Consider the following 141205-nt stretch of genomic DNA (forward strand, 5'->3'; position numbering starts at 1 on the left):
CTTGACTTTTCCTCAAACTGCCCCCTGCAGCTCAGGTCCCTCTTCCCCCAGACGCTGCTGCTCCGCCTGTCTGCCTGCCTGCCCGCTCTGCCAGCCCAGCTGGCTCTCGGCAGGTCAGGTGGGAATCAGGCAAACCCTGTGTATGGTGCCCCCTTTGGCGAGCTTCCCTGGGCCCCGCCCCAGCCCCAAGGCCAGGCCTGGGGTGACAGAAGAATCAGGGATGGATCACTGGATGATCACCTGTTCTCTTCATTCCCTCTGGGGCACCAGGCGTTGGTCACTGTCAGAAGACAGGATACTGGGCTAGATGGAGCTTTGGTTTGACCCAGTCTGGCCGGTCTTATGTTCTACAATCAAAGCGGGGAAATCAGAGGGATGGGCAGAATTTTTGCAGGGGCCAGAGGAGGGTGAAACAGGGGAAAAAGGGGGCAGATGGGCAAAATCAGGGAGAGGGTGCAGGAAGTGAGGTTCAGAAAAGGGGAGATGCCCAGCTAGACAGTAGCACAGGGTGAAACCCCAGGACAGGGAGGTGCCACGGGGATCAAAGTTATCACAAATGGAGTGAGCCATCTGCTATGGGTGACAAAGTAGGGTATGGGTGGCTTTGAGATCCTGGCTTGTCCAGCCCAGGACCTGCATCACAGCACTGCACAGCCCCGCGCCTGCCTACAGCAGCTCTTCTCTGTCTGCAATGACGGACTGATCCACCAATGGAGCCTTGATTCAGGGAAATATTTTACACACATGCCATAAAACAAACAGATACTCTTCAAGTGTGTTTCTGATGCTTCTATAAATTCCTGCTCAATTTCCATAGGTGTCAAACTTCTGCACAGAGCATCAGAGCAGCTCACCTGTGCTAGATTGCCTGTTTCAGACTCCCTCTCCTGTCACGCATGGAAACTGCAGTTTCAGTCCTTTTATTAAAAAAACAGTCCCTCACCAAAGGCTCTTAAACAAAGTAAGCTGTCATGGGATAAGAGGGAAGGTCCTCTCATGGATTGGTAACTGATTGGATAAGAGATGGAAAAGGGGGATATGATAGAGGTCTATAAAATCATGACTGGTGTGGAGAAAGGAAGTATTTTTTCACACAACGCACAGTCAGCCTGTGGAACTCCTTGCCAGAGGATGTTGTCCAGGCCAAGACTATAACAAGATTAAAAAAAGAACTAGATAAATTCATGGAGGACAGGTCCATCAATGGCTATTAGCCAGGATGGGCAGGGATGGTGTCCCTAGCCTGTGTTTGCCAGAAGCTGGGAATGAGTGACAGGGGATGGATAACTTGATGATCGTCTGTTCTGTTCATTCCCTCTGGGGCACCTGGCACTGGCCACTGTCAGAAGACAGGACACTGGGCTGGATGGACCTTTGGTCTGACCCAGTCTGGCTGTTCTTATGGTCTTAGTATGATTTTTGTGACAGCGTGTTTGGTGCTGTACAAACAAGAGGGCAATGCAATAGCTACCCTCGGGCGATTGCAGGCTAAGTCCAGCTGGGATTTCTCTGTTCCTTTATCCATCCATCTGCAATGTATGTTTTCCTCTCCATCCATTAGCTAGGAGTTACAGCCAATCCTAATCCTCGGAGTGTTTGTCTCTGTAGTGCAAGGGCTCTCGCTCTATGTTTTATGGGCTTGCATTCTGCTCTCAGCTACCCCAGCGCAAGAACAAGGAGGCTAACTTCTGATATGGATTTACTTCAGATTTACACCGCTGTAAATAAGAGGAAAGTTTGACCCTTTCTGTCCAGTGTGTAAATCTCCTCTCAGCAGTGATGGACAGCATTCCGTCTCCAGAATGATTTGGCAGAGAGAGCTGTGTTTGTGGAGTGAGATCTGGGTTTGAGTCCAGGTTCCGCTGCTGTGTTAATGTGTATGGAGAACAAGTTGCTTTCCTCAGTTTCCCCATCTTTAAAACACCCTAAGCACCAGAGCATTGGGTATTCTGCACTATACAATGATTGGCGCTTGGTTTCTGACCCAATTAATATTTAATTATTTAAATGAAGTGGAATGGCTTTTACAAGAGAGACTGAGAGAAACCCATACAAAAGTATCCTATAGCTCAGTGGTTGGCTAAGATCCTTGTAAGCTGCATGGCCATGCAGCAGACATTTAAGTGCCATGTAGGTGCTCAGGGAACCCGCCAAGCTGTGACCTGCCGCGGCTGGGGGAGGGGTGCCTCTCCCCCGGCCCCAACCCAGCTCCAGACCTGCTGCGGCCAGGGGTTGGGCATCACAAATTCAGCCATGGCCCGAGCCTGCTACGGCCGAGGCGCCCCTCCCCCGGCCCCAACCCAGTCCCGGATCTGCCACGGCCAGGGGAGGGGTGCCCACAGACAGGGAAGAGGTGCCTATCTTGTGGCCTCAGCCCCAGAGCTGCCGCAGCGGGGAGAGGCGCCTCTCCCCACAGCCCAGGTGCTGCTGTGGGGAGAGAGGACTAGGGGGAGTCCTCTCTCCCTGCCGTAGCCCCTGAGCACCCTCCTGCACCCCAAACCTCTCATCCCTGACCCCACCCCGGAGCCTGCACCCCAAGCCAGAGCCCTCAAACCCCTGAACCCCAACCCTCTGCCCTAGCCCTGAGCCCCCTCCCACACTCCAAACCCCTCGGCCCCACCCCTACCACATGAATTTTGTTATGTGCACCGATATGAAGTTGACGTGTCACACATCACCTCCATATTGGTGCACAGAACAAAATTCATTCCACACACGTGTGTGGGAAACATTAGAGGGAACACTGGGTTGATGCCGTCCCCACCCCCGAGGGGTGGGAACTCCCTGTTCAAATCCGGTCTCTGCTTCAGTTGGAGGCCAGATTCTCAGGTGGGGTACGTTGGCCTACCCCTTCAGGAGCGTAGCCAGCTAGGGGACTACATCCCACCCGCCCTACCGCGCTCTCAGCCCAAGAGGTGGTGGTTTCCCAGCAGCAGACAGTGCTTTAACAAAGCGCTCGCTGCGGGGACAGGACAGCCCAGATGTGCCCGCTGAACTCACAGTGTAGCTGAGATGCGGCTCTTTGCCCGAACCACAGGCTGCAATGCGGGTGTCGTTGCCTTCTTCTTACCCTTGAAACGTGCTTAAAGCGACAGGGAGACGTTCAGACCGTTGGGCTCACTGCCTTGAACCGCTGCTAGGCTCCCTCCTGTGATCCTGAAAAGGAGTCAGCAGAAAACTGCCCATTGCCCGCTCCCGAACCTGGGCAGGAACGCAGCGCTGCGGCTTCTGCAGGGAAGAAGCTCCGGCAGCGGTCGACGGGTGCTCCCTTGCCACACCCAGCCGGAAGCCACATCCGATGAAGTGAGCTGTAGCTCACGAAAGCTCATGCTCAAATAAATTGGTTAGTCTCTAAGATGCCACAAGTACTCCTTTTCTTTTTGCGAATACAGACTAACACGGCTGCTACTCTGAAACCTACATCTGGGGGGAATCCCCCGCGGCGCCCCAGTCCCTGCGGGCTCCCCAGCCGCCGCAGCCGGGGGTGGGACTCCCGCTCAGCTGGGGGGGGGGGAGGGAATCAATGTTGCCAGTCAAAGGAAGCCCCAGCTTGAGAACAGCATGGATTAAACAAGTTTTCCAGTGATCCCTCACCAGGCATATGTTGTACACAATATATCAGAACCATACTCAAGCGGTGAACATGGGACACAGGACGTTAGTCATAAGAGGGATGTAGCGTGGGGCGAATGGGGCAAAGAGAGTCTCTGTCATCTCAACACAGGACACTGTGGTAGATGGGGAGGGGGGTGATCAGCTGGGCTGTCAGGTTCCTCATCTCCCTCTGGCCTCAGTGAGGGGGTCGGCCTGGCTTCAAGGCTGCCCAGGTCTGTTGACATCCCCGGCTCCCTTCTTGCCTGCGCCCAACCTTGGCATCTCAGCAATAGGGAGATGCTGCCCCTCCCGCATCATTCTTTTTTGGGGTATCGTTCATGGTTCTTTAGATTTCAGGGGCAGCTTCACAAGAAACTCACTGGCCAAGTCTAGTTGCTCTCTGGCTCTAATGCAGCGAGTTCACAGTTCTCAGCCGTCTGGCTCTGAGGACCAAACCCAGCAGTTCCCAGCTCTGAGTCCCACCCTTTCTCCTCCTCCGGACAGATCCTCTCTGCAGGGATCAGGCAGTAACTTCATTCCCCATTTTGGGCTCACTGTGAATGTGTCTGCAACATCAGTGTTTGTGCTGAGAGATACTGATCACTGTCATTGTTCAAACCACACAAAAAAATCTCATGACAAAGGGTTAGATAAAGATTAAAATAAAATCTAAAAAAAGGACGATTCTGGCAAACGATCATTTGTCTTGTGAAGTCATCAATGAATCTGACCTACATTCTGTCAAACTAAACTAATATCAAAGTATGTGACCAAACGGCCTTCACCCACAATCCAGGGTGAGCTATAAAACACTGTCATGTTCATAAAGTGAAATCTCAGAGAATCATTTAAGACTCAAAATCAGGAAAATAAATTTACCCATTTTCTTCTGAAGTGACTAAACCAGCTTCATTTCTTGCCTCATTATTTGGTTGTATAGTAGCAAAAGTTTTAGCATCAATATAATAAAAGAAAGAGAAAGAAAGACAAAAAAACATTCCCATCTACAAATGATCTGGACTAGCCTAGCAAAAGCCAGGAAGCAATTTTACCAATAGATGGAAATTTTACAGGGCTATAAGATCTGAAAGTTCAAACTGTGCTTTAAGGTTCATTGGGAGTTCCCTGCCCACGCCAGGTCTGTGACACTTTCTTCTCCAGCCCTCCAGGGTCTGACTTGGGATCATAGACATCAAAACTGTGATTCCTAAGCATGGAGAGCCAGGGACACAGTGGTTAGCAACACCTTAGGAGGTGGAAGGGTAGAACGGGGACAGGATAAAACTCTGCACTGCTGAGGCAGAGGCTGCTGTGTCGAGAGTTGAGTGCGACAGTGATGGGGGAAGGAGGGAATCCCTCGGACTCACCCTATCGCCCCAAAATAGCACAGAAGCTAAAACACCACATTTTACTGTCCCTGCTCCCCATTTTTTAGCATCTGGTGCATAAGGGAGAAAATGTACAAACATGAAATGCACGGCCTGGAGTAATGTGAGATTATCTGGGAATGAGACAATCAGGCCTCAAAGGGGAACTAAGGAACTAATGATCACTCTGTGAATGGGAGGGGGTCAGAACAGATAAGTAAGGGTATGATTTTATTACAGAGGTCACAGAATCTGTGACTTCCAGAGACCTCTGTGACTTCAGCCCATGGCAACTTGGAGCTGCGGGGTCCCCTCGCCACCTGTGGCAGCCAAGAGCTACCCCCTGGAGCTCTGAGCTGCTGCAGGCCGTGAGAGTACCCCACAGGTGGCCCCCAGAGCTCTGAGTTGCCATGGGCGATGGGGCCCGGCATCTCCCAGCTGCCACGAGCGTCGAGGGGCCACCAGAGCTCTGAACCACTGGGGGTGGGGAGCCCCCAGAGCAGCAGTCAGAGCCCCCACAGCTGCCCAGCCACAGGGGACCCAGAGCCCCAGCAGCAATAGGTGCTGGAGCCTTCTCCTTCCCCATTTTGTCAAGGAGATTATCAGTAGAAGTCACAGACAGGTCACGGGCTTCCATGAATTTTTCTTTATTGCCCCTGATCTGTCCACAACCTTTACTAAAAATATCCAAGACAAATCTTAGCCTTACACATAAGATGCTGAGAGAGTGAGTTTACACTAGGAAATCTGGTGCAGGGTCACAAAGATGTGCTGTCTAATCCTGACCACATTTCCTACCATAGACACGCTTAGAGGCTGATGCTGCGGAAGCAGAGGTGGGATCTCCAGGCCACCCACAAAAGGCCCTGTGGGAATCACCCCGCTCAGTGGTGCTGTCTGAATGCAGAGGGGGTAGGGAGAAGGGGCAGGGAGTGATGAGAGGCAGCATGTCTCTGCCTCGTGCTCTCCCTCTCCTCTTATCCCATGTTCCCCAAACACTCGATAGCCCCAGCACCCAGCTCCCCCTGCTTCCCAGCGCCACCAGCCCCAACCATTCAACACCCAGTGTCCTCCCCATTACCCATTGGCCTGGTTCCTTAATGGTTGATTCCCCAGAGCCCAGCACCCTGGGGGATGAGGGGAGGGGAGGAGTACCAGCCCCAAGTGACACTCCCCTGCAGTTCCCCCCTGTAGCTCCAGTTAAGTGGGGAGCCCAGCCCTGGGACTGGTGGAAGATGGGGACAGGTGTCTAGAGTGAAGGTGGGGCCTGGCACAAGTGTCCTTCTCCTCATCTCCATGGCAGAGGGATCCCGGCTGGGAGGGGGGGACTTCAGCCAGGCAGAGGGAGCGGCTGGAGGAGTTTCTTTCTCTCTATTCCCCCACCTATGGCCCATCGCTCAGCTGCCAGGACTTCAGGAGGGGATGATGGGGGCTTCTCCTCCTCTGCCTGGGGTTTGCTTAGACCAGGCAGAGCCAGAGGGTCACTGACCAGCAAATGCTCGGCTACTGCTTTATTCTCACTCCTGCAATGGGCAGCTGGATAATTGGGAGCCAAATGCCCCTGATGTGTGTGGGAGCAAGGGAATGGATTTTTCACTATGGTCACACTTTATCAAGGCACTGTTTCTATGTTGTGCAGAGGAGTCTCTGATGTACAGTATGGAGTTAGTTCCTCTTGGCATCTTTTCCACAATGAGACATCTCAGAGGTTTCTACCCTATGTAGATTTGTGAATGCCTGATACGCCGGGAGCACCAAATGAAGCTTCCCCCACATTCGAGGTCTCGCTGTTGTGTGGATCACTGATGTGTGAAGTCAAATTGAATCTTTTCCTGCAGTCAAGCTGTTTCTAGGGTCTCTCACTCTTGTGGATGCTCTCATGTTTGGTAAGCTCTGAATGCTTATTGAAGCTTTCTGCACAATCAAGGTGTTTCGAAGGTCTCTCTCCCGTGTGGATTTTCCCATGTTTACTAAGGTGTGAACGCTGACTAAAACTTTTCCCACAGTCCAAGCATGTATGGGGTTTCTCTCCTGTGTGGGTTTTCTGATGGATATTAAGGGCTGATTTCACACTGAAACTTTTCCCACATTCAAGGCATTTATAGGGTCTTTCTCCTGTGTGAGTTCTCCTATGTTTAGTAAGGGCTGAACTTGCGATAAAACTTTTCCCACACTCAAGGCATCCATAGGGTCTCTCTCCTGTGTGGGTTCGCTGATGTGTAATCAGCGTTGAACTCTGACTAAAACCTCTCCCACACTCAAGGCATTTGTAAGGTCTCTCTCCTGTGTGGATTTGCTGATGTGTAATAAGCTTTGAGTTCTGAATAAAACTTTCCCCACACTCACAGCATTTAAAGGGTCTCTCTCCTGTGTGCACTCTCTGGTGTATAATAAGTTGTGATGTCTGAATAAAACTTTTCCCACAGTCCAAGCATTTATGGGGTTTCTCTTCCATGTGAGTTCTCTCATGTCGAATAAGGGCTGATCGCTCATTGAAAACTTTCTCACAGTCAAGGCATTTATAGGGTCTTTCTCCTGTGTGGATTCTCCCATGTTTAATAAGGTATGAACGCTGACTGAAGGTTTTCCCACAGTCCAGGCATTTATATGGTTTCTCTACCGTGTGGGTTCTCCCATGTTTAATAAGGTAGGAGATCTGACTGAAAGTTTTCCCACAGTCCAAGCATTTATGGGGTTTCTCTCCTGTGTGGGTTTTCTGATGTATATTAAGGGCTGATTTCACACTGAAACTTTTCCCACACTCAAGGCATTTATAGGGTCTTTCTCCCGTGTGGACTCTTCCATGTTTAGTAAGGGATGAACTTTCAATAAAACCTTTCCCACATTCAAGGCATTTATAGGGTCTTTCTCCCGTGTGTATTCTCCTATGTTTAATGAGGGATCGATTTTCCGTAAAATTTTTCTCACACTCAAGGCATTTATAGGCTCTTTCTCCTGTATGGATTCGCCCATGTCGAATAAGGGATGAACTTTCCATAAAACTTTTTCCACACTCAAGGCATCTATAAGGTCTTTCTCCTGTGTGGGTTCGCTGATGAGTAATAAGCTTTGAGCTCTGACTAAAACTTTTCCCACACTCAAGGCATTTATACGGTCTGTCTCCTGTGTGCACTCTCTGGTGTATAATGAGTTGTGACTTCTGAATGAAGCTTTTCCCACAGTCCAGGCATTTATGGGGTTTCTCTCCTGTGTGGATTCTCTGATGATTATTAAGTTTTGTTCTGTCAACAAAACTTTGCCCACAATTGAGGCATTTATAAGGTTTGTCACCTGTATGGATTCTCTGATGCTTAATAAGGTGTGAGCGCTGACTAAAAGTTTTCCCACAGTAAAGGCATTTATACGGTCTCTCTCCCGTGTGGATTCTCCTATGTTCAATAAGGTATGAGTTCTGACCAAAAGTTTTCCCACAGTCCAAGCATTTATGGGGTTTCTCTCCCGTGTGGGTTTTCTGATGTGTATTAAGGGTTGATTTCACACTGAAACTTTTCCCACACTCAGGGCATTTATATGGTCTTTCTCCTCTGTGGATTCTTTCATGTTTAGTAAGGGATGAACTTTCAATAAAACCTTTCCCACACTCGATGCATTTATAGGGTCTCTCTCCCTTGTGGATTCGCCCATGTTGAATAAGGGATGAACTTTTGCTAAAACTTTCCCCACAGTCAAGACAATTGTAGGGTTTCTCTTTATTGTGACTTGTCTGCTGGTCTATGGTTTCCTTGGGATCCTTGCATCCTCCGCCATGTTGAATGGATTCATCCAGTTTCTTCCCGGGATAGTTTCCCAGCTGCATCTCTGATCTGTCTCGATCTTCCCAGGCATTTCTCTGCTCCAAGCACTGGGAAAAATTCCCTTCGGCTCTTCTCAAAAACCTCTCCTGCGGTTCCGCTTTCCCAGGACCTTCCTGCTGCTGAGTCTCCTCCTTGTTCTCACTCACTGTCCTCTCACCTGCTGGGAGAGAGAGAATCCAGACAGGAGTCACTGAGTGTGCCGGGGAAAAAGGACAGAAAGGGGAATAGCAAAGAGGGAAAACACCACACAGTGACTGTTGGGGAGATGGAGACATTGGATTCTGCCTCCACATCCCACCCCAACACTCCCAGGGAAGCAAAGTCAGGGAGGAAATTCCCGACAGCTAACAGGGTGGGTGGGAAGCTCTGACTGATATTTGCCTTGATGATAGGACACCTGCCTGTGTTCCCTGTAAGCTGGGGGCACAGCATGTGTTCAGGTGCCCCTCCCCACAAGTTGCTCCATCCTGCAGATGCTCCCAGGGTCCTCCTGCTGGCTGTGCAGAGCGGGGGCGGGAGGGTGCTGATGTCAGGGTGTCCACCTCCCCCTATACCCCATCTCTGCAGAGCAGGGCAGAGGGGACAGTCTGGCTCAGGAGGACTCGGAGCTGATACGGTCTGAATGGTGGTGCCTTTCTTAAAGAGACAATGCACTGTTTCTGAGATTTCCCCAGCAGCCAGCTCACTCTGTCTGTCTGTCTGTCTCTCACACACACACACACTCACTCTCCCCTACCCGTGTACCACATCTCCGCAGAGCTGGGGAAGGTAGACAACAGGGCTCAAGAGAGCATTCAGTGAGTGTCTTAAACAGACAGCGAACTGCTTTCCCCAGCAGCCAGTACACACACTGTCTCTGTGTCACACACACACACACACACACACAGAGTCTCTGTGTGACACTCTCCTCTCAACACCTACTTGTATTATTGTTGATGTTACTTCTTGGTACTTCTTGCAATCACATATATTCTCTGTAATTTTATTCTTCCAAAGTGTGTTATTTTAGTATTTTGACTGTCCATGCATTTCATAATTTTTATTTCTTTTACACTTAAATTTAATTCTTTGAGTAGTGAGTTCTAAAATGCCTAACTTGTCCTGGCTGGAATAATTATCCCTATGGTAACTTTTAAAAAATATATATCATATCTAGGTTTTTTGTTTCTACTGGTAGTGCACATAGGCACATATCTCGGTGCACAAAAAATGTATTCCGCACATGATTGAAAAAATTAGAGGGAACATTGCAGGCTGACTGAAGCCCTGACCTGGGTGAGACGGGGCAGAACTGAGGGCTCTCACTCACAGCACATTTTGGGAGTCCCAGCTTTTTCCTTCACTCTCCAGACAGTTTCTCTGTCAGTTTCCCTGACTGCTCACCTGTGCGGGTGCCTCTCGGGCTCTCCTTTTCCTTGGCGGTCTGGAGGTCCGGGTCCCACGGCTCTTCCCCTTGTTCCAGCCGGGCGATCAGGTCAGGTTTGGGAATGGGGAATCCTGTGCAGGGGGTGAAATCAGGCAAGGTCAGGGTGCATGGAGTCTTGGTAGAGTATCTGACACAAGGAACCTGCGTTCCCTGTAAGCTGCGTGCTGGAGCGACTGAAGTGTCACAGCTGATTAGGCTCCAGAGCCACTCACATCCAGCAGGCAGCGTGGATTGAGGTGCCCTCCCTCCCCCGCCACCCCACAATGCAGCCCTCTGCCTTGGAGCCCTTGTGGCTCCTGGGACCCTCCTGCTGGCTGTGCAGAGTGGGGGCCGGGGGGTGCTGATGTCAGGGTACCCCTTCCCCCCATCCCTGTACCCCAGCAGGGGAGACGGAACAGCCTCGCTCAGCACTGTGAGCAGGACAGGGTCTGAGGTCTGAACCCCACACACAGAGTCTGCTTCCCCAGCACCCAGCAAACACAATCTCTGCCTGTCTACACACACACACAGAGCCTGTGCCTCTCTACACACACACACACAAACAGCGTCTGTGTGTCTACACGCACGCACAAACAGCATCTCCACACGCACAGAGTCGGCGTGCATCTACACACACACAGTCTGTGTGTCTCGAGACACACACACACGCACAGTCGGTGTGTCCCTACAAACATGCACAGTGTCTCCACAAACACACATGCACACCAAGTCCGTGTGTCTCTCCACACACAAACACAGTCTTTTACACTCACCTCCCAACACATACTTGTGTTATTGTTGTTTATTACTTCATATTTCCTGCAATGCGCATGTATTCTCTGTAAATTTATTCTTTCAAAGCGTGTTATTTTAGTGTTCTGACTGGTCTATGCATTTCATAATTTTTATTTCTCTCTTACATTTAAATGTAATTTGTTGAGTTGTTAGTTCTAAAATATCTAACCTGTCCTGGCTGGAGTAATTATCCCTATTGTAACTTTTTAAAAATATATATTATATCTTGGTTTTTTGTTTCTACTGGTGGCGCACATCCACACATAACAAAATTTATTCTGCACACGGATGGAAAAAATTAGAGGGAACATTGCAAGGAACATTCCCTGAGTTTAAACTGACCCGACATGGGATTGTGGTAACTCAGACTTCTTGGGAGAAGCAGACATCCTGGGATGGGGGTGTTGTTACACCCTCACTAGGAGGTCTCAGGATAGGTGTACTCTCGGGGACTTGCTTTCACACACAGCTCAGGTGTTCAACTCCTGTCTATTTGTAAGCCTACGGAACCTACAACCCTCCCCACGGATGGAGCAAGCAGAATGGTGTGTGAAGGAGAAATAATACAGAGAGGGCAATACCCTGCTTCTGACCCCTTGACAGCTGGTAAAACAGGGATGAATTAGCATGTCCATTAGGTGTCTGAATCCCCTGTTTCCTTGAATGGGTTATAGAGATCTCACCCTGGAGCTGTGGACTACGTGACCCTCCTCCTCCAATCTAACTGACCAGGGAAGAACCTGACCAGATTCAGACATGCAGACCCCATGGCTTCCATTAGCTGAGGCACAGGAATCCCTTACCCAGCGAGGTCACCGTCTCATAGTTCTCCTGCATGACGTCCCTGTAGAGGGCTCTCTGACCGGGGTCCAGCAGAGCCCCCTGCCCCTTGGTGAAATACACAGCCACCTCCTCGAAGGTCACTGGCATCTGAAACAACAAGTCTCCCCCATTCAGCGCCTGCTGCCCCAGCCACAATCCCACTAGTGACAGGGGAGGAGGCCCAGAGGAGCAGAATCCCACCCCCACCCTACTCAGAGCAGCCAGAAGGCTTCAGGGGACGCAGAGGTGAGAGCTCCTTGTCCCCCCAGCACACGGAGCAGGGCAGGGTCTTCTCATTTCCCACATGCTTGCCAGCCACAGGCTGATACGGGAAGCAGAGCTCTGAGCCGGGGGCAGGGACAGGAATCCCGACAGCTTCCCTTCGTATATTTCACAGCAGCCTCTGGCCAGTGGGGTCAGGCTCCAGCACTGGGAGTCTGGTCAGTTTTCCCAGCCCTGCCCAGGGGTTGTTTCCTGGTTCAGAAACGGGGGGACGTTCCCGTCCTCACCAATGGGCCTGTTCAGAAAATCAGGCTCCAAGTTGAATGTGTCCCAGGAGGATTATCACACCCTGTCTCCTCCCTGACTCCCCGTGGGGGTTTCCTACCCCTCCCCCTCCACAGCAAATCCCCCTGCAGCTCCCTGAAAATCCCCTACCTGAGCTGGCTCCATCACAGCCATTTCCCTTCCCTGTCCCCTGGAAGACAGGACGATCTGGAGCAAAATGTGGACGGGATTCCTCAGCCTGTCAGGGCGAGAGGGGCAACGGGGGAGGTTTCAGAAGGGGCTTGAGTCCATTTCACACCCCAACTCCCCCCAGGCTCCTTCCCTGCAGACAGACACTCTGGGCTCTGCCACGCTGGGAAAACCCTCAGTCACTTTATTACAACACAGACCCAGCCCCTCCCACCAGCACTGAACCCCTGAGACACTTTTAAATGCCCCCAGGGCCAGAGTCTCTGAGAGAAATGCTAGAAAAGAGCAGAATCAAAGGAACCATGTGGGAGATTCCCCCTGATGATCCCCTGATGAGGGCAGCGCATCCAGCTCCTCCCCTTGTTCCCAGGAGAGTCAGTCTCACAGTGTCTCTGAGGACAGCAGCTCTGGAACCCCCAGACCCATGGGGAGCCCCTCCCCCTTCGGTACAAACTCATCAGCAGGTCCCTGAAAGGGACCCTTTGTGCAGAGTCACTGTCCTGCCCAGCCCCAGCCCTGTCCCCATCACCTGAAGGTCTCTGGCTCAGGAGCTGGTGTCAGAAGAGCCTGGGGCTGCCCCAGGGGGCTAGTTCCAGGTCCAGCAAAAGTCCCCACCCGGGCTGGGCCCAGAGAGGGGGGTTAATGAAGGTCTGTCCCTGGCACAGACCCTGCTGGGGAGCAGCAGTTTCACAGTCTGGGCTCTCAGGCAGAGGAGGCAGCAGTGTCTGACCCAGGGACCTCAATTCAAGGGCTCTAATATCAGGAGCAGAGAGAGACAGGCACCAGCTGCCTCCTCTCCCTGAGCAATAATCGGAGCCTTCTGGTGGCAGCAGCTCATGACTGAGCCTCCCTGTCCTGGCCCTGCAGCCCCCAGGGACAGGCAGGCAGAGGCTGATCCCATCGGCCCATCCACACTCACTCCTTGCCAGAGCCAGCAGTGACTCCGGTCAGCGTGGCCGAGATCTGACTCCTGCCCAGAAATCAGACCAGGGCCCTGGGCAGCCCCGAAGCCTCAGGAGACAGACCCCAAAATCATGAGCGTGTCTGAAAATAATACACTGGGAGCAGGGCGGGGGGGCTGGATATTTGCCGGGTAGCTTCTGAGCCCTTAGGCAGAAGCCTCCACCTACCCCCAAAGCATCATTGACTAGTTGCAGTAAAAGATTTCCCCTCTGGCTGCGGCGTGGGGCATCCCCCCCCCCCTCCTGCCCCATGGAGTGGGGGAGCTGCCTTTGTATCTCTTCCTCTCATTCTCCCCGACCCCTACCCGGTTTCTCCCCCTTCCCCAGTCTGCTCTTGCTCTCAAAGTCTCCCCCGAGGCCCCCCACCCCACATCCCCCCTTTTCCTTCGCTGTGCCTCCCACTCAGAGTTTCCTTCCATTGCAGCCCTGTTCCCATCCGCCCCATAAGTCTCCCCTCATTCTCCTGCATCGCCCCATCCCCCTTCAGCGCCCCCATCCCATCCTGCCCCCTAAATCCCCCCTTACCCTCACACCCCGCCCCCCCCGGGCCCTCCCGTGTGTCTGTCCTAGTCCCAGCCCCCCGCCCGCTCCGGGCTGGTTCCCCCCGCCCCGCACACACCGGGGGCTGGCGGCGGCTTTCCCGGGCCCGGGGCAGGGAATCGCAGCCGGCTCCGCGGGGAGCAGCCCGGGGCCAAACCCGCCCCCTGCAGCCCGGGGGTGCCGGGTCTCTCTTACCTTCCCTCCGAGCGGGGCCCCCCGGGGCAGGGGCCGGGCCGGGAAGGGGCCCTGGCCGGGCTGGGGGCTCTGCCCTGGGAGAGGCTCCCGGGGAGCAGCGGGCAGGGCCCGGCTGGAGGTTCCCCTCTCCCGGCTGCAGCCCGGGCTCCGGGCTCCCAGCACCAGCCGCCGGGGCGCGGGGATCTCGCCGGGAGCCAGAGTCCCCGCAGCGGCTGCGAGCCACTTCCTGCGGCCGGGCCTGAGCCCCGCGATCCTCCCAGCCAGCTGCTCCTGGGTCCTAGCGATATCCCACGCTCTGCACTTCGCCTCTCTGTGTCCGGCTTCTGTTGACTCATAGACTTTACAGTCAGAAGGGCCCATCAGGATCATCTAGCCCAGGGGTTCTCATGACCAAATTTTTGGTGGCCTCAGAGTGTTGCCAGCAGCTCCCGCTGGTGGCCGCTCTGACACTTTTCCCTATAATACTTAATTAACTTGTGGAAAAACCAGTAAACATGCACAGAGGTAAGCGGAGGAATGGTCCCCATATGGTGGAGAACTTTCCTGGCTTATACCAATCAAATAGCAGAAGGATCTGAGTCCTCGCTCCCACTCCCTTCACCCAGAGGCCTGCCTGCTCTCCAGGACTCCCCGTCCACTCTAGTCCCTGAAACCCCGACAAGGCTGGGCCCAGGATTCGTGAGGGGCTCGATCCCCAATTTTCTTGTGATCACTCAGGACAGGGGCTAGGGCATCCCTACTCCAGGGTGCTCTCCCCACTCCGGATGCTTCCCTGACCATTGCATAGAGTTTAGCACAAATACAATTTATTAAACAGCAACAAATTAAAACAAATTAAGGGAAAAAATGGGAAAGGTTAAAGGAAAAACCATCACCCCGCTCTGTGGGATGAACCACAAACAGGCACTTCTGAAATGTAAGGAAAATTCACAGTCTGTTCCTCACACGTCCCACTCCCAGGCCTCCTGCCCAGGCCCTGGCTGTGCTGCAGGGATGCTGCGGGTCGGACACGTGCTCTGGTGGTGACCTCATGCCCTGATGCTCTCAGTGGCAGGACCTTTCTTCCTAGCATCGCACCCCCATTGGTGTTATGATCCCCCCTCCCAGTCCAGCCTGCAAGCCCTCTTGGCTGGAGATGTCTCCCTGCACTGGTTCCTCTGCCCAGGATCTCCCCTCGCTCTCCCCAGCTGCTCACAGCACCCGGCTCCGGACTGCTCCAGCCCCAGCTTCCCTCTGCCTCCAGCTCAGCTCTCTGGGCTGCGCCTCTCTGGCTCACGCTGGTGCTGCTCTGCTCCCAGCCCAGCTCTGCTCTCTCCTTAGCGCCTCCCGCCCTGCTCTGCCCCCTACAGCTCACAGAGAGGATGCGACCCCGGCCTCCTGACTTCCTCCTTGGCCTGCCTGCCCTGTCCACCAGGCTGATCCGCAGCATTGGCCCCTGCCCATTGTCAGTCTCCGGATCTTGAGGCCAACAGTCCCCTTACCCATATACACATCAAAATCGTTATTTATTGCTAGCTAGTAAGTCTGCTGCTGTGAAAAGTGATATGTGTAGGTTTGTTCATATTTTTCACAGCCTCTCAGCTAGCTACCTGGGTGGCCAACTTGGTCATTTTTAAAAACCAGGCACACCAGCAGCCCTGCTGGAACTTCCCCTGCCCCACCTCTTTCCCCCGAGGTCCCACCCTGCCCCGCCTCTTCCCCATAGGCTCCTCCTCTGCCCTGCCTTTCCCCCCAAGGCTCTCTCAGTAACTGGACTTTGGGTGTCCGGTCACTAGATCTGACCAGACACCGTCAGCTCCCCCTTTAGACTGGACTTTCTGGTCGAAAACCAGGCACCTGGCCACCCTAGTAGCACCCAACATGCAATAAGTTCTGGGAATGCGTCGGGGACAACTTCTGCTTTCCGCTGGTGGGGGAAGTACCCAGGGGGCAGCCGGGTTAGACTCAGTTCTGACCAGCAGGGAGGAATTTGTTGGTCTAGATGAAATTACTGTAAGGTGGATGCACGACTGGCTGAAAGACTGTACTCCAAGTACTGATTAATGGTATGGTGTCAAACTGGGAGGGGAACAGCCCATACCCTGGCTCCCAGGAGGTAGGTGCTGAGCGATGGCTGTCGCTGCATTCTGGGATTGTGTCTGCACCCTGACACAGACAGTGACTGACACTGCCCTCAGCTTGTGAGTGCCCCCTCCAGCACCCAAAACTTCACCCTCCCCCAGCTACCCTCCTCATCAGCGTCCTTTTTGAGAACCTGGAATATGGTCACCCTCGTAACAAACACAGAGTAAAATCTCACCATTCTACATGCACTGGTGTTACACGCATTTCAACAGCGTGATATTCAGCAGATCATGAGTTTTCCAATGATCCCTCACCAGGCACACTTTGTACATTATATATCATAACCATACACAGGTGGTGAACATGGGGCACAGGGGGTTAGTTACAAGAGGGATGCAGTGTGGGGTAAGTGGGGCAGAGACAGTCTCTCTGATCCTCACACAGGACACTGCAGTAGATGAGGAGGAGGTTGTGACAGGTTCCTCCCATGGTGCCATCTGGAACTGGGGTACCACTGAGCTTGCCTGACCCACCAGCCTGGACTTCCTATACACTGCACTGCTGTGACCAGCCTGCCAAGCCCTCTCCCAGGCTTCAGTCTGCACGTTACCAGCACACATACAGGCAGGGACACACCCAGCTGGAGTTCATACAGACTCTGTGATCGGCTCTGCATGGGAAGGCACAGCTAAGGCTCCTCCCACTTCCTAAGGCATGCCCCCCTACCCCAAGTGTAAACCCAGTGTATACCGTCTTGCTGCGCCGCACAAGGAACTGTACAGCATAAGCTCGTGAAATTTGCCCCCTCCCTCAATGTGGAAAGGAATATACACAGCTTTCTGCCCCAAGTTATGACTCCCACACACACTGTTTTAGATAAAGCAAAAACAAGTTTATTAACTACAAGAGATCAATTTTAAGGGATTATAAGGGATAGCAAACCAATCAAAGCAGATAATCTAGCAAATAAACAAAGCACAATCTAAGCTTTATATACTAAAGAGATTGGATATGAGTATCCACTTCTCACCCTAAATAATTATTTAAGCTGATTACAGAGATTCTTAAGGGGCTGGCTGCCCTTGCTTACAGCTTAAAAACCTCAGGTATTCTTCACAGTCTAGAAACCCCTCTAGCCTGGCTTCAGCACTTCCCCCCCAGTTCAGTCCTTTTTCCTCAAGGGTTTCCCAGAATCTCCTTTGGGCGGGGAGTCAGTGAAGAACCATGCTGATGTCTCTCCTCTGTCTTAAACAGCTTTTGTATGTGACGAGCACCGTTTGTCTCCATGCTTGGTTCCCATGCCTTTCAGTGGAAAAACACTGGTTTTCCAAGATGGAGTCCAGTACCAGGTGATCTGGTCACATGACTTTGTAGTGTCACAACAGCCGTGACTCCAGGCTGTTTGTAGGGTCTTCAGGAAGGCTTTCTGCTGGGAGATTAGCTTCTTTTAAAACCTATTGTTCTCCCTAATGGCCCTTCCCAGCCAGCCATTTAGACTGCCAATTAGGGCTGTAGATTAATTGCAGTTAACTCACATGATTAACTCAAAAAAAATGAATCATGATTAATCACAGTTTTAACTGCATTGTTAAACAATAGGGCACCAATTTAAATGTATTAAATATTTTGGATGTTTTTCTACATTTTCACATGTATTGTATCCTGTGTTGTAATTATAATCAAAGTACATGTTATTTTTATTCCAACTATTTGCAGTGTAAAAATGATAAACAAAAGAAATAGTATTTTTCAATTCACCTCAGTAAGTACTGAAGCGCAATCTCTTTATCATGAAAGTGCAACTTACAAATCGACAGTTTTTTGTTACATACCTGCACTCAAAAGCAAAACAATGTAAAACTTTAGAGCCTACAAGTCCACTCAGTTCTTGTTCAGCCAATCCCGAAGACAAACAAGTTTGTTTACATTTGCAGGAGATAATGTTGCTGGCTTCTTATTTACAATGTCACCTGAAAGTGAGAACAGGAGTTCACATGGCACTTTTGTAGCCAGCAATGCAAGGTATTTAAGTGCAAGATATGCTAAACATTCATATGCCCCTTCATGATTCAGCCACCATTCCTGAGGACATGCTTCCATGCTGATGATGCTCATTAAAAAAAAAAAAACATTAATTACATTTTTGATTGAACTCCTTTGGGCAGAATAGTATGTCTCCTGCTCTGTTTTATCCGCATTCTGCCATATATTCCATGTTATAGCAGTCTCGGATGATGACCCAGCACATGTTGTTTCATTTAAGAACACTTTCACTGTAGATTTGACAAAACGCAAAGAAGGTACCAACGTGAGATTTCTAAAGATAGCTACAGCATTTGACCCAAGGTTTAAGAATCTGAACTGCCTTCCAAAATCTGAGAGGGACGAGGTGTGGAGCTTGCTTTCAGAAGTCATGAAAGAGCAACACTCTGATGTGGAAACTACAGAACCTGAACCACCAAAAAAGAAAATCAACCTTCTGCTGGTGGCATTTCAGATAATGAAAATGAACATGTGTTGATCCACTTTGCTTTGGACTGTTATCGAGCAGAACCCGTCATCAGCATGGACACGTCTTCTGGAACGGTAGTTGAAGCATGAAGGGACATATGAATCTTTAGCTCATATTGCACGTAAATATCTTGTGATGCCGGCTACACCAGTGCCATGAGAACACCTATTCTCACTTTCAGGTGACATTCTAAACAAGAACTGGGAAGCATTACCTCCCACAAATGTAAACAAATTTGTTTGTCTGAGTGATTGGCTGAACAAGAAGTAGGACTGAGTGGACTTGCAGGCTCTAAAATTTTACACTTATTTTTGAATGCAGTTTTTTTTGGTACATAATTCTACGTTTGTAAATTCAACTTTCATGATAAAGAGATTTCAGTACAGTACTTGTATTAGGTGAATTGAAAAATACTATTTCTTTTGTTTTTTTACAGTGCAAATACTTGTAATCAAAAATAAATATGAAGTGAGCATTGTACACTTTGTATGCTGTGTTGTAATTGAAATCAATATATTTGAAAATGTAAAAATCATCCAAAAATATTTAAATAAATGGTATTCTATAATTGTTTAACAGTTCAATTAATTGTGTGATTAATTTTGTTAATCTTACGATTCATTTCAATTAATTTGTTTAATTGCATGATTAATCGTGATTAATTTTTGTATTCGCTTGACAGCCCTATTGACAATCTTTTGCCTAGTGGGTGTTCCCCAAGTGTAAACACATTTCTAATAGAAATACATAGCCAATATTCCTAACTTCAGATACAAAAAGATAGATGCATACATATAGGATAATCATATTCAGTAAATCATACCCTTTTCAATGATCTTTCACATGACCTATCTTGAAAAAAATACATCATAGTTATGCTATAATCATACCATAATAGTATCTCTATGAAGAATATGGGACACAGTGCCACAGTGAGCAGCTGAACTGTAAGGTTGCCCATCTCCCTCTGGCCTCAATGCTGGGTATCGGTCTGGCTTCAAGGCTGCCCAGGTCTGTTGATATCCCCGGCTCCCTTCTTGTCTACACCCAACCTCAGCATCTTTGCAATAGGGAGATGCTGCCCCCTACCCCCGGATCATTTTTTGGAGTGTCGTTCATGGTCCTTTAGATTTCATGGGCAGCTGCACAAGACACTCACAATCCAATTCAAGTTTCTCTCTGGCACTGGTGCAGCGAGTTCACAGTTCTCAGCCTCAGCCGTCTGGCTCTGAGGAGCAAACCCAGCAGTTTCCCAGCTCTGTTCCCCTCATCTTCTGCCCCTCCAAATGGTATCTTACATCACTTCATAGATCAGGCAGTAACTTCATTCCCTGTTTCAGTCTCAGGCTCAGGCTCGACCACTGTGAATGTATCTCATACCATCACTGCTTGTGCTGAGAGATATTGATCACTGTCATTGTTCAAACCACACAAAAAAATCTCATGACAAAGGGTTAGATAAAGATCAAAATAAAATCTAAAAAAGGACTGTTCTGGCAAATGATCATTTGTCTTGTCAAGTCCTCAATGAATCTGACCTACATCCTGTCAAACCAAACTTATATCAAAGTATGTGACCAAACGGCCTTCACAAAGAGAGAAAAACCCACAATCCAGGGTGGGCTATAAAACACGTTCTTGTTCATAAAGTAAAATCTCAGAGAATCATTTAAGACTCAAAATCAGGAAAATAAATTTACCCATGTTCTTCTGAAGCCACTAAAACTAGCCTCATTATTTGGTTGTATTAGTTGCAAAAGCTTTAGCATCATCATAATAAAAAAAAAGAGAAAGAAAGACAAATCTTCCTATGTACAAATGATCTGGACTAGCCTAGAAAAAGCCAGGAAGCAATTTTACCAATAGATGGAAACAGGGCTAAAGAGCTGAAAGGTCAAACTGTGCTTTGAGGTTCAATGGGATTTCCCCACCCACTCCTAGGTATATGATACTTTCTTCTCCAGCCCTCCGGAGTCTGACTTAGGATCATAGACATCAAACTGTGATTCCTAAGCATGGAGAGACAGGGACACGGGGGTAAGTGACACCCTAGGAGATGGAGGGGTAGAACGAAACCAGGATAAAACTCTCCATCGCTTGGACAGGGGCTGCTGTGTCGAGAGTGGAGCATGACAGTGATGGGGGAAGGAGGGAATCCCTGAGACTCACCCCATTGCCCTGAAAGAGCACAGATGCTAAAACACCACATTTTATTGTCCCTGCTCCCCATTTATTTAGCATGTCATTAATTCTTGTGCATAAAGGGAGAAAATGTACAAACACTAATGCTTTTCAGCACGGCCTGATGTAATATGAGACTATCTAGGAATGAGACAATCTGTCCCCAAGGGGGAACTCAGGGACTAACAATCACTTTGTGAATGGGAGGGGGTCAGAACAGATAAGTAAGGCTACGGTTTTATTATGGAGGTTGTGGAACTCAGGCAACCTGTGACTTCCAGAGACCTCCGTGACTGCAGCCCGTGGTGGCTTGGAACTGCGGGGTCCCCCTGCCACCCATGGCAGCCGAGAGCTGCCCCCTGGAGCTCTGACCTGCTGCAGGCCATGGGGTTACCCCACATCTCCTGGCTGCAATGGGTGGCTCCCAGAGCTTTGAGTCACTGTGGGCGGCTGGGGGCCCCCCATAGCTCCCAGCAGGCATGGATGGTGGGGCGGCTTCAGAGCTCCGAGCTGCAGGTGGTGGCGGGGGGCCCTTGGAGACCCCAGCCAGAGCCCCCGCACCTCCCCAGCTGACATGGAACCCCAGACCCCAGCAACAATAGGTGCTGGAGCCTTCTCTCTCCCATTTTGTCACGGATATTAGTAGTAAAAGTCATGGACAGACTTCCGTGAATTTTTCTTTATTGCCCGTGACCTGTCCACGACTTTTATTAAAAAAAATATCCATGACAAATCTCAGCCTTGCACATAAGATGCTCAGGGAGAGTTTACAGTAGAAAAACTGGTACAGGGTCACAGAGATGCGCTGGCTAATCCTGACCATGTTTCCTACCATAGACACGCTTAGAGGCTGATACTGCAGAGGCAGAAGTGGGATCTCCAGGCCTCCCACAAAAGGCCCTGTGGGAATCAGCCCCTCTCAGTGGTGCTGCCTGAATGCAGAGGGGGCAGGGAGAAGGGGCAGAGAGGGTGAGTGATGAGAGACAGCAAGTCTCTGCCGCTGTGCTCTCCCTCTCCTCTTATCCCACGGTGCCCAAACACTCAAAAGCCCCAGCACGCAGCTCCCCCTGATCCCCAACCATTCAACTCCCAGTGTCCTCATCGGCCTGGTCCCTTAATATTTGATCGCCCATAGCCCAGTGCCCTGGGGGATTTGGGGAAGGGAGGAGTTACTAGCCCCCAAGGACACTCCCCGTGCAAGGAACAGCTCCAGGTCAGTGGTGGAGCCCAGCGCAGGGGCTGGGGAAGATGCGGGGTGGGGACAGGCATCTAGAGTGAAAGTGGGGCCTGGCACAAGTGTTCTTCTCCTCATCTCCATGGCAGGGGGACCCCACCTGGGAAGGTAAGGGAGAGGGGGGAACTTCAGCCAGGCAGAGGAAGAGGCTGGAGGAGTTTCTCTCTCTCCGTTCCCCCACCTGTGCCCCATCAGCTCAGCAGCCAGGGCTGTAGCAGGGAGGAGGAGCTGATGGGGGCTTCTCCTCCTCTGCCTGGGGTTTGCTTAGACCAGGCAGAGCCAGAGGGTCATTGACCAGCTGCTGCTTGGCTGCTGCTGGATCCTCACCACAGTGATGGGCAGCTGGATCCTTGGGAGCTGAATGCCCCTGATGTGTGTGGGAATGAGGAAATGGGTTGGTCACCATGGCCAGCCCCAGTCAGGGCCCTTAGAGAATTTCTCTGCTGTGTAGAGGAGTCTCTGATGTCCAACATGGTGTTAACTCCATGTGGACCATGTCCCACACTGCAAACATCTCAGAGGTTTCTTCCCTGTGTGGATTTGCAAATGCCTGATACTCTGGGAGCACCAAATAAACCTTCCCCCACGTTCAAGGTCTCTCTGTTGTGTGGGTCACTGATGTGTGTCTGCAGTCAAGCTATTCCTAGGGTGTCTCACCCTTGTGTATTCTCTGATGTTTGGTGAGCTCTGAGCTCTTACTGAACCTTTCCCCACAGTCAAGGCATTTATAAGGTGTCTCTCCCATGTGCATTCTCCCATGTTTAGTAAGATGTGAGCGCTGACTGAAAGTTTTCCCACAGTCCAAGCATTTGTATGGTCTTTCTCCTGTGTGGGTTCTCTGATGTGTAATAAGCTTTGAGCTCTCACTGTAATCTTTCCCACACTCAAGGCATTTATAAGGTCTCTCTCCTGTGTGGGTTCTCTGATGTGTAATAAGCGCTGAGCTCCGAATAAAACTTTTCCCACATTCACAGCATTGAAAGGGTCTCTCTCCTGTGTGCAGTCTCTGGTGTAGAATAAGTTGTGACTTCTCAATGAAGCTTTTCCCACAGTCTAAACATTTATGGGGTCTCTCTCCTGTGTGGATTCTCTGATGAGTGGTAAGTTTTGTTCTGTCAACAAAACTTTTCCCACAATCGAGGCATTTATAGGGTTTGTCACCTGTGTGGATTTTCTGATGCTTAATAAGGCGGGAGCGACTACTGAAATCATTCCCACACTCAAGGCATTTATAAGGTCTCTCTCCAGTGTGCAGTCTCTGGTGTATAATAAGTTCTGACTTCTGAATGAAGCTTTTCCCACATTCAAGGCATGTATAGGGTCTTTCTCCTGTGTGGATTCTTTCATGTTTAGTAAGGGATGAACTTTCGATAAAACCTTTCCCACACTCGAGGCATTTATAGGGTCTCTCTCCTGTGTGCAATCTCTGGTGTTTAATAAGATAAGGCTTCCTACTGAAGCTTTTCCCACAGTCTAAGCATTTATAGGGCTTCTCTCCTGTGTGGGTTCTGTGATGTGACATAAGATGTGACGTCTCATTAAATTTTTTCCCGCATTCCAGGCATTCATAGGGTCTCTCTCCTGTGTGCAGTCTCTGGTGTGTAATAAAGTGTGACTTCTCACTGAACCTTTTCCCACAGTCCAAGCATTCATAGGACTTCTCTCCTGTGTGGGTTCTCCAATGTTTAACAAGGTTTGCACTGAAACGGAATCCTTTCCCACAGTCAAGGCATTTGTAGGGTTTCTCTTCATTGTGACTTGTCTGCTGGACTGAGGTTTCCTTGGGATCCTTGCATCCTCCGCCATGTTCAGTGGATTCATCCAGTTTCTTCCCGGGATAGTTTCCCAGCTGCATCTCTGAGCTGTCTCGATCTTCCCAGGCATTTCCCTGCTCCAAGCCCTGGGAAAAAGTCCCTTCGGCTCTTCTCAAAAACATCTCCTGCAGTTCCACTTGCTCAGGCCCTTCCTGACGCAGATTCTCCTCCTTGTTCTCACTCACTGTCCTCTCACCTGCTGGGAGAGAGAGAATCCAGACAGGAGTCACTGCCTGTGCCGGGGAGAAGGGACCGAAAGGGGAATAGCAAAGAGGGGAAACACAACACAGTGACTGCTGGGGAGATGGAGACATTGGATTTTGCCTCCACATCCCACCCAAACACTCCCAGGGAAGCAAAGTCAGGGAGGAAATTCCCACAGCTAACAAGGTGGGTGGGAAGCCATGACTGATATCTGCCTTGATGATAGGACATCTGCTGACGGCCGCCCTGACCTGGTTGAGATGGGGCACAACTGACGGCTTTCACTCACAGTAAGTTTTTGGGAGTCCAAACTTTTTCCTTCATTCACCAGATGTTTCTGTCTCAGTTTCCCTCATTCCTCACCTGTGCAGGTGCCTCTCAGGCTCTCCCTTTCCTCAGCAGCCTGGAGATCTGGGACCCACGGCTCTTCCCCTCGTTCCAGCTGGGCAATCAGGTCAGGTTTGGGAATGGGGAATACTGCGCAGGGGGTGAAATCAGGGAAGCTCAGGGCTCACGGAGTCTTGGTAGAGTATTTGTCACAAGGAACATTCCCTGAGTTTAACCTGACCCTACATGGGACTGTGGGAACTCAGACCCCTTGGGAGCAGCACAGATCTGAGGGCACGGAGGTGTTGTTACACCCTCACTAGGAGGTCTCAGGGAAGATGAGCTCTGGGGGACTTGCTGACACACACACAGCTCAGGTGTTAAACTCCTGCCTATTTCCAAGCCTGCAGAACCTAGAGCCCTCCCCACGGATGGAGAAAGGTGAATGGGCGTGAAGGAAAAATAATACAGGCAGGACAATACCCTGCTTCTGATCCCCTGAAAGCTGGAAAGATGGGGATGAATTAGCATGTCCATTAGGTTTCTGAATTCCCTGTTCCCTTGAAGGGGGTATGTAGATGCAAATCTCTTCCTCTCTGCAGTTTTGAACTATGCGACCCTCCTCCCCCCAATCCAACTGACCATGGAAGAACTTGACGAAATTCAGATGTGCAGACCCCACGGCATCTAAGAGCTGAGGGCACAGGAATCCCTTACCCATCACATAGTTCTCCTGCATGACATCCCTGTAGAGGGCTCTCTGAGCGGGGTCCAGCAGAGCCCCCTACCCCTGGGTGAAATACACAGCCACCTCTTCGAAGGTCACCGGCATCTGAAACATCAGTTTCCCCACTCAGCACCTGCAGCCCCAGCCAGAATCCCACTAGTCACAGGGGAGGAGGCCCAGAAAAGCAGAATCCCACCCACACCCTGCTCAGAGCAGCCAGGAGGCTTGAGGGGGTGGGAGACAGTGAGAGCTTCTTGTCCCCCCCAGCACACGGAGCGGGGCAGGGTCTTCTCATTTCCCACCCGCCTGCCAGCCACAGGCTGATACGGGAAGCAGAGCTCTGAGCCGGGGGCAGGGACAGGAATCCTGACAGCTTCCCTTCGTATTTCACAGCAGCCTCTGGCCAGTGGGGTGAGGATGCAGCTCTGGGAGTCTGGTCAGTTTTCCCAGCCCTGCCCAGGATTTTTTTTTTCCTGTTTCAGAAATGGGGGGAAATGGAATAGGCCTGTTCAGAAAATCAGGCCCAGGTTGACCGTGTCTCAGCAGGTTTATCACCCTGTCCCCTCACTGCTTCACCCTGTCTGTTTCCTGGCCCTACCCCCCTACAACAACTTCCCTGAAAAATTCCCTACCTGAGTTGGCTCCATCACAGCCATTTCCCTTCCCTGTGCCCTGGAAGACAGGACAATCTGGAGTGAAACATGGATGGGATTCCTCAGCCTGTCAGGGCGAGCGGGGCGACAGGGGAGGTTTCAGAAGGGGCTGGAGTCCATTTCACACCCCGATTCCCTCCTTAGCTCTCTCCCTGCAGACAGACGCACTGGACTCTGCTACACTGGGTAAAACCATCAGTGACTTTATTACAACATGGACCGGCCCCTCCCACCAAGGCTGAACCCACAGGGGCACTTTTAAACCCTCCCAGGACAGAGCCCTGTAGCCAATTATTTTAGTTTTTTTGTCATTTATTGTGTGATGTTATGATTAATTCATATGTTATGTCATATATAATCATTTTATGTTAAATAGAGTAAAATTGTAGGATTATAAAAGTATAAGATTGATTAATAGTAGAAGGGATAGGTATGCATTAGGTATCTAAGTAAGCAGGATTGAAACACAAGGCCCACAGGCTGAAGCTTGTAAGATTTTAGCTTAGCCATATTAGGCCTTGGAGCAAAGAAATGCTGACCTCAGTACGTCACTGAGGAATGACCCGGTGCCACAAGTGGGTAATATTGTGAAAAATTGGCCAGAAGATTAATTTTAAATCACAAAAATGTTGTAATGGCATATCTGTCTGCAACATGTGTCTTAACCACAGGGTATAAATTGTGAATCAGTGCTAATGAGAATAAATAGAACCTACCTGACCAATAGAAATTGGGGTCCCTTGTGCTTCTGGGGGACACCAATCCAATAAGAACAAAGAGGGTTGACACTTTCATGAATGTGCACAGAATGTAGGTATAGTCGGACTCACCATATAAAAAGAGGGTGCCCAGATTAGGAAAACTGAATTCCCTGTAGTGTGACTGGGAGCGCATCCGCCACACTCGCCAAGACAGGGTTACACCCACCTTATGGATAGCAGAAGTCCGGCACCCTAGGCCAGACTGGGCATGCTCCAGATGCTGAAGCAGTCTAGAGGGAGGAAGCCAAGCTCATTCTGGGTTGGAGGCTGGAGAGAAAGGACCTGGGCTGGTCGGTCCCGCTGAGGACTGGCTACAGCCACAAGGACCAGCTTGGACCCTGCGACCGACGGAGTCCCAGGAAGCTACATGTGCTGGAGACCCAGAAGCCTCGTGGACTGCCTCACCAGGGACAACGGCAGGAAGTGACCCAGGGAGGGTGATGGAGGGGTATCTCCCATCCAGGTAAGCTCAGCGTGTTTTAGTAGGATTCTCTGCTGAGCCAGTGGTTCTGCCACTGTTAGGGCCCTGGGTCTCCTGGGCTGCCAGCCCCCCTTGCTGGTGGGTACTGGCCTCTAGGCCCCGCCACCCTGCACCAAAGGGCTGCGCACTAGTAAGTCTGGCCACTAGGCCATGCTTCCCCAGGCACTGGGGCTATGGCCTTTGCTGTGGTCCTTGGACCCTGGGCTAGCGGGGTTGGACACAGCCAAGTAAACTCACCGGTGGTGTCCACACACCCACTTCCCATCCCCTTTCGGGACAGGGTGTGCATACACCGTGACATATGGGAAAACTCCAGCAGGAACCATCCCTCCACTGATGATCAATCCATGAGAGACCTACAGACTGTAACACTATCTAGGAGGATGTGAGTATAACTATGTTTGTAACTCATGCATAGGTCTGTATGGAATTTCTGTATGCTTGGGTACTCATAACTTTAATAGTTACTTTAATAAAACTTGTAAAACAGCACTAGACCTTGTACTTGTGAATGTCTGTGTGGTCACTGCCCTTGGTCTTTGTGTTCCTAGAGATGGTAAATCTGAGGCAAGTAGCAGAGGTGACTTTCACTCCATTAAGCTTGAAACTGTAGCCACCAGAGCCGAACCCAGGGTGGTGTGATCCCACACACTAAATTCACTTTAAATAAAATGAAAGGCTACAGTCTCTAAGACAAATGCTAGAAAAGAGCAGAATCAAAGGAGCCACTTTGGGGGATTCCTCCTGACATTGGCCCCGAGGGCAGCGTGGGGACTCGGCCAGGGCAGGAACTGACTTTTCCTCTGACAGCTCCTCCCCTTGTTCCCAGGAGAGTCAGTCTGCCCAGGGGGATGCAGGGAATGGATCCGGGCAGGGCTGGGAGTCTTCTTCCCCACTTCTTGCTCCTGCTGCCCATTTTGGTCTCACCATTCCCCTTCCTGTCTCCTTCCCTCTCTACTTTGCCTGGGAGAACTGGGGACTGTCCCGTTCCCATGGGTGTTCGCTCTCCAGCGTGAGCCTGGCTGTGTCACTGAGGGCAGCAGCTCTGGGACCTGCAGACACATGCCCTGAAAAGAGTCCTTTGTGCAGAGTCACTTTCCTGCCCGGCCCCAGCCCTTTCCCCCAAGCACCTGGAAACTCTGGCTCAAGAGCTGACATTGGCAGAGCCCTGGGGCTGCCCCAGGGGGCTAGTTCCAGGAACATCAAAAGTCCCCACCTGGGCTGGGCACAGAGGGGGCTTAATGAAGGTCTCTCCCTGGCACAGACCCCGCTGCGGGAGCAACAGCTGCTCAGTCCGGGCCCCAGATCACAACTCAGGAGGCAGCATCAACTGACCCAGGGAGCTCAATTAACTCCCGGGTGCTAATATCATGAGCAGACAGAGACAGACACCAGCCTCCTCTTCCATAGCAATAGCCAGCCCCCCAGCCCCCCTTATGAGGACAGTTCAGCAGCTGCAGATTTCATTTGCCCACCTGGACTCACACCAGAACAGAACCAGAGAACCAGCTTGAACCGATATGCTTAACTGACCTGGACCCAGACTTGAACCATCATTTTTCATCTTAGGGCTTGGCTCCACTTGCGAGTTAGAGCGCATTGAAGGAGCCCCGGGCGCACTAGCTCACTACCCGTCCACACTGGCAAGGCAGGTAGAGTGCTCTGACTCCATGGCTAGAGCGCGGCTGGTTCTCCACCCCGGCCAGTGGAATAACGTTCTGTGCACCCCGGCTGGAGCGCCGCGGCGCCAGTGTGAATTGAACTCAGGGAAAAACGGCTCCCAGTTACAACAGAGTTTCAGCAGTTTTTCAGCTCAATATCTGATAAAACAAAACCTACTCTGATCTCTCTTTCATTATAAAACAAGACAACAAAACAACACCCAGGCATGTGATCGCTACCGGAACAGCCTGTCCCGGTAGAAGGAGAAGAGAAGGGGGCAGCCCACAGGAGCAGGGAGTGGTGGGGGGGGGCAGACAGGTGGGGGGCTCCCTGCCCCAGGAGTTAACATTAACTCTTCAAGCCCAAGGGAAAAGGCTGCTCAATTCTTCTTCCCCTTAGACAGGCCTCCTCTCACCCGTCCCCACCCCTTGGGGCAGCTCCTCCCTTCAACGGTCACAACCTGAGGCAGGCCCCAGGCCCCAAATTCTGTTCCGCACTGAAGCAAGCCACCACCCCGCCCCTTCTGGGGCACTTCCTGGTAACTGGACCATTCTGGGGTGTCTTGAACCAGAACTGAACACACCGACTGCCACTGAACCGAACCAAACCAAACCCCAATTCCACTCCTTGCGGCTCGCAGTGACTCTGGTTGGACACCGAATCCTATGCAGAAATCAGACCAGCCCCTGTTCAGTCCTGTCACCCCAGAAGTCAGGACCCCCCCCCAATTAAGAAGATTGTCTTTAAACACAAATAGAAAGTTGGGAGGGGGGGGAAGGGGCAGTGGGTGGACATTTGCCTTGTAAATTCGCAGCCCTTGGGGGAAGTCTCCTGCCCACCCACTACCCCTAGAATGACCACTTTTCAAAAGGCAAAAGTGGGACACTTGCGGGAGCCCTGCCCCCTTTCCCTGAGGCCACGCCCCCGGCTCCGCCTCTTCCCCCTGAGGCCCTGCCCCCTGGCCAGGCTATGATAAGAGCTGCCCAGGGAGCCCAGGTCACTGCAAGGGGTCCTGACCCTCCACCTGCCCTGGGCAGGGGTGCTTGAGAGCGTCCCTTGGCCCGTCTGCCCACCCCTCAGGGTAGGTGGAGGGTCTGGGGCTCCCCAGTGCAGCCTGGGAATCTCTTATTATGGCCCAGCTCCTAGCTTCTGGCCTGGCCAGTGGGTGGGGCCTCCGGGGGGGACAGGAGGAGCGGGGGGTTCGTGGCGAAAGGGGACGAAGGCCCACCTCAGCCCCACCCCCGGGGAACAGGCTGGCGCTGCCCCGGAGCCTCGGGCAGGTGCAGAGCCCCGGCCCAGGGAATCCGGGACAAATGGTGTCCGGGAGTCCTTCAGCCCAGGACCGGGACTTGAACTCTGCACTTCAGGACTGTCCTGCCCAGTTCGGGAGGGACGGTCACCCTGCCCATCCCCCACTGCTGGTTTGACCATTTGTAGGGGAACAAATCCCCGCTGGGCAGGGCAGCCCCCTCACCCTCCCTTACCCCACGGGGCAGGGGAGCTGCCTTGTATCTCTCCCCACCCCTCTGCCTGCAGCCTTCTCCCTGCCCCCCGGCTCTCCCTTCCCCAGCCAGTTTCCTCTTGCTCTCCCACTCTGCCTCCAGCCTCCCCCCCACACCCCCCCACACTGCCACCGCTCACATCTTCCCTCCATTCCCGCCTTGTTCCCCCCAGCCCCCTAATTCCCCCCCGCCCCCCCGCATCGCCCCAACCTCCCTTCAGTGCAACCACTGCCCCGCCCCCATCCCATCCTGCCCCCGGCCTTACACATCCCTATCCCCCCCCCGAATCCCCCCTTATCTGCACCCCCCCCCATGTGTGGCTGTCCCAGCCCCCCCCGCCCCGCACACGCCGGGGGCTGCGGCAGCTTTCCCGGGCCCCGGGCAGGGAATCGCAGCCGGCTCCGCGGGGAGCAGCCCGGGGCCAAACCCGCCCCCTGCAGCCCGGGGGTGCCGGGTCTCTCTTACCTTCCCTCCGAGCGGGGCCCCCCGGGGCAGGGGCCGGGCCGGGAAGGGGCCCTGGCCGGGCTGGGGGCTCTGCCCTGGGAGAGGCTCCCGGGGAGCAGCGGGCAGGGCCCGGCTGGAGGTTCCCCTCTCCCGGCTGCAGCCCGGGCTCCGGGCTCCCAGCACCAGCCGCCGGGGCGCGGGGATCTCGCCGGGAGCCAGAGTCCCCGCAGCGGCTGCGAGTCACTTCCTGGGCCGGGCCTGAGCCCCGCGATCCTCCCCCCAGAGCCGCCCCCCAGCCGCTCCTGGGTCCTAGCGATCAACCCACCGATCTGCATCCCCCCCTGCCCCAGACCTTGCCTCTTATGTCACTAAGCCCTTCAGGGTTGACCGGAAAAGGGTGCATTGTTCTATGAGGGCAACCACGATCAGGCCTGACCAACTCACTCCTCCTCAGACACTGCTTTCATAGTGTTTATCCACAGTGGGTCATGGGAGGTCTCTAATACTGGTCCTCAGGATCATTGCAAGAAGTGTGGGGGGATGATATTTAAGGAACTACGTTTATATACTGGAAACTGTTGTAAAGTCTGAATCCAGGCAGTGCTGACAAACAGGGTTTGCTGGACCAAGAGATATCTAGTCATATCTCTCCCCCAGTTCACATGTCGATGAAGCATTGTAAGTCCTGTTTGCAAACACATTTGAAGTCCTGTTTGCATATAGCAGTGGTTCTCAGCCAGGGGTAGTTGTACCCCTGGGGGTACACAGAGCTCTTCCAGGGGGTACATCAACTCCTCTAGATATTTGCCTCGTTTTATAACAGGCTACATAAAAAGCACTAGCAAAGTCAGGACCAACTAAAATTTCATACAGACACTGACTTGTTTATTCAGCTCTATATACCAAACACTGAAATGTAAGTACAATATTTATATTCCGATTGATTTATAAAATGATGTGGTAAAAATGAGAAAATGTTCAATAATAGGGTGGCTGCAATGCTTTTGTATTTTTCTGTCGGGTTTTGTAAGCAAGTTGTTTTGAAGTGAGGTGAAACATGGGGGTAGGCAAGACAAATCAGCCTCCTGAAATGGGTACAGTGGTCAGGAAAGGTTGAGAGCCACTGACATTTAGGACCAACAGAAAGAGCACACTGGAGAACCAACAATGGGGTGGGGGGGGGGCACTTCAGCGGTTTACTGGACACCTGGAGGAGAAGAACATCACCCTGCAATCCTTCAGGAAGCAAACAGGAGAACGTGTTTTGCATTCATGGAAAGGGGGATCCCAGCAACGTTGGCTGGTGACCTTGGGAGAATGTTTTAGCCATGGATTACACTTGTTAACGTTAAACTCGGACTATATGAATCCTGTTATACCTGGTGTTTGACGAGTAACCTGTTGGTCTTATTGCTTCACTATCTTTTAACCTTAGTTGATAAACTCCTGTTTGTTTTCATTAAAATGCATATCTCAATGCTGTGATGTTATATTGGCACTGATCCTCAACTGAATCTAACAAGCTGGTATTGTCCCTTTGGGGATGACTTGCCTCAGCCTTTGAATTTGAGTGTCCAGTGAAGAGGGGCTGGACACTACAGAAGGACACTTCAGAGGAGTTCAAGGGCAAGGCTGTGCCTAGTGTTAACCTGCCAGGCAAAGTAAGGACTGGCAGAGCCTTGGGGAGTTTGGGTGCGGAGCTGAAGGCTGGGGGTGACAGGAAACTGAGGCCCGTTAAGCGGAAGTACGTTTCCCTTGCACTGAGGCAGGGGGTAACAAGGAGATTCACAGTCTGGGGCACCCTGAGAAAATGTCACAGCCGGAACCTGCAGTGTGTGGAGCTCAGGGATGGTGAAATAACACCGCCAAGGGGCTTAAAAAACCAAGCCACCTCCAATGCTGAGGATTCCACAAGCTCCCTTGGAAGCTATTCCAGAGCTTAAATATTCAGATGGTTAGAAAGTTTTCCTAATCTCTACCCTAAATCTCCCTCCTCGCAGCTTAACACTTTTACTTCTCGTCCTACCTTCAGTGGCCATGGAGCACAACTGATTCCCAGTCTCTATAACAGCCCATAGCATGGCTGCAGACCATCGCCAGTCTTCCTTTCTCAAGACTAATAGATCCATTTTTTTAAACCTTCCTCCACAGGTCGGGTTTTCTAAACCTTTGATCATTTTCTGTTGCTCTCCTCGGGACTCAATCCCATTTGTCCTCATCTTTCCTAAAGTGTGGTGCCCAGAACTGGACACAGGACTCCAGCTGAGGACTCCCCAGTGCCTAGCAGAGCGGGTCCCGCAACTTACATACCACACTCACGTTAATACATCCCAGAATGATACCAGTCTTTTCCGCAGCTGCGTCAACGGGTGCCAGCCAGACAGCGTCTGAGTGACTGCATTAAAGACCATTCCCCCTTCCCCCCATTATTCAGTACAAGAGACACTGGGGGTTTGAGAAACTAAATTCTTCTTTATTCTTTTCAAACCAAGAAATAAAACCTAACCCCCTCCCCATCCAACGCCCAGCTCGGCAGGGTGCATTTCAGCCCGAGTTCAGCACATTGCTGCTCCAGCCACACACGTGCCCCAGGGAAAGAGGAACAAGTTAAAGCTGGTAGAAAAACACAATCCATGAGAGAGGCATTTGCCCGGCATCCTCCTCTCAGCAATGGGGAGACGCCGATCCCTCTCCACATCAGTTCTCTTGGGGCATCATTGGTAGTCCTTTAAAGTTCAAGGATGACTTCATCCAGCACTCGTAGGACATTTCCTCTCTCTCTCTCTCTCTGGGACATGTGCAGTGAGTTCACAGTTCTCAACCTCAGCTCTCTGGCTTGCAAGAGCAAACAGTGCCCTTTCAAGGCCCTGTACACCCACCCACTCTCTCCCCGTCCCGCTCCTGACTGTATGTCACATCTCTGCAGGGATCAGGCAGTAACTTCCTTACCCATTTCAGGGTATGTCTACACTGGCAAGGTTCTGTGCAGTAAAGTTACATCACCGCTCAGAGAACGCTGAAGGGAAACCGCTGTTGTGTGTTCACACTGTCAGCTGCGTGCGCAATAGCGTATTTACACTTGCGGTACGTGCATCGGTATTCGGCGGGTGCACTTTGGGCACCTATCCCAGAGAGCATCTCTCCCTCTTCTGCTGCTAAGTGTTGTGGGAAGGCGGAGGGGGTCGCGGGGCATCCTGGGTCCTGTCCCAATGCCCCGTGATGCATTGCTTCGCTTCCCAGCAATCCCTTGGCTTCCATCCGCATTTGGCACCATCTTTCAACCGTTTGTTCACTGCAGGCTCTGCCTCATCGGTCTGCAGGAATGAATCCTGCACTGCTGACCAATATACTGCTCGCTCTTACTAACACATCACAAGTGGCCGTGGACTTATTCCTTAAACTGCAAAGGCAAGAGGTGTCCGACATTGATCTCGCCACATGCAGTATCTATGACTTGCAATTGCCTATAGCATTCACGCAGGTGCTGACCACAGTGGAACACCACCTTTGGGCTCAGGAAACAAGCACTGAGTGGTGGGATCACCTCATCATGCATGTCTGGGATGACGAGCAGGGGTTGCAGAACTTTCGGATGAGGAAAGCCACATTCATGGGACTGTGTGATGAGCTCGCCCCAGCCCTGCAGCACAAGGACACGAGAATGAGAGCTGCCCTGCCGGTGGAGAAGCGCTTGGCGATTGCACTGTGGAAGCTGGCTACTCCAGATTGCTACCGATTAGTCGCTAACTAGTTCAAAGTGGGAAGTCGCCCGTTGGACTCATGTTGACGGGAGTGTGCAGGGCCATTAAGCGCATCCTGCTATGAAAGACCGTGACTCTGGGCAACACGCGTAACATTGTGGCTGGCTTTGCACAAATGGGCTTCCCTAACTGCGGAGGGGGGATAGATGACACACATATTCCAATACTGGCACCAGACCACCTAGCCTCCGAGAACATTAATAGGAAGGGGTATTTCTCCAGGCTCTTGTGGATCACCGTGGGCGTTTCACGGACATTAACGCAGGCTGGTCTGGAAAGGTGCATGACGCATGCATCTTTCAGAACACTGGCCTGTTCAAGAAGCTGCAAGCAGGGACTTTCTTCCCGGACCAGAAGATCATCGTAGGGGAAGTTGAAATGCCCATTGTGATCCTAGGAGACCCTGCCTATCCCTTAATGCCGTGGCTTATGAAGTCATACACGGGGAACCTTTACAGCAGCCAGAAGCAGTTCAACAACAGGCTGAACAAGTGCAGAATGACTGTTGAGAGTGCTTTTGGCTATTTAAAGGCCCACTGGTGCTGCCTATATGGGAGGCTGGAGCTGGCCGATGACAATATTCCTATGCTTATAGCTGCATTCTGTACGCTCCATAATATTTGTGAAGGGAAGGGTGAAAGTTTCACTCAGACTGGACCGTTGAGGCTCAGCGCCTGAGGGCTCCATTTGAACAGCCAGAGACCAGGGCTATTACAGGGGCACAGCGCAGGGCTTAAGGCTCAGGGAAGCCTGGAGGAAGCAATTTGAAGTTGAAAGCCACTAACCTTTGTTGCTATGTCCGGGAGTTCAATGCTTGTAATGCTAGGAGGTGATTGCGCTGTGGTGGATGGGGGAAGGGAGGGTCCCAGGAAGAAGTGGGGTCCCAGGACGGTTAAAGATTTGTGTATGTCCAGGTATCATATGCAACCTTGTTCTTTGGAGTAGAGTGACAGGGCATGTGCGGAATGCAGCAGGTACTGCCTGGAGCCAGGATGTTGATAAGAGTGTGTTGGCAGTATGGGTGGGGGGGGGAAGGAGCATGGGAAAGAGTTTTGCGACAGCAGCTGCAGGGGCGGGTGGGAGCAGAGCTGCTCGGTTTGCAGTCCTATGAGCACCTGCAGCATGTCCGCTTGGTGCTCCGTAACGTTTTTGAGCTGCTCCGTGGCTTCTTTCTGGCCTGCCGCATTCTCCTTTTGGTCCCTCTTCTCGCTGTCCCACCATTCCTTCAATTCTTTTTTTTCTTGTTGTCTTCCCTATTTTTCTGTGGTCTCTTTCTAATCCTGTGCAGCCGTTCAGCCAGCGATAAGGAAGAGGGAGGCTGGGCTCCCAAGGTCAGATCTGTGAAGCCAAAATGCACCATTTTACAGAAGCACTATTGTTTGCAACACAGAGAGCACCGAATCAGGGTTTAAAAACACAGCCACTATTCACATACCTGTCACTGACTGGCTGACCCCAGGCAAACAACATGAGCAACAAGACCCCCAAAATGGTGAGTAACCATAGGGGCATGGGAATTCAATGTTCCAGGACAGTACTGTGCAATGGGCACATGTAGAATGACCAGATGTCCCGATTTTATAGGGACAGTCCCGATTTTGGGGGCTTTTTCTTATATAGGCATCTATTATCCCCCACCCCCGTCCCAATGTTTTACACTAGCTATCTGGTCACCCTAGGCACGTGGCTCTTGGGGAGAGTCAGCACTGTAGGGGGGCATTAAAATCATTACTGTCCCCACATTTTCCACAGGCAGTCTTCATTATGGAAGATATCTTGCAGCTGAGGGTGAGCAGGGAATCAAGGGAAGGTCTTCTCCAACACTGCGTCTTCTGCCCTTGCCCTTATGCGGCTTGCTTGTGTGCAGCAATGCCTCCCCTCCCCCTCCCCCCGCACCCCCCCAGCGATGGCTGAGTGGTGCGGGAACAGTTACCCTTAATGGGGCAAGAAACAAAGCAACTCTGCCAAAGAACCTGCGGCAGTGGATTGCCCAGTATCTCCATGAGAGTTTCATGGAGATCTCTGAGGTAGATTCCCATGAAGTGAGGGAGTCCATCAACACCCTGTTCTGCCGCTTTTCCTAGGCATGTGGTGGTAAGCGCATCGCACAGATGCAGGGCAGGCTTCTGCAAATCGCTCCCACAAGCTCAGCACACAGACACAAGACGGCCTTCTCCAGCCCTCCTACCCGCCAACAACTCACTTCAGCGATTCCCAAAATCAAAGCCACTTACCAGGGGCCTCCTGTCCTGTTTCCGCCTCACCAAACTCCAACCGCTGTGACTGGCTGGCCACCTCCAGGGTAGAGAAGAGCTCGTGGCTTCATGCATCTGTGAACGAGTCATCCTCTGCCTCTGCGTCCCCCTCCCGCACCACATCCCCGTCCATGATTTTCTCCTGGCTCAGTCCACTCTCGACTGTCCCCTGAGCCGCCAAAGTATCCGCAATGGTCTCTGCAGTGGTGGGGTCGCCGTCAAGTATCACATCCAGCTCTTTGTAGAACCGGCAGCTCACGGGCGCAGCACCAGAGCGGTGGTTTACCTCCCGCGCCTTGTGGTAGGCGTTCCGCAGCTCCTTCACTTTGACCCTGCACTGCAATGGCCCCTTTCTGTCATGCATCGCGAAATCTGCCCATAGGTATCATAATTCCTACGGCTGGAGAGGAGGAGAGACTGGACAGTCTCCTCTCCCCAGATGCTGATGAGCTCAAGCAGCTCGGCATTGCTCTAAGGGGGGGGGGATCACCTGGTGCATGGAGCAGGCATGGTCACCTGGACATATACGCTGAGACCACTGCACGCATCACCGAGCAAACAGGAAGGGGACTTTCAAAGTTCCCAAGGACTTTAAAGGGTAGGGCTGATGGTTGGTCACCTGAGGGCAGGGCAGTAGAGTTCAAACCGATGACCGCAGAGGCGAGAACAGGCATTGTGGGACATGACTGGAGGCCAGTTGCAATGGTGTAATCGCCACGGTATTCACACTGACACCCCGGCACTGTAGCCCGGCGCAGAAAGCCGTACGCCTCTCATCGGGGTGGATTTTTCACTGCACTGCAGCTGCGCAGTTTCTGCACACAAAGTGGCTTGGCCGTGTGTGCACCTCTGCAGCTGGAGCGCAAAAAGCTGCTTTACTGCACAGAAACTTGCCAGTGTAGACAGACCCTTCGTCTCTAACTCTCGGAGTGCGTATCCAGCACTCGCCCTCAGTGTTTTTGTGGCTAGATACTCGTCATTTTCATTGTTCTAAGAACAAGAAAAATCTCACGACAAAGGCTAGGGAAACGTGAAAAGAAAATCAGAAAGGACTATTTTGGAAAGTGATCATTTGTCTTTTGAAGTCCTCAATAAATCCGAGCTCCATCCTGTCAGAATAATTTAATATCAAAATACATGACAGAACAGCCTTCACCAAAAAGAGAAAAACCCACAATCCAGGGTGGGCTACAAACCACTTTCTCATTCATGAAGTGAAATCCCAGAGAATCTTAAGATTCAAAATCTGGAGAACAAATTTGCCCATTTCCTTCTGAACAGGCCAAACCTGCTTTACTCAGCACTGCTGCATTATTTGGCTCTGTTATTGACAAAAGTTTTAAGCATCATCGTCATAAAAGAAAGAGGAAAACAAGACAAACCTAACCAAAAACTTCCTGTCTACAAATGATCTGGATTTGGCTGGAAGAACTCCAGATGCCACTTTACCAATAGATGGAGGCTGGGATTTGTAGACCTGAATTTATGGGGGCTAGTTTGTTATGGCTCACCAGTGATCTGATTAGAATAATTTAGGTTCGTGTCCCAATTCAGGCTCCTAGGGGGTTAAAGAACATGGATAGTCTACATCAGGAGCGGACTCTTGGGGTGTGTGGCCAGGGCACTGACACTGAGGGCAATGCCAGAGTTTTAAGATCTTTATTAAAACAAGTGAAAAAGCAATCAAAGCTACAAGGCACAGAGTCACAAATAAGTAATACAATTCTAAAGTTCCTGGTGGTAACATTCCTACTCTAAAGACTATTTAAGGTGGCATGCTCACACCCTTCCCTGAAGACCGGGTAGCAGAAGACAGAGGACCAGCCTTGTCTCTGGCATGCCTGATAGATTTGATGGTCTAGGTCTGGGATGGCCAACCTGATCCTGAGAAGGAGCCAGAATTTACCAATGTACATTGCCAAAGAGCCACAGTAATGTCAGCAGCCCCCCATCAGCTCCACTCCCCCACGCCCCCCCTACTCCCAGCGCCTCCCAATCAGCTGTTTCCTGGCACGCAGGAGGCTTGGGGGGAGGGAGTGGGAGGAGCGAGGCATGGCAGACTCAGGGGAGGGGTGGAGTGGGGGCAGGGCCGGTGGCAGAGCCAGGGGTTGAGCAGCGAGCGCCCCCCGGCACACTGTAAAGTTGGCGCCTGTAGCGCCAGTCCCGGAGCCAGTGGCTGTACAAGGGGCCGCATATTAAATTCTGAAGAGCCGCATGTGGCTCCGGAGCCCCAGGTTGGCCACCCCTGGCCTAGGTGGAGGTCAGGACCGGATGATGAGTAGCTCTGTTGCCAAGATGAGTGGATAGCGTAATAGAAGGTATACAGAGTGAGGAACGAGTGACCACTCGGCATGGTTGTTTGCCCTTTTATAGGGTCCTCACAATGGCATGAATATTCATAGCCGTGCCCAATCTTCCATGACCAAATCTTATTTCCTCACCCAGATAAATCTTCAGGTACACTTATTCTATAGGCTAAAATATTGTGACATATTCATACATAAATTCATACATGTTAATATTGATTATCTCATCCCTGAAACCATTAACTTTGACATTAATCATAACTTCCATGTTCTGCTGCGATGCACCCTGTGGTTACCGCTCTGTTCCAGACTTAAGGTAAACACCTACGGTTCCTCATGTGATTCTCCATTCAGTTCCCCCAGAGACAAAGGGGTAGCCAATAGGACATTTATCTATGCCAAAGGTTGCAATCACTTATCCTAACTGACTCAAGCTAAAATTCCTCTTACAGGATACAGGCCTGTAGGCTCCTTTGCATTACAGCCAGCTACTCGGAGTAATATACACTGAGATTCGGTATAAACCAAACTCCCTGAAGATAACAATATAATCAATCAAATCAATGAAGAAAGCACTCTAGGCAATATAGCAAGCTAGCAAAGTAACCTCATGGGCTACAGATTTAAGCTCAGACTGTGCTTTGGGGTTCACTTGAATGTCCCCTTCAGGAATGTGACATTTTCTTCTCCAGCCCTCAGGGGCCTGATTGAGGATCAAAGAAATCAAAGCGTGAGTCATAAGCATGGTGGGAAAGGACACACATGAAGGTGGAGGGGTAGAAAGGGAAAAGGATAAACTCTCCACGACTTGGGCAGAGAAGATGTGTGAGGTTGCTGGGTGAGGAGGGAATCCCCGGACTCAACCCATCCCTATCAAACAACCCAGAAGGTAAAACACCACGTTATTTTACTATCCCTGCTCCCGCTTTTTTAGACTCTATTGAATGCTGGTGTATAAGGGAGAAACAGCACAAAAAATCAAATGCTTTTCAGCATAACCAGGAGCAATGTGAGGATGTCTGGGAATAAGACAATCTCACTGCAAAGGGGGCACTTAGTGACTCTAACAATCACTTTGCTAATGGGGGATTGAAATAAACCGCTAAGGGTCAGTCTAGACTAGAAAAAGGGTGGAGGAACAAAGGAGATGCACTAGCTGATCCCAACCACTTTTCCTGCCCTAGATAGACACTCAGAAGATGATATTATCACTACCAAATTATTCCCTCCCTGGAAGGCACAGATTTGTCTCAGGTCACCCCGCAACCTGCTGGCAGAGTTGGGAACAGAGCTTATGTCTCCTGAGTCCTAGGCCAGTGCTCTATCTACTAGGCAACACTGCTTCTCTCTCAGAGGCTGATGCTGCTGTAGCAGACGTGGGAAATCCAGGCTTCCAAGAAAAGACCCTGTGGAAATCAGTCTCTGCTAATGCTGCTGTCTGAATGCAGAGGGGGCAGGGAGAAGGGGCAGATGGGGAGAGTGATAAGAGGCAGCACCTCTTTAACCCTGTGCTCTCCCTCGCCTCTTATCCCATGATCCCCAAACACTCGATAGCCCCAGCACCCAGCTCCACCAGCCTCAACCATTCAATCCCCAGTTTCCTCCCCATAACCCATCACCCTGGTCCCTTAACAGTGGATCCCCCAGAGACCAGCACCCTGGGGGATTCAGGGAGGGGAGGAGTTACCATCCCCCTGGGACATTCCCCCTGCAGGGAACAGCTCCAGGTCAGTGGGGGAGCCCACCCCAGGGGCTGGTGGAAGATGGGGAGTGTGGAAAGGTGTCTATGGTGAAGGTGGGGCCTGGCACAAGTGTCCTTCTCAGCTCCATGGCAGGGGGATCCTGGCTGGGAGGGGAAGGGAGAGGGGGGAAACTTCAGCCAGGCAGAGGGAGCCTCTGGAGGAGTTTCTCTCTCTCCGTTCCCCCACCTGTGGCCCATCAGCTCAGCAGCCAGGGCTACAGCAGGGAGGAGGGGCTGATGGGGGCTTCTCCTCCTCTGCCTGGGGTTTGCTTAGACCCGGCAGAGCCAGAAGGTCACTGACCAGCTGCTGCTCGGCTGCTGCTGTGTCCTCACCCCAGCGATGGGCAGCTGGATCCTTGGGAGCCAAATGCCCCTGATGTGTGTGGGAACAAGGAAATGGGTTGGTCACCACGGCCAGCCCTAGTCAGGGCCCTGAGAGAATTTCCCTGATGTGTGGAGGAGTCTCCGATGTCCAACATGGTGTTAGCTCCACTTGGAGAATTTTCCACACTAAGAACATCTCAGAGGTTTCTTCTCTGTGCGGATTTGCAGATGCCTGATACTCCAGGAGCACCAGATGAACCTTCCCGCACATTCACGGTCTCTCTGTTGTGTGGATCACTGAAGTGTGAAGTCAAATTGAATCTTTTCCTGTAGCCAAGCTATTTCTGGGGTCTCTCACCCTTGTGTATTCTCTGATGTTTGGTGAGCTCTGAGCTCTTACTGAAGCTTTTCCCACAGTCAAGGCATTTATAAGGTCTCCCTCCTGTGTGGATTCTTTCATGTTTAATAAGGTATGAGCGCAGACAGAAAGTTTTCCCACAGTCCAAGCATTTATGGGGTTTCTCTCCTGTGTGGGTTTTCTCATGTGCATTAAGGTTTGATTTGAAACGGAAAGCTTTCCCACAGTCCAAGCATTCATGTGGTTTCTCTCCTGTGTGGGTTTTCTGATGTGTAGTAAGGGTTGATTTCAAATTGAAACTTGTCCCGCACTCAGGGCATTTATAGGGTTTTTCTCCTGTGTGGATTCTGATATGATTAGTAAGAGCTGAACTTGCAATAAAACCTTTCCCACACTCAAGGCATTTATAGGGTCTTTCTCCCGTGTGGGTTCTCTCATGAGTTAAAAGTGCTGAGCTCTGACTAAAACCTTTCCCACACTCAAAGCATTCATAGGGTCTCTCTCCAGTGTGGGTTCTCTCATGTGTAATAAGCGTTGCACTCTGACTAAAACCTTTCCCACACTCAAGGCATTTATAAGGTCTCTCTCCTGTGTGGGTTCGTTGATGTGTAATAAGCGTTGCACTCTGACTAAAACTGTTCCCACACTCACAGCATTTAAAGGGTCTCTGTGCTGTGTGCACTCTCTCTTGTATAATAAGTTGTGACTTCTGAATTAAGCTTTTTCCAGAGTCCAAGCATTCATAGGGCTTCTCTCCTGCGTGGGTTTTCTGATGTGTAAGAAGGTTTGCACTGAAACTGAATCTTTTCCCACAGTCAAGACATTTGCAGGGTTTCTCTTCATTGTGACTTGTCTGCTTGACTGTGGTTTCCTTGGGAGCCTTACATCCTCCGCCACGTTCAGTGGATTTATCCAGTTGCTTCCTGGGATAATTTCCCAGCTGCATCTCTGATCTGTGTCGATCTCCCCAGGCATTTCCCTGCTCCAAGCACTGGGAAAAATTCCCTTTGGCTCTTCTCAAAAACCTCTCCTGCGGTTCCACTTTCTCAGGACCTTCCTGCTGCTGAGTCTCCTCCTTGTTCTCACTCACTGTCCTATCACCTGCTGGGAGAGAGAGAATCCAGACAGGAGTCACTGCCTGTGCCGGGGAAAAAGGACGGAAAGGGGAATAGCAAAGAGGGAAAACACCACACAGTGACTGCTGGGGAGATGGAGACATTGGATTCTGCCTCCACATCCCACCCAAACACTCCCAGGGAAGCAATGTCAGGGAGGAAATTCCCGACAGCTAACAGGATGGGTGAGAAGTCGTGAATGATCTTTGCCTTGATGCTATGACACCTACTGACTGCAGCCTTCACCTGGGTGAGATGGGACAGAACTGAGGGCTATTGGTCACAGCAAGTTTTTGGGAGTCCCAGCTTTTTCCTTCACTCACCAGATGTTTATCTGTTTCCCTTATTCCTCACCTGTGCAGGTGCCTCTCGGGCTCTCTCTTTTCTCGGTGGCTTGGAGATCCGGGACCCATGGTTCTTCCCCTCTTTCCAGCTGGGCAATCAAGTCAGGTTTGGGAATGGGGAATCCTGGTGAGCGGTGAAATCAGGCAAGGTCAGGGTGTATGGAGTCTTGGTAGAGTATTTGTCACAAGGAACATTCCCTGAGTTTAACCCGACCCTACATGGGATTGTAGCAGCTCAGACCCCCTGGGAGCAGCAGACATCTGGAAGGTAGGGGGGTGTTGCCACTCCCTCACTAGGAGTTCTCAGTGTAGATGCGCTCTGGGGACTTGCTGACACACACACAGTTCGGGTGTTAAAGTCCTGTCTATTTCCAAGCCATGGATGGAGCTAGTCCCAGGAAGGAAGGTGAATGGTGTGTGAAGGAGAAATAATACAGAGTGGGCAATACCCTGCTTCTGGCCCCTTGAAAGCTGGAGAGATGGGAATGAATTAGCCTGTCCATTAGGTTTCTGAATCCCCTGTTCCCTAGAATGGGGTGTGGAGATAAAGGGTCTCTCACACTGAAGCTGTGGATTATGCGACCCTCCCCCTCCAATCTAACTCACCAGGGAAGAATCTGACCAAAGTCAGATATGCATATCCCACAGCTTCTAATAACTGAGGGGACGGGTATCGCTTACCCAGCGAGGTCACTGTCTCATAATTCTCCTGCATGACGTCCCTGTAGAGGGCTTTCTGAGCGGGGTCCAGCAGAGCCCCCTGCCCCTCGGTGAAATACACAGCCACCTCCTCGAAGGTCACCGGCATCTGAAACGTCAATTCCCACACTCAGCGCCTGCTGCCCCAGCCACAATCCCGCTATTCATGGGGGAGGAGGCCCAGAAAAGCAAAATCCCACCCCCACCTGGCTCAGAGCAGCCAGGAGTCTTCATGGGGTGGGGAGAAGGTAAGAGCTCCTTGTCCCCCCCAGCAGACGGAGCAAGGCAGGGTCTTCTCATTTCCCACTCGCCTGCCAGCCACAGGCTGATACGGGAAGCAGAGCTCTGAGCCAGGGACAGGGACAGGAATCCCGACAGCTTCCCTTTTGATTTCAAAGCAACCTTTGGCCAGTGGGTTCAGGCTCCAGCACTGGGAGTCTGGTCAGTTTTCCCAGCCCTGCCCAGGGTTTTTTTTTTCTGTTTCAGAAATGGGAGGATGTTCCCAGCATCTGAAAATGGTTTGTTCAGAAAATCAGGCTCCAAATTGAACGTGTCCCAGCAGGTTTATCACACGCTGTTCCCTCCCTGTCTCCCCCTGGGGGTTTCCTGCCCCTCCTCCTCCACAACAAACCCCCTGCAGCTCCCTGAAAATCCCCTACCTGAGCTGGCTCCATCACAGCCATTTCCCTTCCCTGTCCCCTGGAAGACGGGACGATCTGGAGTGAAAAGTGGAGGTGATTCCTCAGCCTGTTGGGGCGAGACAGACAACGGGGGAGGTTTCAGAAGGGGCTTGAGTCCATTTCACACCCCGATTCCCCCCAGGCTCCCTCCCTGCAGACAGACGCTCTGGACTCTGCCACGCTGGGAAAACCCTCAGTCACTTTATCACAACACAGACCCAGCCCCTCCCACCAGCACTGAACCCCCTGAGACACTTTTAAACCCTCCCAGGGACAGAGTCACTAAGACAATGGCTAGAAAAGAGCAGAATCAAAGAAGCCACTTTGGGGGATTCCCCCTGACATTGGCCCCAAGCTGGGACTCCAACGGGGCAGGACCTGGCTTTTCCTCTGTCAGCTCCTTCACTTGTTCCCAGGAGAGTCAGGCTGCCCAGGGGTGATGCAGGGAATGGATCCGGGCAGGCCTGGGAGCTGGGATCCTCCCTCCCCACTTCTTGCTCCTGCTGCCCCTTTTGGTCTCACCATTCCCCTTCCCATCTCCTTCCTTCTCCGCTCTGCCTGGGAGAACTGGGGACTGTCCCGTTCCCAGGGGCGCTCGCTCTCCAGTGTGAGCCTGGCTGTGTCACTGAGGGCAGCAGCTCGGGGACCCGCAGACTGACATGGAGCCCCTGCCTCTCCCGTACAAACTCACCAGCAGGTCCCTGAAAGGGGCCCTTTGTTCAGAGTCACTTTCCTGCCCGGCCCCAGCCCTGTCCCCCGGGTCTCTCCCAGTCACCTGCAGCTCAGGGGCTGGCGTGGGCAGAGCCCGGGGCTGCTCCTGGGGGCTGACTCCAGCCACTGGAGAAAGTGTCCACCTGGGCTGGCCACAGAGGGGCGTTAATGAAGGTTTGCCTTTTGCACAGACCCCGCTGGGGAGCAGCGGCTTCACAGTCTGGGCTCTCAGGCAGAGGAGGCAGCAGTGTCTGACCCAGGGACCTCCACTCAAAGGCTCTAATATCACGAGCAGAGAGAGACACGCACCCGCCTCCTCCTCTCCCTGAGCAATAACCGGAGCCCTCTGGTGGCTGCAGCTAATGACTGAGCCTCCCTGTCCTGCCCCTGCAGCCCCCAGGGACAGGCAGGCAGAGAGGCTGATCCCATCGGCCCATCCGCGCTCCCCCCCTGCCAGCGTCAGCAGTGACTCCGGTCTCACACCGGCGTGGCCGAGATCTGACTCCTGCCCGGAAATGGGGAGCCCCGAACCCTCAGGAGACAGACCCCAAAATCATGAGTGTGTCTGAAAATCATACATTGGGAGCAGGGTGTCTGTGTGTGTGTGTGCAGGGAGGGTGTCTGGATATTTGCCTTGTAGCTTCTGAGCCCGTAGGTGGAAGCCCCCTCCTCCAAAGCTTCATTGACTAGTTGCGCTACAGGAATTCCCGTCCGGCTGGTGAGTGGGGCAGCCCCACCCCCTCTCCTGCCCCACGGGGTGGGTGAGCTGCCCTTATATCTCTCCCGCTCATTTTCCCCGACCCCTCCCTTCTCCAGCCAGTCTGCTCTTGCTCTCAGTCTCCCCCCCAGCCTCCCCTCCCCACATCCCCCCTTTCCTTCGCAGTGACCCCCCCAGAGTTGCCTTCTATTGCAGCCCTGTTCCCATCCGCCCCACACGTCTCCCCTGATTGCCCTGCATCGGCCCATCCCCCCTTCAGCCACGCCCGCCCCCATCCCATCCTGCTCCCTGCATCCCCCTTCACCTCCGTCCTGCCCCATGACACAGCCCTTCCCACCTGTAAGTCTCCTCTTGTCCTCCCACGCCGGGTCCCTCTTCAGACCCCTCCCGGCTACGCCCACCTAGGTGTGTTTGTCCCAGCCCCTAGCCCGGCCCGGGTTCCCCCCGCCCCGCACACGCCGGGGGCTGGCGGCAGCTTTCCCGGGCCAGGGCAGGGAATCGCAGCCGGCTCCGCGGGGAGCAGCCCGGGGCCAAACCCGCCCCCTGCAGCCCAGGGGTGACCGGGGGGGAGCGGGTCTCTCTTACCTTCCCTCCGAGCGGGGCCCCCCGGGGCAGGGGCCGGGCCGGGCTGGGGGCTCTGCCCTGGGAGAGGCTCCCGGGGAGCAGCGGGCAGGGCCCGGCTGGAGGTTCCCCTCTCCCGGCTGCAGCCCGGGCTCCGGGCTCCCAGCACCAGCCGCCGGGGCGCAGGGATCTCGCCAGGAGCCTGGGGTCCAAGGGTCACTGCACCCTCTGCGATTTCCTTCCTGCTACCCGGGAATGAGTGACCCTAGTATCGCTCCCACCCACCTGCTCCTGGGTCCTAGCGATATCCCATGCTCTGCGCTTTGCCTCTCTGTGTCTGGCTTCTGTTACACTCATAGACTTCAAGGTCAGAAGGGCCCATCAGGATCATCTAGCCCAGGGGTTCTCACGACCAACTTTTTGATGGCCTCAGAGTGCGGCCAGCAGCTTTTGGGGTGGGTGCTCTGATGGTTTTTCCTAAAATACGTAATTACCTTTAAGAAAAAACAATAAATATGCACAGAGGTAAGCGGGGGGGGGGGGGGGGGGGGGACAGGACAGTGGGAAACTTTCCTGGTTTATACACTGCCCTGTGGAATGGAATAGCAGAAGGATCTGAGTCCTCGCTCCCACTCCTTATACCCAGAGGCCTGCTTGATCTCGAGGGCTCCCCTTCCACTCTCCTGTGTCCTTGTAACCCTTGCTACCCGGGGTTCTTTCAACCCAAAGCTCTTGGTAACTTTTACTCTGTGCGAGGTGGTGTCAGGAAATAAATCAGAGAAGACACGGCCGTCCAACCGATAGATGGCTGGCACAAACAGGACAACACAAGAGTGCTTTCACTTAAAGCTAAACTTTACTTAGTCTCAGACACTAACACACGTCCGCAAAAGGTTTGTAAGACACCCCCAACCCTTGATAATTACCAGAGCTGAGTGTGGCTCTCAAATGGCACAGCAGCAGGCTTCCGGAGGCCAAATCTTCCATATCTTCCATCTGTCGGTGGGGACTGCAAGATGTATCCAGAGGGAGAGTCCAAAAAGAGTCCAACTACCTCAAACTTTCCCCCCTTATTTATACATTAGTCATAGAATGACATGTCCCTTAAAGAAAACTTGTTAAGTAAGTAGTTTCAAAATAGTCAAGCAAGAGGTTCCTTCTGATTGTCGATTAACCAGGTGTGGGTTTTTCCAGAGTTTGCAGCCTTGAGGCCCCAATAGACATTCCTGGGGCACATCCTGCTCTTCGAAAATGCATGTATCAGCCACTTCAACACAATTCTTATCAGGAAGGACACTGGGTCAAGCTGCCCTTTCTGTGGCACCCAAAACTCCTCCCTCCCCTCCTGCCTTGGTCAAACTGAGAGTGCTGAATGGCCAATTTACAGCCTGCTGACTTGGCTGCTTTTAGCAATAAGCCATAGTGGTTTCAGGCACTTTACTGGTTTGCCAAAGTCTCCCCGTACACCCTGAAAAGGCTGGGCCCAGGATTCCTGAGGGGCTCGACACCAAACCTTGTGATCACTCAGGACAGGGGCTAGGCTGTCCCCACTCTGGGGTACTTTCTCCGCTCTCCCTCTTCCGTGACCATTGTATATAGTTCAGAACAAATGCAATTTATTAAACAGCAGCTAATAAAAAAAATTCAGGAAAAAATGGGAAAGGTTAAAGGAAAACATGTCACCCCGCTCTGTGGGATGACCCACAAACAGCGTCTCTGAGATGCCAGGGCAGTTCACAGGCTGTTCCTCACATGTCCCAGGCCTCCTGCCCAGGCCCTGGCTGTGCTGCAGGGATGCTGGGGGTCGGACACATGCTCTGGTGGTGGCCTCACGCCCTCAGGCTCTAGGTGACAGGACCCTTCTTCCCAGTGTCCCCCCCACCCCCACTGGAGATAAGATCCCCCTCCCAGTGCAGCCTGCAAGGCCTCTTGGTTGGGGGCATCTTCCTGCACCGGGCCCTCTGCTCACATCCCCCTCGCTCTCCCCAGCTGCTTACTGCACCCGGCTCCAGACTGCTCCAGCCCCACCTCCCCTCTGCCTCAGCACTGCTGCTGCTCTGCCCCCAGCTCAGCTCCCTGGGCTGCGCCTCCCTGCTTCTGGCTGGTGCTGCTCTGCTCCCAGCCCAGCTCTGCTCTCTCCTTAGCGCCTCCGGCCCTGCTCTGGTCCCAGCACCGCCCTCCTCTCTCCTTAGCGCCTCCCGCCCTGCTCGGGCCCTGCCAACTCCAGCTCACACAGAGGACAGGACCCCAGGCTCCTGACTCCCTCATGGGCCTGCCTGCCCTGCAAATGAGGCTGACCTGGAGCATTGGCCCCTGCCCATTGTCAGTCTCCGAATCTTGATTTCTCGTTAGCCCTTCCCCTTTCTTTTGGAAGTAGGAGAGAGCCAACCATACCCCCCCACTAAATTTCAGTAAGGGGCTCACTGTCCCCTTACCCATAGACAAATCAACATCCCCCTCCCCAATATCTGGGAGGGAGGAAGGGAGGGATAGCTCAGTGGTTTGAGCATTGGCTTGCTAAACCTAGCGATGTGAGTTCAATCCTTGAGGGGGCCATTTAGGGATCTGGGGCAAAAATTGGGGATTTGTCTTGCTTTGAGCAAGGGGTTGGACTAGATGACCTCCTGAGAACCCTTCTAACCCTGAGAGTCTATGATTTATTTATTGCTAGCTAGTAAGGCTGCTGCTGTGAAAAGTGGTATTTGCATGCTTGTTTACATTTTTCACAGCCTCTCAGCTAGCTACATGGGTGGCCAACTTGGTAATATTTAAAAGTCGGACACTCCAGCAGGAGTGCCAGAACCTCCCCGTCCCGCCTCTTCCCCCAGAGTCGCTCTGATACTTTTTCCTAAAATACTCAATTACTTTTAGGAGAATGTGCAATAAATATGCACACAGGTAAGCGGGGGAATGGTCTCGCTATTGTGAGGAACTTTCCTGGCTTGTGCATGGCCCTGGTGGAATTGGCTAGCGAAAGGATCTGAGTCCTTGCCCCCTCCCCCTTTACCCAGAGACCTGCTTGACCTTGAGGGCTCCCTTCCACTCTCCTGTGTGGCAGAGTCCTTGTAAGCCGACAAGGCTGGGCCCGGGATTGCTGGGGGACTCGACTCCCAATCTTGTTTTGGTCACTCAGGACAGGGGTTAGGGATATCCCAGATCCAGGGTTCTCTCTCCGAACTGGATGCTTCAGTGTCCTCTTCCCTGACCATTTCATAGAGTTCAGAACAAATACAATTTATTAAACAGCAACTCATAAAAAAAATTAAGGGAAAAAAGGGAAAGGTTAAAGGAAAACATGTCACCCCGCTCTGTGGGCACGGGGGAAGCACAAACTGCCATCTCTGGAATATAAGGGCAGTTCAGTCCTCACAAGTCCCAGGCCTCCCTCCCAGTCCCTGGCCGTGCTGCAGGGATGATGCAGGTCAGACGCATCCTCTAGCATGGGCTACTCAGGCTCTAGGTGGCAGAACCCCTCTTTCCAGCAAACCCCCTCCCCCCTGTCAGGGTTATGAGTCCATCCCCAAGTGTCGCCTGCAAGGCCTCTTGGCTGGTGGTGTCTCCCTGCACTGGGCCCTCTGCCCAGGGTCACCCCACGCTCTCCCCAGCTGCTCACCGCCCCCGGCTCCGGACTCATCCAGCCCCAGCTCTTCTCTCCCTCAGTGTTGCTACTGCTCTGCCTCCAGCCCAACCCCCCACTCAGAGTTTCTCTCTATTGCAGCCCTGTTCCCACCTGCCCCATAAGCCTCCCCTGATTCCCCTGCATTGCCCCAACCTCCCTTCAGCACCCCCATTCCCTTCACCCCCTCCTGCCCCTTCATACATTCCTATTCCCCCCTTATCTGCCCCATCATCCCTTCAGTACACCCCATGCCCCCATCCCATTCTGCCCCCTGCATACCCCTCCTTCCCCTCATGCATCCCTGATCCCCGCTCAATCCCACTTTAGCTACACCCCCCATGCCTCTTCAGCCCCCTTTCAGCTCCCCTCTGTCCTCCGTCCCCCCCTGGTGTGGCTGTCCCAGCCCCCAGCATGGTGCGGGCCGGCTTCCCATGCCCTACACATAATGGGAGCTGCCAGCCACCGGCAAGAGAGCTAATTAATTCACCCCCAACAAGAGATGGCAGCTATGTCTGTGGGAGAAGCTCAAAAAAAAAAATGCCTCTCCAGGTGGATTCAGTCTCCTTCTGCAGGAGGCTGGCAAATGGGAATTACCAGGCAGAGGGGGTTTCCCTGGCAGGTGAAAAATTTTCCCCATAGACCCCTAGAAGAGTCTGAAAAGCTGAAGAATTGGCAGCTGTGGTCTGAGCATGGGCAGCAGGTATAATAGGCCAGGGGAGGTTAAGCAATGGTGATTGAGGCATGAAGGGACAAATGAATCTTTAGCACATCTGGCAGGTAAATATCTTGCGGTGCCGGCTACAACAGTGGCATGAGAACACCTGTTCTCACTTTCAGGTGACATTGTAAACAAGAAGCCGGCAGCATTCTCTCCCACAAATGTAAACATATTTGAGTGATTGGCTGAACAAGAAGTAGGACTGAGTGGACTTGTAGGGTCTAAAATTTTACACTGTTTTATTTTTGATTTGTAAATTTGTAAACGTAAATGCATATGCCTAAGGATGGCCCTGAGGGGATCCCAGCAACGGTGGCTGGTGACCCTGGGAGAATGCTTTAGCCCTGGATTTTACTTCTTAAAGTTAAATTCACCCTATCTGAATCCTGTTATACCTGGTGTTTGATGTGTAACCTGTTGGTCTTATTGCTTCACTCACTCTCTCTTCAATCTTAATTAATAAACTCCTATTTGTTTTCACTAAAACTATATCTCAGAGCTGTGATGTTATATTGGGCCTGATCCTCAATTGAATCAAACAAGTTGGTATTGTCCCTTTTGGGACAGCTTACCCGGGAATTTCTTAGTGTCCAGTGGAAAGGGGCTGGACACTGCAGAAGGACACGTCAGAGGAGCTGGAGGACAAGGTTGCGCCTAGTGTTAACCTGCAAGGCAAAGTAAGGACTGGCAGAGCCCTGGGGAGTTTGGGTGCAGAGCTAAAAGGCCTGGAGGTGACAGGGAACTGACACCCAGTTCAGCAGAAGCACGTCCCCCTTGCGCTGAGGCAGGGGAGTAACAAGGAGATTCACAGTCCGGGGTATTGGGATGGTGCTGAATTATTTTGAATTACTGTGGATGTTAGGGATGAATGTGGTGCACATGAATGTAGTTTGGCTTGACATGTTTCAATTTGCTAGAGGATTCTGGGAGCAGGGCCTCCTTAGCATCAAACGGTTCATGTGGAAATTCTCTATTCTGTGTGTCTGTTCTATTACCAACCTTTGTCAGTCAATATGCCAGCTCAACAGGTAAAGAAATCGTATAAACATGAGATCAGTGAGCTAGGCACAAGCTGACCTGGGGCAAAATGACCAAATGACCCCTTTGGAAAGCATCATGCTGACAGCTTGAGTGAATGATTGATGAGAGCGTAAATGTGGGGTGATGTCTGGTTGCTACCCCTTCTGCAGTCCCTTCCAAAGTTTTAATTAGGAGAAAATTAGTAATAGAATGCCCATAAGGCATGTTTCAAGGACATGTGACTCCTCTGAGAGCAAAAGGTATAAATGTTAAGCAACGTAAATTAGCTAAAGAGGAGGAGGAGAGGAAGAGAAGAAGAAGAAGGGTTCCCTAATTAACATCTGAAGAGGTCTATGACGCTGTAAGAAAGAGGGTCCCAGGGTAGCCAAGTCTCTTCCTCCAGGGAATCCTTGATAGACCCGGTGCCTGAGAAGAGAAGACAAGAAAAGAGAGAAGTCCTCATCTAGATCAGTAGCTATACCTGCTTTGCTAGCCAATCAGAATACTGTGTGGGGCCAGCATAAGTACTGAGGGTTTTTGCTTGGAGAATTGAGGCTCACTAGGGAGACGTGCATTGTATAACCTTATACTGCTTGTGTAATTCTTCCTCAAATAAACTGTTGTGCATGAAGTATCCTGAACCTGACTTGTTTACTGTCCCGCTAAACATTCTGCCCAGTTAAAGATCCATTTCAACATTTGGTAGCAGAGGATGGTTACCATGCCAGTGAATAAGTCAACTGTTTCTGAACTGGTTGGATAAGTTAAATATTGTCTTAAGATATTATACTGGCCAGGGAACTGAGGACTGGATAGAGCTTGGGACCAGATTGGTTACAGATTATTGGGAGAGAGGGAAATACACAGGTACGCAGGGCTGTATTAGTGCTATCTTTGAGTCTATGATGTTCTGCAAGTGCGAGCAAGGCGGGTTTACTCTGGAGGACAAAGGGGGTGCCCTGAAGCCTCCACCTATGGTTGATGAGTGCTTGTTAAGACAGGTGTTTAAAAGCTAGGGGTCCGATCCATGTTTGACTGATGCAGTCTCTACACTGCATAAGAAAGGTTTGAACAACTTGTTGTTGGGCTATCAAAAGGGTTACACACCCAAGAAAGCCCAAACAGCAGCACAAGTCACCTGTGCTATGTCTCAGGCTGTAAATAAGCTCACAGAAAAGCACCATGCCTGTGAATATGAAAAGGAACTTTTGGAACAGGAATTGGAAAAACTAAAATTGCAAAATGAAAACCTGACGCGTGATTTGCAAAGTGCTGTAGCACAGAAGGTAACTCATGCCCAGCAGACAACAGCTGTAACCCAGACGTGGCAGGATTTGGAGGAGAGAATAAATATACAGGTGGAGGAAGAGGAGCCCCTTCCAGGGCCTCCGGCAGCTCAGCCAGTAATGGTAGAGCAAATGCCTCAGCCTCCATGGCAAATACAAGAGGAAGTAATTCGTCCTCTGGCCGTAACTGAAAAACAGGCACTGGCTAAACAACTTGGCTCTTTCACTAAGAGAACGTGTTTGTCTTGGCTGTTGGGATACATGGTTAGAAAACATCTAGATCTTGTAGATTTAAGAGAACTGATAATAACCTGTGCTGGCTCTACGGAAGGAACGGCGTTGTTGGCAGAAATTGCGGCAGAGTTAAACGAAGATGACAGAGACGGTGCTAGCCGGAAAATGTCCCGATACTTTCTGACCCCCTCTGAATTGAGAAGAGCAGTTTTATTGATCCATCAGAGGGAAGAGGAATCTGTTCTGGCTTATTGTACAACATGGTTGTTGGTATGCTCTCTGGTTGAAATCGAGGAGAAATAGGTGATGGATTTGATCTTTGATGGTTTAAGGTGTTCATAGGATCTTGGATGGATTTAGATCAGACTGGACTGATCACAGCAGCTCGGGAGGCAGAAAGGGTAGTAAGTGGAGCAGGTGGTTCTTCTTGGAAGATGGTTAGTGAGGCTTCCTGCAGCTATTGGGAAGGCTGTAATGGCTGCACCCACACTGACATGGGGCATGGTAGTTATAATGAAATAGGACAAGGCCGAGGACGGTACGGTAGGAGATGTGGAGTGTCTAGTGGGGGATCACTGTGAGCTCAGGTATGGGCTCAGCTTCAGGAAAGGGGGGGCAGATATAGCTCATCTGGATGGCCAAATTCTGGAAACTATTAGCTACTTTAAGTGATTTGATGGCAAGGACTAGATCACAGTTGACGCTGCAGCCATGAGCTAGGGCTGGTGAGACCATGGGATCAGATACAGGAGATCTGCCGGTGAGCTTTCATGGCTTGTTATCCCAGGAATTGGCTCAGATGGATGTGGCAGCTTCCCATCAGGGTAGCCTCACATCTCAGTAAAAACGCCTCACCCTTAGCAACCTCTGTCCCCAAGATTGAATGTTAGTAACCACATTACAGCTCCACATAACTGGTAGATGTGGAAGTGGGGACAGAAGGAAACATATAATGGTTGCTAGCATTAATTAATGCAGAAGCGAAGGCAAGTTTAATTAAGTCAGTGCAGGAAGATGTGCAGAGAGGGTAAATGGTTTCTTTGTTTGGATTCCACAGCAAAGAAGTAAAAGGGAGCTTACTGAAACGTCTGCTATGGGTAGTAGATCAAACTAAATTTTAAAGAGATACAGTGGTTTGTAACAGCGTGACTGAGGACGCTGTATTGGAAGTAGATGTGGTACAATGGGAGAAGTGGATAATTAATTTGGTCAAAGGCTGGTGCTAGAAAAGAGAGAGGGAGACCGTGAATGAGCAGGTCATTTCAGAAGGATTAAGAAAGTGGGAAATTTGAATGGGAAGGCATGGAAGTGGCAGTAAAGATAGTGGGGAAATTTGTAAAGTTAACTCCTCAGTATTCCTACCCAGTAAAAGCTGTTCCCCACATAAAGAAACTGTTGCAGAATTTAAAAGCACAAGGGCTAGTAGCAAAGTGTCAAAGCCCCTACAACTCCCCAACCTGGCATGTACGGAAACCAGATGTCAGATGGCATCCCACGACTGATTAATTATAAAAATTTGTAAATCTACAGTACCTAGGGTCCCAATTGTAACCAACCTTACAACTGTAATGGCCGGTGCAGTGGCCAGGGCTAAATGGTTCTCTGTACTGAACATTGTTAATTGTTTCTTTGCTATGTTATTAACCCCTTTGAATTAATAACAGGCTGAATTATAAGAACTCCTGAGTTCCTGTCAATACCAAAGAAACAAATGCCTGAGCAGGTACAAAGACGATCTGGGTAGCAAATTTGGTGCAAACACTCAAGAAGATTTGGAGAGAAAAAAGATCAACACAAATAAAAAGAAGATCAGAAGGAACAATTGGCATATCAATGGAACACAGAAAACACAGTGATGCTTAAAGAATTGGTAAACAAAGGTACAATAAAACCTAGATAAAAGAAACCCTTTCCCATTAAGTACGTGGCCAGAGATGTGCAAAAACATTCTGATCAAATCAAATGATACTTTCCAAGATTTATCAATTTTCAAAATAAATGCATAGTATGTACTAATCACTAAGGCCCAGTCAGAGGCCTTGTGTGTTTTGTTTTTGTTTTGGCATGTTGACCGATGAATTTATGGAAGCAAGAAGTATGCTGTGGAATTTGCTTCGTTTTAGTGCTTGTGGGCTTGTTGGTTATGTGATTACTGAACCTGTCTGTGCCACAGGACTCCACCTGAAGAATAAGCCAGAAGATTAGTTGATCAAATTTTAATACAATGAACACCTTTATTGGGGGTCCAAGCATAAGAACATAAAAATGGCCAGATTGGGTCAAACCAAAAGACCATCTAGCCCAGAATTCTGTCTTCTGACAATGGTCAATGCCAGGTGCTTCAAAGAAAAGAAACAGAACAGTCAATGATCAACTGCTGCAGCCCTTGTTCCTCATTCCCAGCTTCTGGTAAATAGAGGCTAGGGACACCATCCCTGCCCATTTTGGCTAATAGCCATTAATGGACCTGTCCTCCATGAATTTATTTGGTTCTTTTACAGAAAAACAACCACAACCCACAAAAAAACAAACAAATGAAAAAAAGGAACATCCTGTGATAGTCTTGGCCTTTGCAACATCCTTTAACAAGAAGTTCCACAGGTTAACGCTGTGTTGTGTAAATAAATAAATATTTCCTTTTGTCTATTTTGGACCTGCTGCTTAGTAATCTCACTTGATAACCTCTGGTTCTTGTGTAACAAAAGGAAGTAAATAACACTTTCTTATTTACTTTCTCATCATCAGTCATGATTTCATAGATCTCTATCATATTCCCCCTTAGTCGTCTCTTTTCCTAGCTGAAAAGTGCCAATTTTATTAATCTCTTCTCATATAAAGTTGTTCCAGACCCCTGATCATTTTTGCTTTTTCTGTGTCTTTTTCCAATTCCAGTATATCTTATTTGAGATGTGGGCATATCATAGATTTATATAAAGGTAATAATATTTTCTGTCTTATTATCTCTCTCTTTCTTAATGATTCCCAACACTTTTAGCTTTTTGACAGCTGCTGCACATTGAATGAATGTTCTCAGGGAACTATCTACAATAATTCCAAGATCTCTTTCTTGAGTGGTAACAGCTAATTTAAATCCCATCCTTTTATAGGTACGGTTGGAATTATGTTTTCCAATGTGCATGACTTTGCATTTGTCAAGACTGAATTTCATCTGCCATTTTCTTGCCCAGTCACCCAGTTTTGTGAGATCCCTTTGTAACTCTTTGCAGTCTGTTTTGGACTTAACTATCTTAAGTAGTTTTGTATTATCTACAGATTTTGCCACCTTATTGTTTACCCCTTTCCCCCCAGATTATTAACAAATATGTTTAACAGTACTTGGCCCAGTACAGATCTCTTGGGGACACCACTATTTATCTCTCTCCATTCTGAAAACTGACCCTTTATTCCTATTCTTTGTTTCCTATATTTGAACCATTATTCATTCTCAAAAGGACTGTCTCTCTTATCCTATGACAGCTTACTTGCTTAAAAACCGTTAGTAAGGGTTCAAAGGTTTTCTGAAAATCTAAGTACACTGTATTCACTGGATCATCTTGTCTAATGCTCCCCTCAAAAATTCTAGTAAATTGGTTTTCACTATAGTTTTTCAGTTGTAAAGACAGATGCAAAGAATTCATTTAGTTTTTCTGCAATGACCTTGTCCTTCTTAAGTGTTCCAAGGTATTAAAGAAACCTTAATCACTGGTTGTGTAGCAGGCTTCTTGCTTCTGACGTACTTAAATATGAAAGAAAAATCCCCAAACCAGAAAGGAGCCTCTTGGGTTAATTCTCTGAAGAAAAGTTTTGAAAGAGCTTTTGGAAAGTCTAAATTCCAGTCTTGGGGTAGATAACAGGACGGATTTGATCAAAGTCCCAGCCAAAGTAAACCTGACTGTGGGCAACAACTTGGAACCAACCCCTGCAAAAGTGCTGGAGAAAAGTCATGTTGAACTTATTTCTCTGATAATACTTACTTTTGCAGTGTTTATTTCACTAGGATCAGAGGGAAAAGGAAGGCTGGAAAAAAGCAACGTAAAAGGAGATAAAGACATTTCTATCCAGACAGCCGATTTTCTAGTACAGAAATCTGAAAACTCTATTACAGGTTTTTCCCAGGATGCCACTTGGAACTGGGGTACCACTGAGCCCTCCTAATTCACTAGTCTGGGTTCCCTTTTCATAGTAATGCTGCGCAGACCGCCAAGCCTTCCCCAGACTTCGGACTGCGCTTACCAGCACACATACAGGTTGAAATGCACCCAGCTGAAGCTTCATACAGAGGCTGAGCTCTGCATGGGGGACTCAGCTAAGGAACTGCCCAGCTACTCAAGTGCACAACCCCCCTCTGGGGAATAAAATTATCATGAAGTTCACCCCCTCCCTCAATGTGGAAGAAGATATGCAACAGCTTTTACCCCCTCCTCCCCCCACCATTATGAATTTACACACTGGTTTTAGACAAAACAAAAATGAGTTTGTTGACTACAAAGGATAGATTTTGAGTGATTCTAGGTAGTAGCAAACAGATCAAAGCAGATTACCTGATAAATAAACAAAACTGCAACTTAACATGTTAAATAGGTAGGATATATATTAGCAAATTCTCACCCTGAGTGATAAACAGGCAGGCAGATTCTTAAGGCACAAGCTGCCTTGACTTTGTAGCTTGGGTTTCCCAAGTTTTTATACACAGGCTAGAAATCTCTCTAGCCTGGGACTATCACTTCTCACCATTTAGTCTTTTTCCTCAGGTGTTTCCAGGTGTGTTGTCGTAGGGAGAGTGAGGTCCCCTCATATCAGGGTTCCCTTCCCACTCTGAACTCTGGGATACAGATGTGCGGACCCACGTGAAAGACCCCCTAAGCTTATTTCTACTAGCTTAGGTTAAAAACTTCCCCAAGGCACAAATTCCCTTCCTTGTCCTTGGATGGTATTGCTGCCACCACCAAGTGATTTACACAAAAATTGAGGAAAGGGTCACTTGGAGTCCCTATTCCCCCAAAATATCCCCCCAAGCCCCTTCACCCCCTTTCCTGGAGAGGCTTGAGAATCATATACCAACTAATAGGTTAACCAAGTGAGCACAGACCAAATCCTTTGATTTTTAGTGTTCTAAAACCCAATCAGGTTCTTAAAAGAAGAACTTTATAATAAAGAAAAAAGTAAAAGAATCACACCTGCAAAATCAGGATGGAAGGTAACTTTACAGGGTAATAAAAAGATTTAAAACACAGAGGACTCTCCTCTGGACTCAGCTTCACAGTTACAAAACAGGAATAAACCGACCTCTTAGCATAGGGAAAATTTACAAGCTAAAACAAAAGATAATCTAATGCATTTCCTTGCCTTACTTACAATTTTTGTAATTTTAGATGGTTCATTTCAGGTATGTTTTCAGGAGTTGTTGTGCCTGCCTGGTCTCTCTCTCCGTCCGGAGAGGGCACAAACAAACAAACCCTCCCCCGCCACACACATACACGACAAATTTGAAAGTATCTTCTTTCCTTATTGGTCCTTTGGGTCAGGTGCTAACCAGGTTATTTGAGCTTCTTAACCCCTTACAGGCAAAGATTCAGTACAGCTGCCCAGGAGGGATTTTATGCTACCCTTCTCTGTATGTATATGACACCTCATGGTGTCATTTCCCCCCTTTTATATCTTCTCCCCGCTTGCTGGAAAGCTCTTTTGCTGTGACTTGGGTCAAGCAGTTCCTATTGTGTGCTGATAGCTCTGAGAGGTTTCTATTGTCCACAGTTCCTGGGATAATCCTTCTGGTTTGTACATTTGCTCAATAAGCCATTCACATTGTTTGTCCTTTTTACTGTTGTACCCGAAAGGCTGCTGGTGAGTGTTTTCAACCTCACAACAGGTTTCAGTAACAGATACATCCCCAAACATTATAACTTCACACACTACGGTAGCACACACAATCCAATGAGATATTAACATCTAGCAGATCAAGACTTTTAGAATGCTACCTCACAAGGCATCCTATGTACAAAACACATCCTAATTATATAACAGAAGTAAATAAGAGGGAGCCAGGGTGTCACACTCTCCATAACTCAGTAAGGGATATCAAGTTGCTAAGCCCGGTAAAGTGTATAATAAGGTGGAAGAGTTGGATGTGGGAGACAGGGAAGTCTGGCACTGTATAGTAAAGGAATCAGTTTATCCCTTTGAAGCTAAGAAAGATACTCAAAGGATATGGATAACTCATGTAACGAACCCACATAGAAACACATGCTTTGTTCAAGAATCGATTTCTAAACTATTAACGAAAGGGTAGCAAGGGACTTTAGAAAACATATGTTAGTAGTTCAGAGAGAATATAATCCAAGTAGTAAAAGATGTTGAAGGACCTCAAATGTAAGAAATTGTGTCCATGAATTGGGGACCCACGAGTCCAAAGTAATTGATACCAGAATTGGGAATTGCGGAAACCAAATATACCATATGGAGACACCCCTCAGACAGACCAACCCGCCATCTGGGGACAGGACCCCAAGAATGTATAATTCAAGGGGCCTGGTTTGAAAATGAAACAAAAATTCCAGCCAGAGGTATAAGATCAGCTGTGAAATTGTATAAAACCACCGAAAATGTGGAGATATGTCAGTGAAAGTGTGATTGGTGTACACAAAACACACATTCACTGGGGCATGATAATGAATCTGTATTTAAATTGGAGCCAGGAAATGGGTGGGTAATGGTAAAAGGACATCGTCATGATACCCAATTCAAGGGATGGGAAGTGTCCAGACAAAAGTGCCCTGAAGGTCAGAAATGTACTTTAAAATGCCATACCTCATATGGGGGTAATCTACAATACAGAGAAGGAAAAACATGGGTTAGTGTAACCAAATTGACACAAGAACATCACAATGTAACTAACCATTCCCCTGAATGTATGGAATGGTAAATTTCAAATTATGATCATAGCCATAGATATATACACAACGGATATAGATTTAAAATTTTTGTAAATTTAATCCTTCAGGATTGGATGATAGACAGTCATTATCCAAATTGTTCTAAATGAGTTGCAAAATACAAAACATGTTGGTTTTGGGATGTGGGAAGAAGAGGGATGGTTAAAAGAGACACAGTCTGGGAAACATTTAATACTGGGATGGGATTAGGAAATACACGGAGTCTCTCCACCTTGAGAGAGAGAGTAAAAGAAACTCCGGGACAATTGGTACAATCAGCACATACTGGGGAACAAGGGGAAATCGTGGATCAGGAAATAGGATATTCTGTAATGGAATTAAGTGAATTATTAGGAAAAAGTGTTTTGGGACAAGAAATATTTGCTCAGGATTTTCTTGGGGAGAAGCATGTAGAGAAGTCCTGGCAATTTTGGGAGAACAATGGAGAGATATCTTGAAACAAAGTCAGAGAGATAATTGGCCAGAGATACTTAATTGGGCATTGAGTTATTATTCTTATCTTATCTATTCTTATTAATCAGTCATTCCAAGATACCTGGAAGGTGCAAGTGCATACATGTACCATACGCCGGTGCAGCCATGTCCTTTTTGGTATAGCCAACGGAGAGACACAAGAAGTGTATCCAGTAATATATACAAGTGCCTGGGGCATAAAACAGGGTACTATGAAATCGTATCAGAGGGAAATGGATTGTGGTAAATACCCAGAGAGGGATGAAGACAAACTAATAAATTCTGGTAGCCAAATAAAAATTGGGGTAACCTTACCATGAAAAATGGTTGGTGGGGTCTGTACGAAATAAATCAAAACACATGTTGGCATCTGTTAGAATATAGATATTCGGGCCTGCCTGTAAAGGCCTATACTTGAAGAATTTAGGTGTATTTTTATTACTTAGCTAGTTATAGAGGTATAAAACAAAGAATCAAAATCACAAGTCTGCCTATGTACGGGCCTTCTCTCACTAGAATAGTCTGAGGCTAAGCAGCAGGGCAGCCATAGGCTGGGAAGCAACCGGTCACATCCTCACATTCCAAACCGGTCATATTGAAATCAGGTGCTATTGGGCTGTTAGGAATACAATCCTGTCCTGATACTGCCTATCGCCTCCAGAGAAAGATAGTTAAAGAAAACTTAGTTAGATTGCATTCTGTCTGGCAAGAAATCACTTATCAATGGTTGTAATTATGAAACTCTCATTTCTGTATTGCTTTATCTTTATGGCCCCCACTTTTCTATTGTTAATCTGTCTGCTGTATAATTAATTTTGCTAGGTGTAAGTTAATTAGGGTAGTGGGATATAATTGGTTAAAGAATTATGTTACAATATGTTAGGATTGGTCAGATAGATTTCAGTAAAATGATTGGTTAAGGTATAGCTGAGAATATTACTATATAAACTGGGGTCAGACAGGAAGTAGGCGGGGAAACTGGAATCATGCTTGCTAGATATTAACCCCAATAAACATCGCACTGTCTGCACTTCGGACTTCTGGTCTTTTGCTGCTTGCTGTCTGCGTGACAAGAACCAGGGGAGTGGGAGAGTGGAGGGCAGCCCCCTAACAGCATCAAAAGAAAAAGGGTAATGTAAGAATAAATAACCAAACCCGGCCTACGGACCAAGGAATGTAGTGTAAACAATACCACTGACACCCCCACGAGACTGAAACCTTTATCACTCGCCCTAGATTGACACTGCCAAATTTGGAGGAAAGAGAATGGAATTATACAGTCTGGGATATGGAAATATAGACCAATGAAGGAACATTAAATCAAATCAAATAACCACCCAGACTTGTAATAACTGTAAAATATGAAATTGTTGAAGAAGTTGTAGAAAAATAAGGTCTCAGATGTGTGCCTAGTACGATATTGTATGTCAAGTGACGGAATGGAGTGACATTGAATGGGCAATGTTATTGTGGATTTGTGAAACAACTGTATCATTTCTGCTGTGCTTCTGGCTCGGGCACGAAATGTGTAAGCAATATAAAAAAAGACATGCATTGCTGATTAAGATTAAAAAAAAATATGCTTGGGGAATTGAGGCTCACTAGGGAGATGTGCATTGTATAACCTTATACTGCTTGTGTAATTCTTCCTCAGATAAACTGTTGTGCATTAAGTATCCTGAATCTGATTTGTTCACTGTCCCGGTAAACATTCTGCCCAGTTGTGGGCTGTTAAAGATTCCTTTCAACACACAGTAATATCCTTATCCTCTATTTATTAGCAATGACCAAAACAGTCAGAATACACACGCTAAGCAGACAATGCTCATCACTCCCAATAGGGCAGACAAACTTTTCCTGTTGTCCAGACTGGGTCAGGTGATCTGGGGAACTCCAGCTTTGGCAGGGTGTTGAAGTGTTGGAGCTTTGATCTTGAGCTGTGTCCTGAAGTTGGTTCCCAAAGAATTTCCTTTTGGACCCCAGTTAATACAGTGAAACTTGAGTCCTGCTTAGCTGTACCTTAACCAATCATTTTATTAAAATGTTACTAACCAATCCTAACATATTGTAACAAAACTCTCTAACCAATCATACCCCACCACCTTAACCGATTTACACCGCGCAAAATTAATTATTCAACAGACAGAACCAATCAAAGAACCAGACAGAGACGGCACAGATAAGGAATAGAGAAGTGGGGACCATAAAGACAAAGCAATAAAGAAATGTGGGTTTCACAACCACAACTATTGTGGCACCTTAGAGACTAACAAGTACTCCTTTTCTTTTCGCGAATACAGACTAACACGGCTGCTACTCTGAAAACTATTGATAAGTGATCTCTTGCCAGGCAGCATGCTGTCAAACTGTTTTCTTTAACCATCTTAAGAACTGGCAGCTCTGGTCTGAGCATGGGCAGCAGGTATAATAGGCAAAGGGAGGCTAAGTCTCCCCTAGCGCAGCCACCAGCGGACGCCTTGGCTGTGATGGTCCTGACTTTCTGCGCCTCTTCCCCTCCCTGCTTCACTCCTTTCCTGAGGCCCCCACCGCCAGCCGCTACCTGGTGAGTCCCTCCTCTCTGCTCCTCCACTCCACCTCCCCACCCAGGAGGTTCCCATTGCTCGCTGTGTCCCTCCCCGGGGTGGGGGGCAGGGGCAGGCGGCTTGGGGCAGCTCAGCGGCCTGTGGCTTGGGCTGCTGCTCAGGCCAGTGCTCCTCCGGCCACGGTGGGCGTGGCAGGGCTCGGGGCTCCTGCGGGTGAGTAGAAGGGCTGGGGTCTCGGGCAGAAGGGGTGGGGCCGGGGGGCACTGCTCCCTCTAAGCACTCCGGCTTTTTTTTTTTGCTTCAGCGGCGGCACAGAAGAAATTATTTGGGCGCACGGCCGGTTAAAAATTAGAGGGAACGTTGGCCGGGGGACTAGCCTCCCCGAAAAGCCCTTCAGGGTTGAGTGGAAAAGGGTGGACTGTTCTATGACGACAACGCCTATCAGGGCTGACAAACTCACTGCTCTTCAGGCATTGCTTTCATAGTATTTATCCACAACAGGTCATGGGCGGCCTCTAATAAAGGCTCAGGTCACACTGGTCCTCAGGATCATTGTAAGACGTGTGGGCAGAGGATGAACTATGTTTGTATACCAGAAAGTGTTTTATAGTCTGAATCCAGGCAGGGTTGACAAACCAGTTTTGCCGGACAAAGGGATATCTCTCTCCCAAAGTTAATAGGTAGATTAAGCATTATAAAGAACACAGTTGCAGCCCTGTTTGCATATAGGAATGGTTCTCAACCAGGGGTATGTGCCCCCCCTGGGGGTACACAGAGATCTTCCAGGTGGTACATCATCTCATCTAGATATTTGCCTAGTTTTACAACAGGCTACATAAAAAGCATTAGCAAAGTCAGGACAAACTAAAATTTCAGACAGACAATCACTTCTATATATGGCTCTATATATTATACACTGAAATGTAAGGACAATATTTATATTCCAATTGATTTATTTTATAAAATTGTATGGTAAAAATGAGAAAGGAAGCCATTGTTCAGTAATAGTGGCTCTGACACTTTTGTATGTTCATGTCTGATTTTGTAAGCAAGTTGTTTTTAAGTGAGTAACTTGGGGGTAGGCAAGACAAATCAGACTTCTGAAAGGGGTGCAGTGGTTGGGAAAGGTTGAGAGTCAAGAGAAAGAGCACACCGGAGAACAAACAATGTGGGGTGGGGGCACGTCAGCAGTTTACTGGACTATAACTGGGGGACAAGAACTGCACCCTGCAACCCTTCAGGAAGGAAACAGGAGAGCACATTTTGCATTCATCAAAAGGGGGATCCCAGTGATGGTGGTTGTTGACCCTGGGAGAATGCTTTAGACATTGATTTCACGTGTTTAAGTTAAACTCAGACTATCTGAATCCTGTTATACCTGGTGTTTGATGCGTAAGCAGTTGGTCTGATTGCTTCGCTCACTCTCTCTTCAATCTTAATCTTTGTTGATAAACGCCTGTTTGTTTTCACTACAAATATATCTCAATGCTGTGATGTTATATTCGCAAAAAGAAAAGGAGGACTTGTGGCACCTTTAGAGACTAACCAATTGATTTGAGCCTCTAAGGTGCCACAAGTCCTCCTTTTCTTTTTGCGAATACAGACTAACACGGCTCCTACTCTGAAACCTGATGTTATATTGGTGCTCATCCTCAGGTCAATCAAACAAGCTGGTATTGTCCCTTTGCAGACGGCTTACCTGGGCATTTCTGAGTGTCCAGTGGAGAGGGGCTGGACACTGCAGAAGGACACGTCAGAGGAGCTGGAGGACGAGGTCGCGCCTAGTGTTAACCTGCAAGGCAAAGTAAGGACTGGCAGAGCCCTGGGGAGTTTGGGTGGGGAGTTAAAAGGCCTGGAGGTGACAGGGAACTGACACCCAGTTCAGCAGAAGCACGTCTCCCTCCTGCTGAGGCAGGGGGGTAACAAGGAGATTCACAGTCCGGGGCACCCTGAGAAAACATCACAGCCGGAACCTGCAGTGTGTGGAGCTCAGGGATGGTGAAATAACACCGCCAAGGGGCTTAAAAATCAACCATCCACCTCCAGTGCTGGGGATTCCACAAGCTCCCTTGGAAGCTATTCCCGGGCTTTAATACCTGTATGGTTAGAAAGTTTTCCTAATCCCTACCCTAAATCTCCCTTGCTGCAGGTTAACACTTTTAATTCTCATCCTAATTTCAGTGGCCACGGAGAACAGCTGATCCCCAGTCTCTGTATAACAGCCCGTAGCATGGCTGCAGACCATCGCCAGGCTGCTTTTCTCAAGACTAATAGCCCCACTTCTTTTAACCTTTCCCTACAGCTTAGGTTTTCTAAACTTCAGTTCATTTTTTGTTGCTCTCCTCAGGACTCAATCCGATTTGTCCTCATCTTTCCTAAAGTGTGGTGCCCAGTACTGGACACAGGACTCCAGCTGAGGCCTCCCCAGTGCCAAGCAGAGCGGGACAACGACCTCCCGCAGCTTACATTCAACACTCACATTAATACACCCCAGAATGATACCAGTCTTTTCCCCAGCTGCATCAACGGCTGACAGCCAGACAGCTGCGGAGTCCATTAAAGACCATCCCCCCTTACCTCCATTATTCAAGACACTGGGAGTTTGAGAAACTCAATTCTACTTTATTCTTTTCCAAGCAAGTAATAAAAGCTAAATCCCCACCCCACCCCCCATCCAAGGCCCAGCCCAGCACATTGGTGCTTCCAGCACTATTGTACCCGAAGGAAGGAAGAACAAGTTAAAACTGGTAGAAAAGCGCTCACAATCCATAAGAGAGGAATTTCCCCTGCCTCTTCCTCTCAGCAATGGGGAGACGCTGACCCCTCTCCACATCTGTCCTCTTGGGGCATCATTGGTAGCCCTTTAGAGTTCAAGGATGACTTCACCCAGCACTCGTAGGACATTTCCTCTCTCTCTGGGACACGTGCAGTGAGTTCACAGTTCACAGCCTCAGCTCTCTGGCTCGCAAGAGTAAACAGTGCCCATTCAAGGCCCTGCCCACCCAGCCACCCTCTCCTCCTCCTGACTGTATCTCACATCTCTGCAGGATCAGGCAGTCACTTCGTTCCCCATTTTAGTCTCGACTCTTGGAGTGCGTATCCAGCACTCACCCTCATTGTTTTTGCAGACAGATACTCATCATTTTCATTGTTCTAAGAGAGAGAAAAATCTCATAACAAAGGCTAGGGAAACGTGAAAAAAAAATGTGAAAGGACTATTTTGGAAAGTGATCATTTGCCTTTTGAAGTCCTCAATAAATCCGAGCTCCATCCTGTCAGAATAATTTAATATAAAAATATGTGATAGAACAGCCTTCACCAAAAAGAGAAAAGCCCACAATCTAGGGTGGGCTATAAACCACTTTCCTGTTCATGAATGAAATCCCAGAGAATCTTAAGATTCAAAATCTGGAGAACATATTTACCCATTTCCTTCTGAACAGGCCAAACCTGCTTTACTTAGCACTGCTGCATTATTCGGCTGTGTTATTGACAAAAGTTTTAAAGCATCATCGTCATAAAAAAAAGAGGAAAACAAGACAAACCTAACCAAAAACTTCCTGTCTACAAATGATCTGGATTTGGCTGGAAAAACTCTAGATGCCACTTTACCAATAGATGGAGGCTGGGATTTGTAGACCTGAATTTATGGGGGCTAGTTTGTTATGGCTCACCAGTGATCTGATTAGAATAATTTAGGTTCGTGTCCCAACTCAGGCTCCCAGGGGGATAAAGAACACAGATAGTGTATGGCAGGAGCGGACTCTTGTGGTGTGTGGCAAGGGCACTGACACTGAGGGCAATGCCAGAGTTTTAAGATCTTTATTAAAACAAGTGAAAAAGCAATCAAAGCTACAAGGCACAGAGTCACAAATAAGTAATACAATTCTAAAGTTCCTGGTGGTAACATTCCTACTCTAAAGACTATTTAAGGTAGCATGCTCACACCCTTCCCTGAAGACCGGGTAGCAGGAGACAGAGGACCAGCCTTGTCTCTGGCATGCCCAATAGATTTGATGGTCTAGGTCGAAGTCAGGTCAGGATGACGAGTAGCTATGTTGCCAACCTGAACGGATAGCTTAATAGAAGGTATAAAAAGTGACGAACGAGCAACCCCTCTGGGTTGTTTGCCCTTTTATAGGGTTTATTTATAATTTATTGAATGCTGGTGTATAAGAAAGAAACAGTACAAAAATTAAATGCTTTTCAGCATAATCAGGAGCAGTGTGAGGATGTCTGGGAATGAGACACTCTCACTCCAAAGGGGAGTATTAGTGACTCTAACAATCACTCTGCTAATGGGGGATTGGAATAAACTTCTCAGGGTCAGTCTAGACTAGAAAAAGGGGAGGCGGAACAAAGGAGATGCACTAGCTAATCCCAACCACTTTTCCTGCCCTAGACAGACACTCGGAGACTGATATTATCACTCCCCATTTATTCCCTCTCTGGAAGGCACAGATTTGTCTCAGGTCACTCCTCAAGCAGAGTTGGGAACAGACCTTAGGTCTCCTGAGTCCCAGGCCAGTGCTCTATCCACTAGGCAATGCTCCTGCTCTCACAGAGGCTGATGCTGCTGTAGCAGAGGTGGGAAATCCAGGCTTCCAAGAAAAGACCCTGTGGAAATCAGTCTCTGCTAATGCTGCTGTCTGAATGCAGAGGGGGCAAGGAGAAGGGGCAGAGGGGGTGAATGACGAGAGGCAGCAACTCTGTACCCCTGTGCTCTCCCTCGCCTTTTATCCCATGATCCCCAAACAGGAGTGTCCTTCTCATTTCCATGGCAGGGGGATCCCGGCTGGGAGGGGGAAGGGAGAGGGGGGAACTTCAGCCAGGCGGGAGGAGTTTCCTCTCTCCCTTCCCCCACCTGTGTCCCATCATCTCAGCAGTCAGGACTGCAGCAGGAAGTGGGGAGGGGCTGATGGGGGCTTCCACTCCTCTGCCTGGGGTTTACTTACATCAGGCAGAGCCAGAGCGTCACTGAATAGGTGATGCTCGGATGCTGCTGGATCCTCACCCCAGCGATGGGAAGCTGCAACACAGTGACTGTTGGGGAGATGGAGACATTGGATTCTACCTCCAAATCCTACCCAAACACTCCCACGGAATGAAAGTGAGGGAGGAAATTCCCGACAGCTAACAGGGTGGGTGGGGAGCCGTGACTGATATTTGCCTCGATGCTAGGACACCTGCTGACGGCCGCCCTGACCTGGGTGAGATGGGGCAGAACTGAGGACTGTCGTTCACAGCACATTTTTGAGAGTCCCAGCTTTCTCCTTTACTCGCCACATGTTTCTGTCTCAGTTTCCCTGGTTTCTCACCTGTGCGGGTGCCTCTCGGCCTCTTCCTTTCTTCAAAGGCCTGGAGAGCCGGGACCCATGGCTCTTCCTCTCGTTCCAGCCGGGCGATCAGGTCAAGTATGGGAATGGGAAATCCTGCGCAGGGGGTGAAATCAGGCAAGTTCAGGGCGCATGGAGTCTTGGTGGAGTATTTGTCACAAGGAACATGCCCTGAGTTTAACCTGACCCTATGGGGGGAAGGATAGCTCAATGGTTTGAGCATTGGCCTGCTAAACCCGGGGTTGCGAGTTCAATCCTTGCAGGGGCCATTTAGTGATCTGGGACAAAATTGGACGAGATGACCTCCTGAGGTCCCTTCCAAGCCTGATATTCGATGATTATATAGGACACCTTGGGAGCAGCAGACTTCTGGGGGTGGGGGTGGAGTGTTGTCACGCCCCCACTAGGAGTTCTCAGGGTAGATGCGCTCTGGGGGACTTGCTGGCTTACACAGCTCTGGTGTTAAACTCCTGCCTATTTCCAAACCTGCCGATAGGCACTGGAGCTAGCAGTGCTGGGGCTGTTGCTGCACCCTGGGGCTTGAAGTGGTTTCCATTCTATCCCAAGTTTACAGTTTGGTTCAGTGGCTCTCAGCCCCCCACTGTGCAGATTGGTCCCGCACCCCTGAGCCTGCAGTACGGAGAGCCCTCCCCATGGATAGTCCCAAAAGGACCTGTGAATGGTGTGTGAAGGAGAAATAACACAGGCAGGACAATCCCCTGCTTCTGGCCCCTTGACAGCTGGAGAGATGGGGATGAATTAGCCTGTCCATTAGGCTTCTGACTCCCCTCTTCCCTTGAATGGGGTATGGAGATGCAAGTCTCTCTCACTGTGGAGCTGTGAACTATGCGACCCTCCTCCTCCAATCCAACTGATCAGGGAAGAACCTGACCAGATTCAGACACACAGACCCCACGGCTTCCAATAGCTGAGGGCACAGGAATCCCTTACCCAGTGAGGTCACCGTCTCAGAGGTCTCCTGCATGACGTCCCTGTAGAGGGCTCTCTGAGTGGGGTCCAGCAGAGCCCCCTGCCCCTGGGTGAAATACACAGCCACCTCCTCAAAGGTCACCGGCATCTGAAACAACAAGAATTCCCCACTGAGCACCTGCTGCCCCAGCCACAATATCAGTATTCATGGGGGAGGAGGCCCAGAGTAGCAGAATCCCATCCCCACCCTGCTCAGAGCAGCCAGGAGGCTTCAGGGGGTGGGAGATAGTGAGAGCTCCTTGTCCCCCCCACAGCACATGGCGCAGGGCAGGGTCTTCTCATTTCCCACATGCCTGCCAGCCACAGGCTGATATGGGAAACAGAGCTCTGAGCCGGGGACAGGGACAGGAATCCCAACAGCTTCCCTTCGTATTTCACAGCAGCCTCTGGCCAGTGGGGTCAGTTTTCCCAGCCCTGCCTGGGGGGGCGTTCCCTGTTTCAGAAATGAAGGAATGCTCCCCCCCACACACTGGCCAATGGGCCTGTTCAGAAAATCAGGCCCAGGTTGATCATGTCCCAGCAGGTTTATCACAGCCTGTCTCTTCCCCACCTCCCATTGTGTGTTTCCTGCCCTTCCCCCTCTACAGCAACTCCCGCCTGCAGCTCCCTGAAAATCCCCTACCTGAGCTGGCTCCATCACAGCCATTTCCCTTCCCTGTCCCCTGGAAGATGGGATGATCTGGAGTGAAAAGTGGACGTGATTCCTCAGCCTGTTGGGGCGAGACAGACAACGGGGGAGGTTTCAGAAGGGGCTGGAGTCCATTTCACACCCCGATTCCCCCCAGGCTCCCTCCCTGCAGACAGATGCTCTGGGCTCTGCCACGCTGGGAAAACCGTCAGTCACTTTATTACAACACAGACCCGGCCCCTCCCACCAGCACTGAACCCCGAGACACTTTTAAACCCTCCCAGGGCAGAGTCTCTGAGACAAATACTAGAAAAGAGCAGAATCAAAGGAGCCACTTTGAGCTATCCCCCCGACATTGGCCCCGAGGGCAGTGTGTCCCCCACAGCAGCACAGTGACTTGACTGGTGGCAGAACCTGGCTTTTCCTCTGTCAGCTCCTTCCCTTGTTCCCAGGAGAGTCAGGCTGTCCAGGGGTGATGCAGGGAATGGATCCAGGCAGGCCTGGGAGCTGGGAACCTCCCTCCCCACTTCTTGCTCCTGCTGCCCATTTTGGTCTCACCATTCCCCTTCCTGTCTCGTCCCTCTCCCCTCTGCCTGGGAGAACTGGGGACTGTCCCGTTCCCATGGGCGTTTGCTCTCCAGTGTGAGCCTGGCTGTGTCACAGAGGGCAGCAGCTCTGGGACCCACAGACACAGGGGAGCCTCCCCCCCCCCAGGTACAAACTCAGCAGCAGGTCCCTGAAAGGGGCCCTTTGTTCAGAGTCAGTTTCCTGCCCAGCCCCAGCCCTTTTCCCCAGGGTCTCTCCCCATCCCCTGCAGGCTCCGGCTCAGGGGCTGATGTCGGCAGAGCCCGGGGATGCCCGAGGGGGCTACTTCCAGGTCCAGCGAAAGTCCCCACCTAGGCTGGGCCCAGAGGGGGGGGGGGGGTTAATGAAGGTCTGTCCCTGGCACAGACCCCACTGGAGAGCAGCAGTTTTACACTCTGGGCTCTCAGGTAGAGGAGGCAGAGGGGTGTCTGACCCAGGGACCTCAATTCAAGGGCTCTAATATCAAGAGCAGAGAGACACACACCAGCCTCCTCCTCTCCCTTAGCAATAGCCAGAGGCTCTTGGTGGCAGCAGCTAATGACTGAGCCTCCCTGTCCTGCCCCTTCAGCCCCCAGGGACAGGCAGGTAGAGACTGATCACATCGGCCCATCCGCACTCACCCCCTGCCAGAGCCAGCAGTGACTCTGGTCTGACACCGGTGTGGCTGAGATCTGAATCCTGTCTGGAAATCAGACCAGGGCCCTGGGGAGCCCCAAACACTCAGGAGACAGACCCCCAAATCATGAGTGTGTCTGAAAATAATAAATCGGGAGCAGGGCATTGCTTGGTGAGTCTCTCCTCTCCTCTTCTCCACTACACCTCCCCTGACCCTGGAGGTTCCCATCGCTTGCTGTGTCCCTCCTCAGGGTGGCTCGGGATGGTGCTCGGGCCGGCCTGGGGGTTGGGCGGGTGCTTGGTCCAGTGCTCCTCTGGCCGCGGTGGGAGTGGGGCAGCCTTGGGGCTCCAGCAGGTGAGGGGAGTGAAAGGGGCAGGACCTCGGGCAGAAGGGGTGGGGCCAGGGCGCGAGCCTCCCTGAAAGGGGGTTTCATCTACCGCTCATGGGTGTGACACTAAGTCCTTCAGTGTTGACCGGAAAAGGGTGCATTGTTCTATGAGGGCAATGACTCGTTTACACTGCTCTATATACCATACGCTGAAATGAAAGTACAATATTTATACAATACTTATATTCCAGTTGATTTATTTTATACAATTATATGGTAACAATGAGAAAGGAAGCAATTTTTAAGTAACAGTTTGGCTGTGACACTTTTGTATGGGTATGTCCGATTTTGTAAGTGAATAGTTTTTAAGTGAGGTGTAACTTGGGGGTAGGCAAGACAAATCAGACTCCTGAAAGGGTTAAAGTGGTCGGGAAAGGTTGAGAGCCACTGGCATATAGAACCAACAGAGCGAGCACACTGGAGAACAAACAATGGGGCACGTCAGCACTTTACTGAACTATAACTGAGGGACAAGAATTGCACGCTGCAGTCCTTCAGGAAGCAAACAGGAGAGCACGTTTTGCATTCATGAAAAGGGGGATCCCAGCAATGGTGGTTGGTGACCCTGGGAGAATGCTTTAGCAGTGGATTTTACTTGTTAATGTTAAACTCAGACTATCTGAATCCTGTTATATCTGGTGTTTGACGTGTAACTTGTTGGTCTTATTTCTTCGCTCATTCTCGCTTAAATCTTAGGGCTTGTCTACACTGAGCATGTGGAGAGAGAGAGAGAGAGAGACAGAGAGATGCTTAGGGGGTTGAAAGCTAGCTAACAATGAGTCAGAGAGTTGAGAAATTCAAAGGTGAATTTTGCAGCCATTGAACCTGAGATATACACAGACACTGAGTTCAACCATGGTCCTGGGTGAAATCAGATTTTTTTAAAAAGGTCTGACTCTGTCAAAGGGCTATTATTTATTTTGGGTAAATGCAATCTTAGTACAGCAGAAAATTCAGAAGGTTCTCAAACTATGTTTGAAAATAAAGTACACGCACAAATGCTTATTTGGAGGGGAGGGGGAATTTGTCTCTACTCATCTTTATAGATTGCAAGTTCTTTGGGGCAGGGACCTCAGCACCTGTAAGCTGCTGATTTGTGTATCATGTTTGTTTTCTTGGAACAGGGAATGGGCGCACTGCCTTCTTCCCTGCGTGCCGCACACACATAGCTCCCGGCTGCAGAGTGGTGGATGAGGACCCCAGAGCAGTCGTTCACATCAGCGCAGGGCTGACAGCTGCCCCCAGCCCAGCTGACAGCTGGACTAACTGCTGGAGCCCTCCTGCCCCAGTGCTGATATCCTGAGATGTCAGCCAGGCTCCAGGCTCACAGCGGGGGCCCCCAGCTGTCAGTCGGGAGCTGGGATCACAGCTGGAGGGACAGCCCAAGGGGACAGCCCAAGCTGTGAGCCTGGGGCAGGGTCAGTTTCACAGCAGGGAGCCGGCAAGCTATGAGATTGAGGGCTGCTAGTATTTCACGTTTCCTCTCTGGCTTCATGGACGGGGTGGGGGTGGGGGTGGGGTCCAGCTGTGAGCCCGAGCGGCTGCCAGTGCCCCACAATGCCAGACTTCAGTCGGTGAAAGCGCCCCTGCACCGGTGGCAGAAGGAGGGCAGCGTGGGCATCAGCAATGGATTTAATGGCTGCAGTGCCTATAACTTAACTTAAGTAACTGCGACCTAACTTAAGTCAACCTAATTTTGTAGCGTAGACAAGCCCATTGAAATGGATGGGGCAGTTCCCTCCTCTCAGAGCTATTGGCTCAGGATCTCTATATCAGTTATGCTTGGGCCACATTTTCAAATGTATCTTTTCAGTCATCTGGGCTGGAAGGTTCCTTTCTGGTTTCTGATCTTTTTTAATCATGTGACTCCAGCGATGGGTCCCTAGGGAATACCCCATAGCACCTGTGTTTAAACCCACTCCTGTATGTTCCATGCAGCAGAGCGAGGGTGGCTGTGTCCATGATTCATGTGGACGCCCGGCTTGCAGTGCCTGGGCTGTCAGGGGTGTGGTGGGAGCAGCTCGTTCCTTCCATTCCTGCCTGGCAGCAGCTCGAACACATCTTGCTTCAATCTTCTGTGCAAGGAATGTGCCTCACTCAGAGCTCTGGTACCCACCTCTCTCTAAAGAACAATGCGGGGTGACAGGCTGGGGCAGCATCAGTGGCCAGGGCTCCCTGCACCTGCCTAGAGGAATGAGCCCGCAGGGCAGAGATTTAGGTGGAAGCAGAAATCAGGGGAGAAAATCTGGGAAACTGGGAGACTCTGTGGCTCTCAGAGACTCTGAGTGTGTTCCTACCTTGTATTTCTGGGCAGCCTCCTCCATGAGAAGCACCGTGTGAGATCTGTGCTAGGGGGATCTCTCACAAACCACACACACTGCTTCCCTGGCCTTGTCACAGAACAGATCCGGGGCTTTGTTGTGCATCTCACACAGAGTCTCTTTTCCTGGTTTGAAATCCAGTTGTTTGATTTTTTCCACTATATTTGCTAGCTGATAATTATTCTGGAGAGCCCTTTCTGGGTCTGGGCTCTGTAGGTAGGGCAGCAAAAAGGGTCAGAGCCCAGCTCTTCCCATTTCTCCCAGTACTGAGTGATGCAGCCTCAGCAGAAGTTGTGACCATAGTGTGTGGTCACTGGGTCTGCCAGATATTCCAGACAGATGAGACATTTGGTTTCCTCTTGGATTTCCCATACAGGAGCCACTGAGGCCATGGCTGCTGGGATCTCTGGTCTTCTGTTCTATCTGCATCAGAAATGGTTTTTCCGAAAATGGGAGGTCCCTGTCCCAGCTCATATCAGCTGCACAGGTGCAGAATAAGGTGAAGAGAAAGGAGAGCCCAGGAGGAGGAGCTGAAGAAAGATTAGGAAAGAAGGAAGCAGGAATTACATAGGCAAGGAATGGGAGCAGTGGGGTATAAAGAACAAGAAAGGGAATGAAAGGAAAAGGTTGGGAAGGAAACAAACAAGGACACAAAAGCTTAGAGTCAGGGTCTGTCTGCACAGTATGTGTCCAGGCAGGGGTCAGGCTGGATTGTCCTCCAGCAGCTAGCCCCAGCTGCCCCCTTGGTGCCGTGACTGCACTGCTCTTGGTAGTGTGGTCAAACCAGCAGTCAGCATGTGTACATGTACTCAAGCTGGGAATCACACCTGCCAGGTGCTATGTAGACGTACCCTCAATCAAACCAGGCCATTTTACATTCACAATGAGAGTGTCCACAGTCACACACAGACTTGCACTGAAACAACACGAGGTGGGAACTAAACCGTATTAAGTGATTTCAGTGACAATGTGCATGTAGAAGAGCCTTGGCTTGGCTGTGTCTTGCTGAACATCTACCCCCCCACCCCCGAGACCAGATTAAGGTCAGAGGCAGCTGGTGCGTGCTAGTGACAAGGCATGAAAATGTAAACAGCTCATTAATCAGGAGGAACAATCCTTGAGCTGAAGGGTGATATTATGGTAAATCCTCTTTATGACATCAGTCTAAAGGTCACAGCCCAGCCCCTTCAAAACGCCAGCTAAGAACTGGAAAGAAGATTTTACGTTTAATCTTTGTAAAACTCCATGCACAGAAGGGAAAGTAACAATCCTACCCACTCCCCACCGCCATCCCCCACCCCATTCCAGATGCCCCAGTCTCTTCCTGTCATTTTTTCTCCTTGGCCCAATACTGAGCCCATAATCACTGTGGACTAGGTCTGCTGGGGGGAAATACAAGCCAGGGATCCTTGTTTGGGTTTTGTCTGACTCTGGGCAGAGGAGTGTCAGGCTAGAGAGACGGGACAATGGGGACTGCTCAGCACACAAAGCTGGACATGCTGAAGTCCACAATGAGCAGCAATCTGCCCCTCTGCACAGGCTCTTTGCTGCTGAAGCTCCCCGCAAATGTTTCCCACCAATGCATTTGCCTCCATGGGTCTAGATTCTGACCCAGGTTGTACCATCGCTCCTTTGACCTCAGCAGTCAGCCAGTGTTTGGGGCCTTGCTAGGTTCTTCCATTGGGAGGAGAAACTGATTATAGGAGTCAGGTATTTCTTTGGTGCAATCTTTATTATTTACAATGTCCACACATGCCCGTGCCGGGTACAAACAAACAGCAGCCCACAGTTTCCTTACTCAGAACTCCACGTCTACATTTCTAGGGAACCCTGTGCCTGAAGCAAGCCCTGTCTCTCCGTTTCCTCCCGGGATCACACTCCCGACTGCTTCTCTTGGCTTTCTGCCTCACGCACACCAAGCTGCCTGCTCTACATTTAACACTTAGATCAACCTGGTGACTTTATTCAGGGCTAGGAAACGTGTGCTCCGAGTACCACAGCTAGATCGACCTAACCCCTGATGCAGACAATGGAATTCCGCTGCTGACCTGGCTGCAGCCTCGCAGAAAGTGGGATTAACTAGAGCGATGGAAAAACCACTTCTGTCAATGTAGGATGCATCTACACTAGGGCACTTCAGGCACACAGCTGTAGCGTTGTAGCTGTGCCACTCTAGCCACTGTAGTGTAGACACACCATAATTCATCCGGAGGCCTAGTCCATACCCAAACCTTAGGTCAGTCTAGCTACATTGCCCAGAGCTGTGAAAAATGTGATGTAGTTAGGTCTATCTAACCCCAATATAGACGCAGATAAGTCAAGGGAAGAATTCTTTGTGGCCCTAACTACTGCCTCTCTATCAGTGTAGGATGTGTCTATGCTAGCCATTCATTTCTGCTGGATATTGGGATGAATGCACACTCCTCAGTCCCTGGCTCTCCCTCTGCTAGTATCCCTGCTGGTGCGGAGTCTCCAGCTTCTCCCCAAACACCAATTAATTCTGTGTCCCTGCCACCCCCACATCTGCCTGTCCCCAGCCCAGCTGTCAATTCTACCCCCAACCCCACATCACTTCTGCCCCCAGCCCCTCCCTCAGTTCTGCCCCTGCAGCCCCCACATCTGCCCCTCAGGGCGCCTCTGCTCCTCCTGCAGCTCCAGGGTACTTCCCCCTCCCCGTCTCATCCCTGATTCTGCACAGAGGGACGGGGGAAGAGCTTCCAGGGGTCATAGAGCTAAGAGGCCAGATGGCTGGGAAGACGGGAGTCCTCCAGGCCACAGGGGCTAGGGTGACTGTGGCTAGAAAAGCCCATTGTTTCATTCCCAGTGGCCTGTTCACCCCTCTTTCCCCCTCAGTGGCACTGTCTGACCCAGAGTCCTCCTAGATCATAGAGGACAGTGACAAACAGGCTGCACAGTCCCTGGGGCCGTGATAAGTTTGGCTTCTCTACCCCGCTCACTCTGTGCTCTCTATGGTTTGACAGTCCAGAGGCTGCACAGAGTTGAGACCAGAAGCAACCTCCAGGGTCATAGAGACTAGGGTGTGTGAGGCTAGAGAGGCTGATCTCAGGGTCCCCAGTGGAATATTCCCCCTGCCCCCGGGTGTCTCAGGGACACAGTCTAAGCCTGGATCTCCACACCCGGAGGCAGGGGCGGATTCTCTCCCCAGGGACGGAGCCCGGCGGGAAAGTGAAGATCGGGGCCTCGTCACCAGCATCGATAAATGTCACCTGCCCCCGGTCACAGTCCAGACAAACCCGGATCCTGCTGGGGGCCCGGCTCAGGGGCAGGGGGGTCACAGGGGAGCTAAGAACCCGGAACTGACACAGCCACTGCTCCACAGCCCAGATCCCCCCCTCATGGCCCTGGTTGATCCGTCCCTTCTTCCCCACAGTCTCTCTGGCCACCCCCACAGCCCAGTATCGCCCACCCTCCACCTCCACCTCCCAGCAATGTCTCCCCGAGGTGAATCCCTCACAGCCCAGCACCCAGGGCTCAGTGTCAAATCTCTCAGGGTTGTCGGGCAGATCCTGCCGCGTGTCTCCCCATCTCACACTTTTCCGATCCTCAGACAGGACGAGTTGGGGATGAGCCGTGTCTGGATCCAGAGTCACATTCGCTGGAGAGAGAGAGAGAGAATCAGAGCATTAGGGGCAGAGCTCAGCCCTGGGGGAGGCTGGGACCATTTCTCACACTCCCCAGCAGCACCGTTCTGGCTGGGTCAGTCCTGGATCCCAGGGAGCTGCCTCTGTCCTGGGCACCTGAGACTGAGCAGAGATGTCACTGCAGTTCCCCTGTCTCTGTAATAAGAACAGGAGTACTTGTGGCACCTTAGAGACTAACAAATTTATTAGAGCATAAGCTTTCATGGGCTACAGCCCACTTCATCGGATGCATAGAATGGAACTTCTATGGATCCGATGAAGTGGGCTGTAGCCCATGAAAGCTTATGCTCTAATAAATTTGTTAGTCTCTAAGGTGCCACAAGTACTCCTGTTCTTTTTGCGGATACAGACTAACACGGCCACTACTCTGAAACCCGTCTTTGTAATGGGACCTACTTCACTAGTTTCTCATTTATTGCAGAGGCTTCAGCTCCCAGCTTCCCATTCTGGGGCTGCTCCATTCCTAGCGGCACAGATATAGACAGGAAGATGTCAGAAGCTTTGATTGAGAAGGGAGCAGAAGAGGCAGGTACCAGCTTTAAACCTGAGAGGGAAGCTCCCTCTCCTAACGCAGCCTCCACTCCCACGCAGGGAACCAGAGAGGATGATGCAGCATTGGGGAAGAGCTGCTTAACACCAGTGAGTAGGAGGTGGCATTAGGTGGGGTAGCCCCATCCCCAGCCCAGAGAGAAGGGAGGAGCTGGCAGCGTCAGAGAGAGAGCACCTCCCCAATCCAGGAAGCAGTGAGTAGCTCTAATGGGAGAGCCCAGTCCTGCCCAGAGGAAAGGCAAGATGTTGGAGAAGAGCGATAGGGAGACCCCCTGCACTGGAGTAAAGCAGAGGGAGGTGTCAGCCTCAGGGCAGAGAGTTCTGTCCGGGTGCTGCTCAGTGAGAGTGTTTCTGTTCATCAGCGTGGACATGAACTTGATGTCAGGATTTTTTGTGTGATGTCAGCTTGGGATCTCCCCAGGAGTTCCTGAACCTTGGTAGAATTGGGGGTGGGGGGGTAACAGGTCCTGCAGCCTGTGGCCCCACCCCCTCCTTGGCCCCGCCCCACCGACATCCCGCCCCAGGCCAGGTTGGGAGCCGAGGTCCTTGGGGGCCTGAGAGCCGAGGTCCTTGGGGGCCTGAGAGCAGTCCCTGGCCTATGTCCCCGCTCCCTGGAGTGCGCCACCCAGGGCGGGTGGACGGCCCAAGGCCCCCCCGCCAAGGAGCCGCTGCCAGAGGGGTGTGCCAGTCGCTTTTGGAGCCGTGCCGCCTGAGATAAGCAAAGCCTCCCTGCCCCCCTCCCGCACCCCAACCCCCTGCCCCAGCCCAGAGCTCGCACCCAAACTTCCTCCCAGAGCCTGCACCCCTCACCCCCTCCCACACCCCAATTCCCTGCCCCAACCCAGAGCTCACACCCAGCCCTCAAACTCCCTCCCAGAGCCTGACCTCCGCACCCCCTCCTGCACCCCAACCGTTGCCCCAATCAAGGTACCTCACTTTATTTTCCTTTACTTCCTATTACTTATAATATAGGAGGAGGAGGAAGAAAAAAAGAATGAAAAACAGGGGGGAGATAAGAGAGAATGATCTTTTTCTTGGCTGGGTCCCGAGGCGGGGAGGGGGGGCAAAAATAAAGCTGCACACAGGGACCCACTAACTCTAAATCCGCCACTGCCTGCTCCCAAACTATGCCCATGTTAAAAAGTAGGGGGGCCTGACCATCCCACTTCTAAAAGTGGTATGGCCTGGCCCCTGGATCGCCTCACTGTTTAGTGTGTTATTTTTAGGGCTGTAAGAAGAAAAGGAGTACTTGCGGCACGGCTGTTACTCTGAAACCTTTTAGGGCTGTGTGTGTCATGGTTGCTGTTGGTTTGGTTGATGACTTTAGCTACCATCTCATGAAGATGCTTTCACTGGAATTTTCTCTTAAGTTAAAGACAATCTCCACCTGCTAACTCACCCTGTCTGTGTGCTTGTAGGTATTTTCCTCTTTTTGTCTCCAGTGCAGACAGCAGAGTGTCTGGAGGGGAAAGGATAAGAGAGGTGAGATTTCAGGCTTTCATATTATAACAGCATCCCCACTCTCAACTCGTAGACCTGTGTTTTCATCATGACAGGGAAACACTCAGGTAATTAATATAAAAAGGTCAGAAACCTTCTATTTCCTCTCTCTTCAGGCATCTCCCAGCAATGGAGCCAACATCCATGAAGCCTCACAACCATCCCAGGATACAAAATATGTAAATGTGATTTACTTTTCCCTCCTCATCACCCCCCCCTCCCCCCGTTCAGACTCCAGTTGCTTTCTCTCATTCACTTGCTGCCTTTTGTTGTAACCTAGACCCAGATCATACAAAGACTTTGACATAAAAGTAACTTTGCCCACTTTGGTCCCTTTGACACTAATGGGATGTTCAGAGTTTGTGAAATCCTGGCTCTATTTGTGAGCTGTTGGGTCTGTTTATTCAGCATCTCTACAAAGAGCAGCACCATGGGGCCCTTGTCCTCCATAGGCAGAAATATGCATCATAATAAAATCATTTTATCCATGTGAACATTGAGGCAGGGAGAAGGTTGACTCCATGAGCCAGATTCACCCCTGTACCGGCAAAAGGAGAGAGGGGAGAGGCCATTTGTGACTCCGCTATTCAGTGGCTGCAGGGGCCGGTGCAGACCTTGGTGCAGGCTGAGGAAGTTCTGAAGCCAGCCAGAGCTACCTCCCTCTGACAATGGGCCCTGTGTATCTTGCCCAGCGTGCAGAGTGCCAGAGGCCCAGCTTTACATGGCCCATGTCCCTCTGTCCCTGGTCCACCCCATCCCTCTTCCACCCGCCCGCACCACCCCACCCCATTCCCAGCCCTCTCAGGAACCCGCCTTCTGCCTGCAGCTGCTGGGGAGGAGGCACCAGAGGCTGCTGTGCTGGAGGGATCCCTCACCGTGGGGGAGGGGCTTTCTCCTTCCCTGCAGCCCATGTACCCAGACTAGCTGCCATATGAGACCAGAGCCCAGTGATGGGCTGGTTCCAGATTTAACAAGTAGCCTTTTATTTAGGTTCTAGATTTTGGGTGCCGACCTTTAGGGGCCTGGTTCTCAGAGGGGTTGGGCACCTGCAGCTCCCACTGACTCCCCCTGCAGCTGTGGATGCTACACAGCTCTGGAGCACCTGCCCTGCAGCTCTCTAGTTGGGAGAGGGTCACTCAGGTGCCCCAAATTCGGCCATTTTGTGATTGTGAGCTTTAATGCTGTGACCTTTGGTAAGTCATGAAATTATTGTGAGACATCCTGATGCCTGGGGCTCTGCTACATCTGCTCAAAGTATCTGCTTTCCACTAGTTATTAGCTTAAGTATTGAGAATTGGTATCAAGGGCTATTTCTTATGCATAAGTTTGGACAGACGGAGATTGTGCATTTATACTGACTGACTTAGCTTTGGCCTGGTCTGTCGTTTGCTTGACATAAGGGAAATGTTGCCTTAAGTGACCTTGTTATTAAGTGATCTGTTCATAAGTTACTTAGTGGGACAAAGAGATGTTTTGACCGCACAAGGTGCTTAAAGACAACAGGCACCAAAACATACTGCCAAGGAGCAGCTAGCAAAGTCCAAAAACCCCCATGTGGAGAAAAGGGTCAAAGTGACCTGTGCAGATCACTGTGTACTGAGTGATCATGAATGAATCAGAAAAGAGAATAACTTGAATAACTTGGACAGCAAAAGCCCTGCCAATTAGAAAGTTCATGCATGTTTAGTGTATGAGTTATACAAGATACTATTAATAACATACAAAGGTGATTGGAAAAGAACTAATAAATATACAATTTGGATGCGTGTAACACGTAAGACATTGTAAAGGGCAGACGGAGCATCATAGGAGAAATGTATCATGACCTGCCTATGCCCCTGAAGAAGGTAACTGGGCAGTATTTCTTTCAGTAAGTCTGTCATTTCTTACTTGAATAGTAATTGTGATGGCAAGACATGCTTTTGGAACAAATAAGGGGTTGAATTAATCAACCTGAGTGACTTGCACCCCAAGTGTGTGGCATTCTCACCCAACAATTAAATAGATGCATAATCTAATTATGAACCAATAGACCAGTGCCATTCGCCTCCAACAGTCTCAGACACTGATCCCAGTTTCCCATCCTAGATTCCTTCTAAGTACCTTTGAACTTTCTTAGAGCCTCCGATAGCGCAATAGTTTTCTGGGAGAAACCACTGACTCGCTCTTCCAGGTCAGGAGAAATCTCCTCCGGCTGCTGGAACTTCCCCTTCTCACACCTGGAGAGAAAATTTCACATGATTATATTTCATTTCGTGACTTATTATAAATTCTTGCTGGTGAGTCGCCACTCTAATGGGCCTGGAGTTAGAATTCCTCTACTTCTCCCAGCCTCAGAACAGGTGCAACATTCCCCTCCAAGGACCCATTAATCTTCTTCAACTCTGGCCTGGAGAGACCTGCTCTGAGGATAAAAGGGGAATTGAGTCTCTATGGCCAATTCACTCCATGGCCTCCATGCTCTGAGGGACAGCAGGTTCCCAGGTAAAGTGCTGTAGAAATCTGCCCACTAGGAACTAGACTGAGACATCAACTCCCCACTCCCCAGTTCATTCCACACAGGTCTCCAAACAGTTCTCAGGTGGGGAAGACTCTTGAGCACTGCTGCCCTGGGCTGAATGGTGACCAGGGCCCCAGCAGTGACAGGTCCATATTCCATCCCCACAATCCTGAGGCAGCCTCTAGGAAATACTTGAGGTCAGTCTTCCCCACTGAATGGATAATTCCAGAGTTTTCTTTACAAAGGTGAGAACCTCAGGATGAAGCTGATCAGAGAGGTTTGTATCCAACATGTGACCTTCACCACACATTCTGTTGTAGAGCCCTGGGGAGATGTGGTACTAACTGTGATGGGATCCCCAGGGTACAGCCTGGGACTGTGAGACTGCTGCACCCCCTTAATTCTCTCCAGCCTGGGCTGTCTCTCACAGTGCCTTGCTCGTGACAAGCAGCAAGCCCCTCCAGGCGTTGTTATCACTCAGCACAGCAGCATGCGGAGCTCCACACCCAGCTAGATTGCCTGAATGCTCCCAGAGCCACTCACAAATCACACAGAGAAAAGCACCAGCCAAATTCCCTCACCCCACATCCCAGATTCCAGCACCCAGCACTGTACCTCAGGACTATACCGTCTATTTTATTATTTGGTTCACCACTTCATCAAGGGAAAGCGGATATACACCAGCCTTTGCAAAACCTGAGCAGATTTCCCACACACTTCATATAAACTCGCTGGTAAAGATAACCAGTAAAAGAAGTTTATTGACTACAAAAGATAGATTTTAAGTGACTATAAGTGATAGACAAAAAAAGTGAGAGTTAGTTACCAAAATACAATAAAATATAAGCACGCAGTCTAAACTCTCAACACTATTAGACTGGGCAACATCTAGATTAAGCATTTTTTCTCACCCCACTGGATATTGGAATTCATAGTGCACAGATTTCACCCTTAAAATCTGGGCCAGCCTGCTCTGTTGGAGTCTTAAGCCTTCTCAATGTCTTGGTTGCCTGCAGCATAGGTGGAGGCAGGAGAAAGGCCAAGCATGGGCTCCCTGTGTTCTGTTTTACACCCTTAGCCCATGTGCTTGGAGAACACAAGTCCAGGCATGTCTCTGGTGGGCATTGCTGAGTCCACAGGCAAGGCTGAGCAATTGCCCTGGTGTGGCCTTATGCAAGTGAGTCATCGCATTGTAGCTCCCTTGCTGGATAATATCTGGTGGTGTCTGTTCAGTACATACCCAGGTGTTGGTTACCTCCCTTGTCATTTTCTCTGGATAGCTAGTATCTGGGTGCCTCCCGAACCCACAGCATATTTTAGTGACAAGCATACAACACATTCTCATAACTTCATATGTATTGATGATATACACATTTAGATGGCACAATGGGTTTCAGCAGATCATAACCTTTCCCGTGATACCTCACGTGGCATGCTTTATGTGCAATATCACAATTATATGTAAATGAGGACTCTGGGGTTACAGAGTGCTCCCCCGAGGTATAGAAAGTCACACTAACATCACCACCAAGCTCTTTCCCAGTGTTGTGAAATGTGAGGGGGAGGGAGAGAGAGCCACGTACCTGCTCAAGATGCTTCTGACATCCTATAGGAGAGAGAGAGAGAGAGAGGGAATTTCAGTCCCATGTGACACGCACACACAGGGGATCCCAGGGAAAGGATTCTTCAAATATGGGGAAGAGAGGCCCTGCCCTGACCCCAGGCCATGGATTGGAAGGGACCTCAGGAGGTCATCTAGTCCAACCCCCAGCTCAAAGCAGGACCAATCCCCAATTTTTGCCCCAGATCCCTAAATGGCCCCCTCAAGGATTGAACTCACAGCCCTGGGTTTAGCAGGCCAATGCTCAAACCACTGAGCTATCCCCCCGATCAATGTGTCTGTAATGCTCCAAAGAACAGGAAAGCACACGCCAAGTTACACTGAGGATTCCAACTGCTGGACTCTAGTTCTTACGATTCAGAAGCCCACCCTTCCCCGTGTGGGGTTCTGGGATGTTTCTAACCAGAGGCGTCGGCTTCCAATTGTCCCTGGGGGTGCTCAACCCCAGACCCTGCCCCCACTCCACCCCTTCCCCCAATGCCACACCCCTGCCCCTCCTCTTCCTGCTCCCACTCTGCCCCCACCCTGCCTCTTCCCCGCCTCTTTCTGCGCCCTCCCCCAAGCACACCCTATTCCCGATCCTCCTCCTCCCTCCCAGCACCTCCTGCACACTGCGGAACAGCTGATTGTGGCAGACAGGAGGCACTGGGAGGGAGGGGAGCTGGCTGCCGGTGGGTGCTAAGCACCTGCTAATTTTTTTACATGGGTGCTTCAGCCATGGAGCCACAGAGTCGGCATCTCTGTTTCTCACTCAGTCTCACAGGCAGGAATTCACTCGCTGGCTTCTGACACTTCCCCTCCATCTCACTGATCAGCTCACTGAGGCGGGAAATCTCTTCTGAGCATTTACTGAAGTTTTCATTTTGTATCCTCACAATCTCCTTGTCCAACTTCTCCAGCTGGGACAACAGGAGTCGCTCTTGTTCCTCCAGGAACCACCGCAGTTGCTGAAATTCAGACACAATCTTCTGCCTCTCGGTTTGTGTTTGTTTCTGTATAAAAATAGGGAAAGGGCTAGTCAGGGACATGGATGGAGCCTGGGGCCCTTTCATGGAGAGCTGCGTGTGCGGGAGGGAGAACTTTGTTGAAAATCCTAAGATTTCTGACATTTGACTCTACCCTATGGGTACTAGGCAGAGGATTCTCTCACACCTTCCCCTTTGGCCCCGTACCTCTGAAAGGGATGTTTCCATGTCTGTCACGTTAGCATATTCTGTTATTCACCGTCTCTGAGAACTCCGACCCACAGCAGCAGGTGGCAGGACTCAGCACTACACTGACAGACATGCCAGGGGAGTTAAACAAACATTTTAACAATGCCAAGCAATCACCAGACACAGTGGACAGCACTTCATATGTGACATTCAGTTCACTTGTGGGGATTTCTATGAAAGCCACAAGGGCTAGACATTCACTCATTAACTGAAATGGAAGCTTAGGGCTTGTCTACACGTGAATCTAACCCAGGAATCCACGATCATAGGGAAGCACACACACGTCAATGTTCATCAGGGCCAAAGAGGAATCTGCCTCCAAACAGACCTCCCACTGCCAGTCCTGCTGGTTAATAACAGGCACCTACCAGATACTCCTGGCTTTTCCCCTTTCCAGTCACTTTCAATGCCAGCAGCTTTTCTCGCTGTTCCCTCAGAGCCTTCAATTGGGCCTGGATTTTTTCCTGAAGAAACAGAAATGATTTGGGAGGTTTTATTTGGAGGGTTGAGAAGGGTGTGGAGCTGGGTGTTTTTCAATCCAAACCCTCAGATTGGTTGGTACTAATCACTTTGTGACATCAGGACCACCAAGGAGATGAAACCTTCTCAGTGGAGACTGGGAGTGTGTTGTATTCAGACTCGTTAGCAATTCAGGTTCAATTTTTTTTTAATTAGAGAGAGATCTCATTTGTAACCAAGCTTTTTTGGTATTTATGAATAGATTAGTAGCGTAGCGCATAACAGGACTCTGGAGTCACTTGGGGATGGATCAATAAACCTGTGTTCGAGAAGGCTTAATGAACAAAGTGATACAAATCCCAGAAGCCACCAGGGTTTAAATATGGGCTGGGATTTCAGCCCTGAAGACCTGGGGATTGCACTGGTTGGGCAGAGCTGGTCTAAACCCCAGGGCAAACCCTATGAGACATCGGGAGGCCATTCATCTGGTTTGAAGCTGTGCAGTCCCAGTTTGGTGGAGCACTATCCCTGTCCATAGGGACTTAGCACTGGACGTGGCTTTGTCCGGTGAAAATGAGAGAGAGGAGGAAACAGAGCTGGATTTACAGCTTGCGTGCTCCTGGCAGGGTCCCCACACTGCCCCCAGTAGCTGGGCAGTTGTGGGGCCTTGTGTCCGAGCTCCCTTCCACTGCCTGCGGGGACTCGGAGCTCCAGGGTCCCCTGCTGCCTGTGGCATCTGGAAGCTGCAGAGTACCCCACTGCCTGCAGCGGCTCGGAGCTCCTGACCCCCGTGGGAAGTAGGGGTACCACCACTTTTAATGTTTAGGCACCCCAGTGCCCCCTGCACAGCCCCTCTACGACTTCCCAGTGCCTCCCCACAGACGCCCCCACTGCCACCTCCCTGCCTAGCCCTCCCCACCCCCTCACTGCACAGAGCCACTCCACAAACCCTCCCAGACACCCAACTCTCCTGTGCCCTGCCCCCACTCACCAGCCCTAATGGGAGGTGTCTGCAGGGCTAAGCGAGGAGCCCTCCAGCAGGGTTGCGTGGGACCGTCTCCCCCTCAGCTGGCCCCACCCCCTTCTGGGACCCGGAAGCAGCAACATTTGAAATTTTAGGTGCCCCTAGAATGCTCGTGCCCCTAGGCATGCCTACTGTGCTAATGGGAAATCCGGCCCCGGGGAGGAAACTGAGGACGCATGAAGGACACCAGCGGGGGGCACCTCCATGCAGAATGACAAAGGCAGGATGGGCCCATGCAGGCAGGCGTGGGGATGTCCCGTATTCTGGGGGTGTATCTCTGGCCACCCTAATGAGAAATGCTGATTTGTATGAAGAACCGCTGGGGATTGCCCGAGTGCTGTCCTAAACCTTTTCAGAGGCCATGTCTTCTGGGTAGGTACCTCCCTATCCCATTCCCTGGTAAAGGTCCCAGAAGCAGTGGATTCTGGGAGATTTCCAAAGGCTGCAGGTGGGGTAATGGAACCCCTTTGGCTGGTCCTTGCCCACGTACACACTAGTACAGTTCAGATGGACACAGGTCAGCACCGCCAAGGAGTTATTTGCTACAATCCAGTCTAATCCCCGTGGTATTTGGCACAGCCCTGCGCTGACTGGAGCCCTTTTGTGGGTGGACTCAAGGTGTTTGGGGTCCAGCCAGTGTTTAGCCCAGTGATCTCCTCTAGTACAGACTGGCATTGGAGTTTAACCCCTGATGGAGCAACACAGGAGTTCAGAATCCCAGTGAGAAACCCCATCTCCCTGCTGGGCCTGGGACCTTTATCGAGGAATCTTTCCCTTCTGATGGACAAATTTCTTCACAGGGGGCTGATGCTGAGGTGGCAGCATGGCCTACTGGTTCGGGCCAGGGACTGAGACAGGGGAGAGCTGGGTTCTATGCCGAGCTTGGCCACTGACATGCTGGGTGACCCTGAGCAACTCACTGCCTCTCTTTGTGCCTCAGTTTCCCTTAACACCCTTTGTTTGTCTTACTTACTTAGACTGTAAACTGCTCAGGACAGGGACTGTCCCTCACTGTGTTTTGTGCAGGGCCCAGATCTCATTTGTGGTCTATTAGCGCTACTGTGATGCAAATAAAGATAATAATAATAAATTCTATTAAACAAATCTGTAACAACGGCTTGTAACTTCCCTTTTCCAGGCTGAAGATAACACTCACATAGACTGGCCTGCAGCTCTTGTGATTTAAACCTCACTGATCAATTAACAGCTTCAATTAACAGTGGAAGGTAGTTTTGAAAAGAATTGAAAATCTTAGAGAAAAGTTTCCCAAATCAGATATCTTTAAAGACTTCATTTTTTGCCTTTCTTCCCATGCTAGCTGGTCATTTATTTTGTTTCAGCATCTCCCGTACAATGACGGCTTTACAGAGTTGAATGATGCGCCACACCTGTGCCAGGTAACTTCCAGTGAAATCAGCCTGTAATTAAAATCCAAAGTTATTACCCATTAAACTGGACAGCAATTCCCTACCTTGTACTCCTGGGCAGCCTCCTCTATGGGAACCACCCTGTGAGCTCTGTGAGCCCGGGACTCTCTGCAGATCACACAGATGGGGGTTTGATCCTCTTCGCAGAACAGTTTCAGAGCCTCCTGGTGTCTCTCACACACCCTGTCCCCTCCTGCTCCTTTTGCTGCCTGTAAACTCAGCCGTTTGGCAATTTCTAGGACATTTGCCAGCTGCCTGTTGGGCCTGAGGTTTCTCTGTTGCACAGTTTCTCTGCACTGAGGGCAGGAGGCGGCTGTGTCGGATCCCACCCAGCACTGGCTGATGCAGGCTCGGCAGAAATTGTGTCCACACTCCAGAGTGACAGGGTGTGTGAAATACTCCAGACAGATGGGACATGTCGCTTCCTCCTGGAGACTTTCCATGGGGTTCTCTGCAGCCATGGCTCCCTCTGGGCAGAGTACGGGGGTAAGTTTCAATTTCCTGAGTTCACACAATGCCCCGCCTGCAGCAGCAAGGAGGTGTTTCCTTTCCTGGAACTGATTCACTCTATTTGCTGAATTGGAAAGAGCCAACTCCCAACTGGTTTCAGAGTAACAGCCGTGTTAGTCTGTATTCGCAAAAAGAAAAGGAGTACTTGTGGCACCTTAGAGACTAACCAATTTATTTGAGCATGAGCTTTCGTGAGCTACAGCTCACTTCATCGGATGCATACCGTGGAAACTGCAGCAGACTTTATATATACACAGAGAATATGAAACAATACCTCCTCCCACCCCACTGTCCTGCTGGTAATAGCTTATCTAAAGTGATCATCAGGTTGGTAACACTACGGCCCTGGAGGCTTTCATGAAAAATGTACCCCCCTAGGGCTCTGGTCCTGCAATCAGCCCCTTGTGCTGGTGTGGAGGGTCACTGGGGCTTCACATGGACATTAGAATCCATCCACCTGTCCTGACGAGCTTGCAGAACTAAGGAGTGATATTTAGGCTTGGGCAGAATTCATTTGATTTAATATATCATTTTGACAGATACAATTTATTTTTAAGTATTTTTTATATTTATTTATTTCAACTTTCACAGTTGCACAGTTTTTATCAATTTAAATGTTCAGATTTGTGGGAATTTATGGGGGGGGGTCAGACAATATTTTGGTCACGCAATAATTATTTAATGACAGTAGATACTGAGATTCAACAAGTGAAAACTTTGTAACCATTAAAACACAAATTGTCAGCATCACATGTCAAAATATACTAAGTAAACATCCTTAAATCAAACTCTAATAAGTTCTCATGCAGCATTTTTCTTACTGTCTCTATTTGTAAATTTAAATGATCATCAATGGAAATTTTTTTCATCAGTTTGTGTGTGCAAAGTGAAATCAATGATTACAGACATCTGCTGCTATAATCTAATCCTTCCAAGTCTAGTCATATTAAATCCACTGGCCAAAAACTTGGTTTAGCTGGAATCAATGTTTCAAAGGCCTGATTCTCATTTACACTAACGCTGCTCTGGCTCAGGGTAAAGGGGCCACAGTGTCACCAACACTCATGATTTTATAATAAGTCTTATGATATTTGGTGTGTTTGTTAAAGCCCCAAGCTCCTGGAAGTATGTGATGAGGTGAGACTCTTGGCTTTCATTTCCTAAACAAAGGAAGTTTCTAGCTCTCTTGGTTGCAGAGAAAAACTTAAAAATGTGATTCGAGTGAAGCCTAAAGGTCTGAGAAACCAGAATGCAAATAGAAAGAACTCAACATTTATTATTATTTTTATGTCTCATAAAAGGCAATCACGTAATTCTGGGGGTCCTGACTCATGATTTTTAAAGGTTTGGGAATGGCGGGACTGTGCCACTGAGAATTCAGACCTTAAATCTCTATCCACTACCCATGGAAAGCCCCCTAATTTAGCACAGTTAACAGAAAAGGAAATAGACAAAGACGGCAAGGTGTGGGAATGCACATGGGGACAGGCTGTGGGCCCAAGCAGCAAATGAGCACAGCCCCCACCCCCGGAGTCAGGGATGAACTAAAGAGACAAATTAGAATGTTCATTTTTATGTTTAGGTCCTTCGAGCCTTTGCTGGAGAAGCCAGGCCTGAAAACAGGAACTGATCACTGCCAAGGCAGTAGGGCTGGCAGCATGTAATCAAAAATCTTGAGGTTGGGGGTTGGGGCACGAGAGCTAGAAGAGCAAGAAACTGACCTTTGTTGAAGTGAGCACTGAGGCTCTGTCTACAGTGGCAAGTTTCTGCACAGTAAAACAGCTTTCTGCGGTGAAACTCTGGAGGTGCACACACGGCCAAGCCGCTTTGTGTGCAGAAACTGCGCAGTTGTACCGCTGGGTGAAAACCAGCCCCGATGAGGGGCGTACAGCTTTCTGCTCCAGGGCTACAGTGCCGCAGTGCCAGTGTAGACACCCTGGTCGATTACAGCACTGCGATTGGCCTCTGGGAGGTGTCCCACAACGCCTGTTCTTGCCTCTCTGGTCATCAGTTTGAACTCTACTGTCCTGCCCTCAGGTGACCAACCGTCAGCCCCAACCTCTAAATTCCTTGGGAATTTTGAAAGTCTCCTTCCTGTTTGCTCAGTGATGCAAAGAGGTCTCAGCACCTCTTTGCAAGTGACCAGGCCTACTCCACGCACCAGTCCAGTCTCTGCTCCGCTCCAGCTGTAGGAATTATGATACCTTCGGACGGATATCACGCTTCATGATGGAAAGGGGCCATGACCGGGACACACTGGAATGCAGGGTCAAAGTGAAGGAGCTGTGGAACGCCTACCTCAAGGTGCGGGAGGCAAACTGCTGCTCCGTTGCTGTGCCCACGAGCTGCCGGTACTACACAGATCTGGATATGATACTCGGCGGTGACCTCACCTCCACCGCAGAAACCACCATGGATACTTCGGTGGCTCAGGGGACAATTGAGAGTGGACTGAACCCAGAAGGAGGAAATCGTGGATGGGGATATGGAGGGGAAGGGGGACCCAGAGACAGAGGATGACTTTGTGTTCACAGATGCATGCAGCCAGGAGCTCATCTCTACCCAGGAGGAGGCTAGCCAGTCACAGCAGTCGGAGTTTGGCAAAGCGGAAACAGGACAGGAGGCCCCTGGTAAGTGGCTTTGATTTTGGGAATCGCTGAAGTGAGTTGTTGGAGGGGAGGAGGGCTGGAGAAGGCCAGCTTGTGTCTGTGCGCTGAGCTTGCGGGAGGGATATGCAGAAGGCTGCCTTGCGTCTGTGCGATGCGCTTACCACCACATGCCTAGGAAAAGCGGCAGAACGGTGTTGATGGACTCCCACACTTCATGGGAATCTGCCTCAGAGATCTCCATGAAACTCTCATGGAGTAATACTGGGCAATCCACTGCCACAGATTCTTTGGCAGAGCTGCTTTGTTTCTTGCCCCATTAAGGGTAATGTTCCCGCACCACTCAGCCATCGCTGGGCGGGGAGGGGACTGTTGCTGCACATAGGCGAGCCGCATAAGGGCCAGGGCAGAAGCCACAGGGTTGGAGAAGACCCTCCCTTGATTCCCTGCTCACCCTCAGCAGCGAGATATCTTTCATAATGAACACAGGCTGTGGAAAATGTGAGGACAGTAATGATTGTAATGCTGCCCGCCCTACAGTGCTGGCTCTCCCCAAGAGCCACGTGTCCAGTGCACATTAGTGTCCTGGAACATTGAATTCCCCTGTGGTTACTCACCATTTTAGGGGTCTTGTGGCTCATGTGTACTTGCCTGGGATCAGCCAGTTAGGGATAGGTATTTGAATAGAAGTTGTGTTTTAAAACACTGATTCAGTGCTCTCTGTGTTGCAAACAATAGTGCATCTGTACAATGTTGCATTTTGGCTTCACAGATCTGACCTTGAGAGCCCAGCCTCCCTCTTTGTTATCACCAGCTCAATGGCTGCACAGGGTTAGAAAGTGGCCACGAAAAACTAGAGAGGACTTTCCCCATGAAGTTATGCAGCACTCCGCGGTCAAAAAACAAGAATTGAAGGAGTGGCGGGACAGCAAGTGCCCCCCTCTCCCAACACTGCCAATGCACTCTTATCAACATCCTGGCTCCAGTCCTACCCACTGCATTCCGTACCTGCCCCCTCACAGTCCACCCTGAGGACACCCAGTACCCACTGCACTTAACACCCATTACTCTGCAGTTTAGCTCTGCTGAAGTACAGTACCTGCTGCACTCTACTCCAGTGGACAAGGCTGCATATGATTCCTGGACATACACAAATCTTTAACTGACCCGGGACCCCACCTCCTCCTGGGACCTTCACTTCCCCCATCCCCTACAGTGCTGATAAGGCTTTTGGTTGTCTCTCTCCTCTGATTGCTATTGTTTAATAAAAGAATAGTTTTGGTTTGAAAACAATCTTTATTCTACTAACTGAAAGCAAACATAGCCCTGCAAAGCAACAGGCAATTTTATTAAACCATCACAGTGCATCGTCCACACCAATCCAAATTACCTACTAGCATTACAAGCATTGAACTCTTGAGCATAGCAACAGACATTATTAGCTTTCAGCTTAAAATTGCTATCTCGAGTCATCCCTGATCCTTATGGCTCCATGCTGTGCCCCTCTAATAGCCCTGGTGTCTGGATGTTCAAATTCAGCTGCCAGGCACTGAGCCTCAGTGGTCCAGCCCTAAGTGCAGCTTTCACCCTTCCCTTCACAAATATTATGAAGCATACAGCACACGGCTATAAGCGTAGGAATATTGTCATTGGCTAGGTCCAGTCTCCCATATAGGCAGCGCCAGCGGCCTTTAAATGGCCAAAAGCACTCTCAACAGTCATTCTGCACTTGCTCAGTCTGTTGTTGTACCACTCCTTGCTGCTGTCAAGATTCCCTGTGTATGGCTTCACAAGCCACGGCATAAAGGGGTAGGCAGGCTCTCTCAGGATCACAATGGAGATTTCGACTTCCCCATGGTGATCTTCTGGTCTAGGAAGAAAGTCCCTACTTGCAGCTTCCGGAACAAGCCAGTGTGCTTTTCAGTCTAACCAGGAGAAATGTGAGGATGTCTGGGAATGAGACAATCTCACTCCAAAGGGGAAGCTCAGGGTCAATCTAGACTAGAAAAAGAGATGGAGACACAAAGGAGACACACTAGCTAATCCCAACCACTTTTTCTGCCCTAGATAGACACTCGGAGATTGATATTATCCCTCCCCATTTATTCCCTCTCTGGAAGACACAGTTTTGTCTCAGGTCACCCCGCAAGCTGCTGGCAGAGTTGGGAACAGAGTTTAGATCTCCGGAGTCCCAGGCCAGTGCTCTATCCACTAGGCAACACTGCTTCCCTCTCAGAGGCTGATGCTGCAGTAGCAGAGGTGGGAAATCCAGACTTCCAATGAAAGGCCCTGTGGGAATCAGTCTCTGCTAATGGTGCTGTTTGAATGCAGAGGGGGCAGGGAGAAGGAGCAGAGCGGGAGAGTGATGAGAGGGAGCACCTCTCTACCCCTGTGCTCTCCCTCGCCTCTTATCTCATGATCCCCAAACACTCGATAGCCCCAGCACCCAGCTCCCCATTTCCCAGCTCCACCAGCCTCGACCATTCAATACCCAGTTTCCTCCCCCTAACCCATCACCCTGGTCCCTTAATGTTTGATCCCCCAGAGCCCAGCGCCCTGGGAGATTTGGGGACGGGAGGAGTTACCAGCTGCCAGGGACACTCACTCTTCATGGAACAGCCCCAGGTAAGTGGGGGAGCCCAGCCCAGGGCTGGTAGAAAATGGGGGATGGGGACAAGTGTCTAGAGTGAAGGCCCAAGTGTCGTTCTCCTCATCTCCATGGCAGGGGGATCCCGGCTGGGAGTGGAAGGGAGAGGGGGGAACTTCAGTCAGGCAGAGGGAGCATCTGAGGAGTTTCTCTCTCTCACTTCCCCGCCCTGTGGCCCATCAGCAACCAGGGCTGCAGGAGGGAGGAGGGGCTTCTCCTCCTCTGCCTGGGGTTTGCTTAGACCAGGAAGAGCCAGAGAGTCACTTACTAGCTGCTGCTTGGCTGCTGCTGGATCCTCACCGCAGTGATGGGCAGCTGGATCCTTGGGAGCCAAATGCCCCTGATGTGTTTGGGAACGAGGAAATGGATTTGTCACCATGGCCAGCCCCAGTCAGGGCCCTGAGAGAATTTCCCTACTGTGTGGAGGAGTCTCTGATGTCCAATGTGGTGTTTGTAGAACTTGGAGCATTTTCCATGCTGAGAACATCTGAGAGGATTTGCGGATGCCTGATACTCCGGGAGCACCAAATGAAGCTTCCCCCACATTCAAGGCCTCTGTGTTGTGTGGCTCACTGAAGTGTGAAGTCAAATTGAATCTTTTCCTTCGATCAAGCTATTCCTAGGGTCTCTCAGCTTTGTGGATTCTCTGATGTTTGGTAAGCTCTGAGCTCTTATTGAAACTTTTCCCACAGTCTAGGCATTTATAACGTCTCTCTCCTGTGTGGATTTTCCCGTGTTTAGTAAGGTATGAGCACAGACTGAAAGTTTTCCCACTCTCCAAGCATTTATGGGTTTTCTCTCCCGTGCGGCTTTTCTGATATTTATTTAGGGCTGATTTCAATTTGAAACTTTTCCCACACTCAGGGCATTTGTAGGGTCTTTCTCCTGTGTGGATTCTCATATGTGTAGAAAGGGCTGATCATGCGATAAAGCCTTTCCCACACTCAAGGCATCCATAGGGTCTCTCTCCTGTGTGGATTCTCTTATGTTCAATAAGGTTTGAGTTCAGAATAAAACTTTTCCCACACTCAAGGCATTTAAAGGGTCTCTCTCCTGTGTGCACTCGCTGGTGTCCAGTAAGTTGTGACTTTTGAATGAAGCCTTTCCCATATCCAAGCATTTATGGGGTTTCTCTCCTGTGTGAGTTTTCTGATGTGTATTAACGGTTGATTTCAAACTTAAACTTTTTCCACATTCAAGGCATTTATAGGATCTTTCACCTGTGTGGATTCTTCCATTTTTAGAATGGGATGAACATTCGATAAAAATTCCCCACACTCGTGGCATTTATAGGGTCTCTCTCCCATGTGGATTCGTCCATGTTGAATAAGGGATGAACTTTTGCTTAAACTTATTCCACACTCAAGGTATTTATAGGGTTTCTCTCCTGTGTGCAGTATTGGGTGCTTAATAAAGTTTAACTTCTCATTTAAGCTTTTCCCACAGTCTAAGCATTTATAGGACTTCTCTCCTGTGTGGGTTCTCCAGTGTGTAATATAGTTTGCACTGAATTGGAATCTTTTCCCACAGTCAAGACATTTCTAGGGTTTCTCTTCATTGTGACTTGACAGCTGGAGAGATGGGGTGAATTAGCATATCCATTACATTTCTGACTCCCTTGTTCCCTTGAATGGCATATGGAGAGGCAAGTCTCTCTCACACTGGAGCTGTGCACTACCCGACCCTCCCAACCTAATACAACTGACCAGGGAAGAACCTGACCAGATTCAGACAGGCAGACCCCATGGCTTCTAATAGGTGAGGAAACAGGAATCCTTTACCCAGCGAGGTCACCGTCTCATAGTTCTCCTGCATGACGTCCCGGTGGAGGGCTCTCTGACCGGAGTCCAGCAGAGCCCCCTGCCCCCGGGTTTAGGTGGGGTTTAGGGGAAGAAGTGGGGCGGGGGAAGGTCCCCGCGCTCCTGCAGCAGGCTCTGTTTTTCAGGAAGTTGACAACCCTAGAGAGCGATTCCAGCCCCGCTCTGCTTGCGCTCTGCTGGGCTCAACCAGCCGGTCTCCTCTGCGCAGCCAGACTCTGCCGCCACCCAGCCGCCCTGCACCTGCCCGCTTGCAGCCAGCCCAGGGGACATGGGGCGCGGCCCCACAGTTAACCTGGCACAGCCACTTCTGCCCGGATACCGATGACGAACGGCCGCTGCCTGCGTGCTGATTGGAGGCTGGGGCAAAGGGCTAGGAGGACAGGGTGGCCGTGGGTCCGCTGGGCGATCGCACCTGCTCCCCAGCTGGCAGTGAGTAGAGGTGGGCTTGGGGGGCCGCTGTAAGACACCGCGCGTCTCACTCTCAACGCCGGGATGCGCAGCCTGGGCCGCTTCCGCGGGGGGGAAGAGACTGGGGTCCCGGGGGTCCCGCAGGGCCCGCTGCCATAATAGCAGGCGCGCCCTAGAAGAGCCCCACTGCCAAGCCCCCCTCCCTGCAGGCCTGGCCTGTGTGGCCCCTGGGAAGGGGCGTGTGCGCACATTTCCGTCCGTCCCCCCCATACACTCACACGCCCAAAGCTCTTGGTCTTCGGATTTTATTTCGTGTGAGTTTTCCTGGGAGTTTATCCGTGTCACATACAAAAGGGGGTGAAAACCAGTGCCAAATACAGACTTCCCACCTTCTGGGTCAGTATTGGGGTGAGGACTGGGGGGGACGGGGGGAAAGCAACAAAGGGGGAAATCTGAGTATTGAAAGTCAAAGGAGCCTCATACGGTGGGTTATTTCATGATCTGCATTGAGGGGTATAAAGAAAAGGAGGACTTGTGGCACCTTAGAGACTAACCAATTTATTTGAGCATAAGCTTTCCTCAGCTACAGCTCACTTCATCGGATGCATAAAGTGGAAGATACAGTGAGGATGTTTTTATACACACAGATCATGAAAAAATGGCTGATTATCACTAGAAAAGGTTTTCTCTCCCCCCCCACCCCACTCTCCTGCTGGTAATAGCTTATGTAAAGTGATCACTCTCCTTACAATGTGTATGATAATCAAGGTGGGCCATTTCCAGCACAAATCCAGGTTTTCTCCCCCGCCCCCAACACCCCTCCCCCCCCAAAAAACACTCTCCTGTTGGTAATAGCTTATCTAAAGTGATGATTCTCCTTACAATGTGTATGATAATCGAGGTGGGCCATTTCCAGCACAAATCCAGGGTTTAACAAGAACGTCTGGGGGGGGCGAGGGGGGGAACAAGGGGAAATAAGTTACCTTGCATAATGACTTAGCCACTCCCAGTCTCTATTCAAGCCTAAGTTAATTGCATTCAAGCCTAAGTTAATTGCAAATGAATTGCAAATTGGATACAATTAACTTAGGCTTGAATAGAGACTGGGAGTGGCTAAGTCATTATGCAAGGTAACCTATTTCCCCTTGTTTCCCCGCCCCCCCCCCCAGATGTTCTTGTTAAACCCTGGATTTGTGCTGGAAATGGCCCACCTCGATTATCATACACATTGTAAGGAGAGTCATCACTTTAGATAAGCTATTACCAGCAGGAGAGTGGGGTGGGGGGAGAGAAAACCTTTTGTAGTGATAATCACCCATTTTTTCATGGTTTGTGTGTATAAAAACATCTTCTGTATTTTCCATAGTATGCATCCGATGAAGTGAGCTGTAGTTCACAAAAGCTTATGCTCAAATAAATTGGTTAGTCTCTAAGGTGCCACAAGTCCTCCTTTTCTTTTTGCAAATACAGACTAACACGACTGTTACTCTGAAACCTGTCATTGAGGGGTATGTACATGTAGGGGTGTGTGTGTGTGTTCAGGACCCGCCTTAGGGGAAATGGCGCCCTGGGCAAACTTGTATTTGGTGCCCCCGGCTCCCTGAGCCCCCAACCCCTGCACTGTGCCCCCTTCACCCCTAACGCCCCTCCTGCACCCACGTGGGGAACCTGATCTGGATGCATGGAGCGGCTGGCATTGCTGCTCACTCCCCCACTCAAACACTGCTTCTCCACGCACCCCTAGGGGGCTGTGAGGCGGGGAGCAAAGAGCGACATCAGGGCTCTCTGCATCCAGGTCACTTTTCCCCATCTGGGCTGTGTCAGCACAGGAAAGCAACAGCTCCTGGTGCCTCACAGCACAGCCCCCGGGGGGGAACGGAGGGGAGAAAGTGACCTGGATGCATGGAGCACTTGGTATTGCTCTCCCACAGCCCCCTAGGGGCACGGAGAAACATATGGAGTGGGGGAAGCAGTATCTGTGCATCACCACTCATGCTCCCCCATGTTCTTCGCTGGGAGAAATCTGGGTGCCAGCCGCGTAGCCAGGTGGAGGGAATGGGGGGAGCCATCCAATAAAGAAGGCACCACCCACTGCGGCGCTCCCTCGCTCACACCGGGTGTCTTCGGCGGCACCGACGGTCCCGCCGCCGGGTGAGTAAAAGCGCCGCAGCGGGAAAATTTCCTCAAGAGGGGAAAGTTTAAAAGGCGCCAAGACATTGACCAGGCACCACTTGTGCTCAGTGGGGGAGCGGCCGCTGCCCCGCTCCCCCCACCCCAGCTACGCTACTGCTGGGCGCCCCCCTCAGTGCTCCCCTGCCAGCTGGGAGCAGTTTCTGACTCTTCTCCGGCAGCCTGCACCTCTGCGCTGCTGCACAGCAGCCCTGGCCCACCTGCGCCCCCGGACAGTCACCCAGGTGCCCCACCCCTAAGGCCGGCCCTGGTTTCCGTGCGCGTGTGTTTGTATCTTCCTCTCCATTGCTGGACGTTAACAGACAGCCTCGCCTTTACACTTAGACTAATCTATTGTTAGCAGAAACACATCGACCCACTGTCACGGGCTGGATTTTCTTGCCCTAATCAGTACTTCTGTGCACCTCAGTGAGCCAAAATTTGGGTGAAAATTGGTAAACACCAAATAACGCCCTACGTGTGGCACACGGGCCACAGACGCCCCAGGTTCCGCTGTAAGCAGTTTGCCCATCCGCCCCTCCCATCCTCAGGGCATTTGGCCATGTGAGGAGCTCTACAGGGGGCAGTTAGCCCCCCCCCCCCCCGCCAACTGACTTCCCTAATCAAGCCGCCGACTTTCAGAGGCGCAGGCTGAGAGATCATCCTTCCTGATTCCCCCTCGGCACAGTGCCGTGTGAGTTACTGATGGATCCCAGCTTGTCCCTTGCCCAGGATGGGGTTGAGGGAGGGAAGTCTGCTGGTCCCCACTGGGTGACCCTCTTGTCCCCTGAGCAAGGGAGGAAGCCTCTGGTTAACTCAGCCTCTCCCCTGTTACTTTAGGGCGCCACAGCCTGGATATACTAGTCACAGGAGTCATTGACAAAGAGAGGACCAATCAGTACCTCATGATCACCAAGCTGGATGATGTTAAGATGGCGTAATACAGCAGCGACACGCGAGAGGTCAGAACCACCCAGGAGTGGGTGGCTCAGGCCGTGGGCTCTGACTATCTCCAGGAAAAGACCCAGAAGTTCTGGAGGTACGAGGAGGGCTCTAAAGGTCAGACCAGATGGTGGATGCAGCTGCACAACCAGACGGGCGGTGAGTGTCTGAGAGGTATTGTTATGAATGGACACAAGAGAGCTGCCCGCTCAGAATCACTCCCATTGGGGGATCGGAGCCTCGCTGCCCACACCAGAGCTGGCTGGAAAAAGGAATTTTCTTCCCACAGAAAATTTGGTATTCCCAGAAGTGTTTTCATTCCCGATCGGAAGGAAAAGTCAGAAATGGGAGGTTTCCCTGGGAAGGAAATTTTTCAGAGATTCCATCTTGGGAGAATCCCTGGCAGAGATCCGGGCAGCCGTGGGATCTTCCCTTTCAATTTTCCCAACACAAAACCAATGTTTTCTGGCAAAATTGCAACTTTCTCACAAAAAATTATAATTGTGCAGATACAGCCTTTTCCAAGGCTAAACGTGAAAGGAACCATTAGGAAAGGGATAGAAAATAAAGCCGAAAATACCATAATGCCTCAGTATAAATCAGTTGTATGCCCATGCCTAGAATATTGTGTGCAGCTGTGGTCACCCCAACTCAAAAAGCGTAGAATTGAACTGGAAATGCTTCAGAGAAGAGCAACAAAGATGATCAAGGGTATGGAATGGCTTCCAGGTGACTAAAAAGATTAGGGCTGATGAGTTTAGAAAAGGGATGAGTAAGGGGAGATATGATAGAGGTCTATAAAATCATGACGGGAGAAAGTGAATAGAAAAGAGTTCTTTACCTTTTCCCATAATAAAAAACAGGGGTCACCCGATTAAATTAATAGGTAGCAGGTCTAATGCAAACAAGACTAAGTACTTTTTCACACGACACACAGTCAGCCTGTGGAACTCCTTGCCAGGGGATGTTGTGAAAGCAAAAGTATAACTGGGTTGAAAAAAGAACTAGATGAGTTCCTGGAAGATAGGATCCATCAATGGCTAGTAGCCAGGACGGGCAGGGATGCAACCCTATGCTTGGGGCGACCCTAAGCCTTCAACTATCGGAAGCTGGGAGGGGAAGGCAGGGGTGGATCACTCCAAAGTTGCCTTGTTCTGAAAACTTTCCTTGAATCTCTGGTATTGGCTACAATTGGAGACCTTGGTCTTGCCCAGTATGGCACCTCTTATGTTTAAGGCTACGATTTAGTCATGGGTATTTTTAGTAAAATCGTGGACAGATCACGGGCAGTAAACAAAAATTCATGGCCCGTGACTTGTCCATGACTTACACTATAAATACCCCTGACTAAATCTTGGGGCGGAGGGGTGCTGCTGGTGCGGGGGATGGAGCCAGCAGCACGGGCTGCTGGGGGCCACTGAGCAGCTGCTGCTCCAGCCATTCCCAGGACTGCTGCAGCTGGTCCCGGGGCTGCCCGAGCAGCTGGCTGCAGAGCCACTCCAGCAGCGCCCGGTGTGGCTGTCCCTGGGGCCCCAGACCCAGCTGCTTGGGCAGCCCTGGGGTCAGCCACACTGGCCACTGTAGAAGTCACAGAAGTTGCGGAAAGTCACGGATTCCATGACTTTCCGTGGCAGACACGGAGCCCTATGCTCACTATTGGAGAGACGCCAGGAGCTGAGTAACTGTCCGGCAGGATTCCAACACTTCAGTCCTTCTCATGGTTCTGCTCTGAACCCTCCTGCTTCTCAGCGTCCTCTGGAACTGGTCGCTCGCTCAGCACCGGTCAGAGATGGGTGTCACTGACCCCACCCCACCCTATGGACACGTTTCCCAGATCTCAGTGCCCGGTCTGAGCTCTCTCCCTCCCCCGCCTCCAGGGTTTCACACCGAGCAGGTTGACGTGGGCTGCGCTCTGAGCGGCCAGGCCCTCGTGGACCCCCGAGGTTCCAGTACGCCTACGATGGGAGGGACTTCATCAGCTTTGACGACCAGACAGGGACGTGGGTCGCGGCCGAGCAGTCGGCCTTCCCTCAGAAGCAGAGCTGGGAGACGGGCAAGACGTGGACTCAGTACATCTGGTGGTACCTGAAACAAAAGTGTCTGGACACCCTGCAGAGCCCGGTGCAGCAGGGGAGTGGGGTCCTGCGGCAGCAGGGTGAGTGAGCCTGCAAGGAGCTAGCATGGGGTGCGGGAGGGGCACAGTCACACCAATGGGACTTAGGTACAGAGGTGCCGACTTCCCAATGCTCCAGGGGATGCTCGACCCCCACTCTGCCCCAGGCCCTCCCCCCACTCCACCGCTTCCTGCCCCACCTCTTCCCACACCCGCTCCGCCCCCCACTCCAACCCCTCTGCCTCTCCCCACCCTGATCTGCCCCCTTCCCCCTCGTGTGCCGCCCCCTCCCCCTCCCCCTGTGAGCCTCCTGCATGACACAGAACAGCTGACTGTGGCGGGCCGAGACGGCGTTGCGGGGGAGGGGAGGCGCTGATCGGGAGGGCTGCTGGTGGGTGCTGAGCACCCACCATGTTTTTTCCTGTCGGTGCTCCAGCCCCGGAGCACCCACGGAGCCGACACCTATGCTTGGGTATCTCCGGAAAGGGTGGTGTGGCTGGGCAGAGGGACTGTGATGAAGCGCGCCTGTGTTCTATTCCAGCTCTGTCCCTGGCCTGCTGGGTCACCCTGGGCCAGTCACAACCCCTCTCTGTGCCTCAGTTTCCTCATCTGTATAATGGGGATAAAGAAGCTGACCATTTTTTATAAAGTGCCTGGAGATGGAGCAATGGCGAGCTTGCCGAGAACTGCGGGTTGTTCTCAGTTGTTACCAGTGCAGACAGATTATTAGCTGGTGCTAGCAGTTCTGGCTGCCTGGGCGCCTCCATTCTGCAAGCCCTTTCCTATTGGCTTCCAGCTCCCTCCAACGTCTCCTTTTTGGGCTGAACCGTTTCAGCCCTGGGTTGTGAGTTGATTAATTTTGGCAAGTTTGAGCCGGAAAAGGCCCAGCCGTCTGTGCGTGTGAAGGCAGCAGACTGGGAATGGGGCGGGGGATGCATTTTGTCATTCGACAAAGAAAAAACACTTGCCTTGAGCTTCTTTTGCCCAGCGCTAGCACCTCCTCAGTCGAGGGCAGAGGCGTGGAAAGGGCCAGGGACTCGGGGCAGTGTGGCAGCGGGATTGAAGTGCCCGAGGATGCAGAGAGGGGCCTGCTGGGATTTCCAAAGGGAGGCGCCTGACTCCCTGTGAAATCACCGGGGTTAGGCACCGAGGGGGGTTGGAAATCCAACTGGCCCTTAGCCCCTTAAATCGCACATGCGTGTTTGGAGGGCCCAGTGAAAACCTGCCTGGATGTAGCTGGGTTACAGTGCAGGAGCGTGCGCAGTGAAGGAGACCTGGGCCCAGGCTTCTGCTGGTACCTACCCAGTTCAGCTACACCAATATGAGAAAGGATTAGAACAGAGGGGATTGACACCAGATTAACTAACTCCATTTACAAATCAGTGTAAATGGGTGCAGACCAGGTCTCTCTCACATGTGAATACTACCTGAATTCAAACTGGAACAGGTGCAGAGAAGGGCTACTAGGATGATCTGAGGAATGGAGAGCCTACCTTATGAGAGGAGACTCAAAGAGGTTGGCTTGTTGAGCCTAATCAAGGAGCGTATGATGGGTCCACCTACGATGGTGTGTGGCCCATTGGTGACTGCCAGTAGCAAAAATCCCCAATGACCAGAGACAGGACATTAGATGGGGAGGGCTATGAGTTGCTACAGAGAATTCTTTCCCAGGTATCTGGCTGGTGGGTCTCACCCACATACTCAGGGTCTAATTGATCACCAGATTTGGGGTCAGGAAGGAATTTTCCGCTGGCTCAGACTGGCAGAGACCTTGGGGGGTGGGGTTGTTGCCTTCCTCTGCAGCATGGGGCATGAGACACTGCTGCTTTAAACTAGTGTCAATGGTGAATTCTCTGTAACTTGAAATCTTTAAATCACGATTTGAGGACTCCAGTCGCTCAGGCAGAGGTTAGGGATCTGTTGCAGGAGCAGGTGGGTGAGGTTCTGTGGCCTGCAATGTGCAGGAGGTCCGACTAGATGACCACAATGGTCTCTTCTGGCCTTAGTCTATCAGACACGCTGCAGGGCCTTTACCTGTTCTGTTACATGGTCCCAGCCCCCGGCGTCTGGCTAACGCCCTGTGTCTCCTCCCAGTGCCCCCCAAGGTCTCAGTTTCCTGCAGAGACGCCCCCGACGGCTCCATCATCCTCTCCTGCCACACCAGGGGTTCTTACCCACGTCCCATCCACATCTCCTGGATGCGGGATGGAAAAGACATCCTGGTGGAGAAAGAGTCCAGCGGGATCCTGCCCAACGCTGACAGCACCTACTACATGCAGTCGTCTCTTGAGATCTCCCTGCAGGAGGAGGACAGGCACCGCTATGCCTGCCGGGTAGAGCACAGCAGCCTGGCAGAGCCTGCGCTTGTCTGGGGTAAGGGTGGGGCGAATGGTGGGGGCACAGCCCTCTTGGAGTTTCAGAGATGGGGTGAGCCCCTGTAGCAGAAGGGTCAATATCCCTGCCCATCATCAGTGTGAACTCTTCTAGTCTGGGGATTTGTGTGACCCACAGAAATGGCCGATCCCTCAGAGAATCTGATTTTCTGGCCATGGTGGCATCCAGTGACGGTGAGTTCCATAGGCTGATGTTATTACAAGTGAAAGGCCCAGCTACTGTGTGGTGTGTATGGCTGGCAGTGCCCGGCAGAGTGCTTGGTCTTGTGCCCCATCCCTGTTCACCTCCTGCCTCGGACTTTCCTCTCCTCTGGAGGCCAGGTCTCTGCATAGGCCCTTGGGGAGAGGTTCAAGGCAAAAGCCTGTGGCTGACCCAGGAGGATGGACCAGTGGATGCTCCCCTCGCTGACCTGAGTCCTTCTCCATCCCACAGCCCCTGGGAAGAAGGGCCCCCTGCCCCTCTGGGTCCTGGCCTCCATCACCCTGGCTGCGCTGGTTCTGGCTGGAGCCATAGGAGCCAGCGTTACCCTGTAGAGGAGAAAATCAGCAGGTAACAGCTGCTCCCTGTGAAGCTGGGATGTATGCGGGGGGAGGGCTCGGGAATGGGGTGGCCCAGCTAGCCAAGGATGAATGGGTCCTCCCACCTCCAAGGAGAGGTGGGGCAGCGCTAATCACAGTAGCCTGGTCCTGCTGGGGGCAGAGTGGGCTCTGTTGTTGACTGGGCATCTTATTGTGCGGGGGGTCACTGGGGTAGGGCTGGCCTCGGCGAGGTGCAGTCGGGGTCACGGGGAGCCTTGTGTCTGGGGAAGGGGGAGTCAGGGTCACCATGGGGGAGGGGTTACCCTGCTCCCCTGCACTGATCCTCATTCTCTGCTTGTGTTTCAGGCCCATGGAGACCTAGCTACGCTCTGGCAGCCAGTGAGTAAATCTGGGGTACAGGGCCCAGATGCCCCAGTGCATCATAGTGGGAGGGGAGTAGTGACTGGAGATGAGCACCGATTGCTGTTTACTCTAGGCCTGACAATTCCTGGGCCTGTGGAAATCTGTGGGGCCATCCCCAGCCATCACCCTTCCCCGGCTCCCCTGGAATCTCTGACACACGCGCTGCCTTCGCTCAAAACCCGGGGAACCCCAAAGAGCGGAAACAGCATCCAAAGGTCACCCCCCAGAGCAAACCTTGGCCAGCATCCCAGCATGCACTCTGGGGACAGGAGTGCAGGCCTGTACCTGGAGCCCCGGGAGATGGTGCGTAGGGTTGTTATGCTCTTTCCTGGAGGCCTGCCCATTGTCAGGATCAGGGGTTTCTGTGCAGAGCTTAGTTTGGGGTCCATGAGGGGGCATAGCGGGAGGAAACCCACAGCTGAATTCCCATCCTCCTTCCCTAGCTGGGGTTCCCAACAGGTAAAGCCACCTCTAAACAAGTGTTTTCTCTCTCTGTACCGCAGCAAAAATTGGAGAAGTTTCTGCTTCCAGCTCTTCATCGGGAACAGACATCCAGAGCATGGGAGCCCGGAGCTATGTTCAGAGTGGCCCTGGCCATCCAGTGAGGAATTATGGGATGCCACCTCCATCTGTGAGGCAAATGGGCCCGCTTGAAAAAACTGAATGCAAAAATTGTGGTTTGTAGGAAGAAGACCCTTTGCTCTCATCGAGCTCCAGTCTGAGATGCCACCAGCTTTTCTGACACACAAAAATTTGCTCCAAACTGAGCCACTGAGCCTCCAGATATCAGACGGTGGTTTGTTAGCATCTCTGGGTGGAGCAGGACTTGCAGAAAGATGAGGATCTATCCCTCTCTGGCTGTGGCTGAGGGGATGTGGAATGGGTTTTTCCCTATTTCTTTTCCAGTTCCAACTTTTTGCTGGCTTTTCATTTTTAAGAAATGATTTCTGGGGACTGACACACGACCTCCAATGTCTCAGATACCTACAGACCTGTGGACTGTGTGGATTTTTGGGTAACAAAGTTTGATGATATGGGTTCCCCTATCACAGTAGTGCTACCTCTCCCTTTCCTCATGCTCCGGTCCAGGGGCAGCACGTTATGACAGACGGGGGCATTCCTGTCACCATTTGCTACGAGTGTGACATTTCTATTTTAAATTTGGACACAAATAAAGTACCTTTGTGATTGGAAAACGCGTTCTACAGCATTAAACCTCGGGGCAAGTGTAGTAACTTCTTGCTTAACGTTGTAGTTATGTTCCTGAAAAATGCGACTGTAAGCGAAATGATGTTAAGCGAATCCAGTTTCTCCATAAGAATGAATGTAAAGGGGGGGGGGAGGGGAGGTTCCAGGGAAATTATTTTCACCAGACAAAAGACTGTACACACACACACACACACACACACACAAACACACACACACACTATAAGTTTTAAACAAACAATTTAATACTGTTCACAGCTACGATGGTTGTGAAGCTTGGTTGAGGTGGTGAAGTTAGAGGGTGGAGGAGGAAGGGATATTTCCCAGGGAATGCCTTACTGCTAAATGATGAACTAACACTCGGCTGAGCCCTCAAGGGTTAACACATTGCTGTTAATGTAGCCTCACACTCTACAAGGCAGCACCAATGGAGGGAAGGGAGACAGCATGGCAGACAGAGACGGGGGGGGGGGGGGGGGGGGTGTGTGTGTGTGTGTGTGTGTGTGTGTGTGTGTGTGTGTGTGTGTGTGTGTGTGTGTGTGTGTGTGTGTGTGTGTGTGTGTGTGTGTGTGTGTGTGTGTGTGTGTGTGTGTGTGTGTGTGTGTGTGTGTGTGTGTGTGTGTGTGTGTGTGTGTGAGAGAGAGAGAGAGAGAGAGAGAGAGAGAGAGAGAGAGAGAGAGAGAGAGAGAGAGAGAGAGAGAGATGCACTTTGCCCCTTTAAGTACTCTGACCCCACTCTAAGTACATTGCCTTTTTAAGAAGATCGGCAGGTTGAGATGGGAGCTGCAGCCAGGAAGCTCTCTCCATCCTGAGCCCTGTCGTGTCTCCCCCACCACCACACACCCATTCTATGGAGATGGGGTAAGTGGGGTGCAGGGGGCAGAGGGACACCCGGACATTAGTCCCCCTCCCCTCCCTCAGCACAGCAAGCAGGAGGCTCTGGGGAGCAGCTCCAAGGCAGAGGGCAGGAGCAGCATATGGCAGTGGCAGGAGGGACAGCTGAACTGCTGGCAATTGATAGCCTGCTGGGCGGCTGCCACACTGGGAACTTAGGGGAACAGGGAGCTGATAGGGGGGCTGCCGGTCCACCCTGGTTCCAAGCCCCCACCAGCTAGCTGCAACGGGCTGCTCTTCCTGCAAGCAGTGGACAAAGCAGGCAGCTGCCAAAGGAGGTTATAAGGGAGCATTGCACAACTTTAAACGAGCATGTTCTCTAATTGATCAGCAAGGTAACAACATAACATTAACAATCTGCTTTACAAGGCTGCTTGCTGGGTCTGGCAGGAAATGAAACTTACCCTGTTACACTGTCTGCAAAAAGCCATGGCTGCAGCCGTGAATCCTTTGAAGAGCCTCGGAGAGGAAGCTACTTGCTCCATCTGTCTGAGGTTTTTTTTTTAAGGATCCCGTGTTTTTAGATTGCGGGCACAGTTTCTGCCAAGCCTGCATCACTGAGTTCTGGGAGTGACCGAATACAGACATCTCCTGCCCTCAGTGCAGTGAGACCTTTCCCCAGAGGACCCTAAGGCGGGACAGACAACTGGGGAACTTTGTAGAAATAGCCAAGCAGCTGAATGTCCCAGCAGCAGCAGCAGGAGGAGATTTGTGCAATGTGCACCAGGAGCCTTTCAAACTCTTCTGTAAACAGGACCAAATGCTCATCTGTGTGATCTGCAGAGAGTCCCAGGCTCACCGCGCTCACAGGGTGGTCCCTATAGAGGAGGCTGCCCGGGAGCATAAGGTAGGCCACAGCTGGGCACGACTTTAAGTGAGGAGTTAGTGTGTATGTAAACCCCAGAATGAAGGTGGTGTTATTTCTTTATTAGTCTCATTCCATTACAGATTAGAACAGTTTAATCTGATCAGGGCTTAAATTCTTATAGAGTATTTCCCAGAGCCCCCCATGCCCTCCTCCAATATGCTATAAAAACTCCAGAGGGGTTGAAAATATTTACCAGCTGAATTTAAGCCCTGAATCTGAAAATCGATCCCCTGTTCGCCTGTCTCCCATTCTCATCCTCAGGGTTGGCTGCGGTGGCCCATGACTCCAACTCCTCCGGTACCCATGGGGCTTGGGGGTGGCACGGCATCACCGCAGAGGACAGCGTGCAGCTCCTTGTCAAAGCAGCATGTCTGTGGAGTTTCTGTTCCCCCAAAATATCCCCCCCAAGCCTTACACCCTTTTCCTGGGGAGGCTTGAGAATAAACAAGATGAGCACTGACCAACCTTGGGTTTTTAGGACCCTAAAAACCCCAATCAGATTTTTTTTAAAAACAACAGAACTTTATTAGAAGAACAAAACAAAGAACTAGTCTTGTAAGATTAGGATGGAAGATAATCTCACAGGCAATTAACTTCAAAACATAAAGAATCCCCCTCTAGGCAAAACCTTAAAGTTACAAAAAAAAACCCCAAAAGAGGAATGCACATTCCCTCCAGCACAGAGAATTTCACAAGCCAAAAAAAAAGAAAATCGAACGCATTTTCTAGCTAAATTACTTACAAACTCTATAGGAGTTGGATTGCTTGCTTCCTTGATCTGTCTCCAGCAGAGGCATCACACAGACAAAAAAGCCTTCTCTCCCCTCAGATTTGAAAGTATCTTCTCCCCTTATTGGTTTTTTTGGTCAGGTGCCAGCCAGGTTACTTAAGCTTTTTACCCCCTTACAGGTAAGGAGGAATTCTAGGCTACCCTTAGCTGTATGGTTATGACAGTCCTTCTCCTCATCTCCATGGCAGGGGGATCCTGGCTGGGAGGGGAAGGGAGAGGGGGGAACTTCAGCCAGGCAGAGGGAGCAGTTGGAGGAGTTTCTCTCTCTCCCTTCCCCCACCTGTGGCCCATCAGCTCAGCAGCCAGGGCTGTAGCAGGGAGGAAGGGCTGATCGGGGCTTCTGCTCCTTTGTCTGTGGTTTGCTTAGGCCAGGCAGAGCCAGAGGGTCACTGACCAGCTGATGCTCGGCTGCTGCTGGATCCTCACCCGAGTGATGGGCAGCTGGATCCTTGGGAGCCAAATGCCCCTGATGTGTGTGGAAATGAGGAAATGGAGGCGTCTCTGATGCCCACTGTGGGTTACTTTCATTTGGAGCATTTTCCACACGGAGAACATCTCAGAGGTTACTTCCCTGTGCAGATTTGCAGATGCCTGATGCTCCGGGAGCAGCACGCTGAACTTGATCAATTAGGACAAACTGCAAAGCATGGGGCAGACAATCCCCCAAACTGGTGGATATTCCAATACTTAGATTCACCAAACCAGCAACAAAACACCTTCTATGCCTATCTTACTGGTTACCCAGAAGCCAAAACACAGTTCCCTGAAAGCACAGGTAGCCAATTCTTTTTTTCAAGGTCAAAATTTCCTTGTCAAGCTATAGACAAAGTCCACACTCCAGAGAAAATAATAATAAAGAAACCACAACAGTAATGATAATAGATAAATAAAAACATTTCAGGGTTCCATTCGAAAGCACCTGGTTGTCTAGATTTGGCCCATGTCTGCCTATTGACTACCCCTGCATTAAAGACACCCAGCCTTGGGCTCCTGCCCAGACAGCCCAGTTAAATATAATGCGGATTACTGAAAATCTTGTTCATCATCTAAAAAGTTCAGCCAACCCCAAAGGATCGGATACATTACCCAAGAAGTTAAGGAATACTTCAGTTCTTACCCAAATACATGCTTACAGCCAATTCTTATTAACTAAAGTAACTCTTATTAAAAGAAGAAAAGAGAGAGTCTTGATCATTATACACACAGACATGAATAGAGTCCTTAGGGCAGTTTCACTGCAGGGATGATGCTTTAGAATTGAAGGGTCCTTTTTCGAATCATTTCATCAGGTTCTTGTCCAGATGTGAGCAAACTATGGCCTGCGGGACCATCCTGCCAGGCCCCCAAGCTCCTGGCCGGGGAAGTAGCCTCCGGCCCCTCCCCTGCTGCCCCCCTCCCCCACAGCTGCAGCGCGCCCCGCGGGCAGCGAGCTCCTGCCACTTTGAGCGCCATGGTAAGGGAGTGACGGTGGCGGCAACAGACGTGGTGGGGGGAGGCGGTCAGGGGACAGGGAACGGTTGGATGGGGCAGAGGTTCTGGGGTGGGGTGGTCAGGGGTCGAGGAACAGGGGGGGGTTGGATAGGCATGGGAGTCCCAGGGGGCCTGTCAGGGGGTGGGGGTGTGGATAGGATTCGGGGCAGTCCAGGGACAGTGAGCAGGGGGGGGGGGGGAGGTTGGATGGGGGGGGTCCTGGGAGGCCTGTCAGGGGGTGCAGTTGTGGTTAGGGCTTGGGGGGGAGTCAGGGGACAGGGGGGTTGCATAGGGGGTGGGGTCCGGGGGAGGGTGGTTTGGGGCAGGGGTCCTGGGACGAGGTGGTCAGGGGACAAGGAGCAGGGTGGGGTGGATAGGTCGGGGGTTCTGAGGCTGCCAGTCAGGGGGCGGAAGCGGGAAGGGGCAGATAGGGGGCAGGGGCCAGGCTGTTTGGGGGGCACAGCCTTCCCTACCCAGCCCTCGATACAGTTTGACACCCCAATGTGGCCCTCAGACCAAAAAGTTTGCCCACCCCTGTTCTAGTCTAATGTCAAAATCAGGGCAGTTCACTATCAGGGCAGTCCAGATGGGACTGGAGATCTCAGTCTTACCACTCAAACTCAAACTAAGAAGATCTGAGAGAAAAGGATCAGGTCCCAAGAGTTTTTATATAGATTTTTGCAGCCTCTCGCTGGCACGCAGTCCTGGGGTGAAAAATAGGCTTTTGAAATAACCTTGTATTTCCTAAATATCACTGACAATTAACTACAGGGATTAACAGAAGGTGATTATCCATTAAGCAGTTCATGGACTGTTTACCACAAACTTTAAAGAGACATGCAGACAGGGACATTATTACACCTAAATTTTATCTAAATGTTAATATTTCCTTTTGATCTCCAAGTTAACAGAATATAGCCCTAGAGAGGAACTGTCTGATTACATTGTTAACCTCTAACAAGACATAGGTAAACAGAGACTACTACGGTTACCATCTTCCAATTCTTTAGGAATACAAGTTTACATTTCAAAGCTCAAGCCTGTAGAACATGCAATGGCCCTAAATACCATTTACACACTTAGAAGCATGTCTCTAAAGGTTGAATCTAGATCAATTAGCCTGCAAGATGCTTCACCCTTTCTGGCCATGGGTCACGGAAGTTTAAATGCTGTGTGGATTCTCCAATGTTTATTGAGGTTTGATTTCTGTGTGAAACTTTTCCCACAGTCCAAGCACTTATAGGGTCTCTCTCCTGTGTGAATTCTCCAATGATTAATGAGGGCTGATCTCAATATGAAACTTTTGCCACAGTCCAAGCACTTATAGGGTCTCTCTCCTGTGTGGATTCTCTGATGTCTTATAAGGTCTGATCTCAATGTGAAACTTTTGCCACAGTCCAAGCACTTATGGGGTCTCTCTCCCGTGTGGATTCTCCGATGTTTAAAGAGGCCTGACCTCCATATGAAACTTTGGCCACAGTCTAAGCACTTATAGGGTCTCTCCCCCGTGTGGATTCTCTGATGTCTTATAAGGTCTGATCTCAATGTGAAACTTTTGCCACAGTCCAAGCACTTATGGGGTCTCTCTCCCGTGTGGTTTCTCTGATGTTTAAGGAGGCCTGACCTCCATATGAAACTTTTCCCACAGTCTAAGCACTTATGGGGTCTCCCTCCTGTGTGGATTCTCCGATGTTTAAAAAGGCCTGATTTATCCTTGAAACTTTTCCCACAGTCCGAGCACTTATGGGGTCTCTCTCCTGTGTGGATTTTCTGATGTATAACAAGGCCTGATTTGTGTGTGAAACTTTTCCCACAGTCTAAGCACTTATGGGGTCTCTCACCTGTGTGGATTCTCTGATGTCTTATAAGGGCTGACTTCCAAAGGAAACCATTTCCGCAGCAGAGGCATTTATAAGGTCTCTCTCCTGTGTGGATTGCCTGATGTGAAACAAGGGCAGCTCTCTGTATGAAACTTTTCCCACAGTCCAAGCACTTATGGGGTTTCTCTCCTGTGTGGGTTCTCAGATGTGAAACAAGGGCAGATCTCCATGTGAAACTTTTCCCACAGACTACGCATTTATAGGGAACCTCTCCTGTGTGGGTTGCCTGATGTGAAACAAGGGCAGATCTCTGTATGAAACTTTTCCCACAGTCCAAGCACTTATGGGGTCTCTCTCCTGTGTGGACTGCCTGATGTGAAACAAGGGAAGATCTCTGAATGAAACTTTTCCCACAGTACAAGCACTTATGGGGTCTCTCTCCTGTGTGGATTCTCCCATGTTTAACAAGGCCTGATTTCTCTGTGAAACTTTTTCCACAGTCCAAGCACTTATGGGGTCTCTCTCCTGTGTGGATTCTCTGATGTGTAACAAGGCCTGATTTCTGTGTGAAACTTTTCCCACAGTCCAAGCACTTATGGGGGCTCTCTCCTGTGTGGGTTCTCTGATGTGTAACAAGGCCTGTTTTCTGTGTGAAACTTTTCCCACAGTCTAAGCACTTATGGGGTCTCTCTCCTGTGTGGATTCTCTGATGTGTAAGAAGGCCTGATTTCTGTGTGAAACTTTTCCCACAGTCTAAGCACTTATGGGGTCTCTCTCCTGTGTGGATTCTCCGATGTGTAAGAAGGCCTGATTTCTGTGTGAAACTTTTCCCACAGTCTAAGCACTTATGGGGTCTCTCTCCTGTGTGGATTCTCTGATGTGTAACAAGGCCTGATTTCTGTGTGAAACTTTTCCCACAGTCTAAGCACTTATGGGGTCTCTCTCCTGTGTGGGTTCTCTGATGTTTAATTAGTGCTGACTTCGAGTAGAAAGATATCCAGCACTGGAGGCACTGAGAGGGTTTCTCGCCTGTGTGGCTTCTCCCATGATTATTCAGGTCTGAGCGATTAATGAAGCTTTCGCCACGGTCCAAGCATTGAAGGGGTTTTTCTCCAGTGTGGATTGTCTGATGTGTCACAAGGTGTGAGCTCAGAATGAATCCTTTCCCATATTCGAGGCACTGGTATGGTTTCTCTTCATTGGGATTTCTCTGCTGGGCTGTGGGATCCTTGTGTCCTCCACCACATATAACAGATCCATCAACTTCCCCAGGAACGTCCTCATGATGATTCCCATCTTCACTCTCACTCACTCTCTTAGCACCTGCTGGGAGAGAGACAATCCAGACAGGAGTCATCGTGCTGGGGAGAAAGAGGAATAGCACACAGGGAAAACCCAACACATTAAAGTTGTGAAGAATCAGCAATTGCATTTTGACTCTACATTCCACCCAAACACTCACAGGGAAGGAAAGTTGGGAAGGAAGCTCCAGCAGCTCACAGGGTGGGTGGAATGGCGTGAGCGATATCTGCTGACTACGGTCCTGCCCTGGCTGAGATGAGGAAGAACAGAGGGCGCTTACTCACACCACTCACATTTGGGATTCTCAACTTTTTCCTTCACTCACCACATGGTTTCTGTGTCAGTCCTCACCTGTGCGGGTGCCTCTCGGGATCTCTCTTTCCTCACAGGCCTGGAGATCCGGGACCCACAACTCTTCCCCTCGTTCCAGCTGGGCGATCAGCTCAGGTTTGGGAATGGGAAACCCTGTGCAGGGGATGAAATCAGACCAGATCAGGGTGCATGGAGAATTGAGAGAGTCTGTCACAAAGGGCATTCCATGTCCCGGTGCTGTGCTGGGGGAACGTGGAATCCAAGGGGACAGGAACATGGTCACTGAGCCCCCTTGGGAGAGGCAGACATCTGGGGAGGTGAGGGGAATTGTCACACCCTCACTAGGAGTTTGCAGGATCTGTGCATTCTGCGGGCCTTGCTGACAAACACACAGCTCTAGAGTTAAACCCCTGCCTCCTTCTAAACCTGCAGAGCCCAGAGCCCTCCCCATGGCGAGAGCTAGACCCAAGGAGGGAGATGAACAGAGATGCTGTGTGTGAATGAGAAATAATAGACAGGACACTTCATGAGTTCTGCCCCACTGAAAGCTGGAGGTGGGTGGGAATGGTTTCGCATGTCCATTAGGTTTTAACACTGTGGTCCCATTGGAGAGGGTACAGAGATGCAAGTCTCTCTCGCCGCAACTGTGGACTATGGGACAAATTCTCCTCCAATCTAACTGACCAGGGAAGAACGTAACCAGAGTCAGAAATGCAGGCCCTACACTTTCTAATAACCGAGGGAACGGGAATCGCTTACCCAGTGAGGTCACCGTCTCGTAGTTATCCTGCATGACGTCCCTGTAGAGGGCTCTCTGACTGGGATCCAGGAGAGCCCCCTGCCCCTGGGTGAAATACACAGCCACCTCCTCGAAGGTCACCGGCATCTGGAACAACAAGAGTCCCCCACTCAGCACCTGCTGCTCCAGCCACAATCCCACTAGTCACGGGAAAGGAAGAAAAAAAAGCTCTGGGAGGGCCAGAGAAGCAGAATCCCTCTCCCACCCTGCAGCAGCCATGTGGCTTCAGGGGGTGGGAGAAGGTGAGAGCTCCTTGTCCCCCCAGCACACAGAGCAGGGCAGGGTCTTCTCATTTCCCACACGCCTGCCAGCCACAGGCAGATACGGAAAGCAGAGCTCTGAGCCGGGGACAGGGACAGGAATCCCGACAGCTTCCCTTCGTATTTCACAGCAGCCTCTGGCCAGTGGGGTCAGGCTCCAGCACTGGGAGTCTGGAAAATGTTCCAAGCCCTGTTTCCTGTTTCATAAATGAGGAAAGTTCCCCTGCTGCCAATGGGCCTATTCAGAAAAGCAGCAGGTGTGAGGATGTAGAGATGCAGGCCTGGCTGTAAAGGCCGATACTCTAAGAATTTAGGTGTATTCTTATCACTTGGCTAGTTCTAGAGATGTAAAAGAAAGAATCAAAATCACTGTCTGCGGGTGTAAGGGCCTTCTCTTACTGTGACAGTCTGAGGCCCTGTGCTTAGACTAAGGCCTTTGGCTAAGCAGCAGAGGCAGCCATAAACCGGGAAGCCACCGGTCACCTCCTCACATTCCAACCTAGTCACATTGAAATAAGGTGCTATTGGGCTGTTAGGAATACAATCCTGTCCTGATAATGCCTATCGCCTCCAGAGAAAGGGAAGTGCCTAGAAAATGTAAAAGGAAACTTAGTTTGATAGCATCCTGTCTGGCAAGAACCCACTTATCAATAGCTGGGATGGGAAATCCTCACTTCTGTATTGTTTTGTCATTATAGTTCCCACTTTGCTATTGTTTATTTGGATGGTCTCTGTCTGGTTCTGTGATTGTTTCTGTCTGCTGTAAAATTAATTTTGCTGGGTGTAAACTAATTAAGGTCGTGGGATATAATTGGTTACATAATCATGTTACAATATGTTAGGATTGGTTAGTTAAATTTCAGGAAAATGATTGGTTAAGGTATAGCTAAGCAGAACTCAAGTTTTACTATCTAGTCTGCAGTCAATCAGGAAGTGAGTGGGGTGGGGGGAAATGGGAACAGGGAATGGGTTTGGGGAAACTGGAATCATGTTTAGCTAAGGGAAGGAATGGGAACAGGGACACAGGTAAGGCTCTGTGGTGTCAGAGCTGGGAAGGGGGACACTAAAGAAGGAAACTGGAATCATGCTTGCTGGAAGTTCACCCCAATAAACATCAAATTATTTGCACCTTTGGACTTCGGGTATTGTTGGTCTCTGTTCATGCGAGAAGGACCAGGGAAGTAAGTGGGTGAAGGTATAAGCCCCCTAACAGCAGGTGTATCACACCCTGTTTCCTCCCTGCCTCTCCCTTTGACCCCCTCCCCCCTAGCAGCTCCCTTAAAATCTCCTACCTGAGCTGGCTCCATCACAGCCATTTCCCTTCCCTTTCTCCTGGAAGATGGGTTGATCTGGAGCGAAATCTGGACGTGATTCCTCAGCCTGTCAGGGTGAGAGGGGCGATGGGGAAGGTTTCAGAAGGGGCTTGAGTCCATTTCGCACCCCGATCCCCCCCCAGGCTCTTTCCCTTGAGTCTGATGCTCTGGACTTTGCCATGCTGGGAAGAAACCCAGTTAGGTTATTACCACCCAGGCCAGCCCCCTCCCAGGAGAACTGAACCCACCGGGACACTTTGAAACTCTCCCTGTAACAGTGTCTCTGAGCCAAATGCTGGAAAAAGAGCAGAATCAGAGAAGCCACTTTTGGGGATTCCCTCTGACACTGTCCCCAAAGGCAGCGCCTGTCCCCCCACTCCACAAGCAGTGCAGTGATTCCAGGCAGTCAGCAACTGGCTTTTCCTCTCTCAGCTCCTCTCCTTGTGCTCAGGAGAGTCAGTCTGCCCGGGATAATGCAGGGAATGGATCTGGGCAGATCTGGGAACTTCTCTTCCTGCTGCTCCTTCCAGTCTCTCCACTCTCCCTTTTTATCATCTTCCCTCTCCCTGGAGAACTGGTGACTGCTCCATTGACGTGGGCCTTTGCTCTCCTTCGGGAGATCAGCCACTGACACTGCTAACAGGGGTTTGAACCCTAGCAGTATCCATGAGGACAGCAGCTCTGGGACTCACAGACACACGGGGAGCCCCTCCCTCCTGTACTTCAAACTCGCCAGCAGGTCCCTGAAAGGGGCCCTTTGTGCAGAGTCACTTTTCTGCCATGTGGAGGAGCAGAAACTGCTCCCTGTAGGAATTTGCTACTTAGGGTGCACTGAGCATGCTGACTGAACTGAGCACGCTCAGTAACATCTGCTGAAGTCACTGCCCTTCACCCTGCCCTTATTACCCATAAGATTCTGCAGACTGTTTTTACAGGAGTTAAAAAGAAGGAAAGGGGGCAAATCGGAGGAGGGAGGTGTTGGCCAGATTCTGAGCAGGGGGCAAAAATTCATTGGTCAGGGGGGTCAAGCAGCTGGAAGCAGGGTTAGGATAGGGGCTGAAGGGCAAAATCAGGGATGTGGGGGAAGGGGCTGGGGTTAAGCCCAGGGGTAAGGCGCTGCCAGAAGGTAAAACCCTGGCAGAGGCAGGGGCAGATGGGGTATGAGTTACCCCGGTGGACTGAGACACCAGTGTTTCCAAAAATAGGGTGTATGGGGGGGGGGGAGAGGGTCTTTTTTATTTCTCCTCTCACAGACAGCTCCTGTCAGCGTGGGTTTCCCAGGGCTGGGTTCTTAAAGGCATCCCAATGACTAGCCACTGGAGCTCCTCTCTGTCTGATGTAACCTACTAAGGTGCTGCAGGAGACTTAATTCAGTGAAACAGGGACTTCCCTCCCCCTCCCCGCCCCATCCTTTCCCCGCCCCGCAGTGATCAACTAGTTACCCGCAGTGTTGCCAATTTAGTCATTGGTTGGAAATTGGAATAGAAATTGAAACATTAATACGCACTTTAAAATACACATACAGTGTATGATAAAATAATTGTACCTGAAAGTATAATAGGTTTGAAAAGTCTGAACAAAGACTGGCTTCCTCACACAGCCGTTGTTTTTTCTGACAACGTCGGCACATTGGTTTCGGCAATGTTGGCTAACCTTATAATTTAAAATGATGATTTGTAAACAAGGTGTGAATGAGTTCTCCCCTGACAGCAAGTGATGAGCCAGGGGTAGGGGGAAGGCTTCAGGACCAGACTGTATTTACATGAACTCACCTACTCTGCCGAGGTATCCAGCAGACAGAGCTGCGGTGCCCAAGTGATCAATTTTGGCTGGTGTCGGGAGTTTCTGTACTAAACATTTTTATCATATTATAATTAATTTTTGCATAAGAACGGCCAGACTGGGTCAGACCAAGGGTCCATCTAGCCCAGTACTTGGTCTTCCGACAGTGGCCAAGGCCAGAGGCTTCACAGGGAATGAACAGAACAGGCAATTATTGAGTGACCATCCCCTGCCGTCCACTCCCAGTTTCTGGAAAACAAAAGGCTCTCAGAGCATGGTTTTGCATCCCTGCCCATCCTGGCTAATAGCCATTGATGGACACATCATCCATGAACTGATCTCGGTCTCTTTTGAATCCAATTCTAGTTTTGGCCTTCACACCCCCCACCCCGGCAAACAGTTCCAGAGGTTGACTATGCGTTGTGTGAAGAAGTCCTTCCTCATGTTTGTTTTAAACCTGCTGCCTATTAATGTCATTGGGTGACCCCTTGTTCTTGGTTACGTGAGGGAGCTTATTCACTTTCTCCACACCAGTCAAGATTTTATAGACCTCTATCATATCCCCTCTTAGTCCTCTCTTTTTCAGGCTGAAAAGTCCCAGTCTTTTTAATCTCTCCTCCTATGGAAGCTGTTCCACACCCTTCATCATTTTAGTTACCCTCTCTGTACCTTTTCCAAGGCCAGTGTATCTTTTTTGCGATGGGGCGACCAGCACTGCACACAGTATTCAAGATGTGAGCGTTCCATGGATTTATAGAGTAAAAGTGGAGGAGCTTGGTTTGCCAGACTGACCAGCAAAGCCAATGCTGACAAACTATGTGAAAAGGCTGCAAAACACCAATCCTTTGGACTGCATCGACATGCAGAAAGCCTCAGAAGCCAGTCATTGCCAAAGCCAATTTGAGAAGAACTTAGTGAGGTGTTAAGAATGCTGGAGACACACCACAGTTTATGCGAACAAACATGGCTGTCACATCACACTTTCTCTTTAAGCAAGAGATACCACATGCTACAAACTGGGGGCCAATGTTAAGTGCACTGTCCAGCTGAAAAGTAAAGTACATTGACTTGATTCTTACATCTCTACAACAACAACTTTTGGATTCTATCAACCTCTATGTAGCTTTTTCAGATGCCTGTCTTACAAAACAACAACAGTTGAGTGGAGTGAGGCACTCCCAGCAATGGGGCTGCCATGTGATCAGGACAGAATAGAGAATTTGAACACAGAGTGGAATATCACATGATGAACAAATGAAGATTTGATTTCAACTTCATCATCATCATCACGAATGGTTTGACCCAATTTTTGTGCTGTGTTTCCTGGGATGAAAGGAGTAGGAATTCACCTCTTCCTACTCTCATTCACAACAGCTACAGCTGAGTGTTCTCGTTCCTCATTGAATAGAATTGTGTGTTCTGAAAGAAGTCGGCTTCTGCCTGAGCATGAGCATATCTTGAAGAAAGGAAGGATCTGACAGATGAGAAGCCTCCAAAAATGAATGCCCTGCATTCGAGAAGTTCATTAACAGAGTTTGCAAAATTACAACAAGAAAACAAGAAGGATGTAGATATAGTGCTTCATAGTAGGCTTGTGTCACAAAAGTAAAGGGAAGGGTAACCACCTTTCTGTATACAGTGCTATAAAATCCTTCCTGGCCAGAGGCAAAACTCTTTCACCTGTAAAGGGTTAAGAAGCTAAGATAACCTTGCTGGCACCTGACCAAAATGACCAATGAGGAGACAAGATACTTTCAAAGCTGGAGGGGGAGAGAAACAAAGGCTCTCTCTGTCTGTGTGATGCTTTTGCCAGGAACAGATCAGGAAGGCAGTCTCTGAACTTCTGTTAGTCAGTAAGTAATCTAGCTAGAAATGCGTTAGATTTCCTTTTGTTTAATGGCTGGTAAAATAAGCTGTGCTGGATGGAATGGATATTCCTGTTTTTGTGTCTTTTTGTAACTTAAGGTTTTGTCTAGAGGGATTCTCTATGTTAGAATCTGATTACCCGGTAAGGTATTTACCATCCTGATATTACAGAGGTGATTCTTTTACCTTTTCTTTATATTAAAATTCTTCTTTTAAGAACCTGATTGATTTTTCATTGTTCTTAAAATCCAAGGGTTTGAGTCTGTGTTCACCTGTACAATTGGTGAGGATTTTTATCAAGCCTTCCCCAGGAAAGGGGGTGTAGGGCTTGGGGGGGATATAGTAGGGGAAGACATCTCCAAGTGGGCTCTTTCCCTGTTTCAGAGTAGCAGCCGTCTTAGCCTGTATTCGCAAAAAGAAAAGGAGTACTAGTGGCACCTTAGAGACTAACCAATTTATTTGAGCATAAGCTTTTGTGAGCTACAGCTCACTTCATCGGATGCATTCAGTGGAAAATACAGTGAGGAGATTTATATACACACAGAACATGAAAAAATGGGTGTTATCATACACATTGTAAGGAGAGTGATCACTTAAGATGAGCTATTACCAGCAGGAGAGCGGGGGGTTGGGAGGTGAAGAAAACCTTTTGTAGTGATAATCAAGGTGGGCCATTTCCAGCAGTTAACAGGAACGTCTGAGGAGCGGGGGGGGGGGGTAAACATGGGGAAATAGTTTTACTTTGTGTAAAGACACATCCATTCCTAGTCTCTACTCAAGCCTAAATTAATTGTATCCAGGTTGCAAATTAATTCCAATTCAGCAGTCTCTCGTTGGAGTCTGTTTTTGAAGTCTTTTTGTTTTAATATTGCGACCTTTAGGTCTCAGATCGAGTGACCAGAGAGATTGAAGTATTCTCCGACTGGTTTATGAATGTTATAATTCTTGACATCTGATTTGTGTCCATTTATTCTTTTACGTAGAGACCAATGTACAAGGCAGAGGGGCATTGCTGGCACATATCACATTGGTAGATGTGCAGGTGAACGAGTCTCTGATAGTGTGGCTGATGTGATTAGGCCCTGTGATAGTGTCCCCTGAATAGATATGTGGACACAGCTGGGAACGGGCTTTGTTGCAAGGATAGGTTCTTGGGTTAGTGGTTCTGTTGTGTGGTTGCTGGTGAGTATTTGCTTCAGGTTGGGGGGCTGTCTGTAGGCAAGGACTGGCCTGTCTCCCAAGATTTGTGAGAGTGATGGGGCGTCCTTCAGGATAGGTTGTAGATCCTTGATGATGCATTGGAGAGGTTTTAGTTGGGGGCTGAAGATGATGGCTAGTGGTGTTCTGTTATTATCTTTGTTGGGCCTGTCCTGTAGTAGGTGACTTCTGGGTACTCTTCTGGCTCTGTCAATTTGTTTCTTCACTTCAGCAGGTATTGTAGTTGTAAGAATGCTTGATAGAGATCTTGTAGGTGTTTGTCTCTGTCTGAGGGGTTTGAGCAAATGTGGTTGTATTGTAGAGCTTGGTTGTAGACAATGGATCATGTTGTGTGGTCTGGGTGAAAGCTGGAGGCATGTAGGTAGGAATAGCAATCAGTAGGTTTCCGGTATAGGGTGGTGTTTATGTGACCATCGCTTATTAGCACCATAGTGTCCAGGAAGTGGATCTCTTGTGTGGACTGGTCCAGGCTGCGGTTGATGGTGGGATGGAAATTGTTGAAATCCTGGTGGAATTCCTCAAGGGCTTCTTTTCCATGGGTCCAGATGATGAAGATGTCATCAATGTAGCGCAAGTACAGTACGGGCATTAGGGGACGAGAGCTGAGGAAGCGTCGTTCTAAGTCAGCAACAAAAATGTTGGCATACTGTGGGGCCATGCGGGTACCCATAGCAGTGCCGCTGATTTGAAGGTATACATTGTCCCCAAATGTGAAATAGTGATGGGTGAGGACAAAGTCACAAAGTTCAGCCACCAGGTTTGCCGTGATAGTATCGGGGATACTGTTCCTGATGGTTTGTAGTCCATCTTTGTGTGGAATGTTGGTGTAGAGGGCTTCTACATCCATCGTGGCCAGGATGGTGTTTTCAGGAAGATCACCGATGGATTGTAGTTTCCTCAGGAAGTCAGTGGTGTCTCGAAGATAGCTGGGAGTGCTGGTAGCGTAGGGCCTGAGGAGGGAGTCTACATAGCCAGACAATCCTGCTGTCAGGGTGCCAAAGCCTGAGATGATGGGGCGTCCAGGATGGGTAGCAGATAGAATGCCCCAGGTCGGGGTTCTAGGGGTGTGTGTGTGCGGATTTGTTCTTGTGCTTTTTCAGGGAGTTTCTTGAGCAGATGGTGTAGTTTCTTTTGGTAATCCTCAGTGGGGTCAGAGGGTAATGGCCTGTAGAATGTGGTGTCAGAGATTTGTCTAGCAGCCTCTCGTTCATATGCTGACCTATTCATGATGACGACAGCACCTCCTTTGTCAGCCTTTTTGATTATGATGGCAGAGTTGTTTCTGAGGCTGTGGATGGCGTTGTGTTCTGCACGGCTGAGGTTATGGGGCAAGCAATGCTGCTTTTGCTCAAATAAATTGGTTAGTCTCTAAGGTGCCACAAGTCCTCCTTTTCTTTTTGCGAATACAGCCTATCACGGCTGCTACTCTGAAACCTGTCATTATGCAAGGCACTGCATTTAGCCGTATGGGGTGGAAATCTATCAACTTCATGAAAAAACTCGTACAGATACAGACAGACATCATCTTCCTTTCCAAATGCAAACAGATGGACATCGTACCAAAAGGACTGAAGGTAAAAAGTCCATTACAATCTACATACCACACAGACTATGCTGACAGCCTGTGCCACACGCTCTCAAAGAAACCGTGGAACCACCTGACCAACATCCTCTACAGCAAACAGGGAAAGATTAAGAATGAGCTCTCAAAACTGGATACTCTCATAAAAAAACAACCTTCCACACAAACTTTCTCCTGGCTGGACTTTACAAAAACTAGACAAGCCATTTACAACACACACTTTGCTTCTCTACAAAAGAAAAAGGACACTAAACTATCTAAACTACTACATGCCACAAGAGGCCACAGCAATGGTTCCCTTAACCCACCCAGCAATATTGTTATCCTATCCAACTATACTCTTAGCCCAGCAGAAGAATCTGTCCTATCTCGGGGCCTCTCCTTCTGCCCCTCCACCCCCAAGAACATGATACAGTTCTGTGGTGACCTAGAATCCTATTTTCGACGTCTCCGACTCAAGGAATATTTCCAACACACCTCTGAACAATATACTAATCCACAGAGACCTTCCTACAAAAAGAAGGATTCTAGATGGACTCCTCCTGAAGGTCGAAACAGACTGGACTTCTACATAGAGTGCTTCCGCCGACGTGCACGGGCTGAAATTGTAGAAAAGCAGCATCACTTGGCCCATAACCCCTCCCCCCCCCCTCCGCGCTCCTCGGACGTTCCTGTTAACTGCTGGGAATGGCCCACCTTGATTATCACTACAAAAGGTTTTCTTCACCCCCCACTCCCCTGCTGGTAATAGCTCATCTTAAGTGATCACTCTCCTTACAGTGTGTATGATAACACCCATTTTTTCATGTTCTGTGTGTATATAAATCTCCCCACAGTATTTTCCACTGAATGCATCCGATGAAGTGAGCTGTAGCTCACAAAAACTTATGCTCAAATAAATTGGTTAGTCTCGAAGGTGCCACTAGTACTCCTTTTCTTTCCCTGTTCTTTGTTTAACACACTTGGTGGTGGCAGCATATGGTTCAAGGACAAGGCAAAGTTTGTAGCTTGGGGAAGTTTTTAACCTAAGCTGGTAAGAATAAGCTTAGGGGGTCTTTCATGCAGGTCCCCACATCTGTACCCTAGAGTTCAGAGTGGGGAAGGAACCTTGACAGCTTGTATAGCAAACTTTAATTTGTGTGATGGTTTAAAAAACAAGCTAAATCTAATAAAATGGTTGTGAAACATTTTTCAGTTTTTACTATGGTGCCATACAGCCCACCTTCACCCTAACAATCTCACCCGTCATCGGTCTCCCCCTCCAGAGGAGGAGAAGGTGATACATCTTTGAGCAATGGTGGTAGGCGAGGCGAGGCCCTGGGGCCTCCAGGAGCACTGGGGAGTGAGGGTTGCCCTCACCAGTACAGAATAGGTGTAGCAGCATACACTCCACAGAGTGCATGGCTCCTCTGGGCTGCTCAGGACAGCTGGCAGTGCCTTCTGCCCCTCCCCGTTTGCCATCAGGGTATTTCAAGAGCAGCAACATTGCGGCTTCCACATGCACGGGAGTGTTTGGGGAGGGAAAGGACTTCTTGGCCCCCTTCTCACCTCCACCACCACTAATGGCTCTGTGTGACGGCAGCCATATTTTGACCCTGTAACAAATAGATAGGAATTGTTTCTGCCAGGAAAAACGTCAGGGGAGCATAGATTGTCCTCAGTAAGGGAAACAGGAAATCCAACATAGTTCTCTCTCCTTTCTACCCAGCCCCCAGAGACTAAAATACACCTGCATGAAGACAAACCCCTCTGGCTCATCTTTATCCTACAGATTTCAAAATCTCTGTCTGAATAAGCCCTTTCATCGCCAGTGAGACATTACCCCAGGAGCTGGCGGGAATCTACCCTCCCTTGGATTGGAACCTTTCTCAGTCAAGGCAACAGGACAAGGGCATTGCTGCCTGGGCCTGCCCGCTGAGCTGATGAATGGTCACGGTCAGAGATCGCACCAGCCCAGAGTTTAAATTATCCTCCATGTGTCCCGCGTCCCACTACGATGAATCCAACCCACAGTTGCACGGAAATATCAATATCAGGATGCTACATTGTTAGCACAGTAAGTGACGCTGCAAAATGAGTGGTGTTTCAATGACCTCCCTATTTTTTACAATCCTCTATTAAGAGGTAATTGATACATCTGTACACCAGGCAGGGTCGTTTGGAAGCCGATGACTTTATGCTTCCATCCCTTGCCACTGTCAAGTTTTAGCAAATTTCGACAAGTCAGCCCATAAGAACGATGTTCTTAGGTATGAGTAACTGCTACTGTTAACAATTTGCTACCTCTGTCCCCGAAGACAGGAAAGGTTAGTAGCAAATTTCTACAGATAGCAGTTTCTCACACCCTACAGTGTGAAATTAGCTAAGTCAGCTAGCAGTTTTTAGCAAAGTAGGACTTGTCTGCTACATGTAGCAAATTCCTACAGGGAGCAGTTTCTCATACTATACCTACCCCAGCACTTTGCCCCAGGTCTCTCCCCTCACCTGCAGGCTCCGGCTCAGGGGCTGGTCCCAGGCCCCGGAGAAAGTCCCCACCCGAGATGGGCACTGAGGGGGCTTTAACAAAGGTCGCTCCTCTGCTGGATAAGCAGCAGCTTCTCAGTTTGGGTTCCCAGGTCAAAATGCAGGAGGCAGCTTCTGATCCAGGCAGCTCAACTCCAGAGCTGTATCCTGAGCAGAGAGACACACACCAGCCTCCTCCTCCGGCTTAGCAATAGCCGGAGTCTTCTGGTGGCAACACCTGATGAACGAGTTGCCCTGGACTCGCCCTGCACCAGGGCCGGCTCTAGTTTTTTTGCCGCCCCAAGGGGGGGGGGGGGGAGTGCCCTCCCTTCAGAAGTGCCCCCCCCCCAGCATGGCCCCTTGAGAAGTGCGGCCCCAACCCGCCTCCTGCCCCCTCACACATCCCTGCCCCCCCTTCAATTCCCCTTATCGACACCCCACAAAGCCCTGGCGGGGATGGTTTAGTTGGGGATCGGGCCTGCTTTGAGCAGGGGGTTGGACTAGATGCCCTCCGGAGCTCCCGACAACCCGGAGAGTCGAGGATTCTCCAGACCCCTCCCGGCTGCCCCCACGTGTTGCCCCAGCGCGGCCCGGCCGGGCTCCCCCCGCCCCGCGCACGCCGGGGGCTGCGGCAGCTTTCCCGGGCCCGGGGCAGGGAATCGCAGCCGGCTCCGCGGGGAGCAGCCCGGGGCCAAACCCGCCCCCTGCAGCCCGGGGGTGCCGGGGGGGGCGGGTCTCTCTTACCTTCCCTCCGAGCGGGGCCCCCGGGGCAGGGGCCGGGCCGGGAAGGGGCCCTGGCCGGGCTGGGGGCTCTGCCCTGGGAGAGGCTCCCGGGGAGCAGCGGGCAGGGCCCGGCTGGAGGTTCCCCTCTCCCGGCTGCAGCCCGGGCTCCGGGCTCCCAGCACCAGCCGCCGGGGCGCGGGGATCTCGCCGGGAGCCAGAGTCCCCGCAGCGGCTGCGAGTCACTTCCTGCGGCCGGGCCTGAGCCCCGCGATCCTCCCCCCAGAGCCGCCCCCCAGCCGCTCCTGGGTCCTAGCGATCAACCCACCGCGCTGCAGCCGCCTGCCCCAGATCCTGCCCCCTGGGGGCCCCACTTCCCCAGGGCTCCTGCAGCTTCTCCCAGCCCTATGCAGGCGTCCTCCCTCGAAGCCACAGGATCACGGGGGGGACAGAAAGGAGACGAGCAGAGCCCGGGGCGGGGGAGAAGGGGGGTTTCTAGGGAGACTCCAGGTTGATCCAGAGGATCCAGAGGTGACGGGAGCCGGGGACACTCTGTGTGTGATCCGCTCTGGTAACAGACTGGCACAGGGAGCAGGTGGTCAGAGCTGGTCTCGTCTCTCCACACCAGGCTCACTGGCGACCAGCCCTGGGCTCCCAGCTCTGCTCCCCTCACTCGGGTCATGGAGCTGTCAGAGCTTTGCCCCTGGGTTCCTCTGGTTACCTGTAGGTCCGGATGAACCCACCCCTGGGCTCTATTTAAACCCCTCTCGTGTCTGCCCCCTCTCAGGGATCCCCTCTGCCCATGTCCTGGCTGGCTCCCCGTGTGGGCACTGACTGCAGCTCCCCATCGGGCACCGGGATGTCGGCAGCGAAGCTCCTGTTGCTCTGGGTCAGGGACTGGTGCTCTGCCCGCTCAGGCTTGTCACCTGTTTCCCCCTCATTGTTTTCCGATTGTCACCAAAATCATCCGCCTTCTCCTGATGGCCACCTAGAAAATCCCCTGAAATGTTGGAATTGATCCGCTGCAGCCATTGAAACAGACCAGTGCCACCGAGTTAAGTGCTAGGCCAAAAATAAATCAAGATATTCGATAGCACTCTTAGGTCATGGCCAATGATGGAGCCATGCCCCAGTTAGCTCTCTAGTGCAGGGGTTCTCACCACAAATGTTTTGGTGGCCTCACAGCATGGCCACCAACTACCACTGGTGGCCACTCTGACAATTTGGTCTAAAATACTTAATTAACTTTAGGAATAAATAAATCTGCCCTTATCCATGCCCAAATCATTGCAATTTATTGATGTAGGGTTTTTTTCATACTCAATAATAAAAATAATGTACAGTTGCCTCTATTCTTTACAGGACCTACACAGAATAGAAACACAAGTAAGGTGCTTTGCATGTTCTTGTCTTTGTTTAATTGTTGTTTCTTTTGCTTTTTTGGTTGCTTTTTTAAAGACTTGCTCGCGAGTAAGTCTGCTGCTGTGAAAAGTGATGTTTGTACATTTGTTAATATCACGTCTCACAGCAGGAGACTTGCTAGCGAGCTGGGAGGCAGCGAAAAGTGATTCACAAACATACAGATATCACTTTGCACAGCAGCCTTCCTCAGACCCAGCAAGCTGGGGGACAAATTAAGCCCTGGATGGGAGGTGGTCAGGGTCCAGGGCTGGCCTGACCATGAGGCGAACTGAGGCGGCCGCCTCAGGTGCCAGACTGTGGGGAGGCATCACTAGGACCCAGAGCGTATAAAACTGTGTCTGCTGCTGGGGCATCTGTATTCTCTGCTCAAGATGCCCAGAGATGGGGGAGTGCTGTGCTGGAGGAAGGAGGGCACAAGAGACCTAACAGGCAGGCAGGAGAAAAGGTGAGAGGGAATAGCAGAAAGCAGCAGGAGCTGCAGGGAGAGAGAGGAGAAGGAGCCTCTCATGTACCTCTCTAGCACCCCCAGGAGCCTGGCCTGATTAACCCCAGCTTCTCAGGCAGCTTCCTGTTTCCTGCTGCTTCCCTGAACCCACCTGGGGAGAACAGGCAGTCAACTGAAACAGTAGGAGCCAGTTAGGCCCTTAAGATGCTGATATCTTCCCTCACTCAGGCCTGTTACCAGCCTGCTTATTTGTCCCCTTCCACTGAGTGTTGAAGGCCACTATAGCTGGCACAGAACAGCAGTCATGAGTGAAAGAAGAAAACGCCCCTCTGGGGCAGCACTCAGAAAAAGAAAGAAAGTGAAGGAAGCTTTTCTATCTAAGCGGGAAGGAGCTCTCCTGAGATACACAGACACAAATGTTCACGGTGAGCCTTCCGGCCCCAGTGAGGATGTGAGTGGTGAGGAGATGCCTGATCTTCCAGTTAGTCGGAGTGCAGGTGACCTGGCAGCTACTGCAGCATCCCTATCTCCATCTCAAATGGATGTAACCATGCACATTCCTGAAGAAAAGTGTAGATCAGAGAAGAGTGTGGTGGAGGCGCAAGAAACAGCTGCTCCTGAGTTTAGTTCCTTAAGTCTAGATGATCCAGGACTGTGGACCCACTTGAGCAGTAACCCGAGGGACTTCCTTGTACTGCATGGGCCACAGCAAGTGAAAAACTTCATGTTCCCCAAAGACAATGAAAAGAGAAGTTTCCATCCAACACTTTACTGGCGTGAAATCCCCAGTGGTGACAAAGTGGAGAGACCATAGCTTATGTACTCAAAAACCCAGAATGTTGCATACTGGTTTTGTTGCAAACTCTTCCCGTCTAATGTTCCAGCCACATTGGGTTCTACAGAAACAAAGGACTGGAAAAATCTGGCTAGAAAACTGGCATGCCATGAGAAGGCAGCAAATCACCAGAGAGCATTCCATAGGTGGAAAGAGCATGAGATGAGACTAAGGTTAAAGGCCACCATAGATGATCAGCATCAAGAGAAGATTGCATCAGAGTCTCTTTACTGGCAAAATGTTGTGAAAAGGTTCATTGCCATTGTGAGAATGCTTGCTACCCAAAACCTAGCACTGCGTGGCACTTCAGATCAGCTGTATGTGCCAAACAATGGAAATTAACCTTAATTGACCTTAAAATTGTGGAGCTGATGGCTGAGTTTGATGCCGTACTCCAGGAGCAGCTAAGAAGAGTCACCACCCAAGAAACGTGTACACACCACTACCTTGGAAAAACAATTCAACATGAGATCATACAGTTACTGGCAACAAAAGTCAAATAGAAGATGGTGGCAGATCTGAAGTCAGCAAGATATTACTCTGTTATTCTGGACTGCACACCTGACATCAGCCATACAGAACAAATGACTTTAATGGTGCGTTTTGTAACAAGAACAGAACCTAGTGAAAATGTCCCTGCAATGGTGACTGTCAGAGAGCATTTTCTAGAATTTATTGACATTGATGATACCACAGGAGCTGGTATGGCAGATGTGCTTCTTAAAAAGCTGGAAGATACGGGAATTGCGATAGCTGACATGAGAGGTCAGGGCTACGATAATGGTGCCAACATGAGAGGAAAGAACAGAGGAGTACAGACACGGATCCGAGAGTTAAACCCTCGAGCTTTTTTTGTCCCATGCAGTTCTTATTCATTGAACTTGGTGGTCAGTGATGCAGCATCAGCTTCTAGTGAGGCTGCTGAATTTTTTAATGTAATTCAAAGCATCTATGTATTTTTCTCGGCATCAACTCATCGATGGCAAATTTTGAAGCAACATCTGGGAACATTCTCTCTGACACTGAAACCACTGTGTGCCACTGTGATGAAGCGGGACTGTTCGTACTGTTTCCTCTGAATATTGTGGGGGTGCCTCAGTTTCCCCTAGGCAGTTCTTAAGTATCTAGGTGGTGGGATAAGGGCATATGATCGTTGCAGAGCCCTAGAGGGCAGGTATGTGCAGTGGTCTGGACACAGAGAATGGCCAACACCCTGTTTCCTGGCAACTGATGGCCTGGGCCCTTCCCCCCTGCAAGGTGAGAGCTAAAGGGTTGGAGAACAAAGGAATCAGGTGACTTCCTGGCCCGGGAAATGGACAAAGCCCAGAGGAGGAGGGGCTGGAGGGAGTTTCAGTTTTGAGGCTGGCTGGGGACGTGGAGTGAAGTACAGATGTGGTTGTCTGGCTCACTGGCCCCAAAAATGGACCCAGCTGAGGGGTCCTGTTCTCTGCACCTACAACCATGTTCCTGTCGTCTAATAAACCTCTGTTGTACTGGCTGGCTGAGAGTCACGTCTGACTGCGGAGTTGGGGTGCAGGACCCTCTGGCTTCCCCCGGAGCCTGCCTGGGCGGACTCGCTGTGGGAAGCATAGGGAGGGGCAGAGGATGCTGAATGCTCCGAGGTCAGATCCAGGAAGGTGGAAGCTGTGTGAGCTGTGTGTCCTGCAGACAGTCTGCTCCCAAAAAGAAAAGGAGTACTTGTGGCACCTTAGAGACTAACCAATTTATTAGAGCATAAGCTTTCGTGAGCTACAGCTCACTTCCTCAGATGCATATCGTGGAAACTGCAGCAGGCTTTATATATACACAGAGAATATGAAACAATACCTCCTCCCACCCCACTGTCCTGCTGGTAATAGCTTATCTAAAGTGATCATCAGGTGGGCCATTTCCAGCACAAATCCAGGTTTTCTCACCCTCCACCCCCCCACACAAATTCACTCTCCTGCTGGTGATAGCCCATCCAAAGTGACAACTCTTTACACAATGTGCATGACAATCAAGTTGGGCTATTTCCTGCACAAATCCAGGTTTTCTCACATCCCCCCCGCCCCCATACACACACAAACTCACTCTCCTGCTGGTAATAGCTCATCCAAACTGACCACTCTTCAAGTTTAAATCCAAGTTAAACCAGAACATCTGGGGGAGGGGGTAGGAAAAAACAAGAGGAAACAGGCTACCTTGCATAATGACTTAGCCACTCCCAGTCTCTATTTAAGCCTAAATTAATAGTATCCAATTTGCAAATGAATTCCAATTCAGCAGTTTCTCGCTGGAGTCTGGATTTGAAGTTTTTTTGTTTTAAGATAGCGACCTTCATGTCTGTGATTGCGTGACCAGAGAGATTGAAGTGTTCTCCGACTGGTTTATGAATGTTATAATTCTTGACATCTGATTTGTGTCCATTTATTCTTTTACGTAGAGACTGTCCGGTTTGACCAATGTATATGGCAGAGGGGCATTGCTGGCACATGATGGCATATATCACATTGGTGGATGTGCAGGTGAACGAGCCTCTGATAGTGTGGCTGATGTTATTAGGCCCTGTGATGGTGTCCCCTGAATAGATATGTGGGCACAATTGGCAACGGGCTTTGTTGCAAGGATAAGTTCCTGGGTTAGTGGTTCTGTTGTGTGGTATGTGGTTGTTGGTGAGTATTTGCTTCAGGTTGCGGGGCTGTCTGTAGGCAAGGACTGGCCTGTCTCCCAAGATTTGTGAGAGTGTTGGGTCATCCTTTAGGATAGGTTGTAGATCCTTAATAATGCGTTGGAGGGGTTTTAGTTGGGGGCTGAAGGTGACGGCTAGTGGCGTTCTGTTATTTTCTTTGTTAGGCCTGTCCTGTAGTAGGTAACTTCTGGGAACTCTTCGGGCTCTATCAATCTGTTTCTTTACTTCTGCAGGTGGGTATTGTAGTTGTAAGAAAGCTTGACAGAGATCTTGTCAAGACCTACAAGATCTCTGTCAAGCTTTCTTACAACTACAATACCCACCTGCAGAAGTAAAGAAACAGATTGATAGAGCCCGAAGAGTTCCCAGAAGTTACCTACTACAGGACAGGCCTAACAAAGAAAATAACAGAACGCCACTAGCCGTCACCTTCAGCCCCCAACTAAAACCCCTCCAACGCATTATTAAGGATCTACAATCTATCCTAAAGGATGACCCAACACTCTCACAAATCTTGGGAGACAGGCCAGTCCTTGCGTACAGACAGCCCCGCAACCTGAAGCAAATACTCACCAACAACCACATACCACACAACAGAACCACTAACCCAGGAACTTATCCTTGCAACAAAGCCCGTTGCCAATTGTGCCCACATATCTATTCAGGGGACACCATCACAGGGCCTAATAACATCAGCCACACTATCAGAGGCTCGTTCACCTGCACATCCACCAATGTGATATATGCCATCATGTGCCAGCAATGCCCCTCTGCCATATACATTGGTCAAACTGGACAGTCTCTACGTAAAAGAATAAATGGACACAAATCAGATGTCAAGAATTATAACATTCATAAACCAGTCGGAGAACACTTCAATCTCTCTGGTCACGCAATCACAGACATGAAGGTCGCTATCTTAAAACAAAAAAACTTCAAATCCAGACTCCAGCGAGAAACTGCTGAATTGGAATTCATTTGCAAATTGGATACTATTAATTTAGGCTTAAATAGAGACTGGGAGTGGCTAAGTCATTATGCAAGGTAGCCTGTTTCCTCTTGTTTTTTCCTACCCCCTCCCCCAGATGTTCTGGTTTAACTTGGATTTAAACTTGAAGAGTGGTCAGTTTGGATGAGCTATTACCAGCAGGAGAGTGAGTTTGTGTGTGTATGGGGGCGGGGGGGATGTGAGAAAACCTGGATTTGTGCAGGAAATAGCCCAACTTGATTGTCATGCACATTGTGTAAAGAGTTGTCACTTTGGATGGGCTATCACCAGCAGGAGAGTGAATTTGTGTGGGGGGGTGGAGGGTGAGAAAACCTGGATTTGTGCTGGAAATGGCCCACCTGATGATCACTTTAGATAAGCTATTACCAGCAGGACAGTGGGGTGGGAGGAGGTATTGTTTCATATTCTCTGTGTATATATAAAGCCTGCTGCAGTTTCCACGATATGCATCTGAGGAAGTGAGCTGTAGCTCACGAAAGCTTATGCTCTAATAAATTGGTTAGTCTCTAAGGTGCCACAAGTACTCCTTTTCTTTTTGCAAATACAGACTAACACGGCTGTTACTCTGAAACCTGCTCCCAAAAAGGAGACTTCCCCAGAGTCGAGCCTGGCTTCGTAGGGAGCAGTTCCAGAGCATCGCCCAGGGACTCCGTGACAGCCACACAATAGGAAAGTCAAGTGGAGGCCATAAAGCCTATCAAACACCAAATTGGGAAGATAAATGATGCCATAGTTGCTATTATGGAGGATAATGCTATGAAAGGAACTGTTTGGGGGAGAACAGTGGCAGAGGGAAATGAAATCACCAGAAACATACAAAAAGAAAAGGAGTACTTGTGGCACCTTAGAGACTAACCAATTTATTTGAGCATGAGCTTTCGTGAGCTACACTCACTTCATCGGATGCATACCGTGGAAACTGCAGCAGACATTATATACCCTTCTGCCCGTCAGAGTTGGCAGCAGCAAGGGCTGGGTTCAGTATCTAGGGGTTCCACTCCAATAACACAATGCAAAACTGGCTCGAGCCCCCACCCAGTGACCTGGGACAAATATATATCACCCCTGCTGGGCGCCTCCAAGAGGCAATACTTCCCCTCTCGCAAACACAGAGTCTGAGTGTAGCAAAAAGCCTTTTAATAACAGAGAGAAACAATGTGGCATTTTGTTGGGGAAACACCACCAACAGGATTCATAACACAACCCATGAGCAAAAAAAAAAAAAAAAAAAAAAACCCACCCCAAGCAAATTGGGGCATGCCCCTTTCTCTTTAGTTCTTGAGTCCAGCAACCCCAAATCACCCAAAGTCCCAAAACTCCAACGACCCAAAAGTCTCTGTCCCTGGTCAGGGCAGCCCCAGAGTTCGAAAGTTCATCTGCAGAGTTTTACCTCCCAACCTGGGTGGAGGTGGGGGGGAAGAGGTAAGGGGCACCTTACATGATCTGAAGCTGACTGCCCTGCAGCTCCATAGGGCTTTACTCCGATCCGCCCCACAAACTGCTCCGCTCCGCTCCGCATCCCACAAGCAGCTCCTGCCATCCCATGAACTGCTCCACGATATATCTTCAGGCTCCCCCACTACTTAATACAACACTCAGTGATTTCAGCTCTTAGTCAGTTTAGCTCTTTTGTGATTTCAGCTTGTAGGAGGGGAGCCTCAGTACTGGTGTACTATTACCCCAAAGTGAATTTAGCTCAGCAGCCTGTAACTAGACTCCTAATAGAATCAAAATTAGCTCTGATATTCCACAGTGGAGAGAGAAGGAAATGCAATTAGCATGTAAGGCCCATGCCACCAACTATTAATACCTATCCCCAGCCTCTCTTCATTCACTGGGTTTTGGAACCCATGACCCTTGCCTAGCGAGTGCTGCTTAGTTGATGGCGAGTCCCTCCATCATAACAAAAGGCTGAGTACAGTTCCACTGTCCTTGATTCACATAATCAGGATAATAACAGTTTATTCCTGCCCCAATAACAGAGAAATTGGGGTTCCTACAGCAGCCAAAGTGACCATCAAGGATGTGCCTATGCAAATGAGATCAGCCCCTGAAGTTCTTTTCCACAACCCACCATGACTTGCCACCAGATGTCAGGGTAAAGCTCATCCTGGCTCTGCTTACACAAGAGTCACCACAGAAGAAGACATTTTGATGACGAGGCACGGGATAATCCCATCAGAGACCCCAAACAACAATTCAAAGTTGAATTCTTTAACCAGGTGCTAGATTGTGCAATACAGTCAGTTGAAGAACATTTCATGCAGCTGAAGGAACACAGCAGTATGTTTGGGATGTTGTATGATATTCCAAAACTCACTACACTTGAAGAAGACCTACACCAGCAATGCAGGGCACTAGAGACAGTGTTGACACATGATGACATGCGCGATATTGATGTGAGTGATTTAGGTGATGAACTGAAAGCCCTTTCAAGATATATTTCAGGAGGATCAACTTCAAAGGCTGTCCTGGAATATATGTGCACAAAGAAGATGACCCACCTCTTTCCAAATGCTTTTGTTGCTCTGCGCATACTTCTAACACTTCCTGTAGCAGTTGCCAGTGGAGAACGCAGCTTTTCCAAGCTGCAGTTAATAAAAACACATCTGTGCTCCACAATGACACAGGAGAGGCTGGTTGGCCTTGCAACCATCTCAATAGAGCATGAGCTGGCCCAGACGGTGGACCTTCAGCAGGAAGCAGTTCAAATCTTTGCAGCCAAGATGGCACGGAAAGCACCACTTTGATTATTCAAACAGACAAAAATGCCAGTGTTTACTCTGCAGACAAGAAAAGTTACATTTGCTGTTCAGGTGTTTGAAAGTTGTTACTTAAAATTTTGGAACAAGGCATTTGAAGTTGTTAGTTCAACGCTACGAACTGCTGCCTGCACAATTTGCGACCTGTAGTTGCTACTGACATCTCTATTCTCCCTTTTACTGCCATGAAACAATTTGCTGCCTTTGCCTTTCCCCATCCTGCAGTCCAGAGGGAGCATTCCCATCGCAACTTGCTACCTGTCACCTTTCCCCATCCTCTACCTTTCCCCATCTCCTGGCCCAGGGGTAACAGAGCGCGATGATGGGGGTTCCCCTATCACAGTTGTGCTACCTCTCCCTTTCCTCATGCTCTGGTCCAGGGGCAGCGCGTTATGACAGACGGGGCATTCCTGTCACCATTTCCTAGGAGTGTGACATTTGTATTTTAAATTTGGACACAGATAAAGTACCTCTGTGATTGGGAAATGTGTTCTACAGCATTAAACCTCAGGGCGAGTGTTTGTAAACCCCAGAATGAAGGCGGTGTTATTTCTTTATTAGTCTCGGTCTATTACAGATTAGAACACAGAGTTTAATCTGATCAGGGTTTACATTCTTGTAGTGTATTTCGCGGAGCCCCCCATGCCCTCCTCCAATATGCTATAAAAACTCCATCGGGGTTGAAAATATTTACCAGAGCTCCGCTCCTGACAGCTCCAGCTGAATTTAAGCCCTGAATCTGAAAATCAACCCCCTGCTCGCCTGTCTCCCATTCTCATCCTCAGGGTTGGCTGCGGTGGCCCATGACTCCAACTCCTCCGGTACCCATGGGGCTCGGGGGTGGCACGGCATCACCGCAGAGGACAGCGTGCAGCTCCTTGTCAAAGCAGCATATCTTTGGAGCCGCATCTGAGTGACTGGTTGCCTCCCTCGCCTCCTGGTACGCCTGGCGCAGCTCCGTGGCTGTCACATGGCAGTGCTGTGGGACCCTCTTCTAGCCCTTCTCCCCCACGCTCCGAGCAATCTGCTCATAGACGTCCACATTTCTACGCTGGATCGGAGCCCGGCCTGCACAGCCTCTCCTTATTCAATCGACGTAGCAGGCGAGTTATGTCGGTGGGAGGAACACTGTAGTATGGAAGCTGACATTATTAGGTCGGGGTAAGCTGCCAGACTTCGACCTAACTCTGTAGTGTAGACCAGGCCTTCGTTGCTTAAGTCCCTTTGTGAATCTGAGCCTTTCTTTTAACGTTGCTCAAATCCTTTCTCTTTCCAGTTTAGTAACTTGGAGACTTGTGTAAACAGTAGGGAAAAATGACACCCAATGAAATCCATTTATTGGCTTTCAGGGGCACAGTTTTAAGGTATGATCTCAGAGGCTGAAGAGAAAAGAAAGGGAAGATTTTCTCAGTGAAGGCATAATTGAACATGAAGACTGGGGTCTTGTGATCAGCATCGTAAAGTGTCACTCGCCCCGATAAACCCTGATCTTTGTGAGTCTTATGCTCGGAGTCACAGAGGTCCTTGGGTAGGTGAGAGCCTGGATTTGGTTCCAGCAGAACCTCAGAGCCGAGGTGCCCTCTTCAGGTTTAACACAGAACCATCCCTTTCTCTTCACTGATTTTCTGGCCACATCAGTGGTCCAGCTTTCCCTATTCCCCACCTCCACCTCCCAGTGATGTTTCCCTGCCAGGAATCCTTCAGAGCCCAGTGCACACAGCAGAATTAAATCTCTCAGAATTGTTGGGCAGGTCCTGTCGTGTGTGTTCATGTCTGACACTTTTCTGATCTGCAGACAGGTTAAGGTGAGGGTGAGCTGTTCCTGGATCCCATGCAACCTCTGCTGGGGACGCAAACTCAGTATGCAGTAAACACTGGGCTTTCCCCACACCCTGGAAGAGACTCACATTTGCTGAGCTGGAATCAGACCATAGTTAAAGTTACAGCCCCTGCAGGCTATGGTAAGAATTGTAACCCAGCATGCCCTAGGAGTGGTGTGAAATTCACAGGGACAAGCTTGACTAAATGCTGGAACTAATGTTGTCAATCTCTAGTGTCAGCTACAGCTCAGAAAATCCCGATTAGGATGGTGGCATTTTTAAAGAACAAACTCATTATAAAGCCAGGGGGAAAGAGAGAACAGTTACACCAGTGAGGCCCCAGTGAGCACTGTGTGGACAGATGCAAAATCATTAGTCCATCCATCTGCAGAGCAGCCTTAGAAAGACTAGGCAATAGTGAACAGCCATGGGGCAGCAAGACATAGCTCTGCAGGCCCAAACAAACATCTTAAGGCCAATCTGTAAACAGGAGTTTCCTGGCCCCACTGCCCACCTCCCCTCTTTTCCCCTGCTCGACTTACATCTGACCTAGTTCTCTCTGGATTCCCTTCAGAGAGGCACCTGAGAAAGATTCAGCCGTCCCCAAACCCCTTGTTCTGGGGAGAAACAAAGTGAGTGTCAAAGCCTTGGGGTTGGGACCAAGTAAAGATGCTTCTTTCTGGCTGGTCTGTTTCAGTTTAATAACCCAAATCCTGTCCATGTGGCCAGTGGCTGAAAGTCCATTGGGGAGCTGCTCAGGGGGCTGTGTGAAATGCGCTGGGATCTCAGCCTGGTTCCCGGGGTGTAGACGTCTCCATCACACGCCGAGGTAACCAGCAAACTCTCCACTGATCGTGCCCCTCTGTGTGAGGCTCAGCGGAGAGGTCAGGGACTCAATGGACCGTGCAGACAGAGCTCCCCTCTCCCCTTTAGAGAGAGATTCACCCCAGGTCAAGGCAGAGGACCAATGGCCCAGGAAAGTGTATGTGAGGGGAACTGGTACTGGGACCCCTGCATTATACAGGTAAGGGGTTACACAGAGTCTGCCAGCTCCCTTCTCTATTCCAGCTGCAGGAGGGGGCATCCTGGGACAGACTGACGGGGCCTCAGAGAAGCAGCCACCTGGGCCCAGAACATGTAATGTAACCATGGTGGGAAAAGGGCAGTGACTGGAGCACCGCTGGGGACCCGTCTGGTTCCAAGGATGGCTCTGCAGAGGGATACAATGTTGCAACAAAATGCAATTTCCCTTCCTCGCTACTCTGAGTGAAGGCCACATGAAGATCATCCAAAATTCGTCTCACCAAGCACAACCCTGCAGTGTCCTCCTTTCTGATGCACCCCACCGCGCCCTCCCCTCACTTCCCAACAGGGGGTGATTGTGAACGTGGAACCCCCGCCAGAGCCCTGTACAACACAAACTTATTTCTCGACCTCCAAGCAAGTCAAAGGAGGTTGGCCCTGCCCTGGAAGAGCCCAGCTAGCTTACAGATGGGGAAACTGAGGTACAGAGTCTGTGTCATTCACCGAGCCTGCCCATTCTCATCAGCCACCCCAGTCTCAGCTGATTCTCTGTTGTCAGCGCCGCGTGTCTGTGTCATGCACAGAGCGTGGCTGCTCCCACCCCACTTCCAGCACCACGTGTCTCTGCCAAGCACTAGGCATGACTGTTTGCAGCTCCCCCCGCCCCAGTCCGTGCTATGTCCGTGTCATGCCCCAACTCTGCACGTTCTCAGCGCTGTGTGTCTGCCATGCCCCAAGTCGGCCGGCTGTCGGCTCTCCCAGCCTGCTCGCACTGCTGCGTGTCTGGGACACGCACAGAGCCGACCTATTCTCCTCTACCTCCCCTGCCCCCGGTCCCAGGGCTGGGTGTCTAGGCCATGCTCCAAGCCTGAATCAACTGCACCCTTGTTTCAGTGTTGTGCAGCTGGGCCATGCACCACTGGCCTGTGTGGCTAGTTGAGCTGGTAGGTTCATTTCCAAAGGCCGCGGGGTTCAGTGATTGAGGTGTGGGTCTGCTGTATTTGACGGAGACCTGGCACGAAGGTGTACATTTCTAATGGTGAGAGTAATTAAGCACTAGAGCGATTTGCCAAGCGGCGTGGCAGAGTCTCTGTCACTAACAAGTTTTAAATCAAGATTCAGGAAAAAAAATCAAAACGATGCTCTAGGAATTATTTGGGGTAAGTTCCGTGGCCTGTGTGACACGGGAGATGAGAAAATCGGTCTAGAAGATCACAGTGGCCCCTTCTGGCCTTGGAATCCATGAAACATCGTCTCAGCTTTGTCTGAGCCCTGGTCTACACCAGGACTTTAGGTCAAATTTAGCAGCGTTAAATCGATGTAAACCTGCACCCATCCACACGTTGAAGCCCTTTTTTCGACTTAAAGGGCTCTTAAAATCGATTTCCTTACTCCACCCCTGACAAGTGGATTAGCGCTTAAATCGGCCTTGCTGGGTCGAATTTGGGGTACTGTGGACACAATTCGACGGTACTGGCCTCCGGGAGCTATCCCAGAGTGCTCCATTGTGACCGCTCTGGACAGCACTCTCAACTCAGATGCATTGGCCACGTAGACAGGAAAAGAACCGCGAACTTTTGAATCTCATTTCCTGTTTGGCCAGCGTGGCAAGCTGCAGGTGACCATGCAGAGCTCATCAGCACAGGTGACCATGATGGAGTCCCAGAATCGCAAAAGAACTCCAGCATGGACGGAACGGGAGGTACGGGATCTGATCGCTGTATGGGGAGAGGAATCTGTGCTATCAGAACTCCGTTCCAGTTTTCGAAATGCCAAAACCTTTGTCAAAATCTCCCAGGACATGAAGGACAGAGGCCGTAACAGGGACCCGAAGCAGTGTTGCATGAAACTTAAGGAGCTGAGGCAAGCCTACCAGAAAACCAGAGAGGCGAACGGCCGCTCCGGGTCAGAGCCCCACACATGCCGCTTCTATGATGAGCTGCATGCCATTTTAGGGGGTTCAGCCACCACTACCCCAGCCGTGTTGTTTGACTCCTTCAATGGAGATGGAGGCAACACGGAAGCAGGTTTTGGGGACGAAGAAGATGATGATGATGATGAGGTTGTAGAAGCTCACAGCAAGCAAGCGGAGAAACCAGTTTTCCCGACAGCCAGGAACTGTTTTTCACCCTGGACCTGGAGCCAGTACCCCCCGAACCCACCCAAGGCTGCCTCCTGGACCCGGCAGGCAGAGAAGGGACCTCCGGTGAGTGTACCTTTTAAAATACTATACATGGTTTAAAAGCAAGCATGTGAAAGGATTAATTTGCTCTGGCATTCGCGGCTCTCCTGGATGTACTCCCAAAGCCTTTGCAAAAGGTTTCTGGGGAGGGCAGCCTTATTGTGTCCTCCATGGTAGGACACTTTACCACTCCAGGCCAGTAACACGTACTCGGGAATCATTGTACAACAAAGCATTGCAGTGTATGTTTGCTGGCGTTCAAACAACATCCGTTCTTTATCTCTCTGTGTTATCCTCAGGAGAGTGAGAGATCATTCATGGTCACCTGGTTGAAATAGAGTGCTTTTCTTCAGGGGACACTCAGAGGTGCCCGTTCCTGCTGGGCTGTTTGCCTGTGGATGAACACAAATGTTCCCCGCTGTTAGCCACGGGGAGGGGCGAGAGTTGAGGGGGTAGCCACGTGGTGGGGGGAGGCAAAATGCGACCTTGTAATGAAAGCACATGTGCTAAGTATGTAATGTTAACAGCAAGGTTTACCCTGAAAGAGTGTAGCCACTGTTTTATAAAATGTGTCTTTTTAAATACTGCTGTTCCTTTTTTTTTCTCCACCAGCTGCATGTGTTTCAATGATCACAGGATCTTCTCCTTCCCAGAGGCTAGTGAAGATTAGAAAGAAAAAAAAACGCACTCGTGATGAAATGTTCTCTGAGCTCATGCTGTCCTCCCACACTGATAGAGCACAGACAAATGCGTGGAGGCAAATAATGTCAGAGTGCAGGAAAGCACAAAATGACAGGGAGGAGAGGTGGTGGGCTGAAGAGAGTAAGTGGCGGGCTGAAGACAGGGCTGAAGCTCAAATGTGGCGGCAGCGTGATGAGAGGAGAAAGGATTCAATGCTGAGGCTGCTTCCTTCCTTCCCTCCTCCACCACCCCTCCTGAGCTACCTTGGTAGTCATCCCCCTATTTGTGTGATAAATGAATAAAGAATGCATGAATGTGAAGCAACAATGACTTTATTGCCTCTGCAAGCGGTGATCGAAGGGAGGAGGGGAGGATGGTTAGCTTACAGGAAAGTAGAGTGAACCAAGGGGCGGGGGGTTTCATCAAGGAGAAACAAACAGAACTTTCACACCGTAGCCTGGCCAGTCATGAAACTGGTTTTCAAAGCTTCTCTGATGTGTACTGCGCCCTCCTGTGCTCTTCTAACCACCCTGGTGTCTGGCTGCACATAACCAACAGCCAGGCGATTTGCCTCAACCTCCCACCCCAGCATGAACGTCTCCCCCTTACTCTCACAGATATTGTGGAGCGCACAGCAAGCAGTAATAACAGTGGGAATATTGGTTTCGCTGAGGTCTAAGCAAGTCAGTAAACTGCACCAGCGTGCCTTTAAACGTCCAAATGCACATTCTACCACCATTCTGCACTTGCTCAGCCTGTAGATGAACAGCTCCTGACTACTGTCCAGGCTGCCTGTGCACGGCTTCATGAGCCATGGCATTAAGGGGTAGGCTGGGTCCCCAAGGATACATATAGGCATTTCAACATCCCCAACAGTTATTTTCTGGTCTGGGAATAAAGTCCCTTCCTGCAGCTTTTGAAACAGACCAGAGTTCCTGAAGATGCGAGCGTCATGTACCTTTCCCGGCCATCCCACGTTGATGTTCGTGAAACGTCCCTTGTGATCCACCAGAGCTTGCAGCGCTATTGAAAAGTACCCCTTGCGGTTTATGTACTCGCCGGCTTGGTGCTCCGGTGCCAAGATAGGGATATGGGTTCCGTCTACGGCCCCACCACAGTTAGGGA

The 141205-nt window shown here is 50.4% G+C and overlaps 3 protein-coding genes, 2 long non-coding RNA genes and 1 pseudogene across 16 annotated transcripts; 2 read left to right on the plus strand and 4 right to left on the minus strand.

Moving 5' to 3' along the window:
• Window positions 1–4605: 4605 nt before the first annotated feature.
• LOC140898388 (uncharacterized) lies at window positions 4606–48181 on the minus strand. Of its 4 annotated transcripts, XM_073312160.1 has the most exons (8): window positions 47257–48181; window positions 44320–44407; window positions 43643–43769; window positions 42972–43085; window positions 41503–42606; window positions 22840–23847; window positions 11886–11888; window positions 4606–8669 (listed from the first exon to the last, which is right to left on the minus strand). In XM_073312160.1, the coding sequence occupies exons 2-8, from the start codon at window positions 44341–44343 to the stop codon at window positions 6811–6813; spliced, it is 4239 nt and encodes a 1412-aa protein (XP_073168261.1). In that variant the 5' UTR covers window positions 44344–44407; window positions 47257–48181; the 3' UTR covers window positions 4606–6810. The 4 variants fall into 4 exon arrangements, with proteins under 4 accessions (XP_073168261.1, XP_073168260.1, XP_073168259.1 ...); XM_073312159.1 differs by lacking the exons at window positions 22840–23847; window positions 41503–42606; window positions 42972–43085; ... (1 more) ...; window positions 44320–44407; window positions 47257–48181 and adding exons at window positions 10160–10273; window positions 12456–12543; window positions 46355–46554 and having other exon boundaries at window positions 4606–8936; window positions 11780–11906; XM_073312158.1 differs by lacking the exons at window positions 22840–23847; window positions 41503–42606; window positions 42972–43085; ... (1 more) ...; window positions 44320–44407; window positions 47257–48181 and adding exons at window positions 10160–10273; window positions 12456–12543; window positions 14192–14543 and having other exon boundaries at window positions 4606–8933; window positions 11780–11906.
• A 2221-nt stretch (window positions 48182–50402) lies between these two features.
• On the minus strand, window positions 50403–58665 carry LOC140898418 (uncharacterized). Its single transcript, XR_012154979.1, has 3 exons — window positions 58563–58665; window positions 57182–57224; window positions 50403–52113 (listed from the first exon to the last, which is right to left on the minus strand). It is a non-coding gene; the product is annotated as an uncharacterized lncRNA (long non-coding RNA).
• Window positions 58666–61655: 2990 nt separating this feature from the next.
• Window positions 61656–80058, plus strand: LOC140898419 (uncharacterized). The gene is made up of 4 exons (XR_012154980.1): window positions 61656–61743; window positions 64813–64960; window positions 79650–79713; window positions 79848–80058. It is a non-coding gene; the product is annotated as an uncharacterized lncRNA (long non-coding RNA).
• LOC140898407 (zinc finger protein RFP-like) lies at window positions 76627–88470 on the minus strand. 2 transcript variants are annotated; one of them, XM_073312212.1, is made up of 7 exons: window positions 88021–88470; window positions 85435–85530; window positions 84614–84844; window positions 83815–83837; window positions 81835–81950; window positions 79631–79690; window positions 76627–77636 (listed from the first exon to the last, which is right to left on the minus strand). In XM_073312212.1, exons 1-7 carry the CDS (start codon window positions 88435–88437, stop codon window positions 77125–77127), a joined length of 1455 nt encoding a protein of 484 aa, XP_073168313.1. In that variant the 5' UTR covers window positions 88438–88470; the 3' UTR covers window positions 76627–77124. The 2 variants fall into 2 exon arrangements, with proteins under 2 accessions (XP_073168313.1, XP_073168312.1); XM_073312211.1 differs by having other exon boundaries at window positions 84728–84844; window positions 88021–88455.
• A 5742-nt stretch (window positions 88471–94212) lies between these two features.
• LOC140898408 (class I histocompatibility antigen, F10 alpha chain-like) lies at window positions 94213–105687 on the plus strand (annotated as a pseudogene).
• Window positions 105688–110403: 4716 nt separating this feature from the next.
• On the minus strand, window positions 110404–125470 carry LOC140898390 (uncharacterized). Of its 8 annotated transcripts, none has more exons than XM_073312172.1 (5): window positions 125255–125470; window positions 115540–115627; window positions 113948–114074; window positions 113228–113341; window positions 110404–112897 (listed from the first exon to the last, which is right to left on the minus strand). In XM_073312172.1, the coding sequence occupies exons 2-5, from the start codon at window positions 115561–115563 to the stop codon at window positions 110907–110909; spliced, it is 2256 nt and encodes a 751-aa protein (XP_073168273.1). In that variant the 5' UTR covers window positions 115564–115627; window positions 125255–125470; the 3' UTR covers window positions 110404–110906. The 8 variants fall into 8 exon arrangements, with proteins under 8 accessions (XP_073168273.1, XP_073168272.1, XP_073168269.1 ...); XM_073312171.1 differs by having other exon boundaries at window positions 110404–112900; XM_073312168.1 differs by lacking the exon at window positions 125255–125470 and adding an exon at window positions 124493–124734.
• Window positions 125471–141205: the final 15735 nt, after the last annotated feature.

The sequence above is a fragment of the Lepidochelys kempii genome, chromosome 14, assembly GCF_965140265.1.
Source record: "Lepidochelys kempii isolate rLepKem1 chromosome 14, rLepKem1.hap2, whole genome shotgun sequence".
Lineage (NCBI taxonomy): Eukaryota > Metazoa > Chordata > Testudines > Cheloniidae > Lepidochelys > Lepidochelys kempii.

Excerpts from the sequence above, each read along its gene's own strand:
- LOC140898388 (XM_073312160.1), bottom strand. The coding sequence starts at position 44,343 with ATGGCTGTGATGGAGCCAGCTCAG. Across the intron at positions 43,770-44,319 it reads CTGTGATGGAGCCAGCTCAG|ATGCCGGTGACCTTCGAGGA; the intron begins GTAGGGGATTTT and ends TTGACGTTTCAG. Across the intron at positions 42,607-42,971 it reads CCCGAGAGGCACCTGCACAG|CAGGTGATAGGACAGTGAGT; the intron begins GTGAGGAATAAG and ends TCTCTCTCCCAG.
- LOC140898407 (XM_073312212.1), bottom strand. The coding sequence starts at position 88,437 with ATGGCTGCAGAGAACCCCATGGAAAGTCTCCAGGAGGAAGCGACATGT. Across the intron at positions 84,845-85,434 it reads GGAAAAGCCAGGAGTATCTG|AAACAAACACAAACCGAGAG; the intron begins GTAGGTGCCTGT and ends ATTTTTATACAG. Across the intron at positions 81,951-83,814 it reads GTCAGAAGCATCTTGAGCAG|GTGTGAGAAGGGGAAGTTCC; the intron begins GTACGTGGCTCT and ends TTTTCTCTCCAG.
- LOC140898390 (XM_073312171.1), bottom strand. The coding sequence starts at position 115,563 with ATGGCTGTGATGGAGCCAGCTCAG. Across the intron at positions 114,075-115,539 it reads CTGTGATGGAGCCAGCTCAG|ATGCCGGTGACCTTCGAGGA; the intron begins GTAGGAGATTTT and ends TTGTTGTTCCAG. Across the intron at positions 113,342-113,947 it reads CGAGACGGTGACCTCACTGG|GGTTTCCCATTCCCAAACCT; the intron begins GTAAGCGATTCC and ends TCCCCTGCACAG.